Below are 140,918 nucleotides of genomic sequence, written 5' to 3'. Positions count from 1 at the left end.
TCCAGTGAAAGTAATAAGTTTGCGGGTGCTTTTTAATGAGGTTTATAAATAGTTTCTATCCATGCATTCTGCCTGTCAGACTAAAATACAGCTAATAAAAATATGCTAAGGCATGGATGAAGCCTGAATCTTTTGCTAGCGATGGTCAACTGGGAATAAGAGTTACTTCTCTATAGCAGATGTGTAGCTCAAAGTTCACCATAAGTGCATTCACATCAAGAGCACAGCGTGTATTGTTCTGCAAGAAGACGAAGCTCAGCCTTCAAGAGACTATGGAACAACTAATTTCATTATACAAAGAAAAAAGTAAGTGAGCAAGAGAGAGCTAAAATTAACCCTCTGATCCCTTTTCTAGCAGAGATTTCTTTAATGCCCTTGAGTTTTAGATAGTTCTGCTCATCCGTGCTTGCAGGCGCATGCAGAAAATGTGTGCGCCATACAGTGCTATGTCTTTGTTTTTCTCACTAGTATAGGATTTAAATATCATATTGCTTCAAAAATTGCTAGTTGCACTAGGCCAGGGTGGAGCGGCCCAACATGATGCCATCTGTGTTTGCATTGCATCAATGAATATGGCTTGGGATTTTCATCCACAAAAAAATGACCTCCAGGGAAAATCAGCTGCAAGAAATCATATGTATTTTTAAATTACCCATAAAGAAACTAATCACTGTCCTAGTGACCAAATTAAGAAATAATTGCTGGAGGCAAGCAGCGCAGGAGGCGAAGGCAAGTCTCATGGGAAAATGTCTCCCAGATACTTTTTAGGTAGATTTGAGCAAAGAACCCTCTCAGAAATGAAAGACATACTACATTCCTACAACTGTTAGTGAAAACTGCTTTACATGGTGGCTATTTGCATATACTATTTTTTTTTTTGCTCAGCTCCACAGTGTGGGTAGCTGACCCCAGAAGCATTTCTGTAAGACCAAAACCAGACGAACACCCTTGTATGTAAGAGCAAAACTCAATGACTCTTGAAAATGTTTTCCTCACTTTTCCAGCCCGATGTCCCTCCAGCAGTGAGTGTTGCACATCAGATTAAACCCATTGCCAAGCCACATAACTCCTTGTCCTACCTTCCTGCAGCACACCGAACCTGCGTGAGCTGCTTGCTGGACTATGCCACGATGCCAAGGAAAGATATCGATGCAATCCCCTCTTTGCCACATTGATTTCAGTGGGGCCAGGTTTTCAACCTTTTGACTTCTCTTCTCTCCCTTGCATCTATCTTTTGGCAAATCTTTAAGGGAGAGTCTGAACAGTGTTCAGTAAGGATCTTAAAGCCTTTAAAATAAAGGTTAAGCCTTCCTCGCACAATTAAATTGATGCTTTTAAGAGTCCACCACATGGGCAAGTCACAATGAGGGGACCACAGGCGTGAAAGAACGGTGATTTCCTTTCCTGAGGCCTGGCTCAGAGGAAGATGTAGGTCTTCTTCTCTGTGTGAATAATGTATTTCTGGGGCTCAGCCAGGAGCAGGGGGGATCTCCATCCTCAGGGGCTGCCCAGACTCACCCGGACATGGCCCTGAGCAACCTGCTGTAGCTGTGACGCTGGCTCTGCTTGAGCTGGGGTTGGACCAGTCACCTCCACCTGGGGTTCCTCCAGCCTGAGCCTGGCTGTGATTCCCTCTAATTCTGTACAACCAAATTCTGCCCAAGAAGTGAGCTTAGCCCACTGGTCCTTTGTACAATGAGCCCCATAATGAACCCTGCAGTTCTGCTTTTCCCTTCACCATGCTCCAGCAGCCTGTTGATGCCTGGGAGAGGGAAGTTCAGTTCCTCTCCGGTATGGGCTCTTCAGGAAAAGGTTTCCTGTTGCAGTCTAGCCTTGTAGCCAGGGCTGCCATGGCAATACGGTATTCGCAACAACAAGGGCAAATTGTGTCCCCTTCTGTTCATGACTGCACATCTCTTGGTTACTTGGCTGGAGCATGGATTATTCCTGAAGTCCTCCCTGTCTGATCAGACTTCTCCGTCTGGAACTCAGGTGCTCACGCAGCGTGATTCCTACCTGCGAATTTAGCACCACCTGGGTCCTTTATTCTCAGTAGGAAAATCTGGAAATTCTGAAAAATCTGGGAAGAGGAACAGCTCCCAAGGAAACATCTTCTGTCTCTTGGCTGAAGTCGTCTCAAGATGATGTCTCTTGTGAAGTCATCACAAGAAACTGTGAGTAGCACAGTCCTGGAGATGCATCGTTCTCGTGGGGAAGGACTGTTTCCTTATGGCCATCAAGGATTTCCTATGTTGCCAGGTAAGCCAGTGCCTCTGGCGCTTTCACTGTGCCCCTATGAGCAGAGTTTGGCCCCGTCATCTCTGTAACCCCTTTGGACAGTGGAAGATATGCATGCCCTGGCCTCTGGCCCCACCATGACAGTGACCCTGGAAAGCTCCACTGTAGGGGGGGAGAGGTCCTGTAAATTCATCTTATCCTAGATGCTTTCCCATGCTGAAATTATCTCAGACACAAAAAGGTTTTTTGCTTCTAAACTCTGTCCTTGCCAACTTGCCATAGGAGACATCAGTCCAGCTGCTTTTTCATGCTCACAGTTCCTCACAACATTTTCCAGCAGCTTCTGTAGGTTGCTGGGATGCAAAATCCTTGTTTGCAAGCAGAGACTGGCTGGGAATGCATGGGCCATTCCTGGTGACCAGATGGAAAGCAACCCAGCCTTGCTTCCAACAAGCCAGAGGTTAGTAGCCTTCATCTACTGAGCAGCACCAAGCTTAGAGCAGACTGACTTCTAATCTGCTCCTCAAAGAGGTTTGGCAGCTTGTGCCAAGGGCTCTTGGTCTCCGGGACAGTAGTTCAGCGGTAGTATTGAGCTACAGCTCCACCTCTCTGCAGGCAGCACCGTGACTGCAGCGTCATCATCCACAAATGCCATGAGAACCACAGCAAAGACCAGCACAGACTCCAGCAGCCGCATCACTTGTGCACCTCTAGCAGGAGTAAAAAGTACCAAAGGGTTATTTGATTGCTGGAGTAAGCCGGCACGTCCAACTGCATGCAAGGAGCAGCGCGGTGGAGGGAGGCAGTGCTTCTTCTGCGGCCCCTTTCCAAAGTGGACCTCTACTCCACGGTGTTCTCAGCACGCAGTGATGCCAGAAAACTTCTGCAGAGCAGGTCTGAGAGGTGAGCTGTGCTGCTGAGTTCATTAATGCCTCGTGCAAGACCTTTTCTGCCATCTACAACGGGAAAAGATCAAGTGTCAGATTTTTTTTCCTGCAGGTTCCTTCTTTAGTGTCTCGGTAGCCTGAAACCGTATCATTTTGGGGATGAATCCACTCACCAAATGGCCTGCACATGTTGAAACTTGGTGGCCTCTGTGGCACAGGAAGAGGCCTTGGATCGGTTAACCACACTTCAGCAAAAATCTTTTCAAGCCAGCTGGGGGAAGAAAGCTTTCTGTCCTATAAGGGGATGCTGCCACTGTCCCAGCAGCAGCGGGCCGCTTTGCCTGGCTTCCATGGTGTTCCCCAGCTGGTTTCATAACTCCGTAATGCTTTCTAAATGCTGCAGCAGGGCCATATAAGATAGATGTGAAGCAGCTCCTAAAGTTACAGCTGCAGAGCAGGCAGTGCAGCAGTGTAGCCTGCTCCGGAGCGCATTTCTCCAGCTGCAGGCAACTGATGTCATCTCTGCTCTCAGCCCCCTCCATTTTTACTATGTTGTTTTCATAAAGTCTGGAAAGTTTTTCTGTTCCCTTTTTTTTTAACAGGAGAGCATGAAAGGTCCATGGATTATGGGCTCTTTGCAGTGCTGCTGGGAGGCTGTATGTGCAGTCTGGTTTTGCTCTCTCTCCATTGGGTAGTGATGGGACCACGCTCTCTTCTCCAAGGGCAGCAGGGGAAAACCCTTGCTCCGGAGAGAGTTGAATGGCCACTTCGCAGAAGGAACCCAACTCATGCACTCGGAGTCTGCCCAGTGCATCAAAGACTCCTCCAGAGCAAGCTTGCAAGTGCTGATTGCGATCCGCAGTGGGAAAATGATCTCACAGATCTGCAAATGCATAGTTGCATCTTATATCTGCTTTTTTAGTGGCTCTTTTCCCTACTGAAGATCATTATTTCATTGGATAAACCCAGGTTATATCTATTGGATCTATATTTCCACGGCAAATTCAGCAATCTGCCTTCGACCCAGCAGGAATCTCTGCCCCGTGCAGCGGGACGTGCTGCAGGAGCGTGACCTCAGAGCAGCCCCGCCAGACCTGACGAGAGCTGCTACCCCGTGCACAGCGTGCTGTGAGAGGGGACATCCAGCACATGGCTGTGCCGGCAGCCCTGCGTTGCTGTGGGGAGATGCCTCGCTCAGCTGTGCTCCCCTTTGCCCAGCAGCCTTTGCTCGGCAGCAGCAGCAGCAGTCCTCCTGGGCTCCTTGCTGTGCCTCCAGGCCTTGAGGAGGGACACAGTGCGGGAGGGAAGGGACCGAGTGGGGGCTCAGATGCTCCCAGGAAGGTGGTGGTGATGCCAACGAGACCTCAGGTGCTGGTGGTGTCAGCCTGGCAGTGCTGAGGTGGTGTCAGGCTGGGTTTTTCTCAAGCTAGGACGGTGGGCAGTCAGCGCTCAAGAAGTGAGTCAATGAATCACACCCGTGCCTATTGCTCTGGCAGGGAAACGCGAGAAGCAGCGCATGGGGGAACTCAAGGGCGAGAGCTGACCTATAATCAGCCGCACCCTGCTCACAAGCATCTGTCGCACACAAGGGGGTTAATTCCCCATTGCGAGTCTGCAGAGCTGTGAAGGAATAGGGACCAGATGGGTCGCTTTCATTTGCTGTTTCGCTTCCTGTTTCCAGTGCACAGTCCTGGGGGTGCAAATGTAACAAGACATTTTTATCTGGAAAAACAGCCAGAAACCGTACCTAACCATGTGATGTTTGGGAAATTTGTTCATCTCCCTAACATTGGGTCAGTAGTAATACTGGGTTAGCACATAGTAGAGGCTGCTTGTGTCCTGCAAACACCAGGAGCTCAGCAAGCCTTTGCCACACCCACAAGGGCCAGGAGATTAGCTTAAATGCTGGGTTTTGATATATTAGAGGCATTATTTAAAAGTGCTCCAATTCTACTGTGTTTGCAGTTCAGAGTCCCAAGCTGTTCTCCAAAACTGCCTTTTGAATAAATGAAAAGTGGGATTTGCACAGGTTAGGTGTGTTAAGAAAGGGAGCAAATCCAAAATGAAAGAGCTGGTGGTCTGTGTTTTGGACCAGAATTGCTCCGCCATCTCCCTGTAAAGAGTAATAATTATACACAGCCAAGAGTTATTAATACAACACATTTGTGAGTAGCTGGAGACAAAAAAAGTCTACCGGAAGATATCAAGAGTGTTTGGGTGACTCAGTTTCTCTTGCGATGGGAAATGGCCACACGAACATTCACCATTCATTTGGTGGCTGATGCAAATGAAGATGCACCAACGAATGGGCCCGTGTTCTGCCTTGCTGCTCGCCTGCTGCATTTCACTAGGGTTTCGGGTGCTAAGCCGGGATTGATGTGCACTGTCTGGGATGGTGAAGGACAGATGCTGAGCCCTGCCTCGCCTATCGGCTTGTTCCCGCTCCCTCTGCTCTGGACAATAAAGGTGGCTGTCTGGGAAGAGGCTGTGACCTATATTCCAGCACTGAGCAGTGCACTACTGGTCAGCACTCGTTTTTTTTTTTTTTTCCCCCCAGAGCTGGGCTGAAAAAGGCAGAGTATGGCCAGGTCTGTGCCTAGCTCTATGTGTCCGGCGTGAGCATGACTTCCATGCACTGAGACAAGAGCACAGGCATGACACGTGGTGAGGGAGTCCTGCAGCGAAGGCTCGCAATGTAACACTGGGAAAGAATTACGAGCACAGCCAGCGAGTTGAGGGAAGGGGTTACTCCCCTCTGCTTGGCACTGGTGAGGCCACATCTGGATACCGTGACCATTTGGGACCCCCCAGTACAAGAGAGACATCCACAGACTGGAGCGAGTCCAGTGCAGGGCCACAACGATGTACGCCAGGGCGTACAAGGAGAGGCTGAGGGAGCTGGGCTTGGCCAGCCAGGAGGTGGGAAGATGAAGGGGGATCCAGCAGCATCTTCCACTGACCAAAGGGGTTACAGAGACAGCGGGGCCAGACTCTGCTCAGAGGGGCACAGCAAAAGCACCAGAGACACCAGCATGAGCTGTAATAGGATCAGTCCTGACTGCCCCTAAGGAAACAGACCTTCTCCATGCAGGTGGTGCTGCCTGGAAGAGGTGCCCAAGGGGCGGGAGGTCTCTGTCCTCAGGGATTGCCCAGACTCACCTGGACGCACCCCTGAGCAACCTGCTGTAGATGTGACGTTGGTCCTGCTGTGAGCTGGGGTCAGACCGGAGACCCCCCCACCCAGGGGTGCCTCCAGCCTGAGCCTGGCTGTGATTGTGTGAATCTAACTGCTATGATAATTATTTTTTGGTTTGAAAGAGTCTTTGTGTTTCCGTACTTTTAATTTTTTTACAATCAAACTCAAATTACACAGCTGTTTTTTTTTTTCAACCCAAGGCTCTTCATACGCCCTCTGTGCACAGCTCCTCGCACCTCCGTTCCCACAGATCTGAACTGACTCATGCCAGTGGTCCCACCATCTTGCAACACCTCAGTCCTTGCAGAAGGGCGTGTTTTGCTTTAAAGATGCTGAAGCGTGTGATCTCCATGGGGAGAGATCTGAGCAGGCGATAGCGCTGAGAAAGGAAGGATGTTTAAGCACCGGCGCAGGTGAGGGAGGAGGTGCCATTCAGCTCGACAGGAACCGTGCGCTGAAAAGATAATTTCAAGCTGAGCTGTGGTTCACCGCAATGTTCTCGTGATCAGCTGAGCAGTCAGATGGCAGGGGTGACGGGGAACAGGCTCGTTTTCCCACAGTAGAGGCGCGCACACACATGCTCTGTGCCTGTACGAGCAGTTGCTTTTGCATTTCAGATCTTGGCTTGAACGAAGCTTCAGCTTTCTGCTCGCCCTCGTGACTTCAGCTCTCAGAAGTGGGGCAGGAAAACACTTGTGTGTTTAACTCCACGAGCAGAGCTGCCTGCCCGCCCCCGGATTGCATTGGAAACATGCACAACCCCTCGCCCAGATTTTCAGAGCAAACAGACCGAAGGGCTGAAGCTACAGAGGGCTCAGTGCAAAAAAACGCTGGGGGTGCTTCCCATCCAGTGACGATACAGGCAAGAGCGGATGTCTCAGATCTCCCAGCCCGGTGGCACTGAAGTATCTTTGATGGTGCATTTCTGCTGGCAAGGTCCCCAGCTGCCTGCGTCCCCGCCATGGGCAGAATATCCCGCTGGCTGGCACGGCAGAGCTGGAGGGGACCACGTTGCCATCCCCGGAGGGACCGCCATCGAGGCGTCCCCCTGGCTGCACCTCCCAAGCAGGGGGGACCTGGGGAGCACAGCTTGCCCGCGCACGTGACCAGCGGTGGGAGGAAACGGCGGCCTCTGCCTCCTTCCGTGGGAAGGCCGTGGGAGCACAGGCTCTGCCCGTCCGCCCTAGCTGGCATCCAGCGAGGTGAGTCACCGGCACGAACAGGGCTGGGACTCCTTCCTTTCTGCCTGAGGCTGCCGGATGGCTGCGAACGCACACGTCATCCTCGGAGCAAGGGCTGGACCCCAGGCCCTCCAGGACGATGCCCAAACCACCTGGTTATGGTGCTACTTAACTGTTTTATGCAGTGGGGCAGGATTGGAGGCTTTTTGAGGAACCCCAAGGGTTACAGCACCGCAGTTCCCAAGGCAGGAGCAACTGCTTTTACCAGCAATCTGCCCTGTACCCTCTTTTATGAACGCTAAATATTCCCATTTCCAATTTGGCAATAATTTCCCGGGGGTATTTCTCACCTGTTTCCATTTATTCATTTTCAGATGAGAAATTTTGCTCAGATCCTTCTGAAAAGGAAACCGAGACTGACAAACCAAGCACAACCCCGTCTTGGGTTGCCCTTGGAGGGGCCTTGTCTCTGGTCCTGCACGCTGTGCTCTCCTGGTCCATTCTTGTAGAGGTCTCGCTTTCCTTTTCGGTATGGTCCTCTTTACTTGGTTGTAAGGCCGTTTCTTCCACTGCGACTGCAAGCACTGGCCATGCTTCAAAATACCGCTGCTGTATCATCACCAGCTGATCTCAAAGGTGTAACCTACATGTGAGAATTAAGCAAAATCCCAACAAGGCTAATAGAGAGACTGTGCAGCAGTATAGGCAGAACAGCGGCAGAAGGCTCTGGTCTTTCAGGGTTTCAGCTCTGCCACACAAAGCAGCTTACGAACAGCACATCAGAGCCAGAGCCTGGATTAGAGACAAAACCGGCTCTCGCCTCTCAGAAATCTCTGCACAGCAGCTCAAAGCCCTCACTCAACAGCTCAGGAAATGCCCTCATCTCTCAGAGGGTGTTTGGACTCTTAATCCCAGTTTCAGCCTCCTAATGGCCTGTTACCAACTTCATGTCTCGTTATTTGAGTTTGAAGCCAGGTGAAGTTCATTACGTTGAGTTCTGGAACACAGAGCAACCAAGCAAACTCTGCATTTATTCATAGACTAACAAATCCTGTGGCTGGGAGGAAGGTCTCTAGTCCAGCCTCCCACTCAAGGCAGGGCTCGCTCTGAGCTGAGGTTGTGAGCGGTGATCCGGACAAAACTGTACAATCTGGGCTGTGTAGAGACAGGTTCTTCTTTGCATTTTTCAAACAGGAACTCGTCTGTCATTATTACATGTGGTTTTGGTGCCACTGTTCAGTGATGCGTGTTTTCAGACTGATACTGTACTGTACCAGTGCAATGTTTTTCCCTTGATCAAGAAGAAATCGGTATCAAAAGGAAGACTAGGGTAGGGGAAATGTGGGCTTGCTGCTGAATGGGGCAGGGGCCGCGGTGATGAAGGACACAGAAAAGGGTGAGGTGCTGCATGCCTTCTTTGCCTCAGTCTTTAGTGGTAAGACTGGCCCTCAGAAATCCTGGGAGACCAAGGGGAAAGTCTGGAGAAAGGAAGACTTTTCCTTGGTGGAAGAGCATCAGTTAGGGAGCACTTAAGCAAACTGGACATATATAAGTCCACGGGCCCTGATGGGATGCAACCACGAGTGCTGAGGGAGCTGGCTGATGCCATTGCTAGGCCACTCTCAACCATCTTTGAGGGGTCATGGTGACCTGGAGAGGTGCCTGAGGACCGGAAGAAAGCAAATGTCACTCATCTTCAAAAAGGGCAAGAAGGAGAGTCCATGGAACAACAGGCCGGTCAGCCTCATCTCAGTCCCTGGAAAGGTGGTGAAGCAGCTCATCCTGGATACCATTTCCTTTAAACTAGGAAAGATGGGGGAAGGGGAGAGTTATAAAGACCATGCAGCCAGCAAAACAAGGCTGAAGTGGGGATACCTCCAGCAATTACGTGATGCTAAGGATGTACCTACGAGACAAGACTATGGGGAGTCCTCTTGCACTCCTCCTGGGAAATCAGCATGCTCAAATACCTCTCTGATGGGCCTTAAGTGCCTGTACACAAAAGCATGCAGCATGGGGAATAAACAGGAAAAATTAGAGATCTGCGTGTGGTCACGGGGCTATGATCTCATTGCGATTACAGAGACATGGTGGGATAGCTCACATGACTGGAATGCTGCCATGGATGGCTACAGGCTTTTTAGGAAGGCCAGGCCAGGAAGGCAAGGTGGGGGAGTCACCCTTTATACGAGAGAGCGACTGGAAGGTACGGAGCTCTGCCTAGGGGTGGGCGATGAGCGGGTCGAGAGCTTATGGGTAAAAATTAAAGGGCAGATTAAAATGGGTGACACTGTTGTGGGTGTTTGCTACAGGCCACTGGATCAAGAAGAGGGAGCAGATGAGGTGTTCTGCAGTCAGCTGGAAGTAGCCTCAAGTTCACAGGCCCTGGTTCTCATGGGGGACTTTAACTGCCCTGATATCTGCTGGAGGAACGACACAGCGAGGCACAAGCAATCCAGGAGGTTCCTGCAGAGCATTGATGATAACTTCCTGATACAGGTGATGGAGGAGCCAAAGAGGAGACATGTGCTGCTGGACCTTGTACTAACCAATAGGGAAGTGCTGGTTGGAGATGTGAAGGCTGGGGGCAGCCGTGGCTCATGATGGTGGAGTTCAGGATCCTGCAAGGAGGAAGCAGGGCAGTAAGTAGGATCACAACCCTGGACTTCAGGAGAGCAAACTTTAGCCTCTTCAAGGACCTGCTTGGAGGAATCCCATGGGATAGGGCCCTAGGAGGAAGAGGAGTCCAAGAGATCTGGTTAATATTCAAGGATCACTTCCTCCAAGCTCAAGAACAGTCCATCCCAATGAGCAAGAAGTCAAGCAAAAGGGGGAGGAGACCTTCATGGATGAACAAGGAGCTCCTGTCAAAACTCAAACATAAGCAGGAAGTGTACAGAAGGTGGAAGCAAGGACAGACCACTTGGGAGGAATATAGGAATGTTGTCAGAGTATCAGGGATGGGATGAGGAAGGTCAAAGCCTATTTGGAGTTAAATCTGGCAAGGGATGTCAAGGACAGCAAGAAGAGCTTCCTCAAATGCATCAGTAACAAAAGGAAGACTAGGGCAAATGTGGGCCTGCTGCTGAATGGGGCAGGGGCCCTGGTGATGAATGATACGGAGAAGGCAGAGATACTGAATGCCTTCCTTGCTTCAGTCTTTACTGATAAAACCAGCCCTCAGGAATCCCTGGCCCTGAAAAGCAGGGAGAAAGCCTAGAGAAAGGAAGACTTTCCTTTGGTTAAGCAGGATTGGGTTAGAGATCATTTAGGAAAACTTGACATCCACAAGTCCATGGGCCCTGATGGGATGCACCCAGGAGCGCTGAGGGAGCTGGCAGATGTCATTGCTAGGCCACTCTCAATCATCTTGGAAAGGACATGGAGAACAGGAGAGGTGCCTGAGGACTGGAAGAAGGCTAATGTCACTCTAATCTTCAAAAACTGCAAGGAGGAGGACGCAGGGAACAGCAGGCCAGTCAGCCTCACCTTGACCCTTGGAAAGGTGACAAAGCAGCTCCTCCCGATTACCATTTCCAAGCCTGTGAAGGATAGGCTGGTGGTCAGGAGTAGTCAGCATGGATTCACAAAGGGGAAATCATGCTTAACTAACGTGATAGCCTTCTATGATGGAATGACTGCCTGGGGAGAGCAGGGGATGTTGTTCCCCTGACTGCAGGAAGGCTTTTGACACTGTCTCCCGTAACATCCTCATAGGCAAGCTCAGGAAGTGCAGGCTAGATGAGTGGACAGTGAGGTGGACTGAGAACGGGCTGAATGTGATGAGTGGTGCAAAGTCTAGTTGGAGGCCTGTAGCGAGTGGTGTCCCCCAGGGGTCAACACTGCGTCCCATACTGTCCAACCTCTTCCTCACTGACCTGGATGAAGGGACAGCGTGCACCCTCACCAAATTTGTTGATGATCCAAAACTGGGAGGAGTGGTTGATACGCCAGATGGTTGTGCTGCCATTCAGAGGGCCCTCGACAGGCTGGAGAGATGGGCCAAGAGGAACCTCGTGAAGTTCAACAGGGGAAGTGCAGAGTCCTGCACCTGCGGAGGAACAACGCCATGCACCAGTACAGGCTGGGGGCCAATCTGCTGGAAAGCAGCTCTGTGGAGATCCTGGGAATGCTGGTGGACAGCAAGTTGACCATGAGCCAGCAATGTGCCCCTGTGGCCAAGAAGGCCAATGCTATCCAGGGCGGCATGAGGAAGAGCATTGCCAGCAGGTCGAGGGAGGTGATCCTTCCCCTCTGCTCAGCCCTGGTGAAGCCACACCTGGAGTGCTGTGTCCAGCTCTGGGCTCCCCAGTACAAGAGAGATAGGGAGCTCCTGGAGCGAGTCCAGTGGAGGGCTGCTAAGACGATTAAGGGACTGGCGTGTCTGTCATATGAGGGAAAGGCTGAGAAGGCTGGGGTTGTTTAAAGAACAGAAGCCTAAAGAAGAGAAGGCTCAAAGGGATCTTATTGCTGTGTATAAACATCTGAAGGGCAGGTACAAAGAAGACAGAGCCAGACTCTTTTCAGTGATACCCAGTGACAGGATGAGAGGCAACAGGCACAAACTGAAACACAAGAAGTTCTGTCCTGTGTGACTATGTAGAGAAAAACTTCTTTACTGTGAGGATGACTGAGAACTGGAGCAGGTTGCCCAGAGAGGTTGTGGAGTCTCCTTCGTTGGAGATATTGAAAGTTCTTATCAGATGTGGTCCTGTGCAACGTGCTCTAGGTGACCCTTCTTGAGCAGGGGGGTTGGACTAGATGATCTGCAGAGGTCCCTTCCAACATCAACCATTCTGCGATTCTATGAAATGCATTCATGATGGAGAATGGGAGTGAGGAGGAACTGGAAAGCTGAATTCGTTTTAGAGTGCATCCCATTCTGGGAAATACAGAAGCTGATACAGGCATTTCCTACACTTGCTTTCCCCTGTGATTAAGCTATCATCATCTTGCAAGACAGGCCTTTGGGCAGGTTTGAAAGCAATGTTGACTGCCCCGAAGGAGAATATTCCCCATGAAAGTGGTGCCCTAAGTGGTGGGGGATCTCTGTGCTTGGGGATTGCCTAGACTCAGAGAATCACAGAATCACAGAATGGTTAGGTTAAGGTAGGAAGGGAGAATTTATATGCATTGATAAGATCCCCCCTCAGCCATCTCTCCTCCAGGCTGGACAGTCTCAACTCTCTCAACCTTTCCTCATATGACTCACCTGGACAAGGCCATGAGCAACCTGTTTAGCCACGATGTTGGCCCTGCTGTGAGCTGGGCTTGGACTGGAGACCCTCAGAGTGCCTCCAGCCTGAGCCTGATGCATAAGCCGGGTTGCATCCATCTGGCACCTGCACCCTACAATCCATACATGCCTTCTAGAAGATCCAAATGTTAAAATGGCAATGACGGGATATCCCAAGAGCAGCAAATCCTGGTCTCTGTAAAACAGTATCCCCCATCTGAAGCTGCCTTTTAAAAATTATATTCCACAAAACTCTGGCCCGGATCTTTACAGACATTATAGCTCTTGAATCCACGGAAGCTGAGGAGCTGGGCACCAGTGGTCTCTTTGTAGCTCTTTTTAGAAATGGGCTAAATTCATAGGAATTGCATTAAACATAGCATCTTTATATCATCTCCAAGAGGCGTGCAGACAATTTTTTTAGATCTTGGTGATCCCCAGTAACAGCAACAAAATGCTCCATGTAGACAGAGTCATAATGAGACGTTCACTTTGCAGCCCAGCATGGGGCAGATGCAGCCCTGGTGTGGACAGAGGGGTTGGGAAGGGGTTCCCCACTGGGACATGTTCACTGCACACAGCAGACAGTGGAGGAGTAGGCACAGGCCTTCAGCTGGGAAGAGGCATATGCAATTGGCCACAGGTTCTCACCACGTGCCGTGACCCCCTCACTCTTCAAGGACCCTGCTAATGCAGATATAGTTAAGTCAGTGGAGAGGAACCAATGGCCACCTGCACATGTGCATCAAGATGTCGTGGTTGAGCAACACTGAAAGAGCAGGTGTTGGGTACCTAAAAACTTACAGGCCAAGCATGCAGGTGGGTGTGATAGTCTGCTTTTTGTGATAACCTTTTCTCTGTTTGGAAAGGGTTACTGTTCCTGAGAAGACAAGATCAGGTAGCCTTGCAGCAAGATGACTCCTGTCCTGAGCAAGACCATGATTGCCTCAATAGTTGGGAAATCCAGGGTCCTTTAGGGTCAGGGGGAGAAGTGTCATGAGGGCACACAGCATTCCCAAATGGCATATTCATTTGGATTACTGCCCACTGAATGAAATTTCTACCAACCAAAGAGTCCTCAGGTGACTACATGGGTGTGGATCCTTGTTCCATATGAGGATGTTCCAGATGCCTAGAGCTGAACATTTTCTCCCCTAGGCCTGCATCTTTCAACCGCAATTGGTGTCATTAGTGCTATCTGCTCTCAGTATCTCCCCTCCCTTCAGAAGGGAGATATTTCTGCCACCACTGGGACACAAGATAAGTAGATCTGCCCTTTTAGGGGCTGTAGATCTACACCTGGGAGCGATGAGAGCTCCTTAAGTATGCCTTTTTTGAAGACAGGCTTTGATGGGCTGTCATCAGAGTCCTATGGCTTCCTAAGACGCTTTGTTTCTAAAAGGTCTGACCCTTAATTCATTTCACAGCACTTTTACCCCATCCCAGCAATCTGCAGTCAGGGTAAGATGCCAGGAATGGGTAGAAAAGAGGCAGGGTTGGTTTCTTGCCCACAGGGTCCTGATCAATGTCAGATAGATGACCTTGGGAAGAGAGGATGTGTCACAACTTCAAGCCTATCCTCTCAAAGGCCTCCTGCAAAATTCTTCGTGGCATGCATCACCTCGCTCCACAGACCATCCTATAGGGGCTGTCGTAGACTTACTGATCTCCTCAGCCATTCAGCACCAAACAGCATTTCCAGAGGGGCCTGAGAGCGATCGTGGCTCTGACCAAGAGTACTTGCACCGCAGAGGCTCCCTGATGTCAGAAGGTTGTGTTGGGTCTGCCCTGGTGCTGGTGGCATCAAGGCAATGGCACTGGCACTGCACCACATGTCCTTCCACTGCTTTCTTGGGAGAGCCGTGTGTGGATGCACATGGCAGCTCAAAGAAGCAAGAACAGGCTGCAAATATAACTAATAGCAGGCTGCAGGGAACAGCAACTTGGCTTTCTCAAATGCATTCGATTTAGGACCATATGACATTTGTGATGCAAAAATTTCATCGTATGGCATTAATGGAGCAAATGTTAGGCGAATCACATCAGGCTAAGCCATAGGTCTCAAAAGGTTTCTGCTGACAGGAGATGTCAAGGTAGAGTTGTCTCTACCAACCCCCCTGCCTCCACCTACGATTCTGCTGTTTGGCCAGTCATGTAAAATCTTTCCTGGAAAAACATATAGCTGATGAAAGCCTTTGGTGGAACAGCAACTAACAAGAAAGAATTGCTGCTAGACAGAGGTCTAAAGGTAGTTAAATGTTAAGAGATCCACAAATTGCATCTAATGTAACTGAACACTATGCAAAAGCAGTGACTGCACTAGATGCAGAGCAGGGTTCAGCCCTGCTGAAATAAGCAAAGTGATATTCAATGGGTAGAAGTTAATATAATTGTGAATTAAAAGGCTTTGAGCATTTATGGCCCGATCTTTCCTTGTGGCAAGGAAGACAATAACGTAGTCACCTGAGAGCTGAAATGCTTTAATTTAATTGAAGTCTTTGGGTGTTAGCTGTAGCTTGTGACATATAGGAGATAAGACACAGCAATTGCCCCTGTCTGAGAACAAGGAGATATGGGTTGCAATTGATGTATCTGCCAGTTAATCAAAAATCACATCCATTAAGGCAAAGGCTCAGGAAATCAGCCAGACAAGTCTTCTCTGCTGCCATCCTTTTGGATGCAAACAGTGGCCTCTGAAATATTACCACTGGTTATCCACCTTGCGTGGGAAAGTCAGTATTTTTATCTCATTGCTCACATCTAGAAAATGAGATACCACTGTAGAGAGTCTAAACTGCCCAGTGTCTGGAGACGGCAGGGCTCACCCCAAGAAGGATGTGTCCATGACCATGGAGGGCTTGAATCCTCTGGGATACACATGGAGAAAAAACAGAGAAAAGGGGGCTTTGTAAAGATTAGTAAAGACGTGACCCAAACCTGTCCTCCTCCTCCAGTACATCTTCATCAGCCAGGTTCCCATCAACGCAAGTTTAACTGATAAAAGGAGGACATTGACAACTAAGCAAAGATGTAATTTCCTGCCAGAGTCTTATGACAGGACTTGCAGTTACTTTCAATTATTGAATTTTTGTTAACGTTTTTCTTCATTTGTCAGCTGCAGCTAATTATTCTTCTCTTACTCAATCAGTAAGAAATACTACAAAGGAAATATGAATATTTTTGTCCATCACTCTGTCTTAACAAAATAAGTAGTTTTTGTTTAAATCATTCTAGTCTGGAAGGAAGCTATAGGAAAGAGCGTTTTGATGAACTGTCATGAAATTGGGAATGAGGGGGAAAAAAATCAGTCTTTGAGAGTCATCATGACTCAAGTTTGATCAGGATTCTGGCCTTAAAATCTCTGAATCTGTGATTTCTTATCGGATATTTTGAGATCTAAAAACAACCAAAGCTGTAAGACTGCTGAAAGGATGGGGTCAGAGGCATCTCCACTTACTTATCTGTCATTTGTGGTATTCAAGTCTTCTTCTGATATAAGAAATCTCTACCACAGTTAAAGCATCATTACTCTTTGGCTTGGAACACTCTTATTTATCAGGCTGTCAAAGGAAGAAAGCAGAGTTACAGTCAGAGATAACTCATTTTCTGTTTTCTGCATGTCTCACGCTTTTGAATTAATCTTTATTTGTACTTTCAATGGTTTGGCTGTCTTCCATCCAAAATTGAATGGGGAGGGGGGGAGAAAAAGGCAAATTTTAGTGTGTTTTAATGCAAACCCATTTTGTTTGAGGGAATAGATAATAAGAGTGTTTAAATAATACAGTCACAGCAGCGTTGGTTGGAAGGACCTCGAGGGGTCCCTACTCCAACTCCTGCTCACAGCAGGAATCACCAGCACCAGTCAGGGTGGCTGTAGCTTGGCCCAACCAAGCCCTGAAACCCCACGATGGAGATCCCCCACCTCCCTGGTGACCTGTCCCAGGGCTGCTCCCCCTCCAAGGGCAGAAGTGCTTCCTCACATCCAGCCTGAGCCCCCAAGCTGCAATCTCTGGCCATTGCCCCTCATTACGTCGCCTGTCACTGCCAAGAAGGGTTTGGCCCTGTCCATCCCAGAATCCAGCCAGGAGGTTATTACAAATGTACAGGCAAATGAACATCTCCACGGGAAGCCATCTACAGACATCAGCAGCAAAGGCATAAAAAGGAGAGGAAGGGAAGGAAAGCTTCCTTTAATGGCACGGTCATGTTTACGTCCCGTGCAAGTATCTTCATGCCTGTGAGTATACGGCAGGAGACGGGACAGAGGCTTCCAGGCAACAAACGATTTCATATGTGGTGTCACCTCTCCCCAGATATCTTATTAACCCTTATTCTTTGAAATCAATTTGGGATATTACAGCTATCTCTACCGAGGCATTGTACTCTATATAACCTCCTGGCTAACTGCAGTTACGGGATTTTGTTCCTGAGCCTGTTCCTGTGATACTGCCAACCAATCCTTAGACATTGCCATCTTAGGATATTCTTGCTGCAAAGTCACCTGGCTGCTGTTTAATTTCCAGGACAGCCTAATGTGGCAGCAACTGTCCTCTTGTAAAACGTGGAGGCCTGTGGGACTTTGCCAAGTGTTCACCGATCCAAGGAAACCCTCTTGTGCAGCTCAGAATTACAGCAGAACTGTTACTTCTTTGAGAACCAATTCCTGCAGGCTGCCTAGGCCTGGACAGTAGCTGAGGAGCAAACATAAAAAAGCGTGGCTTGGTTGCTTCTGCTTGCTAGCTGCAGCAGGATAAGCTGGGACGCAGTTCATTGATTAAGCTTTTCCAGCACTGCATCATAAAGCAGTATTTCGGCTTGGACTTTGCTTGCTCTTGAGCTCACACTAAATCAAGCCAGTACTAAATTCCTCACCAGATTAGACTTATTCCATAACCACGTGGCATTTCTTCGTTACCTTGATCCTTGGAAGATATGTGCTCAGGTGTCTTTGCAAAAGATGTGTGCACATACATGCCCACCAATCATTCCTGTTCCTAAACATGCAGTGAACGAAACGAAAGTATTTGGAGTAGATTGTTACAGACACATTAACTTTTCGTTTTAAACATGAGCACTTGAGGGAAAGAACAAAAAGTCAACAAAACCAGATGCTATCATGAAAATGAAAGAGGAAGGGCAAATTAAAGTCAAATTTAGAATCAATAAATGATTTCTTGGTTAATTTCTGACCAATTTCAAAATGGACTCCACAGAAACAGTTTAGTAGCTTCTAAATACTTGAAACCCTGACCAGCAGTATTTTCAACACAATTAGACTTGTGTTTTATTTTTTTAGGACTTCAAATCAAATTCATTGTTCGTTCATGCACATACGTATTTATATACTTCCCTGGACATATCACTCTGTTTTTACAGCTGTTCTGCCAAAATCAAGTATATAGCTGTCTACAACTCACGTCACTTTCATACCAGCTGTTAACATTAAATGAGTTTCTGCAGTGGTGGTAATGTAGCTCTAAGCCTGAAATTTCAGCACAGTTTTCTTATTAACACACTGCCATGTATTACGATCAGACACAGAAAAATTGTTTTCTCTACTTTTTCTTTGCATTTGCCAATCATTAAAGCAGCTAAACCATCTTCCGCATTTGCTGCCACTATCCTGATTCTTCAGTCACCAGGATGCTCCTTGGTCAGGGGACCCTGGACCAATGGAGAGGCATGATGCACTAGAGATTTTCCTTACCTGGCAGATATTGAACTATTTTAAGTGCATTTATTTTCTTCGCCAGTATGCTTCACTGCGTTAAACCCACGTTACAGTCCAGATGCAAAAGTCTATTCTAGAGATCAGTTCAGGATAGCAGCCCTATTGCTAAAAGAGTTCTAGAAACATGCACATGTTCTCCTTCAACTTCTTTCCATTCTTTCATGAGCGCAGCTGAGCTAATGCTGCTTGGACTGCACCCAAGATAGGTACCATGTCTCATGATTCATCATTTCCACTAGTATCATCAAGCTCTTGAAATGAGCTCTTGGAGCATATTTTGCACTCAAAGCCTGTCTTACTTGAATAGCAGTAAATGCAGCATGGAAGAAATGAAGAGAAGGAAAAATTACCCACAGCACATTAGAGAGCACCTCCAGCATGCAAACAGCTGGATACTACCAGTGATCTGCAACCAGTGCTTCAGGAAACTGTAGGCTACAACAGCTGGGTGGCAGAGAACTACCAACCCTCACTTAAATGTTGTCCATGCCTGGAGGCACAGCTAGACCTTAAGCAGGTCGTTCAGCTTCAGAAACATAGCAAGGTGTGCCCCATGACTGATTCACCATAGTCACAACAATAATCATGACCACTCCTGATCTGCATCGGAAGAAATGACCACGTGTATCTACGACAGCTCTGGGATCAATTATGTATGCGCCTTCTGTCACTTCCAGGATTTCAAATCATCAGTGAAAGAGCATACTCTGTAGCTCCAAGGGTTTTGTGCTGCTTCAAGTCAGGCTGTTCTCCTTGACATCATTTTCATAGGCTGTAAAAGCATCAGCAGATCCAGCAAGACTGCTGGAGCTCAGTGGTTCTGACCATCCAGGCACAGAAGCAAGTGCCAAAGGCTGGACCTAACCATCAGTATTTCTCATGTGGACTTAGACTTCCTTGCTGTAACTACTTGAGTCAGAACTCCTGCTGACGTTAATGAGAGCTCTGGGCAAAGATCAAGGACTGAGTATTTACTGGTCAGTAAATGGATGTAAACATTTGAAGAGGCAGCTAGGGAGTGAATGGTGTTTTTTAAGAAGCATCCAGTATCCCTCACAGCTTGCAACACTTGCTGAAGTTAGTGAGTGCCATGGGAAAGAAGAAAGCTTACAACAGAGGTTTCTTTCCAGCGGAGCAACCACTCATAGCACAAATCGTGGAAAATTCAATTCAATTCCATCCCAGTAATTATTGCAATACCTCAACAGATCTTCCTTTATTTATTTTTGCAAAATAGAAGACAGTGATGTTAACACTGAACTACAATTCAATCTAACATAGTAAAATTCATCATAAATCTAGACTATGTATAGCAGATGACTTTGAAATTGCTACAAATGCGACTTTACAGCCTCCACAAGGCTCACAGCAGAATCTATACAGCCGTCAAAGTTGGAATGAGTAAATCCATCACCCCCACAAATTAGGAGAGGTTGAGTATGAAGAGTCATTTGTCCTGGACAGTTGGGTACAGCCTTTGTAACCTGAAAAAGAAAAGCATACATGAAGAAGAAAAAGTAAGTATTTACCTGAATTCCATGCTAGAAAGAGCTGTATCACTGACATGCCTTCATATGAAGCACCCTCCAACCCAGATCTTAGGTTCCAGTATTAATGATCAAAATGCCATAGTCAACTATTTATCCTTCAAGTTTAAATAATTAGAATAAAGCTTTCCTGCATGTGGAAAGTTAGAAACTTTATAGACCCAGCCAGGTCTTATTCCCAGTCAGTTTCTGTAGAAATGAAGATAGTCCATGGAGAGGTGAGGCTTACAGAACTCCAGGCCAGAGGTTTGAAGATATATGATCTCTGATCGGCAAAGGTGGGCTTGCATAAACCCCTAGATATCTAAGTGTTCAACAAAATGCAGCACTGTATATTCAAGAGGGCAGTGGAAAAAAAAGAGCCTCTGATACAGTCAACACTTCAGGCTTCCAAAGATATCTGCAATAGCAGAAACACTGACTTGATGTCAGTGATACTAGGCAGTATCACAGAAATTTCAAAAGCTCAGCAAACAGGTGCTCAGTTTCCACTACACATAGGCTACAGTGAAGAGCCTCTTAAGTGCCATGTCGTAAGTACACAAATGCTTTTTCCCTCACTCTGCCGGCTCTGAGGTCCTCCCTTGGCGGGTGCAGTTCACGTCTGGTGATGGAACCCAAGAGACATAGCATGAAAATGATTTCTTTGATTTCACAATCCCCCCACCATGAAATGTGCCAAGAAATTAGGAATTTTAGGTGATAAACTCTGTGAAATGGGACACAAAAATATATTCAATATCAAGAAAGCTATTGCAGCAAAGAAATAATTGCACCTCTTTCAATCTTTGATGTTTACCTCAGATTTACTAAGCCATTCATTCCACTCTTGGTCAAGATCTTGACCCACAAACCTCATGACCTGAACTGTTGTTAGCACACACAGAATCAATACACTAAATAAAAAGAAATTCTGTGGCATTCAGCTACCCTATTTCCATAGGTGTTGGCTTTATCTGCTTTCTCCCAAGTTGAACTAACTGCGGCCTTGTTGACCTTCATCATCTGAGACTACAGCTGTGGGAAAGCGTGTAAATGTTTACAAAACACTTCAACAAATGATGACAGAAGAACTGCAGAAGAAAGACAAAGATATTTAATCCAAACAAACCAAGTCCTCTGCCTCCAAACTCATAAAAGTGGGCAGAGGAACCATGCACCAACACTACTGTGCTGGAAATCAGGCCAAGGGACGGATCATAAGCAGTTGGGCTAGTTCTTGTGGTCCTACAAGAGCCATCACTGATGAACACAGCAACAGAGAAAAGCCACTGGATTTTCATTTTACTCCTGGGTGCTCTCTTCATTTATGATCACTGTGATGCCATGACTTCTGCACACATAAGGGACAGCAGGTCAGCACTATTGAACCTTAGAGGACCCAACAGAGGCTTTCACGTCCTGGCTCTGTGTCCCGTCTCCTTCTATATTCACCCTCTGTTGGCTTTTCTGAGAGCTAGTGGATGGGATGGCAGCAGTAGAAGAAGTAAGGAGAAACTGCCGTTTCTGAGAGAGCTTGCAACATGAGCAGTTTGATCAGATGATCATCCCAAGTGGGGAAGTGAGGCAGACTTCAAGGCAACAACTGTCACGATGACTTGCCCACGCTCTGCACTGCTGTGCAATGCACACCCTTGGTACAAGCCACCCTCTCTCCAGCTCCACCACTCTGGCCTCCTTTTCTATTTGACTAGCAGAAGAGTCTTTTAGACACTGCTAGATACAACCAACACTTTCTATCTGTAAATAGCATGCCGACGAGGTCTGATCAAGGCTGCTTTGATAAATATTTGATTTCAGTCTCAAAATATGCACTGTATTCATTTTAAATTTAATTTTCTTGGATGCTGCCATGCCATTATTTGGCATTTCTAAGTACAGATCAGCTGCAAAACATCTACATTTATGTTTCTGGCTATATTTTATGTTACCAGCATGTTAGTATCTTTAAAGGAGGCAATCATCTGAAATGAATTTGTAGCAAGTTGTGATACATTCTCCATTGTTTACTTAATGGAACAGTCTAGTGATTTACTGTAAAACCTGTCAGAGATCCTGTTTCTCTGACTCATTTTAGGTCATCAGTTAATTTCTTTCTAAATTTTTCTAATAGATCGAGGTCACTAGGCATAAAAAATGAAGAAAGGTTTAGCAGAATAAGGCAAGAACGTCCTTCATCCTTGAGTACCTTATGCTTATTCTACGTTCCCTGTACAAGAGTTTCTGATTTGTCATATTGATCACAAGAGCAATACTTTCGCATCTGAGCATGCATCGTTCTACCTGTGTGGCAATATTGTGTGTACAATATAGTAAAAGCCTTCATTACACATACAGTGACTGGTGAAAGGCATTACCCTGTTCCTCCTTCCTATTCTTTTAAAGCTGTGGTCCAAAATACAGCACAAATCACCTTCAGCTATATGGCATAGCCTGTTGGATCTCCATCCCTGGAAGATTTCAGGACTCAGCTATATAGAGGCATGGTTGAGCTCATCCAGTGTTGGCAATAGCTCTGCTTTGAGCAAGTGGTTGAACTAGAGATCTGAAGAGGTCCCTTTCCACTACTATTTCTATGAATCTGTGTTTTCCCAGTCTCCCTTCCCCACATATAAATTGACTGTCAAAGGGACATGATAGGTTGGGAAGCTGCTGACTCTGAATGCTAATAGTGTCTTATTGTAATTAAAGCAGGGGATACAGAACTGCAGCTGTGCTGCTAAGTAGTGTCAGTGGAAGTTTGGAAGTCCTAATCCCTCATCCGCCATGGATAATTGTAATGTCTGCATTTTAATCCCAGGATTGTGTTGGGCCATATGAAGGACGTTGCAGCCGGATTTAATTAACAAGCAGGATAAATCCTGTCTAAAGGAGTCAGGGGAAAGATGCATCCATCTTATCAGTTCCCGTTGCTTCTGTGGCAACAGCTTATTGTAACTGAAAGTAAAGAGGGCTTTGAGGGAAAGAGGGAGCTCTGTCCCAGATATTTAATTTAGCGAGTGATTATTTTATAGGATGCCCACCTGGCAAAGAGATCTCTTTATTGAGATAACTGATCTGACCTACACCAATTTACTTGCAACCTAAGACATACCACATTCATTCACTGAGTTAAAGACTGGTGATAATTCTTCCTGTGACACAGCCATAAAACACAAGCAGCTGCTGAAATCAGTTATTTTATTTAGCAGCAGCATGGTAGATAGCAGGAAATGCAGAGAAGGACTGTCCACAGAATGGCAGGAGAAGGAAGTGGGAAGAGCTGTAAATTGTACAGTGGTTTGGTGTTTGAGAAAATAACAGAGCATCATCCAGTAGTATTATGCATGAATGTAATTTTCAATAGGGGAAATAGGACATATCCCTAACGATTTAGAAAGATTACAAATTTGAAACAATTATGGAAAGTAAAATTCATTCCTATAGTCACTGTTCCAACTACCTTTAAAAGACATAGCAATAGGTGTAAGTCCACAATAAATCTTACCTGGTCATGAAGAAAAACTGATTTTGCTAGGATTCAAAAACCATAACTGTTTGGTAGACTGCAATTGAGACTTTTTTATTCAGTAGTGAAAAATTAACCTCCTTTCTTGTCTTTTCCTTTATCCATGTTTTCATGGTGAAATAAATCAGAATTGGCCCTGCTTATATGTCACTTTTATCACTATGCTAAAATTATGAATAGTGCAAGGAAATGCTTGTAGCAATAAACAAAGTAGCCAAATTTTATGATACAGCTCTGTGGCAGCAGCAGCATCAAGGCTGCATTAATTTTGTTAAAAAATATTTCTCACTTTGTTTTGGGAGCTGGTTAACCAAGTGTCTGCCTGTTGGGGAGTGATCAAATTCTTCTGCTCCATACAACTTGCACCTCTCATGCTCACTTGCAGTTTGAAGCAGAAAGGTAACAGACAATACAGAAAAGAATAGAAGTCAGTATCAAAAAAGAAAGAATTAACAGTGACAATTCTACATGGAGATATTGTTACTACCAAAAAACCCCAGAACTGATGGAGAGAAATATATAAACCATACCATCATTTTAGTTTTTGAGGCATCTAAAACCTATGTTAAGATCATTTTTATATGACAACCAATTACAAATATTATGCACTGGGAATTGATTTGCAAGCTGTCAATACCTAATTCACGGTAAAATAAACTTTGTGCTAACAAGACCAGGTTCTTAAATTGGATAGAGATCAACGGGTATGAGCAAACTTTACAATCAGCCATCTACAATAACTTTTCCAGACTTCATAAAAGGAAAAAATTTTAAGGGGACTGCTTTAAGTAAATATTTTGCATCAGCTTCCACATTCAATTTCACCAATGTAATTCAGCTTAAGAGGCTTTGGGTAAACATGTAGCTATACGCCAGTACTTTAGGAAATTGCCAACAATTTCCTTAGATTTTTAAGAGAAGTCTGTAAAATATACACATTTTGCTATTATTACCCTGGGGTAGTTTACTTTAAAATTTTTTTCACGTAACATACTGTTAAAGTGAACTTGGCCAAATCAAATAATAACAATTAGTATGTCTGAACACAAGCACTCTGCTACTCTGTGGTAGGGTGGGAATTTTGCTAATAATATCACATACTTTTGGATGCAGAAGAGACAGATGGAGTCATTTTTTTAAATACCAACAAAAATCCCACTGAAGTATGTGGGATTTACTTCCTTCCTGTACACTGCTGCTGTTCCTACTTATAAGGGGCACTGCATAACTTACCACTGAGCCAGGTCCGCTATGTAAAAAGATTACTAGAAATGACCTTGCTGTAGTTGGCCAAGTTTGGATTTTGCCGATGGCTACATGGAGGAATGTGTTATAGATATTGAACAACTATCCCCTTTCCTGTTTTTCTCTGAGGATGAAGAACACTGGGTTGTATGACGTCCTGCTTCTTGTGAGACACTCCAAATCTGTACCATGGCATTATCCAGGCAGCATCTCTCAGCTGACTGATCCCATTATGGATTACCTGAGAGTATCTCCATTTCTGACATTTGATGCTGGCTGGTTTAGGCAGGGATGGCACAACGCTTTCCAGGTGCGTAAGAATTAACTGCTGCACCTCTGCAGGATCTGAGTCCAGGTGATCGTGTCCAAATGTTACACTCGTGTGAACTACAACTGATGGCCCAATTTCAGGAGACTCTGAAATAAAGAAGAGAAATGCCTTTGAAAGATTGCTCATCAATATTTGCCTTCCCTGCATGCTGACATTTAGCCTGTAAGTCAGTAAGAAGAAAAGCATAGGTATCTGCAGCAACGCCCTGTTCTTCCAGATGGAAATAACACAAAGAATAACAACACAAACTGTTTAGGAGCAGCCCAATGAAGAAATCCAGGCTTTTTACAAAATTTGTGATGGATTTCCTACTGCAATAACCCTAGATACATATATGTCTACTACAGAACCCTCGAGGCCTTCTGATATCCCATACTAAGCAGCTGGCAAGAACAGTATATGGTCTGAATATACTGATGGACTGCCTGTACGTACAGACTGGCCAGTAGGCAATAGAAAACCTGCTGAGCTCACCCTGTACTCCTCCTGTCAGACCCAGCTTCCACAAAATCAGTAGCAACCACATCTCTTTGGAAACAAACTCTTTCTTTCCCTGACCGGGCCGAAATCGCCAAGAAGGTTTAAAAGGCATCAGGGTGGCAATGAAGAGACAGAGGGGCAGGAGGACAGACAGATGTCCAGACAGAGAGTACGACTGCAAGCCCTTAGGGATGCAAGGACTGGCCTATGTGGCAAGCTCTTGCCACAGAAGGGACCTGCTCATTCACAGAGCTGAGCAGAAAAAGGCCATTCTGTTTTGTGGGGGATTTTGTGATTTCATATTCAGGTGTTGCTCTGAGTTGGAAAATTCCCCCTTTTCCCCCCAGATATTTGCACGGTCTCTACAAGAAGGAGGGCAGGTCTGGGTTCAGAAGTGCCTATCCCAGAAAACCCCAGGATCACTGCCTCTGACGCAGCTCAAGCAGGCGGCTGCCAGGGATTTGGGAGAAGGAGCTGGCAGGGAAGCTGGCTGATCCCTAGCAGAAACCTGCTTGGCAAACAAAGTGCTGCTGGAACCCTGCCCACATTCCACCCAAATGTCACTGTAACTCCACCATCTCTGCACAACGTTGGGATTTTGGCAAACTGGCAAAACAACGGAAAGAGAAACAAATAAAACTGTTTTGTACGATTTTTTTTCCAGCCAGGCCTACATATAAAAATAATTAGTGCCCCTATAATCACAGGGTAGTCAGAGAGGCACAGACACAGTTGCCAAACCACAAGATCTTGCCTGGATTGCACTTGTGGAGGTAAGGCTTTCCAAAGGCTACGAATGCATTCAGGAGACTTGTTATCACTGGGAACAGCAAATGGGAACCTTTTTGCAAGTTGGGCTGAAACTCACCCAGCCATGAATTAAGTCCAAGGTATTGGATGAGGCACATTTTCTTTATTTCCTAGTTTTTAAACCTGGTTTAAAATTTCTGGAAAAGCAGCACTGTTTTGAAAACACAACGGTGTGGCACAGCATCTTAGCACACAGAGGAGAAAACGTGTGTGGTGTGAGCAGATCCTCCAAACGCTGCCGCTTCAGTGCCTCCTTTTTCGCTCCACTTCCCATCAGCCAGCAGCAGTCACACAACTCATTTTTCACTGGGAGACTTCAAATTTGCCTACAATTAAGCTCTGCTATGGAGCCAACATATAAACAATTCCAAAGCAGTTGGTACAGTCCCGTTTCTTGTGCGTGACCCCACTAATGTTCGCGAGGGCAGATCCTGGCAAAATGCAAAGGCAGCAGATTTACCGTTGCTTGCGGGGATTGACCACGAAGGGCGAGGAGCTGTTGTCACAGTCACAGACATTTGAAGTCCTTCTGAACACAGCAGTAAATGCCAAATATAAAATAAACAAACAGCATTTGCAGAGACCACAAGTCTGACACGCACAAGCCACTGCACCACACCAATGACGGCAAAACTCTGAAAAAAGTGCGAGTGAACCACCGCCTCTTTCTGACCTGCAGAAGGACTGCAGATATCACGGCTGTGCAGACTCAGCTGACCTGCTGCTGGGCTTCGGGGAGCTAGAGCATTGCAGCTGATTTGCTTAACCACCTATATAAGAATACAATTTATATTCATCCTCCCCTGAGCATTTAAAACACGTATCGCCAGCCTTACAGCTGTGATTTCCTCCCCACTTTTTTTCACTTTCTTACAACATACCACTCTCATTCTTATGTACAGCGCTCCCTCCTTATGCTCTGCTGTTACGTGCTCTCCTCTGGCTCCAGCTCTTCCTCCCCAGGCTCAGGTCTGCAGCAGGTCACAGGAGCGGGGATCAGGGAACAACTGCTCTTAGCAAGTGAGGACAGTGACGCTGAAAGGTCATTAGGAAATGAGAGAAAGGGAAATGACTGGTTGCGGCTAGATGCTCTGGCTGCGCAGAGGAACGGTGCTGGGGGACTGATTAGCACCCAGAGACCGAGGTGTTACAGCGGGTGCAAACAGCACCACCGTGAGCTGCATGTGCTGCAGTGCCCAGCACGGAGCACGGAGCTCTTCTGCCACTCAACACAACCAACGTCCCACAGAAAGTTTCCCATACACATTCATTGTAGAGGCTTGTAGATTTAGGGACACGGAGGAAGCACTCTTCCATGAACAACAGTGAAGCAAACGAAATATAGAGTTGTCATATTATCTCAGGCACCCTTAACAGAACAATTTCTGCAACGCAGAGGTACGAGAGACCTGAACGCGAAATGACCACAAGAGAAAAATTATCATAGTAGCAAAGGACAAAAAAAGAAGAGTGTTATATTACTGTGAAAATCATGTGCTCACGCCATAATTTTGGTTGGTCATATATTTGCCATCCAACAGCATTTACATACTTGAAATGCTAGAATAAAACCAATACTTCACTTTTACGGAGAGGAGAAGGGAAGCAGAAGCAAAGGTAGGTTAGCTTGATAATTCAGTACTTCTTCTTGCCCCACACAAGAGGATTCAACTTCAGTTTTGCAGCTCTAGCAACCTGCAGGAAATGGCTGCATGTTTGTCTACATACAAGTTTTGGGGAATGTTAATCTTTTATACAACTTCTCTCGTAGGGTGAAACATGTGCAAGTGAACACAAGTCAAAACAGAATTTGCCCTTTAAACCTAAGCTGCAGTACAAGAAGAGGAACCAAAGGCATTTCACATACAGTAATCCCAGCTGACTTGGAAACAGTTCAGCTTGGTTCATGTTGGTCATCACCTTTCACTCTTAGTCTTTTCTACTATGGTCCCTTTATCTTCCCTTTCTGTGCATCTCCTTTGCAAGTCCCAATGGCGTATAGACAACCTTCAGTGCTGTGGGCAGAGGAGGAACGTGAGAGTAGCCATGGCTACAGCTGGATGGAGCACTGTGGCTTCCTGCAGTCCAAGAAACTCTTTGACATTTTAAAAATCTGCCTAGATGGAGCCGGACTCTTCTCAGAGTGAAGGACAAGAGGCAATGGGCACAAGCTGCAACACACGAAACCCCTTCCCCATGCAAACAGTGCATCCCTGGGACAGGTCCCTGAGCGATGAGGGTTCTCCATCCTTGGGGATTGCCCAGACTTGCATGGACACCGCCCTGAGCAACCTGCTGTAGCTGCAACGTTGGCCTTGCTGCGAGCTGGGGTCAGACTGGAAGCCCCGAGGGTGCCTCCAGCCTGAATTATTCTACAACTGCGTGGTTCTATTCTGTACTGAAACAAAATTAAGATCCTTTAAATCTTTCCAGCAATAAAATAAAATAAAAATAACACAAGGGTATGAGGACCAGGACAGCCAACAATGAGTAGTCACAAAATTTGTCTAGAATATGGGATTTTCATGTTCAGTAATTTCCCTGTGCCAAGCCACTATGAGGAGCCAGCACATCCTTGTGTGGGTCTTTGCTCTTGGGGCTGTTCAACTTTGAATGAGCAGGATGCATTTGCTGGAGCAAGGACATGACCTGGGTTCTGCTGCATTTCAGCTGAGTGCCTGAACGCACCAAACTAGTAGTTAAATCAAGTGATTCCCTCTCGTTCCATTAGCCAGAAATTCCCTCCTTTGGAACTGGAAAACCTTTTCTGACAAAATCTTTGTTCAAACTAGCACATTCCTAGAAAAATATCTTAGTTCCAACAAGTGAACATTTTCTGACCAAAAAATCCACAAAGAAAGAACTAGCTGAACCCTTTCTGACCAGTTCTGGCTGTTATGTAACAGGCTTGATAGCAATCTTTCCCTCTGTTGCGTTGGCGAAGAACAGGACTCCTCTAGCTAGACAACTCCTCTGAGAAGATGAATTCCAGGTTCCAAAAGGCAACCAAAACTTCTTTCTGCAGTAAGTTTTCTGTCCTGGACTGATCACTTCAGAATGAACTACTGAGGCTCAACGGGAACAAATCTTAGCACTCGCAACAGGGATGAAAGTGATGGCTTTAATTTCAATTGCAAGGATTCTTTTACTCCAGTCTCTTTCCTTGATGAGCCAGTTCAGCCAACACTTATTCTCAGAAACTGGGAAAATCTGGCAAAAAGGGTGGGGAGATGTTTCCTGATTGTGATCAGGAATGCACTCTGATAGGCAATGGCTACAGAAGCCAAGTCACGGTGCTGCCTTTTTTTGAAAGTTCTTGTCTTCCCTCTGAGGCACTTCTACGAGTAAAAGATGATTTATTTAACTCCCTCAGCGGGGCTTGCAAGCTATCTCTTTTCAGTAGGTATTAGAGCTCTTTTGCTGGGGGATTTTCTAAAGGGCCCAGAAGCTTTGAGTTTGTTCCTACTGTAGTCTGGAGTGCTGATTTTGCTTTCTGATGCCATCTGTGTCTTGGACCTGAAAGCGAGCCTCTACCATCATGGACGGACAGGTCCAAGGTGTCCACCTGACATGGATTTGGGATGGGAGCAAGGACCACCCTTGTCTAGAAGCAGGGACTCAGCCAAAGAAGGCACCTTCTTCCCTGAGCTCTGATGAACAGGAGACCTTGGATTGGGTCTGGGTCCCAAACAGCCAGGGCTGGACTCACCACGTGGAGATTCCTCTCTGCTAACCCCAAGCCTGATTTCATATGCTAGACATACCTGTTTTCAATGCTGGAAAGACACTGAGAACACTATTTGATCTCTTGTTTCCATTTTAGGGGGGAAAAAATGATATTCCAAGTCTGATTTCTCTCCATAGAGATGGTCACGGATAGAAGCCGGAGTGGGGAAGCCTCTTAGGTACTTTGGGATTTATTATTGTGTACATGGCATTTTGGCAAATTCTTGCACATGTACTTGGTAAAAAGGCTCATTAAAAGATGCCTAAGCATTTTAATAAAATAAATATTCACTGCTTGCTGTGACTCGTTATAGCCAATGATTCTTGGACAGGACCTGCTTCTTTCAAACCTCTCATCTCTTCCATAGCATGTCCAAAACAAGTTTCAGGAAAACAGGCAGTTCGTTGAGTTTTTAATTCCTCCTTCAAACTACTCACAGCTTGGAGAGCTTCCAGAGGCCACTGAGTCACAGCCATCCAGTATTGAAATATGCAGACTGCAAGGATCAAGTTTAGCCTCAAGCCCTTTTCTTTTTTCTACAAAAATACTGGCTAACAGAGGAGTTTAAAATAGATTTTTCCCTGAAAGCAAAGGGGGAATCTTAGCCTTGATACCTTACAGCTCTTGTACCGGGTATGCATGACTGTTCAGTTGTCACAGGAGTAAAACTGGCTTCCCAATGCGTTTATATCAGGCTGCAACAGCTAATTTAAAAAACAGGGCTACTGGCAGGGTTTCTCCTGAGATTTTCATTTTCTTTATTTGCGGCAAGATGCGAGCAGTCTAGGGCCATGCTAACAGATGACAAAGCAGCACAGGAGATGTAGCAGGCCAGGGAACTAACTCTCTGCAATTTGAGGGGTAATGATCTGAAGGCGAATGGAAGCAACATAAAAGCTTTCGTCTGCTCCCAGTTCTTCTCCCCTCTCTCATCCCAGCTGCATGGCAATTAATCCGATCAGTCGATGTGGTGGAAGGCCTAGGATGCCGGGTAGATCAGAGCTAGAACGAGACTGCAGAGTTGGCCGTAGCTTATACCTACTTAATTAGTGAGCAGCCGCTCTGCCAGTACTGGCAGGGTTCTTAGCATCCGCAGTTGCTGAGGGATCCTAAGAGCAGCAAGCTTGTGCCTGGCTGCCTTTTATCCTTCCAGTGCGTGCTATGCCACCGCAGCAGCAAAGTCAGCTGAAAGGAATGTGTGCCTACCCCTCATCCGCTCCAGTCTGGCTCTATTCACTAATACGAGGAGGAAAGCGAATTTTTGCAGAGATTGTGTTGAGGCAGCCATCAGGAAGGAAAGTGCAGGACCTAACAGCTTGCTGGTAACATCTCATACGCCTGTGGCTGTTTGGTGGGCCGGATTTGTGCCATAAATTCAGACTCTCTTGTTCCCTACGGATTATGGAAGATGTAATACTAAAACTACCAGTTTCTTTTGCTTTAGTGTTAGTTTTCTTTGTTTTAGTGTTAAATTCTTTTGCTTTATTGCATTGCACAAGACCATACAGGCAAATAGTGGATGAAAATGGAAGAACATGAGGATAAACACATTCCATGCAAGATTCATTTTACTTCTACGTAAACAGAGGAGAACTGTGTGATCTTTAGCGTATTACCTCATCCAGCCAAGTGTCCCGTCTTCAGTTGTGAAGTTGGAGAATGGTGAGCAGCAGTACTTCCCTGCCCAGCCCAGCAGCAGCAGCTGGGGCTGTGCAGAGCCTGCAAATTCTGGAGCTCCTGGCTGGTGGTGATGGGAAGCAGGGCAGTACCAGGCTCCGGTGTGGGACCCAGATTTAACAAGGCCACCGTTCTTGAGATGTCTTGGCCACCACCATGTCTTGGTTGCCACTGGTATCAACCTGAAGTGGTTCTGAGCAGCTTGCAGGAGTGAGGAGAACAGTGGGGATGGTGAACAACTCCTAGATTTTGGCTTACAGTAAAAATATGAAAACGTACCAGTCTCCTACAGATAAGTCCTGTCCACAAAGACCTTATGAGAGACCCTAAAGCACTTGTGACCAAAGTCCAGCTTCACTATCAGTCTGATGAGCAGTGTGTTCCCCTCTGAGCACATCTGAAAGCATATCCATGGAAAAGGAAAAGGAAGAAACTGAAAAGGAAGGAGATTAAAAAAAGAAGTAGGGAATTGAAAAATGAGGATTTAACTCCATTTTCCACATACTAAAGGGAGAGTTTTAGAGAACACAGAGCCAGACTGTTCTTAGAAGTGCACAGAAAAAAGGACAAGAGTCAATGGGCTACACCAAGATAAATCCCAATCATACCTAAGGAAACAATCCTTCCTCATGAGCATGGTACATCCCTCGGCCAGGGCCCGGAGTGGTGGGGGAAACTCCAGATTCAGGAATTGCCCAGACTCGCATGGACAGGGACCTAAGCAACATGCTGTGGCTGTGATGTTCACCTTGCTGTGAGCTGGGATCCCCAGGGATGTCACCGGCCTGAGCCTGGCTGTGATTGTGTGAGGCAGTGAAAAGAGACGAGGAAGACCTTCAACACTTCATAGTGTAAACACAAACTATCACAGGCAGAGGACCCATCAGCTTGCCGGAAGGAATATCAAGGAGAGAAAACCTGAAAGAAACTGGAAGGTCACCAAACACTACATTTTAGCCAGTTACAACAGTGAGTTAATCAAGGGCGAGCAAAGTCTCCCCATACTGAACTCCCTGGGGGAACTTGAGGTTCCCTCACAACTCGATGAGGATCCCCCACAACAGGATGACAGCTGGATGAGGGCAGAGGTGTTTGATTTTTGAGCAGGAAAGGAAGGCTGTCAGCTTCTGAACATTTAAAGACTGTCTTGACAGTCATCATTAATTCACAGCTGGAGAAAGCACACAGGGTATGTAGAGAAAAAGAAGGAAAGACTGCTGGCAGAGAGAATCTATATAGGATTAAGCCTGCTACGAGCATTATCTTCCAGAAAAAGGATGGGGCTAATAAAAGATGCTTCAGAGAAGAGCACAGCAGAAGGATAAGATTCCAGTATCACCCCCACCCCCGCTCCAGCAGAGTAAACCAATGGTTTGTAGCTCAAGAACATCTGGAGTCCAAAAGGTCTCTTCTGTATTTGAATAATATATTTAATGCAGAATAATCTCAAAGATGGAATAACACGGTATCTTGGCTGAAGCTCCTCAGCAAAGCTGCTTATGCTAGAAACTTAGCTGTCACTGTTACAATAGTACAAAAAGACTTGCAGGACTACACTCACTGTGTTCTGCAGAACAGTGACAACATGAACTGCCTGTGGTGCCAAGTCTACTCACAGAGACGTTGTTTTGCCCTAGGAAACTCTCATATGGTATCGAGGACGTAAAGTCAGCTCTTGTGGTGGCCATGCCCTCCTTACCGTCATTCTCAGGGAAGGAAGGGGACAGACAGATTAGAATTTTTCTGGGCACAAAAAGCATAAACACCTCAATAAAACGAAACCACAGAAATTCTCAGAGAAAGCCTACAGTGGATTACCTGTCCACAAATATTTTCTCCCTTGCAAAATGCAAAAGATACTTCTCTCTGGTAATTCCATGCCAAATTGAGGGTGTAGCCTCCCTAAATTCAAAAGAAGAGATTTTAGAGATTTAAATGGGCAACTAGCTGTGATCCCTGGGCTCCTCAGAGGCCTGAAGCTGAATGTTTCTTTAGTAGAGGGAACACCACCAAAGCCTGTCAGTTGTAGGATTCATCTGGCAAATGGTCAGTATCTATCTGTTGTGTTCTGTGAATATAATGGATCAATAAATAGCTGTAGAAGGGAAGGAATCAGTGGGTAACACAGATTTCAAGGCTTCGAGAAGGGGATGGATCACAGTGCTCCTGTGGCTATTTTAATGGCAGAAGGTAACATGAGAAGGACCCTTTTAGCCCTTCTGCACTGCCACTGATGCCAGCAGCGGAGTCTTGGAAAAGAAGTGGAGAAGCAGCTATAACTTCTAGCATCTCCAGAAGAAAGCAGAAGCCACTTGGATTTGTCCAAACAATAATATTCTTGGACAGAAAATCATGTTTGAAGGCCATCTGGGAGCGCATCGTGCAGCTCCTAAGCTAAAAACCTTTGAACCAAAAAGCCCTATACCGCAACGGACATAACTGCTCTCAGCATCCACCAAGGCGCCAAGGACAGAGTATTCAGGGAGGCCCATCAGCCTCACGCTTAGAAGTGGTTGTGCTGGTTTAGGACTGAAGCATGTTTGTGGAGAAGTGTGAGGGAGCATGTGCTGTATTCTACATTTCCTGGATGTGCCCTGTGGCTTGTAGGCTCTGCAAAGCCTGTACTCCCACTGACTCACAGGAGAACAGGATCTACTTTGATGAAGACATAAAAATAAGTAGTCAAGACCTGCAGATCAGCTTGCAGGCTCAGTAGTTACTTCCACATAAAAGTCTACAGAGAGGACTGAAAATTTTCAGTGGTTGAGCTGAGCTGACCTTAAAACATTCTGAGCAGTGAACGTGGACAAAGCTTAAGAAAATGCCTATTTTTGCCATGGGGGCTTGGTTGACTCGCTTTCCAGTTAATTTATTAGTATGTTCAGTAAATAATCACCAGAACATTGTCTGCCTCCAAATCATAGGATTTAGATAGGGAGAGACCTCTGAAGGCCTCAGGTCCAACCTCCTGCTCAAAGCAGGGCCAACTTCAAAGTTAGATCATATTCCTACCGTTTCAGTTTTCAGCCGAACGGCTGGGAACTCCTCCAGTGTTGGCATGAATAACATGTTTCTCCTTCCTAAGGGATCTATAGACCTCGAATTATAAACTGGTCTACAGATCAGATCTGTATATAGATGTGACAGACACACATCTTCCATAAGAATGTTCTCTTCCTTCATAGAGGAACCGTGTTAAATATTTTTCTCATGTTCCTGCCCAATGACGCAAAACCTGGAGTCAGAACAGATAGCAATAAAAAAACAAGGTTTGGTTGCTTCCTGACCCTAAGGTTTTTTTATTCTCAATGGAGAAATGTGTTTTGTTATCCAAAATCCATTTTGATTCTGGATAATGTGAGGGGAAGGGAAAGGACTTTGTCATTGCCATGCCAAATAAACCATAAAAGCTGGACTGTAAAGAAAGTGCACTGAAATACTGTTGGGTTGATGTGGAGAGCAGCAGAGAAGCTGGGCTCTTCCAGACTTGCTGTATCCCTGCTCCTTGGAAAGGATCAGCAGGCTGATTCTCCCTGCTGGAAAAGAAGTCAACATACAGACTTAATAAAACGGTATCTAGAATGAAAAAAGAACAGTGCCTTCCTCACGCCTAGAAATGAATAAGAGAGATGGAGATCTGCTTTCAAAATGTCACACTGCTATTTCGCAAAAGGATTAGAGAGCTTCCCAAGTTAGCCTTAAACGTTCTCGTGGTTTGTAAGGTCTCTTATTCTCCCTGGAATAAAAAGTGCTCTAATTTATCAGTTACTGTTTGGAAGAGTCCATGTAAAGAATAGTGCTAAATCTTTTATATTCAGAAATTCAGTATTTCTTTAGCCTTACAGATGGTTTCTGAATAGTTTCCTAAAATGCAAGCAGGGAACATGGGAGATTATGAAGAAATTGTCCATACAATGAGATGAAAACTTAAATAACTCTATAACTCTTACATCTTCCTAGAAATTCTTATTTTGGTACCAAGAAGATAAAGGAATCTTTATTTTAAAAATAAAAGGGATACTTAGGAATTGCACTGATCCTGAAATCCTGTAAAATGAGTCTTCCTTTTAAATTACATAACCTCACGATGCTTAAACAAGAGAAGGCAACTGGCTCCATTTTTATGTGTTATCTATCTTTAGTTCTCCAGAATGCAAAGAGATGCAAAGACTGCAGTATTACAGAAATGAAGCTTGGAATAATTTATGCTGAAGAATTCCCACTGTCCCCCCAACCAGTTATAAATATTGATGGAGTGTTTAAGGCAGCCAATCACACAAATATTTAATATTCATACATACCACACAGGGAATTCAACGTACACTTCTTGTAGGTTCTCCCGTTATGTAACATTCAAGTGAGTTACCTCTGTGGATGGAGACAGATTTCACAAACAGCAGCTGAGATCCTCAGCTGCTGGAAAAAGCCTTGCTTCTCTGAGGCCCAGTAAGGGCTTATCATGCTCCAGATTACCTTGTGCAGTGGCAGTATCAGAGAAACAGCTTTATTATTGATTCTCCTGCATATATTGGGAAGAAACCAGATGTCATCTGTAGACATCAGTAAGGAACTAGTCTGTGTCATGCTGAAGCCAACTAATGGCAGCATTCAAAACTGCAGCAATTTCTGAAACACAGACACAGTCCTGCTCTGCAAAGCCTGTCCTGTGCATTCGGTGCTGCCCAGAAGTCCTGCCAGGGAAGGCATGAGGAAGGATGCCCCATCCCTTTCCTGACACACTCAGCCTTGCATCAATCAGGTTCACTATCTCCTGTCCATTACAGCGAGGGCTATTCCATGACAGAAGACTGTATTCCTCTGGCAGTGTTAACAGAACCCAAACTCAGAAAAGTATCTGTGGCCACTGGTTATATGAGAAATCCAGATTCAAGTTATTCAAAGTGTGTTTATCTCTGTGGATGAAGTCATGTCTCATATACTCAGACGGTCAGAAAGGTGGCTTGGTCACAAGGCTTATTCTCCATTAGATATGTCCGGAGGACATGCTGATGTGGGATATGTTGAATGCAGAGATTCTGACTTATTTAATGAACTGCATTACATTGTAAATGTCATGGGACTGTTCTGCCCCCTTTTCTTTGTGTCTTGAGTCCCCTAACACTAACAAGAGTCAACATAAGTTCAACATAAGGAATTTTGGAGTCAACATAAAGGACAATTATCTCTCGCAGAAAGGGAATGAACTAGTCCAAAGGGTTCCCTTCCCAGCTGCTCTCCTGTTCAAATTCCCTGCCTGGGACTTTGCAAAGGCAGAAATCTTTGAAAAAACAGGAAATACTTGGGCAGGCTACATAAAGGAATTAAGGAGAAAACCACATGATGGGGTACACTGCCATATCTCCTAGAAAGAAGAGGCACTAATAGTTTGCAAGTGCCATGCAATAAGCACCAACTCAGAGGCCGCATCACAACACAGCAAGGTATCAGCTGTCCTTAGGGAAGCACGCTGCTCCATAAGCAAGGAAAGGCTTATATTTCTGGATAATTATTATAACCGTTTGGACTTTCATAATGAAGGCTAGACTCTAACAGTTATAAATATATTTGCCTCTAAGTAGATGTTATATAGATGTAGCTATTTTTTGTTTAACAATGTGTTTAACAAAGAGCCTGTTAGCAGAAGGCTGAAGATATTTCCATTGGATTAGTACAATTCAATGCTGTTTACTAAAGAGACCACCTGAGATGGGAACTAGGGTTGGATAAACCTCCATTTATTGTGGACAAATCAAAGTAAGGTGTAGAAACACCAGAAAAATCAAACTTCTGTTTGCCTCCAATCTCTTAGTTGCTTTTACTTTATCTGCAGAATTGCAACCATACTCCACTATGTATTCCTGAAAAGCACTACAGCTATAGCTGATGGACAGCACAGCAGTTTTTCCTGTTAAGATTAATGAAATGGAGGAAGGGGTGCATGCAGGCACTTAAATAACAGACGCAACTGAATAGACAGGGACAGCGTGTATGGCATAGAGGAGGAAAAGATGGAAGCAGGACCAGTCAGGCACCAGCTGGAGAAGGTGCCAGCTTTTTGGGATGGAAAGATCTCAACTGCTTCACACATGAGACTGAATGCCCAAAATAAATCTTAGTCTGAGCATTCCTGCTGCCTCCTTCTGAACACTTACATTTTCATTGTCATCGTCATCTTCCCCAGATGAATCAAGATCCATAAAGGATGAAGAATGGAAAAATAGGGTAACGATGCGAGTGAGGCGATCACGGTGTTACAGGATCAGCAACCTCAAAACAACAGACAGTGAATAAGGGACATTGAGGTGCTGTCCTTCTCATTGAAATGTTCTGGAGGTCAGCAAGCAGCACACAGAGAGAAAAAAAAATGCAGAACATCTGTATATAGGCTAAAACAAATGTAAAGGAACTTTATAATCAAGTGTTTTGGCTGCAGTAGTCTGTACGTGAGCAAATTTCACAGTAAGTCCCCCTCGCCCATGTCCAATGCATGAGTGTGTGTGTGTGTATGTGCGTGGTTCTACCTACTATTAGAAGGACTGTGCATGTGTTTGAAGAAAAGTCACTAAGTGACTGTTCTTGTTTCTCCTTTAGCTTTTTGTATTACTGTATTCCAGTGTATTGTTACAAAACAGGATACAGGAATGCTTTCCAATCCTCCTGGGCTCAGCAGGGACAGCCACAGCCAGAAGTATTTCTCCTTGCTAACACGTACTGCTCTCTCACCCTAGCACTGCTTTTCCTGGAACAAAACTCAAGCCTGCAAAATGCAAGTTCGTCAGGAAAGACGGCACTGTCAAGATGGCTCGTTGGCTGCTTGTATTTCATGAAGAGGACTGACGTGAGACAAATCATCTTTATTTGACGGCCCTCAGCTTGTTCCAACCCTCTGAAGGTCTTTAAATTTGTTCTTTAAAAAAAATCACTCATATAAAGAGATCACTCCCGTGATATGAGGGAAATTTCAGTAAGAAAGATACATGCCAACATTGATGTTTTGATAATCTCTAGGTATTGGCTAACAATATGCCCAAAGTAATATGCTTTCCATTTGGTTAAATTGCCTTTGGAGACAACAAAGACATTGTATTTAGCTATTTGACAATATATGGTTCATAGAGAATTCAGACTTAAGAAGAAAAAATATTCAAAAATACAATCATTCTTTTGATATACTGTAGGTTGGATTTCACCATGTAACGTCTGGCAAAGTGATTGAGAAACTCAATGGAAATCCATCTTCTGAAGCATCTGGCTGGAGATATTCATTTCCCATAGGAGGAATGTTGTTATAACAAGACATTCTTCAGCGTCAGTGCTGCTCATGCACCATGACCAACATCCCTGTTCTCCCTGATCAGCCAGTCACATTCATTGCTCTCAGTGCTGGCACTCTGAACGCATACAAGCAGTCAAGTAAGGAGAGGATGGGTGAATTTTCCCCCTTGGACTGTGTCCTCTGCTTCTGCACAGCTAGATATCAGGTGGCTGTGATGGACAATACCAGTAGGTGCTATTAATCATCAAGTACTATTAAACATAATGATGGTGAGATCACCTTAGATTCAGGAAAGTCTCCAGCTGCACATTGTCAGTACCAGGGAAACAATGCCAGAGAAAAAATCACTCTATATTTGGCTGTTCTTACACTCTTTTTTTGTATACTCACTATTGGCCCCTGTTGGAGGAGGCATATTGGGATAGATGCATCTTTGTTTTGGCCAGTCCAGCCATTCTTTTCTTTTATCTTCCCTTTTTTCAGATCAAAAAGCTAAATTCTTAGGACAAACGACAAAACTGGGCTTTAACAGTGGAGGGTTTATCCATCTCTGCAGCTTTTGCTCCAAGCATAAATTGGTATTTCTGGAGGCACTTCAAGAGCCATTGATACCCAGGTGGCTTTGGTGCAAAGAAGGGCATATATGGAAGAGCTGATTTCAACCGCACTATTACTCCCTGACAGAGACACAGTGTGATCACCAAGGCAAGCCATGGACTATGTGAGTGAATACAGAGGTCTACTTCCCAGCAATCCAGCTGGGCTCAGTGAATGGAGAGAAATTGGCACTTCCAGGTGGAATGCATTACATCTCTTTGAATTTGGTTGGATGAACCATGCCATAAAGTGCTGGTTTCTCCCTACTGATTGTGGAAGGTGCCTTGTGAGTTGAGCTCAGATGGAGATGTCTACACTGCAGGCATCTAAAGTGAGGTGGAACCTTGTGCTGGTTCCTCCACCTGTACCTGGGCCCTGAAATAAGTAATGCCATCCCCAGCTGGTAATGAGTCTGTACCGTTTCCTATAGCAGTTCTACTGCCTGCAAACAGAAAGCCTAGCACAATCAGCTACTGCTAACCTGGGCTGGAAATGAAGGACAGGATATTTAAGCATGTGGCAAACAGCATAGCAAGCTATGAGCACATCTGCCTGGCACTTACTCCTTGTTCAATAGGGAATTCAGGACAAACTCTCACGACTGCCTATGGGCTGACTCAGGATGGTCATTCTGTGTGGCCCAGATTTCCTTAGGAACACAGGAGATACAACGGTCTTGTGAAAACTGCGAGACCAGGGTGATTTCCCATTATCTGACCTACACTTGCACTGTAATAGCCAAAAGCAGTAGAATTCAGGCCCTGGAGCTGTTTGAATGAAATACAAGGCCACCTGAAGGCACTAGCTTTTCAGTGGCAGCCTCACTGAAGAGGGGCTTATTTGGCTGGATGGCTGGACTCAAAGGGGAGCGATCAACAATTCTAAGTCCAGCTGGCAGTCAGTAATGAGCTGAATACTCCATGGGTTGACAGTGGGAAAAATAGTGTTCAGCCTCTTCATCAGTGGCCTGGAAGATGATATACTGCATGGCCTCAGTGAATTTGAGGATGACACTAAACTAGAGGGAGCGCCTGACACAAAACAGTAGTGTTTCAGTTCAGAGGGACCACAAGAAACTTGAAGACTGGGCCAACAGGGATCTCATGAGTTTCAACAAGAAGGAATGTAAACTCCTGCAACTGAGACAGGATAACGCCATGCATCAGTTGAACAGCTGAGCAACAGAACTGTCTGAAAAGATCCTGATCATTATGGTGAATGCAACCTCAAATATCAGCCAGCAGTGTAAAGGTGGCAAACCACATCCCGAGCTACATCATGAGGAGCATGGCCAGGAGATCTCAATTACTTATCATCCCCCTCTGCCTGGCACTCATGAGGCTGCACCTGCTGTGCTGTGTCCAGTTTTGCCTCACATCCTCCCAGTTCAAGAAAGATGTGGGGAACTGGAGACAATCAAGCGAAGGGCTACTGGGCTCGTCAGGATCTGGAGAACACAACTAAAAGGTGAGGTGGAGGCAGCTGGGCTTGTTGGATCTGGCCAAGGGGAGGCTGAGGGAGCAAGTGATCTAAGAGCAACTTGCAACTATTTTAAAGGTAGTTATGAAGATGATGAAGCCAATCACCATGAAGTTCAATAAAGGAAAATGTAAGGTCCTGCACCTGAGAAGGGACAGCCCCATGCAAAAGTGTAGGCTGAGGTCAACAGGATAGCAAGCAGCTCTGCAGACAAGGGCCTGAAGGTTGCAGGGGATGACAAGCAGACCATAAATCAGCAGTGTGCCCTTGCGGCAGTGATGCAAACTGACTGCACACTGGGCGGCACTAGCCAAAGCATCACCAGTATGCCAAGGGAAGTGGCAACCTCAGTACTCCCTACTCAGTACCTGTGAGACCACAGCTGCATACCGTGTTCAGTTTGGGGCCATCCAGTACAAGACCGACATTGACCTACTGTCCAGAGAGGCCACTGAGATGGTGGGAGCTGGAGCACAGGGCGTGCAGGGAGAAGCTGCAGGAGCTGGGCTTGTTCATTTGGGAGAAAAGAAGGTGAAAGGGGGATGCAATTGCATCTTCCACCGTCAAAAGGGTTACAGGGATGGTGGGGCCATACTCTTCTTGGATGTGTACAAAGAAAAGATGAGAGGCAACAGAGTTGAAACAAGGGAAATTTTGATTAACTATTATGAACATCTTTTTTACAATGAAGGTGGTCAAACACTGGAAAAGGGAACCAGGGAGGTGCTGGAATCTCAATCTTTGGAGATACTCAAACCAGAATAGGATAGGGCCCTAAGCAATGTGACTGAACTTCATAGCTGGATCTAACTTCACATCTGTCCCTACCTTGAATGGGCGGTTGGACCAGATCACCTCCAGTGGTCCCTTCCAATATAAATTTTTCTGTGATTCTAACCAGCAGAGTCAGACAACATAAAAAGAGGCAATGTCCACAAGCCATGCCTCGGGAAGTCCAAATTGGAGATGAGGAAACACTTCTTTACCTGGATAGGGCTGCAGCCTTGGGACAAGTCACCAGACAGTTAGGTGATCTCCATCCTAGGTTTTTTAAAAACTCAGCTAGACAAGCAACAGTGGCTCTGACTTAGCAACAGTCCTGCTGTGAGCTGGAGTTGGAGTAGACACCTCCAGAGGTCCCAACTACTAGCACTGCTGTGATACCATGACACTCCTTCATGATAGCTTATACTATTAAATTGCATGTTTATAGTGTAAGAGAAGAAAGGCATATCCAACCTTACGGCTATTTTCTAGCATGATGATGGTGTTTAGATGTTAAGGGTGATGGACAAGGTTTGGAATGCATTGCCCAACAGGTACGAACATAACTTACTTTTTAACAACAGACAGGAAACAATTAATCCTGACTGAACAAGGAAGATTATAAATAGAAGTATCTGAAACATCTGAACATGCTTCAGCAAAGTGAATTTGGTAATACATAATAGTTATCTCTTGTATTAGGCAGCATCTGATTATGAAAATACTTCCTTATGCTGCAAGAGTGAATCATCGCGCTTTTTAGGGTGCCGCAAAGGTGGGTAGGTTATTACCCCCACTTCACAGATGTGGTTAGCTAGATCATGATCGCAATGTGTGCTAGTAATAGAATTAGGAAGCATTTTTAGCTTCTAACTAACTTGATTAAACCCAAATGCTAGTGGTTATTCTTGAGATATTCTATGCCAACATAGTTCCCAGACCTCTTGGTATATGAAATACATTTAATAAATAAAACATACATTTGTTTTACTGCCATCTTCCAGAAACAGATGAGAAGTGTCTGCCTTGTGGGATGCTCTCCAAACTTTGTAAAGCAGCCGTACTACTTGCAGCCATTTCAAGGATTTTCCATGATTATAAAAGCACACTAGCTAACTCTGAATTAGACTGAACAGTCTCAGTTATATAACTCATTACTACTTCTAAGCATACTTAGTGGAAAGAACAGGAGTTGTAAAATAATGGATGATGGGAGATAAATTGGCATGTGTATGAATTAAAGTTTAAACAAAGGAACTCAAGCTCTTTCTTGGAATAGCAACATTTTGATGTTTCAAATCCCCTGACACTGGTTTCATAAATGCAATAACGTAAACCATGTGCTGGGTGGTGATTTTCTGAGGACCTTCCCGCTTTCATTGTGTATTTTATTACAAGCCAAATGTGACATTAAATGCTATCCGCTGTGGCTTGGAGTTAAATACTTGCTCTGTTCAGAATAGCAACACTCAATTAAACAGCATTTTTCATGATCTACACCCTCTATTGTCACTGTGTTTAAGGGAAATAATGGGAGCACTGACCTATATTGCGTTTCTTATTATCGATGGAGATGAAGCGTATGCAGGGATTATCGGTGATGTACTGCGCAGCCCAGGGGACATCAATCCGTGTACCGGCTTCATAAAAAAGTCCCAGAGCGTAGCGAGAGGAATAGCTCACAGATTCCAGCTGCTGCTTTTGCCTTTCATTAATTACTGTGGAAGAAAAAGAAAAAAAGAGAAATCAGACAATGTTTTTTTCTCTCAGAACATTAAACATGTGCATCCTGTGGTTAAGCTGATTAATCTTTCCTGAAAATGACCATACTGCTCAAATTGCAAGATTTTAATAATAAGCCCAGCGCCTTCTATTTTTTTTTTCTGGGACATCTCTTCATGAAGTTTTATGGTACATTTATGAAGGGTATGTCCTTCACACGCACTCCCCCCTCATCTGTTAGTGGTTTATCTCTCTGCTAGTTGCCAGTGATTCAAAACTTCCATAACAGGTGACTTTTTCTCAAATACTTTTCCATACTGGGCTTAATGGGCAAAGAACATTTTCTTGGTGGGATTAAGAGGTTTGGGTTTGCCTCTAACATACACGGTAAATGATTTTATGACCCAGCAAAGAAACGAATGACTTAACATATCAATGGAATGAATACAGGAGCTCTTGAATCTCTGGGGAAAATACTCATATAGGCCCTGCAATTTTTGTGTTGCAGTTCAACTGGATGAGAAGAGGAGATAAAAAAACCCTTTGGGCATAGCACTTTTGCACTGTACTCTATTCTTGAGTGATACTGAAATACCCAGACTGTTAGCAGGCTTGTCATCAAGAACAAGAGGAGAATTTATGCTAAAAGTTTTTTCTTTTTTTTAACACAATAGCAATGGGGACAACCTGAGAAACTCTCAGAAATGAGGCGACCACACAAAAGGTTTACAGCGAAGCTCAGTTGCTTTAGCTGTAAGTATTTTAAAGCCGTTTAGAAACTTTCAGAGCAACCCTGAATCCATTTCTTTCTGTGATTACCTCTCCTATCTTCTAACTACAATAAGATCTGTTTTTTTGTCTTAATTTTGCAATCTTCATAAAAAGCCGCAGAAAGTATTTTTAGTCCCACTGTGCACTTAAATACTATTTTATTTCATGCAAAATAAAAATAAATCAGTCTGACAATTCATGGAGTAGGTACTACATCTCTCCTTGTACCACCAAAGAGATGGCCAATGCTTTTGAGAAAGGCTGTGGAATATGCAAAGACGGAATCTCAGAGGTCTCCTGCCTGTTTATTAAATTGTACTCTCCATTATGTTTGTTTATAGGTTCAATATCAAGAGGCAAAAGACAAACAACCAAGCTGCTTAATTTTATGCTAAATTCAGGCATCCTTTCATGAAAAAATTAGCAGACACTGCTAATGATTATATCCAGTGTCACACTTCCCTGTTCATACCATTACAGGCAGCAGACTAGGTGTTGAGGGAGGTTGAGCACTGGTCAGTACTGGAGCTGACTCAGTTTAACACAGGGCCAAGCATGAGTGCAGTCAGCAGATCCAGGGAAGGCATCATTCCACCCTGCTCAGCACTAGCGATGCCTCATCTGGAAACTGCATTCGGTTTGGCCCACTGAATGCAAACTGACACAAGGGAGACACCAACAAACTGGAGACAGTCCAGTGAAGAGTCACTGAGATGGTCCACTAAAGGGGATCCCCATCCTCAGGGATTGCCCAGACTCACCTGGACATGGCCCTGAGCAACCTGCTCTAGCTGCGATGCTGGCCCTGCTGTGAGCTGGGGTTGGACCGGAGACCCCCACCAAGGGGTGCTTCCAGCCTGAGCCTGGCTGTGATCGTGTGATTCTGTGCATCTTGTCCACAGCACAGCCTCCTCCCTCTGACTGCAATTAGCAGGCATTAAAGAAAAACACTGACATAACCGACCCTGCTGTCACGAACAATGCTGGTCTTCAAAACTGACAACCAGAAAGGCTTCATCACACACTACTCCATCACACACTCTTTCTCTGGGACCCGGTATTTCCTGCTGTGCCAAGGTAAGGCTCTAGGAACCATGGCCATAAATTGGACCTTCTGAATCCAATGCCATAGTGCAGGGACTCCTGATTCATGCAGTGCCTGTCGGGGCAGGAATCCAGCAATGCTGGCAGAGAATTTTCCAATCGGATTCACACTTAAAAGCACATTCACACTAAGAAGTCTTTGCAACGATTGCCACTAAATTTGAAAAGCCTACATACCACCGCTCTGCATAAGGGTACATTCTCGTTACTTCTACTGGTAAACCACCTTCTCGTCAAACAGCATCGAGGCTGCCAGGGTTAGAAGTCTCTTCAGCATTGCAGAAGACCTGATGGGGCTCTGGCTGCTGTTTTAACATGCTGTGTCTATTCTGGTAAACAAAACATGCCCGAGACTGTTCTCCAGCACTGGGCCAGTGGCCCACTAGCACACTCAAGGATGGCCACATCCCAGGTGCAAGCGTGCTGGCGTGGACACTGGTGAGCAGTCCTGCCCACCAACTTGACCCACACAGAATACTCCCCGCCTCGTAACCCAGCAGAACTGTCATACTCGAGAGGCTCCACATGATTGGGATGGGATACCTTGTTTTGGGAGTTGGTGGTGCGGAGCAGGAGGGGTCCTTACCCTCCATGAACAGTCCCATGCACAGAAAAGCTTAGGCAGGATCATGAAAACATCAAAAAGCAATGAAGTTATACTCACAGGGGACAACAAGCAGGAGACAGCACCTTCCAGAGCCCATCCTGATAGAGAGGAGGGCTGGTATAAGCCCCAACCCCTACCAGCCTGTGGTTGACCGTTTCAGGTGAGCAACTCTACAAGGTCAAACTCTTCATCATGACTGGTCCAAGTTGGCAACAGTTCCACGTGGCCTCCCTAAATGTGCAGGGACACAATTCATGTCCCTATTTGGTGTCATCTACAATGCTTAATAATTTAACCACAAGGCCTACCATATCTTGCAATCTTTGGCGAACCACCAGAGAAGGTTCACCAAGGACATTGAGGCCGCTCTTCACAGACAGGTGGCTTCGATGGGAGGATGCAGGGTACACAGTCACAGTCTCTCACCTAAAAGCACACACGGCTACTCACAGGCATCTGCCTCATCCCCCTCATTTCTCTAGTTGTGTGTTTTATCTGTGATATCTCTCCACTCTCCTCCTCTGCAGTTCACACAGATGCGCGATTTCCCCTCTCCAGTCTGATACCCCATCTGAGAAGGCATGAGGGGGCCCAGCTGCCTCTCGCTGTCTGCCTCTGGACCTAGATCTTTCCAAGGAGGATCCATTCCTCCTCATGGACCTCAGGAACTGCTCTAAGTATTGAGCCAATGACCCCTTGCCCTCTGCTGTCACATTCTCTTGGTAAGGATACCTCCAATGAAGTTATAGTATAGTACGGTTCCCGTTTCTCATACTGCTGGTCTGTGATCAAGACCCAGGAACAGTCTGATATGGAGGTTGCTGTTGGTATGCTACTGCCTAGAACGGCTGCTGCACTACGTATGCACACTGTCTGTGGAAAGATGACTGCGTACAACATGCTCCAGGGAAAAACAGATAATGGTTATTGCAAGAGCTGCTCACATCTTTCCACTTGACCTTGAGCATGTCCTAGCTGAGGAACCGAGCATGCCCATCTCACCTCAGGATGTCAGATGTGTTGTGGACCTCCCATCTGTGTGTGCTGCCCAGTGTCTCCAAGAGAATATCTAGCACTTGAACATGACCACGTCCTCCCCATTCCTCCTCCCTTCTCTCTCACCTCTGTAGAAACCAAATGCTGACTCGTCAGAGATGGGCTTATTCGGTTGAGGCAGATGGTCAGGGCTGAAAGCCACGGTGTGGAGAAGGGCCTTTCCCAGGCATGCTCTGCTCCTTCCTCCAGGGCTGGGCTGCTTCCCTGGGACCTGGAGCATGGTCTGTGGTGCGGAGGAGAGCCTTTGGGTCCCTTATGGGTGAGCAGGGGCTCTGTGCTACTCCCTCACCCATGCTAAACCTGCAGTGCAGCCTGCCAGGGCAACCATACTGGGCTGTACCCGAGTGCTGACTTTGATCCCAGCTTATTTACCCCGGCGCTGGCAGGCTGTGTGCCTGCAACCCTCTGCGGCTGGGGGCTAGGATCCCCCAGCTTTGCAACAGTCTCCTGCGGGCTGTGATCTCCTTCCTGCTCCACGCTTCCTCGCTTCCACATCGCTCTTTCCAGCTTCGGCAGCCCCCAGGCGTGGAATTTTTGCAGTGTAGCATTGCTGTTTGGCACAGCCTGGGACAAGAAGGGGAAGGGAGGGGACTGGGCATGGGTACAGGCCTTGCTGGAGGACTGTCCTAGAGCAAAGGATACCAACATGAAGAGGCCTTGTACATCCTGCCCCACTGGGAATGTTCCCTGGCCTGTGCTAACTCCTCAATCAAGCTGCGGATTTAACAGTGCAGCCAGTTGTGTGCCAGCATCTGGGAACTGCCTGGGCGGTGCTCCGTAGTGCCAAGTCCCAACAGCGATGTTAGCGATTTCAGAAGCTGTTGTCCCAATTCCTCCTGGCAGATCACAAGGGCACCGGCAGGGAACACAGAAGCTGCTAAACACGCACCACACCACCGAGGGGACGGATCTCGTCCAGAAACCCGACTGATCGCACCCTTCCCCTCTCCCCCACCAAGACTGCATGACCTTGGGAGAACAAGCTGCCTGGAGCACCACCAATTTAGGGGAGGGATCACATGATACAGTGGCTGCAAGGGCAGGACTGAACTTGATGGTGCAGCAGAGCCCTCCTTGTTTTTAGGCACAGAGCAGCTACAAAAGCAATTTAAACAAGAGAAGGGCCAGTAGCGATGTCACCAAACTTTTCTACAGTTTTGACTATATGCTTTCTTTTCAGTCTCTATTTCAGCCTGTTACTGCTGGTCCCAACACACCTCAGCCTCACTTCATCTTCCCCTCTTCTCCACATCTTTCTTCCCTTCCTTTTTTTATTTGCTGTTTTCCCTTTCCTATTCTTCATCCTTCTCATTATTTAATACCCTCTCAAAGGGAAAAACTCACACAAATCTTGCTTCCTTGCCGGCTTAGCATTCAACCTTTCTGTCTGTCCAAGATGTACATAGGTGTCAATTCTTTCAGTTAAAGCTCTATACAGCTGGGTTTTGAAAAGTCTGTTACCAACACATCCCTCTCTTAAAGCTATGATAAATAGTCACAATGTATTATGCATTCTTGCTGCGCTCTTACAGAATATAAAAGTACTATAAACAAGCTAATAAATATAAAGCTGCAATATCCCATCTAAAGCACTATTCTTTGTCCAGGTTAGTTTGGCAACTTATTTCCCTTTGGGGGAAAAACAAATAAACAAAGCCTCTTTCATCCTGAGAAGCAAATTCCCCTGGCAAAGTTCAGCACATAGAAATCTTTACCCTGCAGAAATACGTTTGAGATAGAAATCAGCTCCCTGTCTTGGGGACTGCACGGCCCAGTGGAAACTAAACTGTATTCTGTGTTCTGCCTCTGGTCTGCAGCACATGTTGGCCGCTGCGGCTGAACTGAACTGTGGGTATAAACTTGCCTAGGTGTGGTTTATTACCGGCAGCACTTCAGTAGATAAAACCTTCACGAGGTAGGTATTGCCAAAGCTGAGCCAGCCAGTTGGCTCTAAGTACCTCGTTTAAGACTTGACATCACTTTATGGACCTGTCTTCACAAGCTATAAAGTTTCAAGAGGGGTTAGGGTCATTGCGGATGCTGAACGGTGGTGCAGTAATCAAAGATAAGTAACAATTCTATTGACTTCAAGTACGTAAGTGTATGTTGACCTCAGATGCTGGAGGAAGAAGATGAAGGAAGGTAATCAACCTAGCACTAACCTGAATGGTCTCCTTAGGGCCAGCCAGGGCTTTCCTTGTTGCAGGTTGTGACAGTGCCTCTGGTGCTTTCACTGTGCCCCTCTGAGCAGAGTCTGGCCCCGCTGTCTCTGTAACCTCTTTGGGCAGTGGAGGATGCAGTTGGGTCCCCCTTCACCTTCTCGTCTCTGGGCTGAGCAAGCCCAGCTCCTGCAGCCTCTTTTTGTACGCCCTGGCCTCCAGCCCCACCATTGCCGTGGCCCTGCACTGGACTCATTCCAGTTTGTCAACATCGCTCTCACAGTGAGGACCCCAAACTGGTCACAGGATGCAGATGTGGCCTCATTTGTGCCAAGCAGAGGGAATAACCCCTTCCTAGACTGTGCTCGTGCTATCCCAGCCCCACAGCGGCTGGCCTTCCTTGCCATGACTCCTGGCCAAAGTGCTGTGCCACGTTGAATATCAGCCCTGCCCGACCACGTATCAGCTGTCCTCCACATTGGTGTAATTACTGTGAAAAAGGTTTCCGTTGATTGTTTTACTTCTATTTCTTTCTGACCTTACCATAAGCCAGAAATGACTAATACCTATTGTCTCAAACATTCAGGTTTATATCTCAAAAGTAAACAGCATATGAATTCAGGTACCGACATATGTTTGCTAAGCAATTTGCTTAATTATTGCTTAGGATTTTTAAAATAATGTCTGTGGTTCACTGGACTCTAAATTGCTGTATATTTACAAGACAGAGGAAGTTCTTATGGCTTGAGAAGACAGGCAATAAAGTGATCTCAGGTTTAGAAACCCAACAACGAGAAACCTGAACTGTATGCAAAAACGATGCTATGGGTTTTAAGAGTGATTTTTCCCCTTGTTCCATCCATTATACATTCTTAGCAGGGATAACAAGTTGATCTAAGGACATGAACAGCGCCTTCATTTGAATTTCCATACTTTTATTGGTCTAAATGAAAACCAGACTGTTGTTTTAATGTTGTGTACAAAACCACAAAATAACTATTAATTTTTCCCATTCCAACAAAAACGGTTAAGATGATTTTAATAACATTTTGGAAAAAAAACAGCTTGCAGACCATGGTTGTCCAGCATACAAGAAACAGCCATAGCATTTTAAAGCAATGCATAAAACCATGAAAATCTTATATATTTTCCATTGAAAAGCTTAGCTGCAGCTGCACTGTGAACGCCACTAATGTACATGTCCTCTGGAGATTTCATCACATCAAAGCATGGGGTATGTATACTTTATTTGCTGTTTCTCTAGACACTGACAGAAGAGTGGATTACTTATCTGTAACACTCAATAAATACAGTAAGGGCCTTTTATCTGCTGTTCCAGTGATTTAATGTCACCTCGCTGCCTCACTCATGTGTTGTGGGAAGGAGAGGACCTAGAGATCCCATCAGGGCCAACATGAAAGAGGAGAGCCAAGGCTTCAGCTGGCAGGCTGGGAGCATGGCACCAGGCCATTCGGGAGTCCAGGACAGAGCCCGGCCTACCATCCTAGAAGCCAGAGGAGCAAAAATAAATCTGGCTGCTATGGTGGCCAAGAGCTGACTAGGAAGACCAAGGTATAATCCTGGAAGTTTATAGTTCATATATTTGAAAAGCAGACAAGGCAGGGGATTGCAATATGCACCCTCATCTGCAGAAATGAATTGCAGAAGCGAGGTAACAACCAAACCAGCCATTACCAGCTCACGGCAGAGCTCAGAGGCTCTGTTGGGGATCGGAGTTTGTAACTGCAATTTTGAGCAAGCAGAGACAGAGAAGAGAAATGATAGGTGGGTTAAGGATTCAGATCAGTCTAGTAACTGAAGCAGAGGTTGCTCATAACTTCACATACAGGTTCATAGGTGCACTGCTGAAGGTCACAGCTGCTGGGGACAGGGAGAAACCATGTTCAGAACTCCAGGGAAAAAAGGATGCCAAAATGTGAGATACACTAAAGAAACTGCTTTTCTGGAAAGTTTTGCAAGTCTCAATTCTGTATTTCTAAAAGCTTGTGGATTCTTATCTCCCAATCAAGTCATCATATGATTTCAGAGCTCAGCTGGGACGCTTGTATCCAGTTCTTGCATGCACATAAGGCTATGTGGGCAAACCTGGGTAAACAAATTGAGATCCTGCTTTGAAAGACTTCCAGGGATGAGAGGGAAAATACTCTATTTTTTTGACTGTCCAGTTTTGTTGGTGACACAGAGGACCTTGCATCCTGACCACGAACAGCCTCAAAGGAGACAACAAACAGCCAGACATAATTTGTGCCACTGCAAGCAGCTACCGCTGGATAGGTTCAAAATCGCTTCCTAGGTAAGGCTAAGGTGTCTTAAATCCAGATATACTTAGACATTGCCAACCACTGATGCACTAAGAAAAAAACCATACAGCACTACTTTAAGGAATGATAGTGCTTTTAAAGTAGCAAAATATGAGGATACTGGGCTTTTAGTTCTTTTTAAGAAAAGATTACTCTTTCAAGTTATCATTTCTTTTACTGGAAACTCTATTTTTCCAATGCGCTGACAGCTTTACCTTTCATGGGAATACTGTTAGACCCTAGGTCCAACTTTGCAACTTTGCCAGAGTATTCTCCCAATTCAGTGGAATTCCTGATTCGTGTAGACCTGTTCTTAGCCTTTTTTAAAGACATTCCTAGCAAGCAGCTTTGACCCGGGTGTGTTTGATGGAACTAATAATTTCTGCTCAGCACAGCAGTCCTGCTGGGGCTGTAGCAAATCAGTAAAAATGAAAATATCCCGAAGGACACTGTGATTTGTTTGAAGGGATGAAAGAGCCCCCAACATTCACCCACAAGAATTATAGGAGGGAAAAGGTGTTTTTACAGTTACACTTTATTCCTCTCTGCTTGAGTTTTAGCAAGCATACATCTCAGTTGAAGTTTTGCCAGCAACTGTGGCTTATACAATGTCGTAGTGCTAATTCCCACTTCAAAGTATTTGCAAAGAAAATGTCACCCTCATCTCTTGGAAGGCTTGGTGGGAAACTGAACAGGAATGGACAGAAAGATGCACTTATGCCCCGGGAGGAACCTGGCTATCTTTTGTCATAGACTAGCTGTCCTCCAATTTTTGGGACCTTAGCTTCCTCTTTTGGAAAGAAAGCCAGTCCTGCCCAACTTGCAGTCTACATCTACTGCAGAGTGGCACAGAGAAAAATAAAACGCCCTGCCACTGTTTGCTGTTCTCTCTCTCACCTTTTGGAAAATTTTGTCAGACATAGATTTAAGAAAACTTGCCCAATTTATAAAGGCTCTTGGTAGGTGTCCCAAATTTTCCGGCAGATGCGTTAGCTGGGAAGGAAAACAAACCTTTTATGTGTGCAAGGCCCCCTGGAATCCCTTAATACTCAATTAGGCCTTTGAATAGGTAGATCTCCTTCCACCTCCTTCATATTTTCAATACTTCCTGTGACCATGTACTGTTCTCACAGTGATGCTCTCAATAACCCTGCAACTAATGCTCTCCTCTAAAAGGTTTTGTTATTTCCTCAGACTGCTTTGTTTAAGATTTTCTTTGCAGCATCTCACTTTCTGATATTCTGGGAGCAAATCTAAACACGTCAATCAGACGCCGCTGGCGACACAGTATTTTTATGCAGCTAGCAATCGTCACTATTTTAAAAGTTAAAAAGGAAGCTCTGTGGTTAAACGGTAACAAAGATATTTTTAGCCTAGGTATCATGTTAAGAGATTTTAATAAGATGCTCACCCAGCAGAATATGCACCTCTGCTAAGTACCTGGAGATACAGTTTACTGTCACCGCTGACAAAGTGCTACTGTAGCTCTGCTTGGGACATGAATTATTCAGAATGGCGTATTATCATAACCCTCACACAGCGAAGCCTGCTTGGACGGCAAGTACTTCTTCCTCAGCAGGCTTGCGGAGACCTTTTTTATTGCTCTCCAAAACAAGAAGCTGCTGCTCTGAGATCTCGAGTTCGGTGGTCACCGAGGACAGACTTTTCAGGCAATCCCCCGCTGTACAGTCATTCGAGCTGACACCGCGCCATGACACTGGCCCTCTGCCACCGCGCTGACCATTTCAAGATGCAGACTGTTCCTGCTTCGGCGTTTGCGTAGGCGGGAGCAGAGGTTATGAGAAAGACTTCATTTTTAAGTTCAGCTTCCTTATCAAACAGCTTTGGATTCAAAAAAAAGCAGTGTAATAGTTAAATGCAGCCATGCCTACATTTGCACTGAAAGAATCGCTAAGCACAGTTCAGGCAGTTGCAATTTAGTTTTCATTTTCTTAATACGCTCAGCTTCTATTTGGATAATCTTGTTTGGACTACAGCACAACGCTTATTCCTGCATGCATGCAATGTCCAGACTCAGGGTAACAATTTAGCATTATTTCAAATCACTGTGGTCCAGACTGACTTGCTAGAAAGCTTTTTTATCTAAAGTCTGTGGCACATGAGAAAAACACATAGGGCATACTTAGAAATCCAAAAGATTAAGCAGAAAAAAATGCTGGAAAAAAGTGACGGTGCAAGTAAGCTTTTAATCAAGTTGCTAACGATTTTGAGCAAAACTAAGCTTGAATACATGTCCATCAACTCCTACTGACAAGATGATCCACACACTTTCAAACTAAAATCTCCATTGATTTGCCTAAGAAACATGACATTGATTTCCTACAGTACTACATGTTGCGCTGGAATCAACTTTTGCTATAAGCAGTGAAACAAAACTACCATTTTTAGAACTCTGGACAAAGCTTGCGTGATAGCAGAATACCACAAACCATCATCTCCTAGAAGACAGACAAGTCCCAACACAGGAGGGATGAGGAGAGGGCCTGTCGGGATGGCACACGGGAGATCCTCTTGGGACTCCGTGGGATCTTTGCCAAATACTGATTTGTGCTTCAAGTCCTCCCTTAACATTCATTTAGCGGTAACAGAAGGGCTGTGTCTCGCTGAGCTGAACCATCCCTACCCCCTGACACCACTCCAAAGGCCAAGGCCAGTGCCCATCTCCTCCAGACCAAACTGGAATAGAGCCTAGACCTTGCATTTTTGTTGTAGGAGACTGGGTACAGAAGCATACTTCAAAATTATCTTTGCTTCCTCTCCCTTTAAATTAATGCCTATTATACTTATACATGTGTTTAGGTCATACTTTTTCCAAAAAACTCCCAACCCAAAGCAATAATCTTTTTTGTTATTTCTAATATATAATTTGATTTTTGTATTTAATAAACTTCTCCTATCCTCCTTTCCCAATTCAGCAGCATATTCTTAACCTGTACACTGCATTAGGCACACTTGAGAAGCTCCATGCTGTTCTCTTCAGCCCATACGCCCAGTGTCTAATTTGTGGGTGGATTTAACGTGTACATTGTCATTAGAGTCACAATTTTTGCATTTTGATTAGTGAGGTCTTTTATTACTTTTTAGACTTATTATTTGGGTGACTGGGTTGTGAGTGAAAAAGGTGAAGCGTAAGAAGCTGATTGTTAACCAATAATCTATTCATTTCCATGGTGATGCCATTGGAAGCAATGCAATAATTGAAGTTGTGTACCAGGACTGCATATGCATATGCGAGTACTGTGAACTCATAGCATGTGTAATGTCCACGCACAACACACCAGTCTGTCCATCCTTGAATGAAAATGCCACTGTAGTTTAGTGTATCTGTGGGTTTTGATTCTTTATGAAAGCATAATATTTTTCAAAAGTAATGACAGCTCAGTTTTAAAAATGTGGACCTCTATCTGAGCTTCCACCCTGGGAAGAACAGGATATGACATTTATAAACAAGTAAAACTAAAGGAGGCGGCAACAACTGATTTTTCAGACTCCAAACTTCTTCTTATGTTTACATCACCACCCACCTGGGGGAGGAAAACCAGTCTTGTAATGGTTCAAAATGCCTGTGTTTTAGCTGGGGAATTTCTTCCAGATTTTCTTGGGAGAGACAACAGATAAACACCTCTGTGGAGCCATCAAAAGAGACTCACTCCTTCCAATAGTGAACCAAGATCCACTGGGTTTCCCAGGAGATTTTGGACATAGTTATATGCTAGAGACATTTACAAATAGTCCCAAGCAATTAACCAATAAAGGCCAAATAAAATTAGATACACGTATGTAATACATATTATATACACATATATTACATAGATGCACTCCAGCTTCCACTTTGTAACCATTCATAAGCAATGACATAGAATATATAAGACATGCTACCATATGACTCTCATTAGTTTACCTGCAAACACAATTTTCATACTATAGGCAGAGGCATGCTTGCTATATGCTGTCCTGAGAAAGCCCCCTAGTTTTATGGTTGATATCAAAGTTATCAGAAGCCAAAGAGATCTTTGAGAAAATTTGTCTGATTTTATTGAGACCTACATACGGATTTAAGATCTTATCACTGGGCAAAAGAGATTTGGGAAAGTTTAGTAAAAAGATAAATAAAGGTCACTTTCCCTCACACTCCCTCTGGATTAATTTACAAATTAATCCAGATTCATCTTCATTGTGTTCTATGTCATTACAGAGGACTTAGAAGAGCTCTCGTCCTACATCAAGTTACAAAGTACTACACAGAGTTGTTCCACTGTTTGGTGCCAAAATGTAAAAGCTCATTACTTACATAATCTTAATCATAAAACATTTAGCAAGTAATTTATGCACCTAGCGTACACGCGTTGAGCTGAATAATAAAGTGAGAGGATTTACTTTCTTGAAGTATGACACTAGTTGCTGAAATAGCATTAATGGCTTTTCAAGGCAACAGAGAAAGATGTTGGCTTACTGCTTTGTTTTGACTCGAACAGAATAAACACACAAATAAATTGAATTAGATCTGCCTGATGTTTTTGGTTTCTGGGCGGCAGCTCCCCACTGAATACAATGGAAGACCCTAATGGCATGCAAAGCTGAAGCGTGGCAATTGGAGGCTCATCTGCAAGATCTCAGTTCAGAGTGAGGCCTTTCAAAGCTTTCCTGTTACTAAACTCAAGTCGATACCTGAAACACAATACCAAACAGTGGTAATGCATGCTCACAGAATCGAAATGCAGCTTTACAATAATGGACAACATAGATATTTCTGTTTAAATAAGTACTAGAGAAAACACTTTCATGCATTAATTATTGAGGAAGGAGTCAGCTGGCCACCAGAAATCTCCATCTGAGACAAGAAAAATTAACTTATTTTTTCTCTGTTTGAAGTCAGCATGCATTTCTAGTTTATTACCAGGAGGAAATAAAGGAAAGGAATATAGGGTAGATGTGAACATCAAAAAGATGCAAGAATTGTGTCCAACTTTTAACAAGAATTCCCCTCGAAGGGGATTTTTAGGGGCTTTTTCCCCCATTCAGACCAGACTTACTAGCAAGTGCCAGTACTGCCTCTATTTGGACCTTTCCTCTCCTCATTTTTTGAACTGGTCTGAACAACAGCTTTATTGGGCTTAAGTTCTTGTACTGGAAGAGAGGTTTATGCTTTCAGAGACTGCTAATACACTGCTGCTGTTGTCCTTTCCAGGCTGAAGGATCCTAGGCTATTCAGTCATCCTTTGCAGAGAAGCTGCTCCACGCCCTTGGCCATCCATCCTTGTTCGCATCTCCAAACATTTTTGACTCGTGAAAACACAACCGCACACAACATTCAAGTTGCAGGCACACCAAGAATGTGTATGGTGGCATCATGATATCGCCCTCTTCTGTTCTCCATCTATTTCTTAATTCATGTTTAATATTTGGTTTTCTTTCACAATTCTAGGGAGAAATGAGCTTACATCTTCACAGGATGCCCCAGGTCTCACTCAGGTCTGGTCATGGTCAGATCAAGTCTCATCATTTGATATATGAAGTTAGGATTGATTTCTCTCATCACTTTACACATTTACAGCTCTGATCATCAAAATGAAAACAGGAAAGAACAAAACACTGCCCTTTATGAAAAGATATAGAACACATTGTAGGGACTGGCATTTAAACCGGTCATCTAAACCAGCATCTGAATGGAGCTGGTGCATCACAGTAACAGGTGGCAGTGTTGGGAGCATCATGCTGACAAGAATTTCAGAAATGAGTGAACGAATACACACAGAAGACTCCCCAATCGACTTGCATCGCGCTTGTCTAGGCCAGCCATGCAACTACGTGATTAAAAGAGCAATTTCCCCCTCCCCACCCTTTCTGCTAACTTCTTCTCTGGCTTTCCATCACAAAGAAGACCCAGTGTCAGTATTTTACAGTTGCTACCATCGGTGCTTTAGCTCCACAGAAACATTTCATGTTTTGTAAAGGTTGTGTATCCAATATATTTTTTGACACAGGGACGAAGGAGCTAAACCACAGCTCTCTGAAGAAAGCCAAACCCCAACAGCTCTGAGGGCATGCCAGCCCATCACCAGAACTTTTGATAACCATTACCTTGGTATTGCAATTTTAGTATACTTCTTATTTCCATACATTATTCAGATGAGGAATACACAAACAGAAGGAGCTAGGCCAAATGAAATATGAAGAGGGAACTGAACGACCAGTTCTGTTGTGCTTCCTCACCTTTGTCATTATCTGCAACATGGCCTTGGGCAAATCATGTAACCTTCCTATACTCAGGTATTCTAGTCCTAAAACAAAGATAATTATAATGATCTTTCCCATAATATTGTGGGAATTAATCCATCGGTTGAATCTGAAGACTAAATTCCTTCCAAAGCATTAAGTTGTATTAAAGTTGTTCCATTTCAGCAAACAGCTCCCAAACATCAAAGTAGAAGACACAGTCAAGAAGTGGTTAGCTACTATCCCCTTCTCCTGGGATAATACAGCTATAGTTTCCATATGTATTCTACTGGTCAGCAAAGACTCTGTCAAATGTTGGAGGATCTGTCTGCTGCTTTAATAATTTAGGAAAAAGGGGTCCTGGGTAACTAAATGACCTTACACTTCGGTAGGGAATTTCTGGACATCTATTCTATTGTCAGTTCTCAATATTAAGTTTTGTTTTCTTAATTCATTATAAACCACCTCCTTCCTTTAATATTATGATCACAAATTTCTACTTGCCACATAATTTAGCTTAAATGTTTCTGAGCCATTTCTCCTCAGTTTATTAGTTTGGCCTGAAGTTGCATATACATTTTATCATCCTTAGAGAGGTCATCTAACAGCTCTGTTAGTTACTAGTCTCTCCTGCTTCAATAAACCTGGATCTATTTATGAGCATCACAGTGCATGCCGGTACATCTCCTGGAAAGGAGAGCGTTGAGCTTTATTGGACCCAGCGAAGAGTGGTGCTCTCCTAAAATTACTCTCTGATGAACGGCTAGCCACACCTGAAATCACGCTGTCTGTACGAACTGCTTCACTGAAGAAACATAAACAACGCCGTATTTATTGATTTTGTAATACCTTGAAGTAGGTAGGACACCTGATTTCTCTGAGAGATGTAAGCCATGATGGTACGGTCAGTCAAACATGTACATGGACATCAATATGACTTAATGTTTTTTCTTTTATCTGTAAATAATGATTCCCTCATGGAGCGGGTAGGAATCGGCTGCCTACTCTGCTTACACTACAGCAAGGCTGGGACCAAGATGAGAGCAAACAAGCAAACGAAAAAGCAGGAGAGCAAACCCCAAAGTGAGAGGGAGACCTACAGTACGATTAGTCCTGTCAAACCAGCACAAACCATTCAGGAGAGGTGGAGCTGCTGCAAGGAGATGGTTTTCCTCATTTGACAAAATTTTGCCCTCTCACAAGTCTGGTAAGCTGAAAACCCACGGAATAGCAGTTCCTGTTATTCATTTCAATACATGTGAAGGAACATGTCTGCTAATGAAAAGGCAAAAGGCTGAATATCAGAAAGCTGCTTGTGAGAAGGGAAGGCAAGGCACTGGCACAGACACTCTGATACCAAGGTGCTAGAAAATCCATGGCAAATCACACACAAATATTTGCAGAAAAAAGGACTAAATTATATTCAGAGGAAGTCTGTGATTTTCTACTGTTGGGAGAAATCTTCTCATCATGAGCTTAAACACTGAATACATTTAAATGTGATTTAAACTCCCAATGAGGCTTTCAAGTCAATGTTTTTGAAGGCACACAAATTATTGCAGGGGACTGTGCTCATATTCCACTAAGAACAGCCTAAGAGAACTGTGCTTAGTTTGTCAGTATAGTTGTACATAAAGCAGGTAGTGGAAAGATGCAATAGGTTTCTGGGGGAAGACAGGAAAAGCTAAGGTAGAAAGTGTGACTGACATTCAGAAAGATGGCAGAACACATGAGCAAAGACACTAGTTTCTCACCTACTTACCAGAAAAAAGACAACTGTAATCCAATATGAATCAGTATGTGTAAACATAGTGCCCATACTACTTAGCACAATCATCAGCATTTGCTGATTATCAGCATTTTGCCTAATCATGTCTAAACGTTCCCAGGCTCACAGGATTTTTATGAAGCCTTTAATTCACTCCAAATACTTCTTAAAAGCAGCCAGTAAGGGTACAGTTCACCTGCCTGGTTTATCAGTATTTTCAGGGGTTGTGGGGAAGGAAACAAAAGCATAAAGTTTATCCATTCAAGAAGAAAATAAAACTTTTCTGAAGAGCCAGTTTTATTACTTTAAGACATACTATCTGAAAATTTATTTTTAGAAGCTGTCTACGCTATAATAATTAGTTCAACAGAGTTTGGGACATGTAGTTTCAGGAATCCACATCCTAACATAAAGCTAGATAATACATTGCAGGGGTGATGCTTTTTGTAATCACGCTACTTACAGAACAAAATTTGGATTTAATTTAAAGCTTAGTATCCACAACATTATGTACAAAATGTAAAAAACCCAATCCACCACATTTGAAATATCCTGCAAATCCCCTTGCTGGGGAAGAAGAATCGCTCGGACAATGGGAAACACCAAGACTTCACAGCTACCTCTCCGGACAAACATTGCCTGCAGGAAGAAGTTTCTCATCCACCACGTCTTTCAAAACTCACATTAGTCATATCTGCTCTAAAACTTCTCCATTTTCTTTTATATTGCCAAGTTACGTTAAGTTTAAGAACTGCGAAATACACAGTAATCCCCTCACGAAATAAAAAGATCCAGGGTATAAAATGCCGCTTAGAACTACAGACTATACTTAAACTCTGCATGGGTAAAGCGCACATAAGATCTATATGTTTTTAATCAAGCAGGTTGTGGCTGTATTTCTCTGTGAGTTTTCTAATTTTCCTTTCCCTGCAACTGAACTAGTTATAGACCTCACGGCGCTTTCTGCACAGGAATTCTAATAAAGCAAAGCCTGAAAAGCGGAAACAAACAGTTTTATCCTTTTACTATTTTTAGAAACATGTTTGAATTCTTATGTACATGTCTCAGTAACTGAAAGGGTGGGGGAGAGGGGAAAACATCCCTTCCACTGTATTCCAGCATTGCAGACCTAAGACGCTGTTTAAGGGGATGGAAGGGGTAAGAAGGAGAGAGAAGGGAAGAAACCAGGACTGATAAAGAAATGCAAAGGAGCGAAGTCGAAAGACAAATGAGAATCAAAGTACAAGGCAGTATGTACAGAAGGAGATACAAGGCAATAGGACAGGAGGAAAAGACAACGGGAAACATAGCAGAGGTAACAGTTTTACAAAGAAAAAAGTTTAAGGAAAAATCACTTTTCAAAGGGAAAGAGAAGGACGAGTCAAGAGAAACTTGACCTAACGAGGAAAACACAGAACTGAAGTCAGACAGAGGCACATGGGAATGAAGGCTCACAACTAAGATTAACAGATATTTCCGTGCACTTCCATAGCAGGTGACCTGTCTCCCTACATTTAGAAGAGACAACAGGATGAATCCTTCTACTGAGTTGGCAGGATACTTTATTTTCGATGATGTGATTTAAGAATTGAAGTTGCCCTGGCTAGTGCTTCATGTCTGAAAGCCTCAGACATATTCCGCTATCTTCACTGTGGGTGCTGTGGTTTTTGCAGATACTGCTTATGGTAAAATCGTCTTTTTACTTTCTCCTTCCTCCCTCCAGTGTTTTGCCTCAGATGCCAATTTGAGGGTCTGCTCACTTTCTTCATGTCCAGACTTTAGCCACATAAGTAGGCAGGGTCTTTAGTTCCTGGTGTCTTCACAGGAAAATTTAAACGAATGTTTGATGTTACAATAAGGAACACAAAAGATGTGCTGGTGGAATAACTCTAGTTTGTTGGGTCCTGTTCAGATTGTTACCAACCAGATTAGTTACTAGATCTAGACTCCATGGGAACGTAGGCTTTTAAGTGAGGTTCTCAGATATCACCACCTCCTTCAGAAAAAAGGGACAAGATTGTGATTTCTTTTGTTTCTACAATTAACTTAGTTTAAAAAACGTAACCTTCGCTTTTAAAATGTCTCACATAACTCAAACAAGTTCCGTCGACTGGACTCAACGGTTAATGCGTGGTTGCCCATAACTGCAGAAAACTAGACATCGACCTCAGTGGACCATGCTGCTACTGCTAACACAAGTGTGTCTCTGCGTTTCACAGGCAGCTCTTGCTTACATTGCTCCATGTTAGCTATATACTCACAGCTCAAACAGGATACAGGTTTATAGGGTTTATACTGGACCTCCATCCCATCAGCCAGAGGGTTAGTAGACTAGCTGTCATCTTTACAGTTCAGGGTTACAACTGTTAATTGTCTTAACTTTGGTAGAGTGGTGATATCCACTGATTTCCGGTTTCCTACAAAGTTTATATTAGTGAGCAGAGGCACTTTGTTAAGATTTTTATGAATTAGTCTCTATAACCTAACATTTCTGAATATATAAAATATAAATCAAACAGAGAAACACTCCCCTTCCCCCAAACCAGATGAAACTCAGACTCTAGGAAACATTAGCAGAACTTAAAAAACTCCTTAAGGATTTCCACTGGAATTGATGACAAGACTAATCTAGGGAACTACTTTTCTTCTCCTAATTAAAATACTACATGAGTTGTGATTTACTCCTAAGAACTGCAGAACCATGCCAGAAGAGATCTCTCTATCATAAAGTACCTTTAAAAAATTATTATGCTGTTTAAATGAACAGGCAGTTCGACAAGTTTTGAGTTCATTCTACCTTTACACAAAACAAACCAAAAGGCTAATAAAATAACAGAATAAACCTGAATAATGATTCAGGTCCACATGCAGATGCAATGATAAAATATACTAAAAATACAAGGAAGGCAGAAATGTTCATTTGTATTATTGTCCAAACAGAGAACAAAAGAATGAGTGCTTGTGTCATGTAAGGATGGATGCAAAGTATCTTGGAGTACGATACTGAGAAAGTGCTTACTATTTGTAAGGCTCGACTACCAGCATATAGGGATAGTTTCCACTCAAAGGTGTTATAACAGCTGGCTCAGGCAATTTCCCTAGGGCCTGTTTCATGTAGATTTTTAATATATCTTGGTATACTGGGCAAATGACAGAGATGTTGAAGAGTTTGAATATTGTGCCAACAGGACAAAGAAATGTGACTCAGGTAGGGGAAGAAAGGAAGATTGGCCTGGCATCAATCCCAAGACACAAAATCTGATGTGGAGCACAGTTAGTAAAGAAGACAGAATTAATGACAATGTGAGTCCAAAATAGGTCTTCTCGAAGAAATCTCACCTCCCTTCAGAGAGACTGACAATTTGGTTAATAAAAGTAAGTACATGTAGGCAATACACAAATCTTTGTACAGTATATAACTTAGCCTTGCATGACATAACACTTAAGAGAAAATATCACACAACACTGATAGAGCACATATTAAATGGGTCTGGAACTGGTTGGCTGGCAGGTCTCAAAGAGCAATCATGAGTGCATATTTCTAGCAAGTGTCTGCAGAGACCAGTAAGAAGCTTAAAAGTATACATGCAATTTAATTCCTGAAAAATTAATGGCAATGAAATTTGCTGATGGCACAAAGTCTGTCTGAATGGGCAATCATGCATGATCTGTATCATTATGCAGCAAGCTAGAGCAGCAAGTAGGAGGAGAGCTTAAAAGAATCTGGAGGAAAAAGATGTCTGAGAGGTGAGATAAATAAAGAAGCTCAGCACCTCGCTAGAAAATTCCCATTACCAGGAGGATCTGCAGCTTTCCTCAGAGAAACAACACAAGAGCCAACAACTAAAAAGAAAAGTTTTCAAAAGTATAGATGGTTAACTAATAGATGCTTCATCTTTGATGGCTTCTTTAAACTCAGAATGAATTTCTCTCCCAGAGTGTTTCAATGAAACCTAAATATGCTTTGGTGTTGTCCAGGTTATTGGTCTCAATACAGAAAATATCTGGATGAAAGGCGATGACCTGTGACACAGCAAGGATGAGACACCTCATCTAATGATCTGTTTGATCCTTTGAAACTTTAAGCAATTTATGGAAGCTGTGCAAACTCCACCCTACTGATATCAATCCACAAATTTCAATGAGTTTGAAACCACTTGATGCTTACTCACCCAGCTACACCCTGCTGCTCAGCTAAGGAGGAAATGAATTATGGGAATTAAGCATTCAAACTGCAGCTTTCCTTCCAAAGGCTTGGTTGCTCCACGCACTGGTAGCACATAGACTGCGTTCCTGTAAGCGAAGGAAGTTCAGAGCCAGAGGAACACAGCGGAGTTTGCTGCACCAGCCTTTAAAACTGCACCTTCAGACAAGAGCTCCGAGGAAACGGATGATACCCCTTCTGTTCCTTGTCTTACTGGATTAGTCCATACGAGTTGTGTAAGTCAAGATAAAAACATGACTTCCCTACATATAAAAAGTTATCTAGTATCTCAAGGTAGCATACAGACAGAGCTAGTAGGGCGATGCTCTACTGTATTCCAATGATTCTGGTTGTTTATACAGTATGCAATTTGGCAGATGAAACACAGTCTTGAATTACTGATTAGATGCAAGGCCATACAAATAAAATATGTTATTATTTAACAAAATAGCTGCTAATAACAGCTATCAAACAGCCTCCCACTTAAAGAGAGTAACTGTCTGGTCTTAGTGAATAACTCTTTTTAAGGAATGGGAAGGCCAAGGAAACTTCCCATTTTGGCAGTGGAGACTTAGTTAAAAAGAAATCTTAAGTTTTATACAAGCTTCATAAGAAGGTGGAGAAAAAGAAGGGAGAAAATATCTTTAATTTCAGAAGAAAACATTCACGTATATGCCAAGTTGCCTAGCTGGTAGGAAAATGTGTCAGTGACAAGCCTCAGGCTGTGAAGAGAGAAGGTGACAGCAATTGGCCTCAACCTGTTGCGACCCTCTCACTTACTTAAACATGACCCCCTGGAATTAGTGCAGCCATGTACCACAAGCAGCATATTTCCCTCCTCTTGAGAAGTGATTCACACAATCCCTTTGCTGAACCACTTCCAACTTGGACGACAGGCTAAGGGGAATATGGGAGCCCACAAGCAATCATGCGTTTGTGTTCAACAAACCTGATGTCCAGATCTGTTTGCACATCGGCGTACAGACGCACGCAAAGCGCTGGTAGCACTGCCATCTGCTGCAAGAGAGCCGAATGTCAGCAAAAAGCATCGCTGAGACACAAAGCGGTAGAAATCACCTCCGATTTCTAGGCAGGAATGATCAGACAGAAAGATGCTGAAGGCAACAGTCTTTGCTGTGTAAAGTTATTGATGTTGGTAACAGCATCACTAAACTTTACCATCCCAAACTCCTGGGTCAGGCTTTGAGAATTAGTGTAGGGATTATCTGTCTGCTTTCTGAATTTTTGAGCCCCAGAGTTCATACTTTAAAATTTCTCTCACTAGCAATACACATTATAAAATTAATTTTCCAGACATCATCGAAGAAGCTAAGAATTTCAGGTAACTCTGTAACTCTGAATTTAAGAAAAAATATAAAAAATTAAAAAATCCCTACCATATGTTGCAGAATAAAACTGATACCACTGCAACCACATGAAAAATACTATCATGGTCGTGCAAAAACAGTATTTCTATTTGAATACAATTCCGACACAATCAAAGCTCTCTGACTTGCCAGGGAAAACTCTTGCAGTTCCCCCAAACAGAAAAACTCATGACAGGAAAAAAATGTAAATAATGATGCTAGAATTATGTCGGCAAATTAAAATCTTCTGTGGGGTAGAATTACCTTAAAAAAAAGACCAAGTTCTTGATCAAGCACTCCAAAATTGGGAGCAAATATCTTTGATTCACACAAAAATCCCATAAATGACCATGAGAAAACAACTAGGTTGCAAAGTAACTGTTGCAAGAAGCACCGCTTCATTGGAAAAGATGATACTGTTCATTTCCTGGGTAACATTTAACTCTGCCCTTTTATTATGTGTGGTATCATTGTTAATTCATATCTAATAAGGCAAAACATTTCAGAAGGTCTGCAATCAACACACTCGAAGCTGAATAAAACAGCCACTACATCCTAGAGTTACTGCTCAGAAGGTTCACCCTGAATCACGAGGATGGGAAATGACTTATTTTAGACAAATCCTTTCATTCTGCAGAACCTGGATTTGTCACAAAGGCAACCGGAACACTTTAAGTGAGCAGTCCAGGCTTTTCAGAGTATTACATCTCTTCTCCGGAACAACCTGTGTATGTTTAAGCACAATTCAGAATAAGCAGCTAAATGTTATCACATTAACAGTGCACAACAACAATGCTTTTCAACTTAAATAGACAACTCAAAACAGCAAACTTATTTTGGAAGAATAAAACCCCAAGAAAATCTGGTTATATCTCAGACCATTCTCAGGAAAACCTACTGACACAGTTGTTCAAAGAATCTTTGAATAACTAATTATTAAAAGGAAACTCAATTACAGTTCAGTCCATTCTATAAGAAACTAAACTGTCTACCTAAAAAAAAAAAAAATACAGTTCAGCTATTTTCACTTTGGGAAAAATACAGAAGTCAGGGTAAGTCCCAGGTAACTTTCAACTTCTATATCAAATGCAGAATCACATGCAGTTCCTAAAATCAAATAATGCACAAAAATACTCCACAGTTCAGATCCTGATATTCCCATACACTGAAGAAAATATCAGTCTGATTTTCAGCAAAAACAATTCTGACTGAAAGGAGGACATTCTCCCTTGAAGCTGGCTTCAAACAGTCTTCTTGACACTCCGCTAGCAGCACATCTTCTCACCTGACAAACCAGAAGTCAGAAAAAAAGAAAACAAAACAAAGAAAAGCTAGCCAGTTATCTGGAAGCAATTCTTTCCAAAAATTATGTTCTGGACCTTAACAGATGGTCTGCTCTGTTAGTTCATACATAATGCACCTGCCTCATTAGAACATGTTATTCTAAATTTCCTACTTATGCCTTTGGCTAAAAACAAAACGGAGCAAGTGCATCGCAACCACGTGTAACGGAGCTCCAGTTTGCCACCGAGCTCATCCGCTTGGCATAATACATGCACGCTCCTACCCTTGTTCTGATTTATGGGAAGGGAATTAAAGAGCACGATCTCTCTTTCCTATGTTTGAAATCTGTCTAGCACGCAAGGTCCCGATCATCACGCAAATACTAATAAAGATACTTCAGTGTTCATATTATGTAATGAGCATAATGGGTATTTCATGGTTAAAAAGTATCCTAAGTAACATGATCAAGATTGGCCGCTTAAATCCGCATTGTTTATGAGACTGAAAAGTTTTATTTTTATAAAGAAAACTTTTAGCTACATGAATGAAGAAAGGTTTCTTTGTAGCCATAAATAAATAAATAAATAAATGAGCTTTTTAAGTTAAGAAAACACTTCCAGGTTGAAGCTTTCTTTGTCCAAGTCTCAGCCTGCAGCAAATTCTGCAGTTGAGTAATAAACCCTTTTAAAATATGGTCTATTATGGAAATACTGTCAGAGCCTTAATTAAAGTAGGCGCCACAACAGTGGAGCTGCTTACACAACAAATGGATTCTGCAGAGAACATCAGGCACTCACTGACCTCTGCTTTAAGTGCTTTTATTTCAATCCACCATTTCAAATAGCGTTGTCGATAAAGTCATCTGAATGAGATCACTTGTATATCCTGCTGCATGGCCCATGGAGTGCTCGACAGAAATGAGAGAGATTTAACAGTAGCTAATGTCACCAGCAGTGGTTTGAAACCACAAATGTGCACATATCGCCTACAACAGACCAAGGAATCATTGTTGTCTGTGAAATGAAAAAGGACCTTTAAACCAGACTTTCAGGTCTAGAGATTTAATTCAAATTTGGCTCAAGTCTGCTGTGCAGACAGCAGATGACAAAGAATTATGCTCCCGTGTCAAAAATATTTACGTCTTATTAAACTTTAATAAAGGGTGAAACCCTGGTCTCACTGAAGTCACAGGACATTTTGCCAATGGCTTCAGCAGAGCCCAAATTCTACCCAAAGTGAATTAGAGAATCACCTGGTCTTCAGAAAAATCAAGGCCGCTGGAGTGATGCTTTATGACAGCAACGCTGATGAAATGGAACAAGATGGATAGAGGCTGATAAACAGGAAAATAATCTCAATGTCCTTCTCTCAAAGAAATTCAGTGTGTGTGCGTGTAAAATGCAGTTAGCCCGATCAGGACCACGGGCCGAGTGCTTCAGTTTGCCTGCCCCAAGCAGGAATGTTCCCAGAGTGCCTCCCATCTCACTACTGTCTGCTTCATTTCAGCGTGTGCACCATGTGTCTAGGTTTAATCCCACAGTTCCTTATCCCGAGGCAAACAGGATTCTTTCCCAGTCAATTATGCTAATTGCAAAAGAACTTGTTTGTCCCTAGGGAAGCTGTGGGAAGATCGCTGCATCACCACGCCAGCGATTCTGGCCACATCCTCAACGCCGCTGCTAGACTGCAAGGGGACGCACAGAAAAAAGGGGCTTTTGCCTCCAGGTTTAACTCATGCTGTCAGCTGTGCACGCAAACTGCTTTGAGGAGGAAAGAAGCGGGATGCTGAAGGCTGCGTGAATGAATAGTGTCTCTGGACACAAACAATTCTGCAGAGTTTTTTCCTTTATTTTAAGGCTACAGTGTAGGCACGATCGCCCCTCAGCTCCTGTAATTGCCATCTGGGCATCAGCAAATATCCCGCTGCTATCTTCCTGCTGCATTTGGTCTTCTCACAGCAAATGTTAAGAGTGTGCTGCATATCAGGTATTTCATGAGGGGAAAAACAGTCATAAAAAGTATGCCTTCATGCTCTGGTTTATTCAGTGAAACACATGCAGAGCTGGTACATGCAGTGAGCCCTGTTGAGGAATGTATGAGGACACAGGATTGAAAAACATGCCTCCTAATGAAAATCTCAAGGGCCGTGGTCTAGCCAGACCATCTAAAAGAAGGCCAAGGGATAATTTAATCCTATTCTGATTCCATAAATATGGGGAACAAACATTTGACAGAGAGCTTTTCACTTTGGCAGACACTAGTCCAACAAGATCTAACGGCTAGCTAAATCTAGACTCATTTAAAAGCATGATATTTACAACAGCGACAGACTAAATCATTCAAAGGAAAGGAAAGGAAGACTTCTCGCTCTTCCCAGAAGCTGAAAATCAAAAACCAGAACAAACCCTACTAACATACCAAGCATCGTTTGGCTCATTCATCACTGAAAATGCTTATGCCAAGATCAGATATTTTTTTCTAGATCTGTCCCAATTAAAACAGTCTTACGGCCTACAGGTGACAGTTTTATCTGGTCATACTGGTCCCTTTGGGCTTTATAATCTGCAGTCTAATTTTCGATCACTAAAGTGTACTGCTATGTAGTCTTCTTGGTTCCACCCTTGGAAGTATCATGCGGTGCAGAATGTGGAAAAATAAAAAACACACAGCATTTATTTTTAAGGCTGGCTGGGATGATACAGGGAGGAAAGAGTATTTGTGGGTGGTTTAAATGAATGTACTATATTTGATTCATGGCATTCATCAGATGACACAGCAAGAGGCACATAACAAGGATCAAACAATTAAGATTTACTGAGAAAATGTAGTAAATCTGCTTGCTCAGAATAAGTAAAGATGGCCTATTCCCTCATCCAGCCACTAGATTTTTCCTTTTCCATTAATCAGTTTCCTCCCAAAGCCTGGGAGCAAAATACATATCTACTGTGTTGAGTTTAGTGATAACTTATTTAAGAACATACATAACTGAATACTGGTCTCACTCTCCCACTGACAAACTCTGGTGAGTAAAATGGGGACAGAACTGAATAATAATGATGTCTAAGCAGGGTCTCTACGTTCAGCATTTAACTGAACCCAGCTTGCTTCTGATCACTTTTAATTCTTTGTGCATTTGCCAGAGTGGAGGTAGCCAAGTGGCTCTTCTGTCTGCCTGACATTGCTATGTTGGTTGTGATTTCAATAACCTTCACAGTTGGCAGAACCGGCCATATCTTCCAAATGATTTGGTAGATTTTTATAAAATACGATAATAATAAATCTACCTGACAGGAGAATGCATTTTTTCAACAATGCCCTATCAGACAACACGGTCTTTCTCAGATCCTCTGCAAGATTAACAGACAAAAGATTCTTTCATCCTGCGTATTTCTTTGGAAAGAATGCCTGCAATAAGAAAGAAATTTAACTGATGATAAAAAAGTTAGCTCAGTGGAAAACTGTAGATAAGGTGCAATGATCAAATTCATTTGTAAAAATAGATTAAAAAAATGAATATTTGCTCATGTTCTTCCATAGTGGCTCCAAAAAAAAAAAAGTAAAAGAACATTTGAATAGTATATTTAACAGTCTCAATAGAAACAGTATGGAAAAATTTAACTCCAAATCTTTGGCACCTCATTTGTATAAAAGTTTTCACTTTTCATTCTCTGGGTCTAAATGAAAATGCTCAGTAGTGCTGTAAAATCAGCAGTCTCCTACTTTTTATATGATAAGCAGATCTCTGTTTATTAAATATCAAGGAGCCAATTTTCATTCCACGAGAGCTGTATGTATAATTACTTTAAGATTTTCTGGAAGGCAGCAGTGTAGCGTTCTGGACAGACAGTCATTCTTTTAATCCGTTGATGTCTGTACTTTATGAGCTTATGAGTGGGAGCTCCTTTAAAATTAACATGAAAGAACTATCCACACATAAAGAGCATATTCACAGCCAGACAAACAATAAATAGCTCAATGAGGTCAGATTGCGATATTACAGCAAAGACTTGTCTAGCCTGTGTGCATGTTATTTAAAAGTTCAAAAAGTCACATATATTTTTAACAAACCAAAAACACACATTATGTCTTTATTACTATTGAGATTTTTAGAGCAACAGCTTAGCAGACTGGAATAATAATCAAAGTTGAAGTTTATGATATCTCATGTCCTTTTCCGTATGAAGGATTTAAGTCCCATACAGCTCTGAAACCAGGCAACAATTCCCACTCTTTAGCTATTCCATCTGGGATTCCTGTAAACTATAAAATTCCTCCACTATAACTAAGAGAAACATGACAAAAAAAGAAAAAAAAAAGAAAAATGCAAATCACTTCCCAAAACATGTATCTATCTGTCTTAGAAAGGGAAATTGAAAATAATTTATCCACTGTAGTTTAAATTCTACATGATTATTTTCTCTCACCTCAGTTAGCCCAACAGAAACAGAAAATATCTGACTGCTTTGTGGTTAAGTTGCAGTGCATTTAGCAATTTTCCATGGTTCTTCCAAGACAGTTAAAGCTCATGAGCTCTCCTCACGTTAAATCACAAATTCCACCATTTTGAAGAAATTAATAACTCCTCAAAACAGAGAAGTGCAAATGTAGTTGTTTAACCACCTGGAAACCCTGTTTAAAATAAATCCAGTTCGTTAAGTGAGGAAAGGAAGTAAAAATGTCAGCATCACCCCTACCACATTTCCTCCAGCATACTGGATGCGGGGAGCATGCCAACCTGAAAATGAAGCGGTGCTGTCAGCCCACGGGGAGAACTGGTGGTATCTGCACCCGAGCGACGGCCTCTCCCTGTGCACAAGTGCAGGCACAGTCCCGCTGTCCCCAGTTTCCGGGAACCCTGATTTGAAAGGGAATTTTTGTTGCCAGGTTCTAGTGTTTGGGAAAGGCCCTAGAGGGGAACTCCACAGTAAGGCCAAACGATGCAAAAATGTTGAACAACTTCCCAGGGGAAACTTGGCTGGTCGCTGGGTCAGAGCTCATTTTCTCTGTCTGTCTCAAAGATTTTATGTTTCGGGGATGTTTAAGAAAAACCTCCGCAACAAAACCCTGCTGTTGGCCTCACTCTCCCTTGCACAGCTCTATCCCTTGTGTATCCTGGCTGATCCAGTAAAACCCTCTATAGGTAGAAGGTTGAATTTTTCAGTGGGTGGAAGCTTAACAGGACTCTTTCCCCTACATTTGCGAATGAGCAGGACTATCAAAACACAGTACTGGAGGGCGTCACTTAATCTGGGCCTGAATGACAGAAGGAAGCAAGGCAAAGGGGAAGCTAATTTTGGTTTTCTCCAGTGCATGTCTCCATGCCATCTCCGGGAGCACACTCACAAGAGCTCTGGGACTTGGGCACGTATTCAGCTAAACTAGTAAGCGTCTTTCCTGGATGATCAGAAGTACGAAGATGGACAAGATCTTTTAATCCTCCATACCAGCTTCAGAACATGGGGAACCTACTCCTAACCGAAGCCTATCTAATGAACAAAGCTACGAAGACAGGTCACAAATCCCCAAAGGAAAGAAAAATAACAGCTAAATAAAATTATTCAGAGACATATCCAGTATTACCTCTTTACAAGACATACAATTACCTGTGCCAGCAGAGGAACCTCTAAAAACTCTTTGTTGCATCCTTCATTTTACCGGTTGAAATTATATGGATTATCGTTTCCAAGTGACAGTCCCCGCTTACCTCAATCTGTCAATAAACCTAAATGTTATTTCTCTTCTTGCTTATTCTTTAACTTTTAGCTGGTGACTCCCCTTGGAGCAGTACAGAACCAGCTGTAAAGTTACCGTGTCTACCTTATTTATTCTGGCAAGTCCCTGCCAACACTAGCCTTTCGCCACAGACGCTCGAGGATCTCTCCATCCTCCACGACAGCCGTTTTAGCCTGACAGGCCTGCAAAGGTTTGTCAGAACAAGCCCCAGGATGTTTGCCAGGCACAGAAGCTGTCTATCAAGTCGAACTGCCAGCCTCTTTGTCATCTCGAGGCAACAGCTTCACTGCTTGCTTCAAATATTGTGGATGTATGCATTTTCTGTTTAACTGGTTTTAACGTTCCTGCCAATCAAATACTTTCCCATGCCCCCTTATTTTCAGGCTATACAGAACACCCGCTTAGATCCTTCTTTTAATTCAACAGCTCTACAAACTAAACAAGATCTTTCTTTTCTTAGCTGCTGTGAAATACAAAAGTACTTCGGCACATTTAAAAAGCTGTAAATTACAGTAAAAATCTGATTTTAAGTTTTTCATAAAAATGTGCACAGGACTTAAATTTGAGAAAAGAGTCAGTCCGTACCCTGATTTTTAAATTGTCCTTTCACAGGGAGGATATCAGCAGACAAATCTCAAATATTTCATGCATTCATATCAGTCAGTAACACAAAGATGAATACTTACGAAATTCCTTTTATTCTAACAAGGATGAATTTAAGATACAGATTTCAAAGCGACTGTGAGCAAGACTGCAAAAGCACAAAACCTGACCACAATTTGGAACGTAATTCAGGCGACCTGAAACACCACGGGTTTCCCCAAACACTCCTTTGCATGCAACTGACAGTACTATCATCAACTGAAAATTAAGTTTGAGGCCCGCATTCACAGATACCATCGCTGCACCTCAGCTTTGGCACCATCAAACCAAGACTGCCAGCTGGCAATGTTTCATCTGGAAGATCATTCACATCACACACAATTTTCAAGTTAATATGGAGTTGTGTACATGATGGAGGGAACAATAAGGCAGTCCAAAGTTCTTACTCCTTGCCCAAACAGGCCCATATTTCAAGGCTGCATGAATAAATCTGATGCTGATCTATGTACTGTGGTTTGCTTCTTCTAAAATGAAATCCGCATCCTGATGTGATCTGATCGCTGTATTGTTTATCCAGTCATGCTGGATCCATTCCAAAATTTCAGGCAGTCTGCTCAAAATTACCTAAGTTGAAGCTTGTTGTAATCACATTTGGTTTACCCTGCAGCTGTGTCTTACCAACTTGTTTAAAAGAATGAAAACACAGCTCCAACGCAAACTAAAGTCACTGGTAGATCTCACCTTCAAAACAGTGAGCCAGATTCCCCCCGTCCATTGTCCGGGTGTTACCCTGGTAAAGTCACTTAGATTGTAATAAGGGTGGATCTTACGGCAGGACTTCATTTAAAATGGTCTGCAAGTGATAAGCAAGAGTCAGTTAGTAGCTATCTAATCTGCTTAACAGAAAAACTCAAACATTGTAACCAAAAGAGATCATCTTATTTGAAGGCAAAAGACAGCCAAAGCCCTAGCTAAAAAAAATAAGTATCATCAGATCCCATATTAAGTAAGGAAAAATCACTTCTAGCATGCTCCGTTTTTGGCGATAAGCAGAACCTAATTTATCAAAGCGTATACAGGATTTCCCCTTGCCAGTCCCTATTAACTGAGAAAAACAACACTCTACAGATTAAATTAAAACAAAACAAAACAAAACACTGTGCAAGAGATTTTGGTTCATCACACAATCATTGAGCCTCGATTAGCTTTAATTTGGCTGCCACAGGCCTGAACCTCGCCTTGTCATTTTCTAGCTTCTATCCTGCAACCGTGTCCCACCGACATCTGGACAGAGTTCAATTACTTTTCCTCTCCTTGGAATCAGTGCAAAGAACAGATTGAGACAAATAAGACATACTGGTTATGAGGAAAGAAAAAGAGAGAAATGATGCTGTGTAACATGAGTAGTGAGGAACTGCCCAGAAACAATCTTCCTATGAGAAAAAACAATATTTAATATTTAATATTCTTTTAAAGCTGTGCAAACCTAAAGCATCCCCAAAGCCAGTGCAAATCCACCAGGATTAACTACTTTCTCTAGGTCTTTCCGCAGTCATCAGGGCTCAGGCGCCAACAGAGAAACAGTTTACAGAAGGAGTCTGCTTAGCTGGCTCAGATCATTTCACGCAAAAGGCAGACTGGTAAGTGAAACACGGGTTTTCCCTGAAGCAGCCAGTGTGCTCCATTTTGCAAGAGTCATTCCTGATGCTCTGTTAATGCGGTTTCCAACAGCCTAAACAGCAAACCTCAGTGGGCAGCTTTCCATCTAGATTGGGGAAGTGCAAAACTCTTACCAAAGCTCAAGGAATGTCTAAAGAGGTGGAGAGAGACCAGGGGTGTCTGCATCCATGCTCACAAATAAAGACTGCCAGAGCATTACTCTCTTCCTGCCCTATAAATGACCTGTCACAGCAGCAATCTCTTCTGGACATTAAACCCCAGTCTACTACCACCTGGGCACAAGCACACGTATAAAAATGATCTATAAAACAAGAACAGGTCAGAAAAAATTAACCTGAAATTTGTTTTTGCTCTAGTTTCCAAAATACGTAATCTCCTATTAGGCCTGTGCATATGAAGAACATGCAGCGTGCTCTTCATCATTCTGCAAATATTTAGAGGAAGTTGAAAATCATCAAGTGAACATCTTCAAACCTTGCGTAAGATTTGTAATCCTAATAAAACTGATGACTCACGATTTGTAGCCTTGGTAAGTGAAACTGCTGACATCAAAATCATTGCCAACGGTGAGCTGGCACAATAATTATGTCCATTTATTGTTAGCTAGCCAACTGGTTCTCAAAAATAGAACCAGAGATACAAGTTCTAATTAAAAGTGTCTGAATTACCAGGGTTCCTATACTTAAAAAAAAGTTATTGATGAGAACTCAACAGAAGGTTTCCATTCCACTGCAAACATTCCAGTAAAATAAGTAATTGTCATATTCACAGTATTAAAACTCTAATCTAATAATTGGCCCCATGTAAAACTTACTAGCTGCAATAGTTTTGTTCTTTGTTCAGAGCAGATTTACAGCTAATTCTTTAGTTTTCATGGGAAGACATTTCTAGCTGCCACACAACGAAAGCACATCTCACAAATAATCACAACCATCACACATTTATAAAGAGAAATAAGTGCTATAAACTGTGTTCACAGTTTTTGAAGTACGATCCAGTATAAACCTCAACAGGTAATGAGCAATTAATTAGTGTGCATCTGTAAAAACACTGAAATTTATGGCTGGTTAGATTACACATAACCATTTATTATGAAAACATGTTTACCACACCTGTGCAGTACTGTTTTATTTCCTATTTTGTTGGAAAGCATCCTGAGAAAGTATATACTTTTGTGTGAAATTAGATTCTACATCTGGATGCACCTTGAAGGTCAACGCAATTCAAAACTAATTCCTTCAGCGAGGGACTGTGTCCCTCTCTCTTCCAGCCCGTCGTGAAGGAGTAGTGGGTCCCCTTTTCAAAACCTGCACGGCCTGATTTTAAAAAGTTTAAGCATCTATGCCTTAGAGCCTTCAGCATAAAGGATTCAGAATTTAATCTCCCTGACGTTTTTTTTACCTTCCTAGAGCTCCTGTTTCCAGGAGTCTTACACCCCTGCTGCCACTGCCTTTCTGACTTTGGCAACAATTAACACTGACTCACAACGCTTGGCTGCAGGTTGTCCCCTCCACTGCTTTTTGTAACTTCTCCTGTCTCTCTGCCTGTGCCTGGTCCGGTTAACTGTATTCTGCAGACGAAAGCAGTTCTCAGCGTGCAGCCTGAAGAGTGAGAACGCAGGAACAGCACAGGGCCTACGATGAATTCAAAAGGGATATTTGTCACAAGCAGAACAGACCGGCCTGGATGAGTGGTGTCATAACAGAATGAGCCAGAGGCCGAGATATATCATCAAGGGGGCCAGGTTTAACTTTGTCCTCTAGATGAGATCATCAGAATAGGACAAAGGCCATCTAACCCACCTTACTCAGAGCTTTGGTCCCTCTCTTCCTGGACCGCTCCCATGTTCTCCTTGTTCTACCTCCATGTTCCCACACTGCTCGTGCTACCATGCTGCATATCCCATATTCCCATCAGGCCCAGTTTTCTGAACTTCTTCCAGCTCCCTGCCAATTCTCTCATCCTATTTCCCATGAAGCATGGCTACGACATAGGCTGCATGGCTACGAAAGGACTTTCAGACAGCTCCCAGAAGCAATGCATGGCATTGGGGATCACAGAGAGATAAGAAAGCTTGGAGAGTGCCTGGGCTGCAGAACACAGACCAGCTTTGTACAGGCAAGTCAATGCTCCCCTCTTATGTATCGGCACGACTTGTTTCTCTGCCACTTAAACACATCAGGCAACAAACCACCAACAGAGTAGCAACCTGGCAATCTTGAAACATGCGTCATGAGAGTCTGTTTGTGTAGTAGGATCCAACCCACTTTCCTGGATCTGTTCTGAGGTGTTCCACAGTCTCTTAGAAGTGAAACAACGGTCAATTGGATAAGAGTCAAAATGTAGGGAGCACTCTTTGAGCTGTATTTCTTTGTGGCAGTTGGATGTGCTGCAACACTCACATCCTCAAGGAGTCTTTTGCTATTAATGGTCATACAGCACATCGCAGTACATCACCAGTGACCTCTTAGCAGCACAGCTAAATTGTTCGTGCTGTAGGAATGGGGCTTCCATTACCATGGGCATGGGATTCTTTCTAACCATTAAATTTCCCCTACAAAGGCTGCTGAAACTGTTGGGCTAGATTACTATAGGCTTATTTTTACTGGAGTTTCCCTCCTATGCTTTTAAGTGCAAAAGGTGATAAAGAGGCTGTAATACTGTAACCATGCTGGACAAAATTTTGAAATGAGAAGGATCTCAGATTCAACTGGACAGTAGTACTACAGCCATATCTTTTAACTGTACTGCAGGGTTGATGACACTGATGTGATACACAGAAAGACAGAATATAAACAGTGTTTTCTGCACCTACGTATATTTTCTTCTTCTAAAGTTTGATAATGTTGATGCCCAGTGATCCATCACTGAATCATATAATGCTTAGCTTTTGTTTCACATGTTGATGGAAACAGGACCTTCTTGCATCACAGAGACTAAGGGTCTGGTCTGGGGGCTATGCAGTTATTTCCCCTGACAGAATACAAAAATCATGAAGCTGAGAGCAGTAAGAGCTGTTAATTAGCATGACAACCTTTGAGAGCACTGCTCCTTTCAAAAATACAGTTCCTAGCTAAGCGGGAACATCTGTTAAACCATTCGGGACTCATCCTGCAGACACCTGTATGCACAGATTCATTTCATATGCAGACAGTAGACATAATAAGGGAAGAGCAAAACCTTTCATTTCCTAAAGGTACCTGTTACAGCAGCCACTGCAAAACTCAGCAACATTTTTCACAGACTAATCCTCAGTGAGCCATTTGATTTAATGCCCCCCTAAGGCTCACTACTTTCTTCAGGGTAAAATAATACCTTTGGAAACTTTATAATAAGTGATGTAACTTAGTCAAGCCACAGAAAGCGGTATTTGCATCACCCTGAAATGAACATTTTTGCGTATCAAAAGTAAGGGGTTTTGAATGCAACTGTTCCCACATAAAGGGAACACTCACTCTGATTTCCCCGAACAGAAAAAAAGCAAGGAACAACATTTTTAGATCATACAAAAAATACAAAGAACCAATATAACCAACAAGGAAGTGTGGCTTGTGTGTAATACTATTAATCTATCTTAACCGAACAATGTATTTTTATTTTAGTCTTCCGTCTCCCCTTTCTGTCTGCTGTTGAGGACAGATAAGTGTTATGGACAGTATCTTGACCGAGGCATTTCACTCAACAGTAGATACTGTAATAGCAAAATCTTAGTCACTCAACTTTGGTAGAATTTGGCTTAAGAGTGATCTGATCAATAGTTCTCAGTTACAGATTAATGTTTGAAAAATGCCTATTTACAGAATAACAACAAAGGTTTTCTCTGCAGAAAGTGTCAATCTGGACAAATGGAGTATTTTAAATTTTTTTGCTAAATACCATTAGCTCCTGCCAACCATGTACCATGAGACCAAATAATAACTGAGACAAAGAATGCTGTTTCTGGAACCCATAGAGTGTTTTAAGATTAGAAGTATGGCTGGTTAAATTAGGCAAAAAACAAGTCATAGCACAGATTCAAAAGCATGGTGGTAAAGTTAAAACTTTGGTGCTGAAGACTGCGTAATAACCAGAAATGGAAAGCAATTTTGATACAAGCTAGAATTTAGGAGAAGCACATTCTGCGCAGAGAGAAACACGAACCATCATTTTGACACTGAGCAACAATGCTAACTTGTTAGTAGCAAAAGTTGATTAAAATTTCTTGTCATGGAATTATTATTTTTCTTTTTCTCAGTGGCGGTGTAGAAGTTACCACAGGACACCAATGGAAAAGTTTACTGAAAATAAGGCTGTAGTTAATGACTTTCCATGAAGCTGACCAACCTCTGAAACAAGAAATGACTTCTGAAACAACTTCTGACTGCCAAGTTCAGGATATCAGCGATACATACTGATTTTTCTAAATAAAGGTGTATTAAGCATTACAATAGATTGAACAGTTGTACAGGCCAATGCAAAATTTATTTAACTTCTGTATTTGTGGAAATAATGTCTGAACCTCAACTTCAGTCCCCAAATTTGTATATTCAAAAAGGTAGGGACGAAAGAGCTAAAGCTCCTGCTCTGATTTTGCACTTTACTGGTACAAGACACACAATTTAAGTCCAGCAAAGATCTCCTCTGGGGTAATGCTGTAAACTACCAAGCAAAATCCAACCCCAAATGTCTTAAATATGCCTTGCTGCACAGGACTCGCTCACCACCCATGGTTTGGGTGCTATGGCTCAGGAAGGAAGGAGCTCAGCTGTCTTCTTTCTATGTAGGCTGGAGGTGCAGCTGCCACTGGGGACAATTTTTTCTGGGCACCAACTGGCTGGTGAGCAGCTCTGCTGGAAAGGCCCAGAGGGTCATGGTGGACAGTAAGCTGAACAGGAGCCAGCAGTGCGCCCTGGCAGCAAAGCAGGCCAACAGCATCCTGGGTTGTATTAACAGAAAGAAACACAGACAGAAGATTGAGGGAAGAGATTATTCTCCTCTATGCAGCACTTGTGTGACCTAACTCAAATACTACACACAGTTTTGGCACCCCCAATACAGGAAAGACATTGGCTAACTGCAGCAAATGGAGGGCACGAAGATGGTCCTGTCCTAGGAGGAGACACTGAGGGTGTTTGGCTTGTTCAGTCAGCCTAAAGAGAAAAAAGCTACAGGGACACCCCTTAGCAGCTTTCCACTACCTATGGGGAGGTTACCAAGAAGACCAAGCACCCTTAACAGTGATGTATGTGGGAGGATGAGAGATAACAGGCATTATTTGAAACAGGAGAGTTCAGACTTTCCATCCCGAGGACAGGCAAGCAGTGGAACAGGTTGCCCAGGGAGGCTGTACTGTCTCTGTCCTTGCAGGTTTTCAGGACCAGACTGGATAAAGCCTGGAGCAACCTGATCTGACCTCAGAGCTGACCCTGCTTTGAGCAGGAGGTTGGACTAGAGACCTCCTTAGCCCCCTTCCTACCTGAATTACCCAATGCTCCTATGATACGTGTGACTATCCAGAAACTCCGTACATGCAAGTCACTGGCACAGACAGAGACAAGGCTCAGAAAGATACAGTAGAAAATATGTGCCTTTTGAGAAACAAAATGTCCATTTCAAGACTCTGAAGCTGAACTTCATCAATTACACCAGGACTTACATATATTGTATACCACGCACTTAACAAAAAACAAGCTATGGACATTTCTTTCTCAAAAAACAACTAGAAGAGTTCAAAGCTAACTAGTTTTTGATGCTTTTTGAGGGCCATCAAACTGGCAATCTCTTATAGAATAAAAGCACCAGAGAGGAGGAAATATATGAGCTTCTGATAATTTGTGGATGCGTTCTTCTTCTCCAGAAGACAAACCTGTTAAGTTAAATGCGTAACGCTGAGCTGACACCAAGCTGGTTTGAAGATCATACCATCCACCCTGAAATGTTAGATATGAGAGGAGCAGAAGCGCAAGGGGGTCACTTGGAAGTGTTTTGGAGGTGTCTTAGTTGACTAATGTCAGCAGCAGCATCCTGCAAGAAGCTGTGTCATATCTGGATGCTTTGGGAATAACATTGTGCTTGGTAAAGGCATGAACAGTCTCAAGTGGTGACACAGGAAACATCCAAAATGGAAACACTGTACAGGACTGCTAGCAAAGAAGCCTGAGATCGAGCAGAACGAGCTTTGATCACTGTCAGGAACTGCATGTTTGCTGTTCCAGAATAGGTCTACCCACAGCTGGAAAATCATTTGGAAAATGCTGTAGAGAGAGAGCAGAACTCTGGCTATTTTACTACTAGAGAATCCATAATCTGAGACATCTGAAAGAGCCTAGACTTGAGAAGGAAAAGGAAGGAAGACTCCTGACATCAGAACTGTGAAGGAAAGACACAGGCCTAGAAGAGAGAAGTATATCTAACACCAGAAAATTAGGGCAAATCTGGAGGGAAACCATGTGTCTGAGGGAAGTACCATACAGAGAACTTGCAATAAGGACCTTAATCTCTGGTGTCCTGATCAATGTAAAACCCAGCAGGAATAGTACCTTAGTAATGGTTCATGCATATGCACTCTAAACACCAGATTTTAAACCCACTGGAGTGCCAATTTCATGGCCAGGGAGATGCATCCAAATCAACCCCTCAAGAACCTGTGACTCTCGTTATGAAAACACAGAGGTCTAATCAGCTAGAAGACAGTGGGTGGAGGGGACCCCTGTAAGGACTTTCATGGGAAGAACAGAAATCCCTGCATCCTTCAGCATTGAAGCAGACAGGATCAATGTGCTGGAGGCAAAATGAGAATGGTCAATGCACCCTGTCCACTTAGCTGAGAACATCCATTTAGCAGATACCTTCCTGAATGAGCGGGAATCACCTGAAGTCACCATAAGCAGTCAGCCTGAGAGCCACCCTTCATCTACACCGTGAGAAGGAGGGTCCTGAGGGCATGGTGAAGCCTTCAGCTGATGAGCTGGGGCAACAGGTCGACAAGAAGAGGCAGAGCCCTTGGGTTCTGTATGGGCGGAAAAACAAGTCCTGTCTTGGAAAATACCAAGGCCAAGCTGAAGGAAAAACAAAAGAACAGCAGTGCTGCCTCTCTTTGTATCTTGATGGGAGCCCGAACTGCAGCACACAATTTGGAGCAGGCAGAGTCCTGGCATCTCCAAGGAGAGGTAGAGTCCCCTGCAGAGGAACTACCTGCTAAGGGAAGCCTGTTTGGACAAAAGATGTATGAAGTCCACCATTCTTTTAAGAAACCCAAAGCCACTCTACAGTTCTGGGGGATCTTTCCTATAATCTTTCTACAGAGAAAGCAGCAGGTTTCATCATCTTTTCACCCATCTACTTATACATCTCAGGCTCAACCTCAGGAGGCTTGTTTTAGCAGGTCTTTTTGACCAGCCTCAGCAACACCAGTTGCAGGTCATCTTATGAGGTGTTGTTTGAGGCAGACTGCTCATATTCCTCTCCAGTCCAAGCAATTCCTGCTAACAGCTGGAAGGCATTTGGGAGATATGATCTGCAAGCACCCAAAAAGATAGAGTATCTGCCAGCACACATGGCCTGCAGTGCTTGGTGCACAGTGGTTTGCACCTCAGCCACCAAGTCTTCCCAGAAATCAGGTGGGAAACTGAAATATTCTACCTTATAAACAATGCCTAACACTTCACATGTCAGAACTGGAGGGATGCAGAGGAACGAGTCTCTTCAGATTCAGCTTGTCTCTTACTAATAACCAGTGTGTGCTCTTCCATCATCATTATTTTGAAGTAGTCATCTAGGGAAAGCACACCAAATATGTCCATCACTCTCCAAAGTCCTTGAGTACCTATCAGTATTTTTTTTATGTGCTTTGCTGAAAGACAAGAGGAAGATCCCTGGTTCTCTAGGTAATTTAAGTCCAGTTCCTCCCTTATCCAAAAGGATAGGTGGTAGTCCAAGGAAAAGCAAGGATAACTACCCATATGCTAGGGAAACAGCAGAAGGTACTAGGCCTTTAAACCTAGAGCTGGAAAGCCTCAGAACCCAGCACCGTCCTGAAGTAGAGAGAGAAGAGGATAAACCAACATTGATACTTCTGGCAGCCAAAGCTCTGCAGTGGTGGATGTGCTAGAAGAGGTGTAATTCTGCTGCTGCAGGTTCACTCTGATAGAGACAGTGGCAGCAAATAAGAAGCCAGGGTAGAACATGCACGTCCAAATTACTCTGCTTTGCAGGAGACAATTCAGAGTACATGGGAACCCCATCTCCTGGTGCCAGGGTGATGGTGTCAGAGATGAAGAACAGAAGAACTAATGGCATGCCATGGTGGCAAGACCTGTCGGCGCTACACTCGCTGCTTCCAACGCTGGCAGGAGTGGAGGCAGAAAGCAGGTGAAAGCTCCAGACCAGCCTGCAGATGTAAAGTCAGCGTGGCTCAGCATTTACAGCATTAAAACAACACTGGAAAGCATAGTGTTTTGACAACAAAAGCCACTCTGTGGCAGACTGACCCTGGAGAAAATGTCAATGGCTCAACCTTGCAGGGCTCTACTTTAGACTTGACCACATGGAGTAGTGCCCAAGAAAGCCAGACTGACTTCTAGATGAGTCTCCAGAGCAGCTGGGCCCCAAAGGTCTTGGCTAACTGTAGCACTCCAAAAATGCAAGAGAAAGATGGACATCTTGTAGGACATGTTTTAGTCAGTCTTCCCTGGAGCAAGGCTCTAGTGGAGATCTTAGGAAAGACTGATGATGGAGACAAAAGACTTGAATTGGCTGAGTATCACAGGAACTGCTGGCTCCAGGGCCAGAGGAAGCTTTCAAATACTGTGAGAAACCCCCAAATTTGAGCTATGGCTCACACCTCATCCAAAGCATGAAGAAGCAGGACTGTGGTCTCCATCCAACATGCAATGGATGCACTCCCATATGTGCACAGAGCAGAAGGTGGGAAAGGACTACAGCATACCCTTAATAAACACTGCAGAGAAAAATGTGAGAAGGTACCTGTGGATTCAGGCAAAGAACAAAACAACTGTTTTAGCAACAATGTCAGCTGGCTCTGACTGCTCCTTAATTCAGAATCCTCTCAGCAGGGCATCCTGAGACAGTCAAGCGTGTCACTTTGCCATGAATCTACACGACTTTTGGATCGGAGTTTGCTTATGCCCTGCTAACTTTGAACACAGGCAGATACACTGTGATTAGTAAGTAAATGGGAAGTTCCTCCTTCACCAATTACAAAAAAAAAAGAAAAAAAAAGCCAACCATCATCGTCTGACACTTTAGGAATTTTCATTTAGAATCATATAGAAATGACTTTCTTGTTCTGGTAAATATTCAGCATTACAGAGATGAGTTTTCTTTTTTAAGGAATTTTTCAAAATCAGTTCACAGCCATGTCATCTTTTGTGCTGGTTTTGTCAGGTCTACTAAATTAGCTTTTTATTTATTCTGAAGTGTCTTCTAGGGAAGACTTAAACTGATCCAGGAAAGAGTGCTAAATCTTCTTAGACATGAAGATATCTTAAATAACAGTGTCACTGTGCCTTTGATCGTCTAAGGGTATGCTGTTGGGAGAAGCTGTGCCCTGCTAGCTAAACCAATAAAGTATAGAAGAAAGACACACTTTCAGGCTCGCTAACCTTGCCTGCCTTATTCAAGTCTGAAATGGAAGCCATAATTGGCAAACTAAGTACTAATTGAGAGCAATTGCTCTGACTGTAACTTGATTATGTTAATCAAGTAACAGTTTGGGGGAAAAAAAAGGATGGCAGTTAGTGGTAATTATCTTTCTCTTCTGTAAGACTAATGCATTTAGCATCTTCCTCTTTGCTAACATCCTTTTACCATACACGCATCAACTACCATTTCTTTCAAATGGTTTGACAAATATAGCCACGTATCTGCAAGCAGGATGTTAAGAAGGTAACACTCAGGTTTGTTTTTAATTTTGCTAGTGTTCTTTCTCTAACAAACACAATCGAGTTCTTCAGGGCAGTCTGGGGATATCAGACATACTTTTCCGTACCGGGAGGTGTATGAATCCTGTAAATTGCGCTGGGAGCCTCAACCACATCTGTATGTAAGGACACAGCCTCCAGGCTCTACTTCAGCCACTTTTTTCCGAGGAAAATTTTATTTTTTCCTTCCCCATCTTCAGCTAGATTTATTTATCTCCTTCTCATTCTCAGTAGCTATGCAAAACTCATTTCCTTCTTCAGAAAATACAGGTCTTCATGGTTTGGCTTTCAAGCTGTCTTAGAAAAAGAAGGGGCAATTGTATCCTTCAGCACTAAATATGTTTGAAGAATGCAACTGAGGCAAAATCTAGATGTGATAAAAGAATCAATGGGAATTCTGCTATCAACTTTGAGCAGAAAGAGCTGAACAACCTTGGGATCCAACATCCTCTCTCTTTGCTGGTGATGAATGTACGGCAGTACTATTTTAACAGTAAATTTAGGTTTTCTCTATAAATCTCAGGATCTTCTAATCCTTCTTTTTAATGGTGCTGAGAAGGCACGTATTACTGGATATTTGCGTAAATATCCAGCATTTACTTGTAAATCCCTCTGGTTTTTTTCAGATGCTCCACATTTTCTGTTAATTTTAATAACCAGAATTTCTTCTGCTGGCGACTTCTCATTTCTTCCTTCTATTCCTGAGCTCAGAGATTCCATACTTATTTCCTCATTTTCAGCCTGATTTTTTTTTGTGGATAGTTCCTGAATTTTGTCTTTTTTTCATTTAACAAAGTTTCTCCCAAATAACTACCTAAACCCAGAAATTCATAGTTATTCCATCAGTGCTTTCTCCTACCAACTTGATCTCATGTCCCATGCACAAGTAAGGAAACTTGTTTTAAAATTAATTTAGAGTAAAAAAAAAATACATATACCCAAACAATAGCTAAACATGTTCCAAACCTTGCAGGGCACTTTTTCAGTGAAGGATAGACTACAAAGTGTGCAGAAGCAATAAAAAAGTTAAAGAAGAGGCTTAAAATACCTTTTTACAGGAACACATACCTTATTTGAATCTATTTGATTCAAAGAGTTCCAAACGTCTGAGCCAATCCATATCATGGAGACCCAGTTCTAGTTCTTATTAAAAATTGCTAATAATGGTAATGGGGAAAAAAACCTCAAGGAAGTGTAGATTTTTCTGAGAGCTAAACATACAATACTATAAAGCTGCAAGCAGTGGCTGTAACAAAAGGTAAGGCATATGAAGTTTCAAAAGGAAATTGATAAAGCCTTCAATACCCCCTTAAAATTTTCCATGGGAATGATTTACAATTTGCTGTACTTGCAATTTACCAAGACACTAGATTGAGCATTTCAGTGAAAAACTTAATCTAAGGTTGTATTTCACTATGGGCTTCCTTCCCCTCTCTCTCTCACCATTTCAATGCTATCCAGCAGGTTCACTTTCTCCACACTACCAGCAGTCCAAGTATTCTGTTGGGGACACAGATCTAACTGATCACAGCATCACACAAATTTAACATGAGCCTGCAATACTGTTGCTGGCAGTAGACACCACTATGCTCTTTAAAAACAAAGTTTGGACTCTACGGTTGACCAGGTGGCAGGTCCTCCTTTCTCATTGTTATTTGGTGCAAGAGCAAGATGACCCCCCACAGTGTCCTTCCTTTTCCCTTTCTTTCACTTCCCTCACTTTTCATAACACCATAATTAAACACTTTCCTAAAGCTACTGTTATTTGCATTGGCTTTACTGCTAGGCAATATCACAATTTATTTTTATCAGTATTGCAAAACATTGAAATGCTATTTGCCCATGAGGGCTCCAGGCATATTATAACGTATATGTTATATAGCCTTCTTCATGGATCATACCCTGTTATTACAATAATAGTCTACTGGCTGCAAGCCAGCATCCCTCAAATACATCTGACAGCTCGTTAAAACGTATTTCAAAGCAATCAGAGAATTATGCACCTCAGAAATAACAATTTATTATTACTCATCACCTTGGGAGATAATATGCTTTGCACTCATGAAAGCTATCATTGTTTTCCACTTCCCTCTTTCCAAAAAACAGTTTTATGTGAAGTAGACAAAACCTGCAAACTGCTGACAGTCAATAGTATTGCTGCAACCAAAAGGGAGAACTAGGATAACAGAGCTCAGAGAAAACACGTGCAGGGGCATGCATGCTAAATCATATTGCAACTCCAGCTTAAAGGAAAAAAGTTTTGACTTCAAAGTCAAAACTGGAACTGGGAACAAAGTGTACAAACTCTGCTGTAGCTGTCTACTGCTCTGGAGTGTGACTCAGCAGAGCAAAGGCTTTTGTCTCCATTTAGAAACGGAGTTCATATTGCACAGGAAATGGCAAAATCTGCTGTCTGGAATGTGACCATAGTTCCCTTTGTTTTCATAGGGACGTAACACAGAAAGTCCCCAGCTTTTCATGGACTGCAAAGCGTGACCTTGTTCCACACAAGCTGAGGAGACCAGGACGAGATTCTAGTTTTCTTGTAAGCATGGTGCTGCAGTCACTAGAAAAACGGAAATTTGTGAAGAAAAAGAAAAGAAAAAGCCATGAGCTGGCCACAGCTGAGTGCATTTGATTTTTCATTTGTATTTAATGAATCTGTAAATACCTGTATTTATAAATTAAAATATAAAGAACTCCCTGAGAAGTACATATGTACATTATTAAGCCTGTGCTACCCTTACTGATCTACTGCTGTGTAATAGTCACCATAAAAATTGCCAGCAAGTTTAGCACTAACATCAATATTTGAAATGTTTGTACTTCCCTTTTTAGATCATATCTACCACAGACATAAATGTTAAAGAAATCTGAAAGGGGAACATTAACATCAAATAATTTTTTAAACAACCAATTTAAAAAAATCTGTTTCAATAGCTCCAAGAGATGATATTAATCACTTGGATATGATTAGGCCAAGAGACTGTAGTTTATTAACATTTTTTAAGCTAAATATCACATAGTAGAAAAAGCAAACTAGCTACTCTGTTCATTTAAGGACAGATATTTTTTCATTCACACACTGCAATATCTGTCTTTGGACTAGTTTCTATCACTCTCCCTCATCTCAGTCTCCAAGTGTTCCACATTGTCAATGAATTTTCTGATGGAAATACGGCATTTTTCTACATACAGAAATCTCTTAGGAATTACCTGCTATTGTGTAAAGAAGCATACTTCCAGTTAAGAAGTATATGTCTGTTTTACTATCTAAAAAACAGTTTTCATTACTGTAGTGAAATAATGTTTATCCTCAATTTGATAAAGTAAAGCTCCACCTACTTCCATGTCTTTTTTTCTTAAAAATGTGAGTGCACACATTGAAGTTTTCGCTTGCTTGCAGAGTGAACAAGTGGGAGTGGATTACATAAGTGAGCCCTGTCTATGAATGTCACAGTTGTGAAATATGTTATAAATAAAACCATATGCTGTTAGAAGAAATTCTCATCTCTTCCCTTTTGCTGTACGTTGAAGGAAGTATTGGGGTAGACGTCAATGTAGGAGTGAGTCTGCATACACAAGTGCATTAAGTTTTCCAGAGAAACTGATAAATAATAGAATGATTTCTCCAGTTGTGCAGGGTGAGTGCACAGGACACCTCATGTTAACAAGAACTGTATGATCTGATCTTTTCTCACATTTTCTCACTGAACTAGTTGTGAATGGGTGTTAGCTGGTTCCCTATGACAGATCTATCTGATGTTTTCGTGTTTGCAGTTTTCATAGTACATACCTCATGACGATGAGGGGGAACCATCAATTCAATGTGCTAATAAAAATAACTGAATTAATAACAAATTCAATCTAAGTTGGATAGAGAGTTCTGTAGTTTTACTTATGAATTAAAATTTAAGAGACACAAGTGTAGCACTCCTTAGAAAAGCTATGAAACTGAACAGAACAGTTTTGCTAATACATCGTAATGTTTTGCAAAATATGCCTCCAGCCTGCAGCAGTAATACTTGCTTTTACTGAAACCATGTTCTTCTTTTTTCTTCCTTATTTTCTTTAAAAATACGTGCTTTGGTGACAAAGGAAGATTAAAACAAAGCCTGGTGAAGAAAGATAAACTACCTCATTTCTCTCTTGTATCATGACTTTTTTCAGTGATCTAAAACATACCAAAGGGGAAGTGCCATAATTCCTCTCAGTGTTACAGGACTCTATATGATTTCCAGTTCTGAGTTATGCAATGGTCTCTCCTATGAACAGTTTTCTTTCCTTGATGGGTGTTAGATAGTGTGCATAGATACAAAGCTGACTACGTGTTACCATCAAGGTATTTTCCTCCTACCCTTTTTGTGCTTCACCTGCTGTTACCATTGCCTCTGGTAAAAGGATTCTTTTCGTTTTGTGAAAGCAACATGTTCTAAACCGTGCAGTTCTGCAATGATGGAAAAATTAATATTAGGAGAGCAAGTCAGCAGGCCCAAGAAATCAGAAAGTTATTCAAATGTGTGAGAAGGATAGCAGAAAACACCGCAGAGAGCCTGATAAAGCCACGGCATTACACAAGGGGAAGTGTTCCTGTAGATTTAATATAAATATATTTAGTAAGCTGTGTATATTTTAATAAATGTTATGCTATGCCTCAATGCTTCTTAACTATCTAGAACTGTGCTAGTTTGCAGAGATAGAGAGCGGAAAAGGACCAGACAGGCTTTCTTGTCTCAAAATCAAGTCCTAATCGAACCTTCCTATCCTACCCTCAGTGTTTATTTCTGTGGTAACTATTAATCTCCATTTGTATAGGTTGAGATACTGATAAAGAGAAGTTAAGCTTTCCTCCAAGCTGAAAACAGCATTGGCATACAAACCACATTCACACTAAGGAGCTCTTAGGTCCATGTTCTGACAACAGTGCTTGATAGACTGCTTTTCCACTAATCAGTTTTTTCATTTTATTTTTAAGCAAACAAATTCTTTGCTTGATATTCAGATATATCTAGAATATGATCACTAACAGAAAACAGCCTGAAGGCTGAAAAAATTAAAGCTATGTAGATATACAATGCCTCACTCACAATCAGTGAGCTGTTTCATGCGGCTTCCACTGTATCACATTCTAGACGTCTTATCTGTTTTACTTCTTTTGTTTTATCACACATTCTTTCATCTTTTATCCTGCCTCTCATTTCAGACCTTCCAAAGGATTTAGGCATGTAACTGAATATGCACAGCACGTGTTGCGAAAGTATAGATAAATTAAGTAAATTGTACCTGATTGCAAATGGCCTCTCTGCCACAATTTATCCAATTTTCATAAATTACCGTGTGTGTACCACGCACAAAATTTTAGACATACCATCAACTATGCAATTTAAGAATCTGGTATCCTTGTCTCTTTTTCTACTTATAAGAAAGTAAGACACTGCCATAGAATATTAGTGATCAAAATGTAACACAGAATGGAAAAAAGAATTGGTTCCTTGAAAGCTATTGGCAGATCAGTAGCAACCTACCACATGATGAAAAAGTAGCAGATGGAATAGAAAAAAGAATTTATTGCTGTTAGTTTGTCATACCAAATGCCGTACTCAAAAGCCAACCTCTCCTCTCCCGCTGGTACAACAAGCTATTCCTTGTTAATTTGTATATGCATATTTCTACCATTGATGGTAACTGTTCACTATGGTAGTTAAATCTGACAAAGACAAAAATAGCAGAAACATTGATCTCACGAAATGCTGCTCAGAGACTGGCTTATCTGCCTTGCAAGTTGCATAAAGAGAAATGAAAATGAAGGTACTCACTGAAAATTTAATCTCAAACCCCGCAAACTCAGTTATAATACCTAGCATTTTGACACAATATCACTTTACAATAAAATGTAAGTACTGCCAAGCTGACACTCAAAAAAAGGTAGGGAAATAACATTTACGGGTAAAGGAAATACCACAGAAAAGAAAAAAATGAATTTGAAAGAAACCAGGTTAGTATGTATCCCATCACCTGCAACCACATGCATATCAGCAGCACAGTTTCACTGCCTGAAGATTCATGAGGGTGTAAAAAATATAAAGCCAAAACCATTAAAATGGTATTGATACGGACTTCAGGCTGGCAGGTCACCCGAAAATCATCCCTAGATTGTTTCTAAAACCCGACACTACAACAACATTTTTGGGCATGTACAAGATGTGAAAGCTAATCATTATCCCTAACAAACCTAGAACTGAAGCTGTTCAAAGGGAACCTTCAGACATTTTCCTGTGGCATTACTACAGCATTTTACCACCTCCTACATGTTAAAAAAAGAACTGATATGCTGAAGCTATGAACTGATGCTAGTTTTCTTTTACAAAGATCTGATGGTGTTTCTGCTTCTTCCATTGTACGTGAAGAGGAAAGCTTGACATTGTGTGTATGTGTTATCATCAGAGAGGAGAGAGCTAGAAAAAACACACACACTTCTAAAGAATGAAGGGGCAAAATCTTTGAGCATTCAATATGCTGAACTTTAAAACATGCTGTCTCCTTTGCTTGCCAAAATTATGACCTTTCACAGTATTTTAAGCTATACACAAATTAAGAGTAGAACGCCTTTCGGGAAGCATTTTGACAGCCCCAGAGGTATGTAATTCATTAGCCTACCTTTTTCCAGTCTTACAGATTTGCCTTGCCAAGGTATTGTACAAACACGATGCGAAAAGCCTTACACTGACATCAAAAGGTATCAAGTACATGATGCCTTGAGAAGTATTTGGGAAGTGCCAGGAGCCTATAAAATGCTAACAATACTGCAGATGAAAAATGTCAAACTATTCAATTTTTACACACACAGCAACAATTCCCTTTGTCTCTCAACCTTGAGACGCTTTTAAAGGATTTATTTTAAGACTTCATGCCGTACCATGGAGAGATGATAACCTCCTGTAAAGCAAAGGAATATTACATATAAAATATTGTAAGTTACAAGAATTTTTTTCTTTTTAATTTGAACAAGCATTTACTCTGTAAATTATGTTAGCTGAAATGCAAATACAGGAAGGGACACTGAGGCCCTAAGAATTTCGGTTGTGTCAGTATTTCATTTTTCCAATTATTCTTTGTAGATAAATTAAAAACAGTCATGCAAAACTCAAATTTGATGCAACTTCCCCTGTTTCAGTAAGAATTGCATGACATTTTCTTCACAGTAGAAAATTAAGCTCTTGCTTAGGCAATTGTATCTCATGGAAATGCCCAATCTTTTCAATTCGGTCAGTCATAAACTCTAAAAGTAGTTCAGCTATTTGGAAATGACCAACCATTTCAAAAAAAATTTTTTTGGCTGCTTTTAAGTTGTATTGGAGCACAACATACCTTATAAAATAGGAATGTTGATATCAAGCTTACATTTGCTACAACTATTCCTTAATTCAACACAGATGAAAGGGTTTTGATCACTTTTCTGAAACAAACTACCTTCTGTGCTGATGAGAAAACAATATGGAAACAGCCAGAAAGTCCATTTGTTTTATGCTTCACAGAAACGTACACAACTTTCTTGTTCTGCAGCGCTACACCAAGACACTCAAACCACTTGCTGTCTGCATATTTTTCATCTTAGATAATTTGCTTTCCTACATTTCCATGGGCAGCTCTTCTGTTCACAGCCATTCCCTCCTGACCAACATTTTCTGCAGTTACTTTCACAATACAGTAGCAGAGACTTCATTGCCATATGTAATTTTAGAAATACAATGTTCAGCTAGACTTCAGTATTTGCTTATTCTGTACAAGGCAGGCACTGAATCTGGAACATATACCCATTTTATGACTGCAGTTACTGGAGATCTAGGTGACCAACTGGTCAGGTGAAGTAGTATCAGATGCTGAAGTCCACACACACATTTTATTTTGGATCACTGCTCAAAACCCAAGAAGCCTTGCAAAATTATTTCTTTACAGTTTTTTTAATCTTTCTTTAAAATAAAACAGCACCATTTCCTTAAAGTAAAACCAATGAGAATAAGACCAGCCAATCCTTCTGTATGTACAGGTATACACTTACGTTCCTATATCCGTCTTAAGGCAGAGAACCAACCAGCCACGTTTGAGTCCTGCTGTATTTTTAAAGCATTACTTCTGGGAATAGACTCAGAGGCTACTGGTGCTTCAGGACTGACTTTGGAAACCCTTATTTGCATATCCCTTGTTCTTTGGAAGAAATGAAGTGAAAGGATAGCTTTAATGCCATTAAATAAGGTAATGCGTTCTTTACATTTTTAATAATTTATAGCAGCTGAGTCCATTGCTACAACATAGGCTGTTGCATCAATAAAGTCAACCAAGCCTATCTTTGTTTCTCACCCAGCATACTTCTTTGCTGTCCATATTGTAAATTAAATAAGCTTTGGGACTGTGAGACTGCCTACACTTAAAATTTAGCTACATGTAAGCCCCCCTGATCACCCCAATAGCAAATGTCAATTTAGTACCTCTACCGATCCTGATCAGCAAGGTCCAAATGCTTACAATCACACCCCTGACTGCTGCTAATATGCTACAAACAAGTGTTTTAAGTCTTCCTTCCATCAAGTTTTACATACACAAAGACTTCTTATCTGGAGCGGGATAACTCATAACATTAAAGATTAAAATTTTGGTAGATCTGTCAATAAAATCAAGTGCAAAAGCAAAACCCCCAAACCCTACGAGATGTTTGAAATTTCCTGAATTCAACCGCTATATTATCATTGGCTAGTTCCAGCCATCACAAATGATATGAATTTAAAAAAAAAAAGTGAAGCAATACTTAAAATTGTTCTGCAAATATGTGAAATAAAGTTTTAAAACCCTCAAAATGTCATTAGATAAAGAACTGATGGCAGATACCGAAATAGCTGCTAACGAAAACAGAAATTATGATTAATGAACATAGAGCTTTGGGAAGTCTTACATCTGACTTTTATTTTATAATAAAACAATAGAAGCTCAAACAATATTTACCTTTTTCAAACAAACTATTAAGGTACACGACAAATGCAAGACCACCTCCAGGCAAGCTATTTTATAAAGCCTGCTCATTTGCACAAACTTCAGTCCCTATCCCTGTCATCTGATCTATGAAAAAATCAGGTGACAACTGATGGTCATCTGCTAGCTTTGGGGAAACCTCATGTGGGTCAGAACAGAAGATATGATCTTATGATTAAAAGTACTGGATCAGAGTTCATTCTGATAAATGTACCACAAACATTGCCCAACTTTTAAAGGCAACTCATGATGTTACAAAGTACTGGAAATACCAATAAACCTAAAGAATGTAGTATTGTCAACAACTTCTGAAATATTGGATAGGAAATCAGATTCTGTCTTGAAATGAGGTGAGAACTACATCAGTCTGAACAAAATTTATCAGGGCTTCTTTTTTTTTTGTAAAGAATAGAGTCACAGGAGACCATGCAGTGCTCTGAGTGTCTCTGGAAAAGTGGATTTGGCAGAGATTTCTTTTACTGGTTCTGAGAATTCAAATCCTGGGGAGGTAGAAGGTAGTCAACAGTAAATGCAGGCTTGTAAGGCAATGCAGGGAAACCTCACACAATATAGCTGAAATACTAATAGGATATTATAATATTCTGGATTAAAACTGCAGAAGAAGAAAGCCATTTTTCTCTGTTCCTGTGCCACTGTCAGTGCTGTCTGGCCTTTTTCACTCCTATACCCATCTATCCCTATTTCAGTTGAGTTGACACAGCTCTCTGTTGTCCGTGCATTGAAGAGGATCAAGGAACTTAAACTGGTAATGAACAGAGAACAGGCAGATAGAAAACAAGGCAATAGAAAAATGTTTGTATCCTGAAGTTTCACAGTCAGCTTAAACTGACCTGACAGCAGATTTCTAAATATAAAGGGGGGTTTCCCCCTTCTCTTTCAAGTTTGCTCAGCTCTAGAGCCTACACAACTACCATGTAAGTGAGATCAGCTTGCTGATCCAAACACAGACCTTTTTTGTTGTGAGATTTTTCCCCTACTGTTAGTTTTCAGTCACATCAGTGAGTTGACCCAACTCATGCATTTAAGATTTAACAATGCACAGTGCAACACTTCTGCAAAATAGTAAATATCTCTACCATCTGTAACACCCTATCTGATGGCACAGGAAAGCGGACAGAATTTAGTTTCTGCAAAGAGTGTCTGAGGGCAAGTTATTCCTGAAGTTTAATAAAAAAGCATACCATACATTCTTGGAAATTATGATGCCGAGTGTGAAAAGCTGACTGCAATCTCCATGCAAATTTTACATTTGACTCAACAGAGCCAGAATATCATTATGTTTAGAACGAATATTATTCCTTTCTCTGCTCTAAACCAGGTGTGGACTGCAAATGAACTTAAAATTTGCAGATGTATCAGTGTGAGGTAAAGATAATTTTTATAAAGAATGGTTTCAATTACAGTATGAGTGGCCAGCAACTATTAAAAAACACCTAGAAATCCATAAAAGCCCACCCAGTCTAGAGGTACTAGCTGAGTTATGAGAACATATTAAAATACACATAGCATTAAAAAAAATAAGTATTTCAGTGAAGACTTCTGTCTGCTTATTTTTGATTGCAGCACTAATTAAAAAAAAGTCCTAAAGCAAGTGATTAAATGTCAGGACTATTTGTAAACCTCACAGTTTTAAAAGGCTTTCAATTCTCTAAAAGCAATAGTTCAAATTGTAGATTTCATATTAAAACCAAGTCTATTAAGTCCTCAGAGTCAGTCTACGGTCATCTGTACATATTTCAGTTGTTAGTATGCTGAGCAGGTGTGGCAATAGGAAAGGAGAGAGAGCTTTTCCAAATACTTTTCCACTGCATTTTAACTCTCCTTCCCCCCTCCCCTCTCATGTAAAAACAAAAACAAAACTTCAAGCAAAGTAGAGCTTTTAATCAAAGGGAGAGCTGAGATATAGATTACCATTGTTTCCCAAACTCAACCATCAAAAAATTTTACCTTCAGCATCTAAAAATTCAAGTTTAATAGAAATACCTTCACTAGGCTTACTGAACAATAAGTTCTCAGTAGCACATCCAGGCCATCTTACAATACAGAAACCATCAGCTCATTAAATGCATGTCCCAAGAGAGAGAAATAAAGAAGTTTCAGAATTGTTCAGTTTGCTCACAGTTTTTTGCAGGGAAGTTTTTTTTTTCTTTTAGGCTAATGGCAAAGAGCAGCCTTGGAAAAGACTTCTCTATCTAAACATAATTCCTGAAAGTACCAAAGACTGTCTGCTGTTAGGAAAAACTGAAAGGTATCTCTGTTTATTGTTCAGATAAACAAATCTTAGAGCATTTATTTGTTCTGTTCCAAGTATGACCTGTACTCAAATACCGCCACCTTTATGATTTAGAAAAAAACTAACCTGAGCGTATACACATGTACTCAAGTTTAGCTGATCTGATGTTCTTGGGGTTCCATCCTCCATTTTGAAATATATTGCTGGAATGGCATAAAGAGGCCAAATGAGCATTAAAAAAAAGCTTCACAAGCTTACTTATTTGAAAGTCCACTGATGCAGAAGCACTCCGCCAACCAGCCCTTTACTTTGAAGCATACACACGAGGGACAGAAGAGAAGCAGATCCAGGCTACAGTAATTACAGATAGTCAGATCAGCCAAAATTACATGTGTCAACACACGAAGGCAGTACTGCTTTACACATCAGAAGTAATTTTTTTAAAACCAGTTTAGTTAAATCGGCGCAATTTGCTGCCAGCTTGAGGTGCAGGTGCTTTGAATCTCTTCTGAGACTACACAGGAAACCTAAGCTAATTCAAACCATAGATTCATGAGCACTTTTTTGCTCACGAGGGTCAATCGCTTGCACAGATCGTGTGCTGCTCTCCTCCCCTCTTTGAAACTGCAAACGGTGCCAGTACAACTGTCTGTGGGCCACATGGTGACTGAAGATCACACAACTGATCCTGCTAAAAATAACTCCCCCACTTTTTTTTGGGGGGGGGGGGGGAAGGGTATTTTTAACCCATGTGGTCCCACAGACAGTTGTGCTGGTACAATTGACTTTCCGGAGGTAAGGTAGAAGCCTAGAAGAAATGTTTCTATAATGTTACTAGGCACTGAGAAGAAATGCTCTAAGGTAGTGCAGCCCTCCTGCAGGACTTCTGTTAAGAGCTGTCATGCTGGTCAGGCCAAAGGAACCAGTGAGAAGCAGCTGCCCTACTCCCTCCAAGTCTGAAGTCTTATCCATTTCCAGATGGACAACAGGCAGATTTTTCTCTTCCAGCACCATATCTTGGTTTCTTCTGTTTTATTCTGATATCTCTGAAATCAAAGTTTCAGCTTTTTACCAGAAAAGAGCAGGCAGTGTTAACTGATGAGAAAATCCAAAGCAGCCCTGCATCTAGTATATATCCTACTTTGTTCTCTCCTTTTCAAACCTCCTATGCTGACACAGATTTGGCTTGATCATCATGCTTCTCAAATGAGGAGGGTCACTGGAATTGGTGTGGTAATTTATTTTACTTTTAATAGGTTTCCAATGTGTTTAATAACTACAGAAAAAAGTCTGTAATAAGCACTCCAGATAAAGAAACACCTAAAAATAGGCTAGGTAAGTCAGTCTTCAGGCCATATACAGCCTACTCTGATCTTTCCTGATGCTCCTCCTTAGTCCCTCCTCTGCTCTGAGATGTGTAGTCCCATCCTTTCCTTTCTGCCGCTCATCAGACCCTTCCACGAACTAATCTAACTCCTTGATCTAGCAAAAACTACATATATATATATGTATAGATATGTATGTACATACTCTCTCTATATATTTATATATATATATGTATAAATAATATTTGGGGGAGGATTGGCAAGTCAGAACAACTCACTGGAGGGTTTAAGAAGCTGCAGTGGAAGGTAAGCAGAGGCTGGCAGTGGGAGAAGGGGACAGGATGCCATTCACTGAATAATAGGTGAATTTCACAGTCGGAACCCAAATGGAGAACACATCCTACCCAAAGGTTGGCTAAGAAGAGCTGTATTATGTCCTGTTACATCGTGTAAACAGCTCTCTTGTGGGTAAGGGTAGTGGGTTGCACTAAGGAGAGTTATGTCCTGCATTTCTGCCAGAGTACTGATCATTCAAATGATGGCTGTCTCACACTTCTGTCAGTGTATCACACAGTTTTACCAACACTGATCCTAGCACCTTCACAACCTCAGTCACTAGTAGGACGCTTCTATTTCAAGTAAGTGACATGTTTTTTAAAACACCACATTAATATCAACAGCTATGCTCACTCAAAACTAGTAACTACTTCTATTACCAGAAAGCACAAATATTTGTACTGTCTGACCTCAACTCCTAGGGTCTGATAAGTCATTAACAATTTGGTGTACATGTTTACAACAGACATTTTAGATATGTTAGGTAATGAGAGTAAATTCAAAGTCCAGATAAGCCCTACTAAATTTCTTTGGAAATGGACCTACGAAATTCAGAATTTATCATCATCCTACTAAAAAATAAATACATACACAGAAAGTGCTTAGCAAGAACTTGGGACTGGTGAAAACTCAAAGTTTTGCTTATTCACATTTTAAAGCCTCCTTAAGGAAATATATTCCTCTTCTACTTGCATCTTCTCATCAGCTTGTATTATTTATAAAGCACGTGGGACATTTACACACATGAAAAAAAAATTAGGTCAAGCCTGAAACAAAAGCCAAGACATTCATTTTTATTAGCAGATTATTAGGCAAAACCGTAAATTTTAATTCTAAGTAAAGCAACTTAATGAAAACATTCTGAACACACAGACAAAAATTGTTGCAAATTGTTGCAACCTTTAATTGCTACATTACTAAATGTCTTAATAAAAACAGAGCTGATAAATATGTTTGCCAATCTCATTTGAAAATACACAAGAAAGGATTACTTAGTGATCATATGCAAATCAGTATATACTTCTAGGATTATTCTAACAATGGCAAACAATATAGCAGCCCATTACGTCTGAAATGTTCATTAGATGATGAATATTTGTAAAATCTAGTCCTTTAATTTGCAAAGATTCTGCTTTTAAGACAGTTTATCTCTTTTTGACAATAAATTTACATTACAAGATTCAGACACACATTTGTTCACTTTTTTTACCTTCTGTATAAGCACAGTAATCACTACCAAAATATACACAGCCCAAATATAAATTAGTGCACTAAATTTAATATAGTCTTCAAATTTAGATGTCTTAAAGATTATTTGATTGCTGCCACCTATTGTTGTTCTAAACACATTGCAAGTAGCTAAACATTTTCCCCTTCTGCCTCAACACAATACTAGTACTAAACTTTTAACTATTTAAAATGCTTAAGGAGTTACTAACTCTTCATATACCATGGGTTATACAAAGAAGAAGGGAAGGCAAGGAAAAATGAAGACATTGCAAAAAGATATTTTTTGATAATTTTTTTTTGTAATTCTACTGTAACTTTAAGTAAAAACAGTATGCATAAATTTATTAACGGAAACCAACCAAAACAAAGTCAGTGAAGGTAACTTCATCAGATACCAGTATCAAAGAGCCATAAGAATGCCTATTTCACAGACCACCAATTCAACAAAAATTCCAGTTTAACAGATTTCAAACCTCATAACTTCCATCAGCATTACTATTTAATGTCTGTTACTGCTAAATATCCAATTGGTAAGTCCATTTGGGCATAACAGTTGTAGAAGAAATAAATATAACAGTTTCTGAAAAGATTGGCCATAGGTAACTCACTGCTTTCCCTACCCCCTTTCAGATAAAAGTTGATAAATGCTGGCCCATTCCAAAGAATACAAATAAACAGAACAAAAGAATACAAGCAAATGGAACAATTTTATAAATTAAATACATACATATGTATATATATATACACGGTGTGTGCATATGCATATACACACATATAACTCTCCATCAACCAGAGCAAGTTTTGGCTTTCCCCCCGAAGTGAAGTAACTCTGAAACAGCCATTTCTCATGCAGTCTATTTAAAATGATAGTTCTAGATTGCCAAAGGCCATATAACTCTGTCTCCTCCTAAATACAGCTTCACAATTCAGTCTAAAGTCTCATCTAAAATGTTAAAGACAGAAAAAAGTCTGAAACTAATAAATCCACCTAATAAACAGTTTATTCTGCAGACCTTCAAGAGTTAAGATGGAAACTTTGCCACTGAATAGAAAATTTGGGATGGTAGGGGAGGATATGTCTCCCTCATATTCTCCCTCAAAATGTAAAGCATGAGCATCATGTAAATAAATGAAAAAAGAACTTGGGAGGGAAAAGGAGACCTCCCTCAAGTAGTCTGTGACTCTCCCTTTTGCTAGTCTTCGCTGTTAAAGCCAAAACACAAACCCAAGGACTAGTAAGTCTGAAGATAAAATTTTGGACTGTTTCAAATTTATAAATCTGATCTCATTGACTTTCTGCAACAGGACATTAAACTTTTAAATATCTCTAAAGGATATAGGCAAATATTTACAAATCTAAGACCACATTCGCCACTGGACACAAAGGCACCTAAATTATTGTAACTTGTTGGCCAAGTCCTAGCCATTCATAGTCCAGTGCAGTCACACACACGAGTTTTGCAATGACGAGGAACTCACAATGTGCACATGCTTTTGCTGAAGCACCTAACTACAAATTCAGGAGCCTAATTTTCAGGACACATCTCTGAAAACATCAGCATAGGTGTCCAAACTAGTCTGGTATTAAATAAACATGCAGAATCTTTAGCAACTTATGGTGATCATTTATGGGACCACTGCTTAAAAATAAACTATTTAGGCAGCTAAATACTCTCAAGCATGGGAGAAGTACAGATGTGACAGAATAACCTCCAGACTAAGGCAGCAAAAGGGTGAATTCTTGAAAGGGGTGAATTGTTAATCACTTCTGATCAGTCGTTTGAACACACAACTCCAACCCAGGTCATTTCACACATTTATATCAAGTCTAATTCTGATACTTACTAATGGATCAAAGCCTCATCTACTCCACACAGCTGCTCCTATGCAGCATCACTTATTTTGCAGTCTTTATCTATACATTAACACTAACAATCCTCCATCAAAATCCACTTAAAACTTCATTTGGCTTTGAACCCATAGATTCAATTACACCTAAGTGGCTAAAATGGGATCTGGCACAGGTCCTTTGTTCAGGCTCCAGCATGGAGAAAAACTGAAGTGAAAAGGCATCTATTTGAGAGCAACCTCACATAGGAAAAAGAGCAGTAAAGGATATGGAAGGCCTTTAAACAGGCTGCCTCTAGTTAAGAAGTTGTCGAAATAAGGATGGTATACTGCGGCATGGAAGGGTACATAGTAAAGGCTGTTTGTAGTCAAAAAGCAGGGCTTACAGCAGGGCTTACTGTTGGGGAAATGGCCCAAGCTCTTTGTGTTGACACAGCTCACCACTATTGCAGCGGTCATTGGGATAATATCATCACAAGGCCACCAAGCCACATCTTTCATTTGGCTTCAGCGTCTGTCTTCTGTATAATAAAGGCCTTCATGAACAGCAATTAAGGTAGCTGCCCTCCTAAATCCTCCCTTCACTTTAAGCCCCTTGCCTGCAGTCTCAGGACAGAGTTACACCTGATATCTGAGCTGGCTTCACAGCCTGCTGTTCCCAGGAGAAAGTCCTCCCTTTCCTCTTACGCCATCCTTCACTTCAGCTGTGGCAGGAGCACAGCAGCACAGTAAAGTGATTCCTCCAATCCTCAGTAACAGCGAAGGGGAAGTATGCAACCAGGAGCAGTGATCTCCCTTTTTAGCAGCATCTGGAATTATCAATTTGTACGTTAGAAACATACAAATGTGTTTTCCAGCAGAAATCATCAAATTCCTTCTTGTTTGGCACTTCAGAGCACACAGATAACTGACCCGCTTTAAGTGCGAGGAGGCAGCCTCAGCAGATCTGTGGGCTGGCAACACCAGCCATCAGGTAGTCACTCAGCAAGTCCGATCAGCTGGCAGAACCAAGTCAAAACCAAGATATTCATTTACACTATCAGAGTCAATTTTGAGTCAGAACAGGGATCTGATCTGAATCACAGTGCGGCTACCCAGTTCATTAGTGCTGACAGAGGGGTAACAGTAGGACACTGTCAGTGCGGAGGGGAAAAGGCTATCACTTTCGAGAGATATCCACATTTAAACAGGCTTAACCTCATCATGAAGTTGCATCTTAAATCTCAAGAGAAGCAGATCCAAGAAATGCCCATTCTGTGTCATCAAAATCCAGTTCCTCAATATACATCCAATAAAAGGCTGAGAATTAGAGATGCAGTGAGGTATCCAGGTCCTTTATAAGTCTAAAAGAATCTGAAATCTACCTTTCATTGAGGTTTTGAAAAATCTCCTTTACGTTCTCCCCTTTCTACTCTTGGCCTAAAGAAACAGCAGTAAGGAAGAGAAGAGCTCCAATGTTAGGGAACTTCATGGTTCAGGGAGTCAACCCTGCTGCATCAGATGAAGAATTAACAATTGGTTTCAACTCTGTATTAGGCAAAGAAACTAGTCTCTCACAGAATTAAGGTAGAGAGAGGGAGAAAGATGGGAAGAAGAAGACGACAAAACTCCTTTCTGGGTTCCCTCAGATAGAAGTCAATCCTGCAGTTATAAAGAAGATTAAGAAAAGGATGGTGAGGAAAGCATCCAACAGTTCCAACACTTTAGGAGCAAGTGAAATGAACTGTTCATTTTAAGTATATCTCCTGAAAGGGACCTGCCCACATTTTGTACATGAAAGGGATTAATCATCACAGGATAAAAAATTTGCTGTGATAACCTTTTTAAGGGGTGGCAGAAATGCACAGCTGGTACACAATTAGAGGTCTTCTGCTTCCAAGGGTTTCTGGTATGTTTAGAGAAGGTTTTTTGTTGTTTTTTTTTTAATCACTTTAACATATTTTTAAAGCATTTTCAACCAAGACAACATCCCCAAAACACCCACAAAGCCACATGATGTACCTATGCAAGTCATCATCCACTACCCCATCTACTGAAACTTCATGGGAATTAAATGTGTATTAAATTGAATTTATTCCAAAATTTTCATGTTTTACATACTCATGTAAATCAGAACTTTTTTTGAGGAAACCAAGAAATATTTAAGTATTCCATTGAATCAGTATATCTGCTCTCATGTTTCACTTGCTGCTTTAAAAAAGTGAAGAATTTATTCAATCCCTGAACACATCCTTCTACACACTACTCTCAGAAGGTAACACGGTGTGAATAGGCTCCCAGGTAGCAAGTATGTGATTATACAAGAGTTAAATATTTTTACCTTACTGTATTATTATTAAGTTGGTCTGAACAAGTTTTCAGGTTTGGTGATGAACATCAAGAAGGCAAAGGTATTTATCGCATTCAAACTGAGCAAGAAGTGGAAAAAACTTTCATTAGAACAGTTCTGCTTCACAAAGGAACCTGAACTTCTGCAGGACTGTGAAGCATGTGCTTTTCCTAATTGAGACACTATGTGATATTTCTTTAGGGAAGAAGTATCGAAAGAAAACAGCTTTCCTTTGGACAAAGGATGTACAACATTTCCCACGCTACTGAAGTACATGTGCCTGGCTTCGCCTCCCTGATCTCCTTTTACAACTAATAGAGAAAAGACAGGTTATTGCAACTCGGGGGGGAAAAAAAAGGAAAAAGAACAAAAACAGAATTAGAGACATCAATTCCGATTCAGGAAGGCCTTAATATGCAGACTGATGGAACCTAGGGGAATATTTTGAGAAAACATTACTACACGCTTACTCTATTTCTATTTTCTTCCCAGGACATTCACCGTTGACCACCGTCAGAGAGGACACTGGACAGGATGGGCTGCTGGTCAGATCCACTACCACTGTCATTTATCCCATTAATTGCACGAGCAAAGAATCAGGCTGCCACCTGGTTATGCCTGTCCCAATGCACTTGTACAGCCTGGGCTATTGAGGTTTCATATCTGCTGTGAACTGAGCTAGCCAGACTGAAGTAGCTTGAGATAGTTAGCCATGACCGCAAACATCTCCAAGCGCTTAATACTCCATGTTAATGTGGTAATGTGCCTAACAAAAATAGGGATCAAGTCTCTCCTTTGGGATAGGTGCATGCTGTAACACCCATCTTTTCATCTGTTATATATCACTCTCCTCTTACTTTCTAAAGCTTGTGAAGCCATGCTTCAGCTAGTGACCAGTGAGACAATTTTTTTAACATTGGGTTATTGTATCTTCATATGGCAGAATAATGCACATGCAGCCATTGAAACCCAAATACTAGGGAAATATATAGTTATAAAAATGATGTCTATACATTTACCCTGCTAATATGATTCAGAGTATGAAGCAAAAAAGCACAGTCATCTACCCAAGAAAATTCAGTGGGGATACCATTACTTACTATAGTTAAAGAAAGGATAAATGATAGAGCATACAAAAGAATAAATAGCAGAGAGGTCCTGTTCTTATGGGATAATTATCTCTTTAGATAGTAAAACTTAAAATAACAGACTGTAATAAAAATACTCCTCTTCCTTATCATGATCAGACATCAATTTTCCCTCTGCTACCCTAAGATGCTGTCCTGGAGCTCAAAGACCTGTTGCATCTCTCTTTCTCTTTTTTTTCTCCTACTTTCTTCTCTTTTTTTCTCTCATACAGCTTTTGTTTACTGTGAAACGCCTTCAGATAGGAGGCTCATTCTAACCGCCCTCTCCTACTGCTGTAATGTCTTTTAACAGACAGACAGTATCCAAAGCAGACTCACATATTTAAACACATTAAAATCCAAGATACAGTAGAGAACAATCAGCCAAGTATTACAGTTGGTTCTTCATCTTTACAGCACTAGTACAGCTGCTTTAGCCCAGAGAGTGGAAAAACACTAGACTAGAAAGACACTAAAGTGTCTACTTTGGAAGCTGGTAGTGGAGGAGGTAATAAGCCCTGTCAGACCAGAAGTGACTCAAATAGAGTCACGCGGGTGCCCTTGCACTGCTGCCAGCATGATGAGTTCAAAGAGAGGATATTAGCCAGATGCAGCATGTCCTAATACAATGCTGCAGCTGAGGTGATACATCCAGAGACCAGTGTACTTCATACGTTTCTGCCAGTGTCAGTGCTGGTCTGGCTGGGTCTGCCGCCTTCTCCTCAGCATCAGCCCTCAGAGTCATCTCCCGTAGAGCTGCGTCAAGACCTCTGCCTTGTAGATCCCCACAGTCCCCCTTCTGCAAGGATTCCTTAATTTGGATCAAGTCTCGTGGCAAATACATCAAACCTGCTCACAGGCATGGCTGTACCTCAGCTAACAAGCCCTCCCAGCAACCACAATGCTGGGAGCACACTGCAGACGGACACTGACTTTGCACAGAGCTTATTTGAGTGAGATCAGCTTCACGTAACACGCAAACATTCAGAGCAAAGCTGGCCCTAGAAGCAACACCCAAGATACTGCACCTAAGCCAGTAAACTTGTCCAGACCTGAACTTGCTCTTCTTTTCTCAGCATGGAACTGCTCTTTCTAAGACTCCATGGCACTGTTAACACATTTACCCAGAAAAATCACCAAAGGTAACTGAGATCTAATTGTGTTTGGGGAATACAACCCCCAGGGGGCAGCCAGAAACAGCAAACAAGCTACGGCTTGCTGCAAAGCTGGAGGGTCTCAGCAGCTTCCATCTTATAAACTTGAGAGCTCTGGCTCTTTTCCTCCCCTCTACTTAATATGATTTTAGTCTCACTGAAATGTGCTAGTTATTTTTTTCCACACTACAGATGTTATTCAACTCTTACCCCTGGGTTATTCCTTTTGCAAATAAACTGAGGGTAACACTGAACATCAGCAAGAGATCTTGAGAAAGAGATAGCAACAAGAAAACCACCACTTGGTAACCAGCTGAGGAGCTTGACAGATTCAGTAACTACCAAAACTAACGTAGCTGTTTTCAAGTTACAGTAAGACTAGTTCTGTTTCTGAGACACACAGAAAAGATCAGATGTAAAACTATCTCATGGAAAAAAAACTCTTTAGATTTTTGCTATCAAGGTATTACTGCTCATGCACAACACACACAGTCTTGAAATTGCCTGTCTCCTATTGTTTTCAACTTCTTTCTCTTCTGGGGGAAAGTAACAGACAGCTCAGACTGTTGAGTGATTTTTTGGCATATCAGATGCTAAATTGTCATTTTAGGTTAAATATCTGCAGTTTTGAGGTATGAACTTACTGTTTACAATGTCACCTTGTAGCTGAAGAATTTGCGGAACAGGCATTGTGAGAATAACTATATCAAACTGTTCTGGCGATCCCATTTTCCTGGAGACTTCCCATTTCCCATCTCGAAGAGAGATATGAGTTACGTGATGTTCATAGAAGACATCCGCACCTGCTTCAAAAAAGGAAAAGTTAAACACATGTTATAGTAAATTTGACAGAAAAAACGCATAGTAGTTTCCCTTAGTAAGTGGAAGAGTGCGCACATGTAATGTTCAACAAATTCAGTTGAATCAATTTTACAGCCAGCATATGACATTAAAAGAACAGATCCTCATCAGCTGAAAAATTCTCATCCCTTCCTTGTGCTAGGGCTGGTATTCATCTAACTCCTTGCTGACAGGAGTCAGCTCAATAAACTGGTGGAAAACTATGAACTGCTTTCTTTGTCAGGTTAGTTTTCTGCAGATTTAGTGAGCTGAACCAACACAGAATGAAATCAGGTGAGCACCAGAGCACACATCCAGGAGCTGAAAAAAAGAGGTTACAGAAGTTGCCCGTTTTAGCATATCTCACATATCAGAAGATAGGAATACATATAATTATTTGTATTATGGTCTAAAAAAATAACTAATAAAAAAAAAAAAACAGTCACATGAAAGCTGCAAAGCTTGACTGTCCATAAAACTAACATTTTTCACATCAGAGTTAAACTAGTCACTAAACAGTATAACATAGTTCTGCCACGTTACTCCAAATGCAGAATTTACACAGTTTAAACTAGCATATGATCTTCTTCTTACTCTCTTCTAAAGAACTTTCAACACAGCAGGTTTATATCCTATATAAGCATTCATTTCTACTGAACACAGGATGTGGCTCATCAATGATGTTCCCAGCTACTCAGTCAAACAGCATAGTTAAATTAACTATACAGTTATGAGAAAAATCAAAACACTCACTTCACTGAAGTTTTATGCAACTCAAATTTCTTCTTAATCATCTGTGCAAACACAGTATAGTCCCATTCCCACTGAATTATGACTGTCCTAGTCGTGTTAGATCTGACTTTCATACATTAACGTAAACTGTGTAAACGTAAGCCTGGTCCTCGATCCTAGAGACCTTACACTTGTACCTACATTTTTAGTAGATGCCAGCACTGCAGCTGAAGTCAGTGAAGTGCTTGCAGGACTTGGAAATTTACAGAGCTTACAGGCGTGCTTACCCATTTAGGTAACTTCAAGGCATACATAAACAAAGAACCTGAGCATCCTAACTGGAAAGTTAAATTTGAAAAAGAGTTCAAGAATGCCATCAAAAACGCAATTAAAAACTTTCATTTCATACAATGGCATCTAAAAATTACCTGACTGTTTTAAATAATACTTGACAATTGAGGAGGTGCCCTGGGGTGCCATGTAATTGCGAGAGCCTTCTTTCACTAGCATTCCTTCAATGGGTGCAGTCAGTGGTTCCAAGATGCCATGAGACAAAAGTTCCTCATAGAAGCTTAAAAGGAACAAACAACACAGATAAGAAAACACACTGCATGAAAACCCACAGCAGCTGTCATCATTTTTCATAACTGATGCTAAGACTGGCATAACTTCTGAGTTTACAGAACACTTTTTACCTGCCTCATACAACCTGCGTTTCAACCCAAACTATGCAAGAACACTAACCATAGCTATGAAAAGACAAACTATCCTGCTATTTTATGGGGGTTGGCTTTTCATAAGAAATCAACCCTACCTACATCTCCTGCAATACAAATTTGTTAGAAAGTAGTTGGACTGGAAAAGTTTCCCTTCGGCCAGAAATTTGAGAGAGTTAACTGTGGACGGACTATGAAGGAAAGTTATTTAAAGTTTTGAGTATTTGTACAAACTGACTCTCCACTCCTTTAGTGTGGAAGTGCAGGAAACTTCCAGGAGCTGGATGTGGGTGTCTGAAATGCAACTTTCACGCAACGTGGCGTTAGTAAAAACACCCTGCATCGTCTACAACTTACCATCATTACATCACCACCCCCTTCCTAAGTCTACTGTAAATAGTCCCATGCAATGAGCAAGTTCAAACAAGCCTCTGATCAGAACGAACATGATTTTCCTCCACCTCTGCAGTCAAGTGACAGTTCTTCTAAAGGTAGAGATTTCATAGCCCCACAAAGCAAGAAACTAAATTAAAAGAATTCTTGCTTTTTCTTTCATACCTAGCTTTTCTCTGTCATTTACAGCCTTTACCACAATGTTTACGTGACTTCAAGGTACATTGGTTCTTGAAAGCAAAGATCTTCATGGATTGAAAAGATGGGCATTTGGCTGCATCCCTCTGCATTTCTTACAGTGGATGGATTCGTCAAAGAGGATTTTTTCCAACATGCATGAAATGAATCAAACGGAGAGCCTGATATTTTTGGGAAGGCTGTTTCACAGCTGAACCCGTCTGACCAAAAAATGATCTCCCCGCCTGCTGTCACCTGCTTTGTCCTTGACTTTCTCAACTGTGTCCCCTGCTGCCAAGGACAGGGACAGAAAAAGGGTTATGTTCAGCCAGGAGCTTGATGCATAGATATGAAGGAATCTCAAAAATGAGAACATGAACAGTGAACGAAAGCGAACCGAGGGACAGCTGGGGGCAAAAATCACCCCACCATCGGTCAGGCCATCCGTGGCAGGCAGCCCCAGGAGGACAACAGGCTCTGCAGCCCTTCATCCAGGCTGCGGCCTCTGCATTGCTGCAGCCATCCCACCCAGACCTCGCTACGTTAAATGAGCAGAGTTCTCCACAGGCAGATGCGCGTCTGGGAGAAGAGGATAAGGCGAAGTCGGGGGACAAAAGCCGGGTGCAGGCATTCGCAGGCCCAACGTCACCGTGGCAACGAATCGATGGGCACCCGCAGGTGAACACAGACTCCCGCTTGGGCCAGCCAGCCACGGAGGCACCTCCAGATCTGGAGGAAGCTTTTATTTCACTCAGGGGAAGATGCCGAATCTTTCGGGGACGGGGCTACTCCGACATGCCAGGGGGACAAGCCCCGCGCCCCTCCAACGGCAGGGCGCCCCACCCGCCCGCCAACCGCCACCGGCGCGCGCACCCGCCCGCGCGGGCCGGGGTGGGGGAGGGGGAGGGGCGCGGCGGCGCTGCGCTCACCTGCGGCGCGGGCCCGCGCGCCCCGTCTCCAGCGTGAGGTACTGCGCGCCCAGGTCGGCGGTGCAGGCGGCGTCCCGCGCGCCGCGGCTCGTGCTCATGCGGCCCCCTGCGCGACAGCCAGTCAGGCGGCGCCACGTCACGTGACGCGCCGCCAGGCAGCGGGCGCACGCGCGCGCCTCCCCCTCCCTTCCCCTCCCCCCCCGTCCCGTCACGACCCCCCCCGCCGCGGCCCCACCTGCGCCGCGGGCCTTGTCCCACACCTCGAGGCGGCCCGGCCCCGCCGCCCGCAGCAGCGCCGCGCAGACGCTGCCCGTCAGCCCCGCGCCCACCACCAGCACCCGCGCCATGGCCCGGCCGCCCGCCCCGCCCCGCCGCGCCCCGGGGGCGGGCACCGCCGCGGGTCTGCCCCGCCGGGACGCAGACACAGGGAGAGGGAGGGAGACGCACACGCTGAGGGGCACGGGCAGTCTGTACCTGCGTTAAGACATACATGGCGCGCCACAGCTGCGTGCCAGGGCTGAGACACGAGCTTGGGGCTGCGCCCGCACTAAAACATCCGTTCTCCCCCATCAAGGCCCCCTCCCCCCCTTCAAGGGGCACTTTTGGGCAGAGCCTCGAGTCACCCCGTGCCGAAGCACCCTCATTTCTGCCCCTCGCCAAGCTGTCTCGAAGCCATCCACCACCCACGCCAGGGCCCACCCTTGGGAGGAGCTGCAAGAGGGGCACGGCGGCATGAGAGGGGCCCCGCGGATCGGCACGCTGTCCCCAGGCTAAAAGATTTGCTTGGAAGGTTTCCTGAGCCTGAGGAGAGCCCCTCAAAGGTGGCACACAAATAAAGTCACAGCACTGAGAGCTCCTGTCGCCTTCAGCTCCTTCTTCCTCCGTTCCCAAAAGGCAAACCATGAATATGTCTTCTGTCCGCGTGAGGAGCTTCTCTGGCTCTATGGTAAGCAGGTGACCGGTGGGTTCAAAATGAGACCCTCTGGAAACCAATTTTCATGCAGCTGCCAGGATTATAACTCTGCCGTTAATGTAGCTCATTTCAGATGAAGTCCTCCACAAGGTGGGGCCAGCAGATTGCAAACGCCGCCAGTCCTGCTGCACAGAAGAGGAGGAAACCTGTTGGAACTGGAAAGTCCCAGGCTGGCCTGCTTGTAAGGTGCGTAAGGTAGGTAATGGGTAAGGGAGTACCATGCACCTGCACTTCATCGTACCTCTCCAATGGTAGCTTGGCTGTATGATTGCTTCCAGGGGGTTTATTTCAAGAAAGGGTTGGGTGCTTGTGTGTTAAAAAACAGGTCATTCAATCAACATAATTTATGCAGAGACTTTACAGGTTTCTAATGATGTGGTGGATTTTCTTTGTTAAAAACAAGTATTTAAAAGTACTGAGGATAGTTCTATAGTATATTATAGGTATGGGTCCAGAAATAAATTTTTAAAATAATAAAAGTTGGGTTATGGCCGTAAAAGTATAAAAGACACAAAGAAGATAATAGATGTAATACCTAACTATTGGACCAACTGATGCTGTGATGACTAGAAAAAGACTTGAGGCAGAGGATGTTCTTAACCAGCATCACAGAATCACAACCAGGCTCAGGCTTGGCAGCACCCTGGGGGTCTCCATACCAACCCCAGCTCGCAGCAGGGCCAACTTCACAGCTGCAGCAAGTTGCTTAGGGCCATGTCCAGGTGAGTCTGGGCAGTCTCTGAGGTTGGAGATCCCCCACCACTTGGGGCCCTGCCTCATGGCAGAACTGCTTGTGTGGGGAAGGACTGTTCGCTTAGGGCCAGGCAGGATTTCCCTTGGTGCAAATTGTGCTGATGCCTCTGGTGCTTTCACTGAACAGAGTCTGACCTCTTTGTCTTTGTTATGCGCCCTTCAGATAGTGAAAGTTGCAATTAAATCCCCCCCTGCACTTCACCGTCTTCAGGCTCTACAGGCCCAGCTCTCTCAGCCTTGTACACCCTGGGCTCCAGCCCCCTGACTGTCTTACTGACCCTTTCTTAGACTCCCTTTGGTCAGTCATGATCTTTCTCCTACTGAGGTGGCCCAAGATTAGATCAAGTAGATACAACTGCCAAGGAGAATAATCACTTTCCTTGAGTTTCTGGAAGTGATTAATTCTCTTAGAGTCTATATTCGAATATGCTTGACTTGAACTAAAATAACAGCATTAAAATGTTTCCCCATGGCGCTTGGAAGAGGAGAAAATTATTCATTAAAGGCACGGATATTAGTGAGGATTTGAATACAAAAGCTGTCCTGCAGCTGTGTGCAGAAGCTCTGTGTTGAAAGAAAGAAGAGGGTACTGAGAAAGAATTGTGTGAGCTGGATCATAGGATCGTAGGAATGTAAGATTATTCAGGTAGGAAGGGACCTCGGGAGGTCTCTAGTCCAACCTCCTGCTCAAAGCAGGGTTAACTCTGAGGTCAGATCAGGTTGCTCAGGGCTTTATCCAGTCTGGTCCTGAAAACCTGCAAGGACAGAGACTGTACAGCCTCCCTGGGCAACCTGTTCCACTGCTTGCCTGTCCTCATGAGGGAAAGGATTTTATTTATATCCAGTCTGAATCTCTCCTGTTTCAAATAATGCCTGTTATCTCTCATCCTTCCACCAGGCAGCACTGAGAAGAGACTGTTTCCCTCTCCTGGATAGTGTCCTTGTAGGTACTGGAGGGCTGCTCTGAGGTCCCTCTGAAGCCTTTTCTTTCCCAGACTGAACGAGCCCCACTCCTTCAGCCTCTCCTCCTAGGGCAAGTGCTGCTCCAGCCCCCTCACCACTTTAGTGCCCTCCAGTGAATTTGCTGTAGGTTGTCAATGTCTTTCCTGTATTGGAGGGCCCCAAAACTGGACACTGTATCTTGATGCGGTCTCACAAGTGCTGCATAGAGGGGGATTAATCTCTTCCCTCTGTCTTCTGTCTGTGTTCCTGTTAATACCGCCCAGGATGCTGTGGGTCTCCTCTGCTGCCAGGGCTGCCCACCAAGCCCCCAGGGCCTTTCAAGCAGAGCTGCTCCCCAGCCAGTCAGGCCCCAGCCTGTGTCGCTGCAAGGGGCTCTTCCTTCCCTGGGGCAGGACTTGACATTTCTCCTTGCAGAATTGCACAAGGTTGCTGTCTGCCCGTTCATCCAGCCTTGCTAGGTCCCTCTGGATAGCAGCACTGCCCTCAAGTGTATCTACTGGTAACCCTCCTCCCCCACCACCAGTTTGGTATCTTCTGCAAACCTGACAAGAGTGCAGTCCATCACCTCCTCTAGGTCATTGGTAAAGATGTTTAACAGGACAGGTCCCAGGACAGACTCCTGTAGTACTCCGCTTGTTACTGGCCTGCAGGCAGAGTATGATACATTAACCACCCCCATCCGAGCCTGACCTTCCAGCCTGGACAGAAATATTGCTGCAAGACTTGCGGTTATTCTGGGTACCGTTTGGAAAGATAATGAAGACCTCACTCAGGACCAACACCACATTCTGCAGAAGGGATCCCAGAAACTGCACCAATCTGACTGCAGAGACAAATACTTAATGCAGAGACAAATACTTAAAACAAAAAAAGAGTGACACAAGCATTCATAATCCAGGTGAAGAATGTAAGTGCCGGAGGGCTGATGAACAGGAAGCTGGAAGTGGGCCTTAGTGAGATGGAAGTGGGCTTGGCAGCACAGTGCACAGAAAAAGGCCACAAGATCAGTGTGGAATATATGCCATGATGCAAGCAGGTTCTTGGGATAAGGCCAAGGAAGTAAATGGTACAATATATGCCCTTTATTTGAGAGTGCAGGTGGAATGTATGGAGCTCTGCCTAGGGGTGGACAATGGGCTGACTGAGAGCTTATGGGTAAGAATTAAGGGGCAGACTTCTTCATTAATGATCTGAATGGTGAGGCAGAGTGTACCCTCAGCAAGTTTGTTGATGATGCAAAACTGGGAGGAGCAGTTGATACGCCAGATGGTTGTGCTGCCATTCAGAGGGACCTCGAGAGGCTGGAGAGATGGGCAGGGAGGAACCTCATGAAGTTCAACAAGGGGAAGTGCAGAGTTCTGCACCTGGGGAGGAACAACGCCATGCACCAGTACAGGCTGGGGGCCAATCTGCTGGAAAGCAGCTCTGTGGAGATCCTGGGAGCGCTGGTGGACAGCAAGTTGACCATGAGCCAGCAATGTGCACCTGTGGCCAAGAAGGCCAATGGTATCCAGGGCGGCATGAGGAAGAGCATTGCCGGCAGGTCAAGGGAGGTGATCCTTCCCCTCTGCTCAGCCCTGGTGAGGCTGCACCTGGAGTGCTGTGTCCAGCTCTGGGCTCCCCAGTACAAGAGAGATAGGGAGCTCCTGGAGCGAGTCCAGTGGAGGGCTGCTAAGACGATTAAGGGACTGGCGTGTCTGTCATATGAGGGAAAGGCTGAGAAGGCTGGGATTGTTTAGCCTAAAGAAGAGAAGGCTCAAAGGGATCTTATTGCAGTGTAAAAATATCCGAAGGGCAAGTGTAAAGAAGATGGAGCCAGGCTCTTCTCAGTGGTGCCCAGTGACAAGACGAGAGGCAGTGGGCACAAACAGAAACACAGGAAGTTCCATAGAGAACGTAGAGAAAAACTTCTTTACTGTGAGGATGACTGAGCACTGGAACAGGTTGCCCAGAGAGGTTGTGGAATCTCCTTCCTTGGAGATATTGAAAGCTGTTATCAGATACAATCCTGTGCAACATGCTCTAGGTTACCCTGCTTGAGCAGGGCGGTTGGACTAGATGATCTCTAAGGGTCCCTTCCAACCATAGCCATTCTGTGATTCTGTATGAACAGACCTGAGGGACCCCTTCAAGCTGCATCCAGCTGCTGTTTCTGACTTTGCAATGTGATGGCCTGCTGGATGGAGGCACCAATACCTATTGACCTCTTCTTTTCAGGGATGTTTAGATTCCAAAGCTAAAGCCAGCAGAGATAAAAAAGCCTGTAAAAGGCCATGCACCACCTTGCTGAGAAAAAAGGCAAAGGGTTCAAACAAGGAATTTCTGGGAGTTAATAGAGCTGTCGAGATGACAGACTAGGCATTGTTAATTGTGAAAACCCAACCAATAATCCACAAGGATAATCAGCTATGTAATGGGCAGTGAAACACATGTATTTGAAGAACCTATGTCTTGCCAGAAAACCTCTGCCCCCAGTATGTCTCAATTGTTTTGTATCTGCCTGGAAAGGCCAGAGCTTTGAGCAACATAGGCATACATAGCGTTATCCAAAGATCAAGAGATAGACTAGACTCACAACATGGAGTTATTTCTCTGCTGGAATCCTCCAACCCTACCCCACTTTCTGTGGAGACTGACTGCTCACTTATTTTGTTGTATGGCTATGGCTGTAATTTAGATGCTGTAACTCTTTAACTGTCACCCTTCAACTAATCATGTGCCTCCCTATCCTTTTTTTGAGTTCTTAGACTTTGTGGCATTTTATCGAGTATGGTATTTGAGCTAGGGAAGGTAGCACACTGATTAGGAGCCTGCATGGGATGTGGCTGCTAGAACTCATCCATAGACCTTGACCTGCTAGACCTTGAGTATCATGGGAAACTCCCAGAGCATTCAACAGAAAAAGTGGATCATGATGGTGAGCAGGGCTGTGAGAGCACGAAGTGTGAGATACATGATAAGTCATCTCTGCTCTTGCACTGACTCAGCCCCAGCACCAGTTATCCAGAAATACTCTCTTGCACTGACTCAGCCCCAGCACCAGTTATCCAGAAATACTCTGGAACTGAGTCTGATCCACCCTGCTGATGATCAGCTTCCAGCATAATCAAGTCCTGCCCACCTAAATGTGCTACCCAGCAAGAATTACTCGAGGGTGTGACAGACAGCTTCCTGAAAGTGCTGATGGGCTAACTCCAGCACCCAAAGGTTTTCCGTAAGCATACCTGGAACTAGCTTGTATTTTGCAAGAAGACATTTCTTGATGTTAAGAAAGTGGGATCCCAAGATGCTGAGATCAGAGGGGGTTGAGGGGTGGTGGCATGTGTACAATGCCTCTGTCTGGGGAAAGGTGAAATTTTCTGGATGACGTTTGCAACAGACATCCACTGGGAGATGATGAATTACAATTTCTAAGGACATCTTTGTGAGCCTAATGCTACTCCTTCCTGGACTCCACAAGCAGGAGCTGAAGGGATTTCACCCTGCCTGTTGTCGTTGTAGAGCTGCCCCCTTCAACTTTATCCCATTGCTAGTGGTTCCTAAATCTGCCGCAATTCAGGAAAACATGCTCCTTTCCTTCTTCCAGCCTGGAGAGTGGGCAACTGGTGGGAAATGTTTCTATTATTATCTTTACCTAGCTGTGCAGGTGAAGGAGGCAGTTCCAGAGAACTGCTGGGACACACAACAACCCAATGCTTTGGCGCACATTTGGCAACAGATTGATTTAAAGCTCCTTGGCAACTTATTGCAACCAAGAGACAACACTTACCTGCTGAGGGTTTTGATGGCATCCATCTTGAAGGGGGAGCTCTGAGCTGGCCTCAAGGCAGATGTTGTTTAATAGGCACTCCTTGGAGAGAGGTTGGAGGCCCTGTTTGCCCTTCCCATGTGAGTTGTGGAGTAGTGGTGGAGATTTCATGTTCAGTCTGGAGTATCCTCAGGTTTTGTAAAAGAGAGATTGACCATATAACTGACCATCCAACCTGTCAGAGCTTAAGACTGTGAATTCAGATTTATGGGAGTTTTTCTCTTCTTGGCACAGTTGACTACACCATACCCTGGGGAGAAGTGACAGGAGCATATGTCTTTCTCCTCAGCACGTCCTGTGGAAAGCACTGGTTGGCATCTTGCTCAGCACCCTGCCAGCTGTGGTTCCCCTCTGACCCAATTTCTCTTCATGCACTGTGATAGCCAGGCAGTAATGTAGAGCTGTGTATCCCTTTTGGGAATTAGGTGCTTGGGACATAGATGTGGCTAAGCTGAAGTCCTCTCTGTTCGAGGGCTCAGGGCATTGCCAGACTTTGCATTTGCTCAGGGCCACCAGAGATCCCAGATGGAATTCCATTGCAAGCGGTATCTCCTAGGAGACCTGCTGAATTGCACAGCCGTACATTTTGCCTACATTGCTAAGCAATCCTGTACTCTTGCAGGAGTCTCAAGTTCACATTTAACGGTTCTGTCCCTAACATTGTATAACAAAGGGTTATAGAGTTCTGTCTGGTGCATCATAATTTCCGAAACATAAGATCTGCCGTAAGACTTCCTTTTTAATAAATGAATCATTTCTCTTGTAATAATTAAGTAAGACAGACAGCAAAATGTGAGGCTGGAATTTTTCTTCAAGGTTATCAGTTAAAAACACTTTACTGGTAGAAATCACCTTTAAACATCCTTAATTACTTGGCACTACTTAAACAGAATTTGATTGAGCTGATAAGCAAATTCTGGGCAGCAGAAGACCTTTCTAAAGTATGTTCTTGCCTAATGATTTCTTTGTTTAATATCGCAGTGTGTTTGCATTTATTCTTCTCCATTCTTGCTACTCCACCCTCGAGGCAGTTCAAATAGGGTTGTCTTAAGAGAGATGAAGAGTGCCACACAGCACACCAGCTAGAGGTGACCAATAGTCCCTTGCTGCTGCTTGGTGCCCCATCTTCCTCTTCTCCTGACTCTGCACACTAGACATTGCTGTGGTACATTGTCCATCCATCAGAGGGACTGGCATTTCTCTGCCTTCTTCTATAGGAGCTACCCTACCTCTCAGCTGGGCCGGTAGCCTTTGCCTTTTTAAAGGTAAGTCTGGGAAAACTATTTGTAGAACTGGTTCTCTCCCTATGTGTGCGTATGTGTGTGAATGATATTTATGGTTCTGACTGAAGGAAAACAACTCTAACCTGACTAGCTGTGTTTGTCGGAGAAGACAGGGATGAAATCTGATCTGCTGGGTCAGATCAGAGATTGCTCTAGCCCAGTTTTCTCTGCCCATTGCTGGTAGAAGAAGAGGCTATTCATGGGGAGCACGTGGGCCTGGCCACTTTCTGTAGGCTGTCCAACGGTAGTCCCCCAGCATCCACAGCTGTTGTTAGAGGGGACATCCCTGCTCCATCCTTTTAGTATCTATTTACTGATTTACTGTTGTCCATAAACTTGTCTAAAACCTTTTTGACCTTACTGTTCCCCTTTGTCTTCCCCACTTCTTGTGGCAGGTTTACTTTTCACTGTGAAAATTTTCCTTTTACCTATTTTAAACCAATCTCCTACCAGTATCAAGTGACTCCTAGAACTGCTAGGAGACACATTGCTCCTCTGTAAGGTGACACAAGTCACACATACATTTTCATTTATAAATCTCCTTCTATGAGTGGTATGTAATTAATTCTGTTGCTTTCCCTAGGCTCAAGGAGAAGGGCAGGCGTTCAGAGATTTTATTTTCATTATCTTATTTCTATTTCGAGAGTGAATGAAACATTGTTGGCTCATAATAGATTGATCAGAATCAACCTGCTATTCTCACTCTGCTTCCTGGGTAGACTTGGACAGTTCTCTTAATAGGTAATGCAAACAGCACTGTGATGTTATAAAGCTCTTCCTGGAAGAGCGCCAACTCAATCATACACTTTCCTGTAATGTAAAGTGCCTGGCACTATATCATCACTTCTGTGACAAATAACACCCTACATCCTTTGTGTATTGGTAACAGACAGTCTAGATTAGGATCTGAATAGAAGAGGAGACATTTCAGTTATGTAAAGGAGACAGCTCCTTATCAGATATTGTAGTGGTTGTGTCATAATTAGATCATTGCACCAGGCTGTGCTAGACACACCTGGACAATGGTCAAAATCAAAAGCTCATCCACAGAATAATAGAAGGATTCATGCTGAAGGCACCCTGGGGCTCCCTGATCCGACCCCAGCTCACGGCAGGGTGAGCATCAGGACGATGTCCAGGCGAGTCTAGGCAGTTTCTGAGAATGGAGATTCCCTAGCACTCGGGGACCTGTCCCAGGGATGCACCACCCACATGGGGAAGGGGTATTTCCTTAGGTCCAGCTGGGATTTCCCATATTGCAGCTTATGCTGGTGTGTCTGGTGTTTTCTCTGTGCCCCTCTGAGCAGAGTCCATCCCTATCATCTCTGTAACCCCTTTGGGCAGTGGAAGATGCAGTCGGATCCCCCTTCGCCTTCTCATCTCCTGGCTGAACAAGCCCAGCTCCCACAGCCTCTCTTTGTATGCCCTGGCCTCCAGCCCCACCGTCTCCATTGCTCTGTACTGGACTTACTCCATTTTGTCAATGTATCTCTTTTACTGGGGAGACCCATACAGTCCCAGTATTCAGGTGTGGCTCCACCCATGCCAAGCACAGGGGAATAATCACTTCCCTGCACCTGCTTGCTATGCTCTGGCCAGTGCAGTCCGGTGTGTGGTTAGGCTTCATCACTGCAAGGGTGCAGCCCTGGTAATCTTACTGTCCTCTGTGTGAATCCTATGTCCTTTTCTGCAAAGCTGCTTTCTTTCCAATCTATCACTTTTTATCTGGTCTATCCAGCTTGTACAGTTGCATCCTCCCATGTGTAGGACTTCACATTTGTCTACCTTGCAAGTCTCATATGTTTTGCTGAGATATGAGACCTGTGGCTATTTACTGACTGTGATGTAGGAGACAGTGTTTGCACAGTTGTCATTCTAATGGTGAGACAGTGTGGTGAACATTGGTATTTACTGTTTAAAATGCAAGCCCACGATACTGTAATGGATCACTTTTAGAGCCATGATTAAGTACTCAGTAATTTTCTATTTGAGATGTCTTGCTTTGCAACCCTGAAAATACTGTAGAAAGTGCCAAGTTTTCCTTGGGCTCCAGCAGCTATTGATCAGGGTTTTGTTCTTTGCATGACGGACTGAGGTCCAAGAGTGTTTTCTGGGTTTTGTTATTGGACAGGAGCAGATACATTAAACCACCACTAACAGAAAAAACATCAGGCATGCGATGCTATATTTCAACACACACTGCAATTTCCAATGGTCTGTAAAGAGCATTGCGAGGATTGTTGCCTTGCCCATTGCTTGCTAGAATTTCTGAAACTCTGTTCCACCTCATTGAAAATATTCTGATTAGGATGTGTTCCCTGAGCCAGTACGTATCCATTAATGCTAGAAACAATTATCTAAGCCACCGGGCTAAGTCTGAATCCTGTCTGAGGTGTTTTCCTGCTCAAGTCTCTCCTTTAGCTGCTGTAAATCCCCGTTGAAAACTTATAATGAAAGCACAGGTTGTTCTTTCCTATGAGCTTCTGAATCTCCTGAATTTTGATTGGTAAGCAGTGCTTCTTTCTGAATATCAAGCCGGCATCTAAGCAGTATGAACTCAAAACTTGGTAAGTACAGATACAGTTTGAAGCTGCATTGATTTTGATAGCGTCGCTGCAGTGAATGTGTTGTTCTAGGCAAACCCAGGATGTGGCTGTCTATAGTTCTGATGTCCTTGGTCCATGTGATGGTATCTGAGCAGCGGCTCTTTCGTTTTCCACGTGCTAAGAATCCGGAAGCACATATGAACATTGTAAGTATGATGGTATGGGGGGCAGAGGCAGTAAGTCTCTGGGAAACAGTCAGTATAAATTACTGAAAGTTAAATACTAATTTTATGGATTACCTTGAGGATTACCTTTATTCTTTGTTTTTCCTTCTTGCAGAGTGAAATGATCTCTTTCTGGGGTTATCCCAGTGAGGAGTATGATGTCGTAACAGAAGATGGCTATATCCTTCAGATTAACAGAATTCCTCATGGGAGAGGAAATGCTGAAAACCAAGGTAAAATTAGTGTCTGTGTTGTACAGAAAACCCATACCTTAAAATGTTGTCCTCTACTCAAGAAACCAGGGCTTTGTGCAGGAAGCTTTTCAAGATCCCAAGGATAGCCATGGCTTTGAAATGTGTAAAGATTTTTTTGAACACTCAGAACTTACACGAAAGGATGATTCCCTGCAGTGAGGTGGCAGAGTTTTCTTCCCCCAGGGTGTGAGTAATGTCCCATGCACCCAGCAGCCTGCAGTCCTATCAGTGAGTAACAGCCCACCCATCCCACCCACTGTTGCTCTATGCACTCCTAGCGCCACAGATTTTCTCTAGGAGCTTGGCTTCTGTTGCACAGTCTTGCAGCTGCATGGCAAATCAACAGAGCAGTTTCATGCTTCAGCTAAAACCTTGAGCAGCTTCCATGGGGCCGTGTTGTCCTGTGAGAAATGACACTGAAGGGAGCACAGAAGTCGTAGCACATAAGGGAGCCACTGGCTCTCGGTCCTCCCTGTGTTCACAAAAGCAGGGGGAAGGGAGGCGAAAGATGAAGGATTGGGGAAATGAGGGAGACAGAGGTTTGAGCAAAACTGGGAGGCTCTAGATCCAAAACTTCAACTAAGAAGTTGCATCTTATCATCTCACCTCTCCAGGCACCTCCGTGTTGGTCTGCAGAGCTCCCTAGGCACCTGAGTTCTGCTAGTGCTCCTGACAGAGCAACTTTGCCAAAAGCCTGCTGAGATGGAGAACTTAGGTCTCCAAAAACACCTGACCTGATAATGTTTTGGAAACAAAAGCAGATGCTTTTAGACCTCTCAGAAAAGGCAGCACCAGCTGTTTTCATTTAGAGTAGAGGGAGTAATGGTATCTATTTTTTTATGATAGCATAATGTTTTTAATACTGTATTATGTATTATACATATTTATGTTAGTATAATAGTAGTAGGGACCTGCCTCAAGGTGTGGGAGAGAAGTGGGGAAGACCTTCCAGCATTATTTAGGGGTTGGGGAAAGTAAGGAGCCAGGGAAGACTGTGTTTTCCATATACTGTCCCCCAACCCTAGGTGTTTGCTAACCTAACGATAGGTCATCTGCAGAGAGGTACGTGTCAGCAGTGAAGCTGGGAATAAGATACCAAGGAAAATGCGCTGAGTTATAGTGTATGTATGTGGTGCATCTACTACCTAACGAATCTGTTTTACCAAAATCAAGGGAAACAGGATTACCTAATACTGCCACACACCTCAGTGCACTTTGGCTACCATAATTAACAAGGAAGAGAGTCTCTAAACTGTCTCAAGTGCTGTCAGACAGCATTCAAAAGAAATGATCCTGATGCCTGTCTTTCAGGTCCAAAGCCCGTTGCATTTCTGCAGCATGGTTTACTTGTAGAAGGAAGCATATGGCTTACCAATTTGGCTAACAATAGCCTGGGCTTCATTCTCGCGGACGCTGGCTATGATGTTTGGATAGGAAACAGCAGAGGGAACACTTGGTGCAAACGACATCTGAGCCTCTCTCCCATGCAAGAGGAATTCTGGGCTTTCAGGTAAACAGTGGTAGACTGAGGAACTAAGACACATCTAACTCCTTTCATGTTCAAAAGGTGATGCTGTCTTAGCTAGGTGAGAAATCAACTGGCCTGAATTAAAGCACTTCCACTTATTTTAGGTGCATAATGAATACAGTTTTTTAGATGTGGTAAAAAAACATGTGCCTGGCTGCAGTCAATGTCTTTTATACCCCCAGAAGTCAGACTGTTGTTATCTCAGCTTGTGATTCTCATATTCACACCTGAAAATATTGTCTTGCTGGACCTTATTAGCTCTTTCCAAAAACTGTGCTTAAGTGGCAAGAGGAAGGCAAGTGGCTTACACAAGATGTTGGGAACTCTCTAGGAATGCACATTAAATGTCTCACATGCATTAGTTTTCCTAATCACACACTTACCAAAGGACACACTAAGAAGCATGGAGAAATTTGTGGGGTTGTCATATCCTCCACGCTGTTTTTTTGGTTTGTTGATGATTGGCACGTATATGTAGATATTGCATCTATCAGTAAGAGAGCTAATCTTCCTTTTGCAGCTTTGATGAAATGGCTAAATATGACCTCCCAGCAATTATAAATTTTATTGAACAGAAAACAGGACAAAAACAGTTGTATTACATTGGTCATTCACAAGGCACCACTATAGGTAAGTGGAGGGGAAAACAGCTTTCTGCACTATAACATTTCTAATTTTATCCACATACGCCATTTTGTCTTTTTTCCACTGAGCTGGAAACATGGATATAAGCTCAATATATCTCAACCTGCTGGCTTCAGCTTGGCCAATGAACCCGTCAAAATACAGCTCCTTCAACCTACCCATGTTTAAGATCATGCTAGCTTCCTTTTATTCTGGTGTGGAGAGACACACAGATATTTAGGCGACAGCACTGTTCATACGAAGGTTGTAGAAGAAACCAGTGCAGCATTGATTAGTAGTACATGCTTTGCACTGTTTACAGAAGTAGCAGAACAATTTCTATTGCTTGCCAAATCTTTGTTTTGGCCAGTATATCAGAATAATAGATAATTCCCAAAGTAAATAGGTGTTGTTTCAGAACTCGTTTTTGGGACTATAATCAGATTTGAGAGAGAAGTTCAGTCTGAAAATTTAATCTCAGCCCAGCTATCAAGCAGGAGAAACACTTGGAAATTGGCCTGGATCACTGCCCACCAATGATTGTCAAGGCAAAGGTTTAGCAAGTTTAGTCTTTTTGATTGACCCTATGACGACATAGAACGTCTCCATTTTCTTTGATATTTTTAGGATAGTTCTTACAAAACTTAACTGTGTACGTTAGTACCTTAAAAAAGTAAGCTATTTTTCTCTTCTTTGGTGTTTTTCAGCTTTTGTAGCCTTTTCCACTATGCCTGAGCTGGCTCAGAAAATCAAAATGTACATTGCTTTAGCTCCTGTGGCCTCAGTTAAATTTGTTCGGAGTCCAGTAAAAAAGCTTGCACTCTTTTCTGACCATGGGTTTAAGGTATGTTGGTCCTTTAAACAGATTATATTTTGCTTAGCCAAGATTAATGTAATTTTTCATAGGGATTCTGAAATGTGAAACCTACACAGCATATTTCAAATCATTTGCAGAGTATTTTTGGACCACAGGTGCTTAGTGATCCATTTATTTTCATAATGAAGAGAATCACACATCCCAATCCAGAATCTTTCTGTGCTGTCCTGAATTTAGTATCCAAAATGCTGTAGCAGAATTAGGGCCTGAGAGCTAGTGGTATGGACAGATGTGCACACAGTAGGGCAGCAAAATGTTGGTAAGTGAAAGTGATATGGAGAGCCCTACCATTTAATGTAAAAGTACAATGAATGTAGGTTGTCATGCATATAAAACTATGGAATGAGAACATTTAGCAGAATGCCAGGAAGGGCTACTTATGGGCAACACAGATATCTCAGTATGAAAGTAAAATAAAAGCTATGAGGCTGTAGTCCTTTGAGGAAAAGCATGACCAGTCTTTGTATTTTATTGGTGCATTTGTTTGTAATCTTACAGGCAATGTTTGGCACCAAAGAAGTCTTACCACACACTTCCTCGCTTGAACTGTTCATTACGAAATTCTGCCTGCATTCAAAGACCTGCAGGAGTGTCATGTTTATGCTCTTCGGGTTTAACTGGAAGAAAGTAAATATGGTATGTAGGAATAAATGTACAGCGGGCCCTCAATATCTTTCCGAAAGATAAAGCCTTGAGACTGCCTGCCCTGCTTTGCGGAGCTAATTGAAACCTGATGTGAGATGTGCTTGTTTCCTTTAAGACCCGAGTAGATGTGTACGCGGCACGTGTCCCAGCAGGAACATCGGTACAAAATGTAATCCACTGGATTCAGGTAAATTTTCTCAGCTAGTTTCCTGTGCAAAACAGAGTACAGAGCATTTTAGTAGTCCTTTATGGTCTGTCTCTTGTATTCATCTGCTGCAACATATTAGTGATATTTGTGTTGGTTTTGTGTTTTCCCCTTCATGAAATGCTAGGTAGCTTCTTGAGCTGTCTTTACATCAGGAAGTAGCATGGCTGAATAGGACTGGATCTGCAAAGAGAAACAGTAGGGGCTGAGGACCCTGCGTCCACAGCAGGCACATTTCAGGGGTCTTACTGCAGACTAGCTCCAGTGTTTCCGTGTAGCCTGAGTGCCCATCTGTGGTCAGACTGCATCAGTTCTCCTGCAGTGTAGGAGATGTATTGTGTAGATCAGAATGTAGGGCTAATTAGGGTATTGAAGGATAAGTAGTCCTTCACCCTATGGAGCAGGGTAAGGTACAGACAACAGCCATAAAATGTTGGAGAATACTAGGATTTAGTGGATCACAAACCACAAATACTCACATGCGGATCAGCATCTGCCACAGAGAAGAGAAAAATGCCTGTGGGTGCTGAGTGGGTCAGTCTGAATGCTGACCACATATAGAAAACAGTTGTTGGGCTGGACCAATCTTTCCTTTGAAGAAAAGTACGGCAGTACTTTAACCTCCTAGCGGAGCTTATTCCTGTGTTTCGTTGTGCTTATAATTAGAAAGGTTTTTTCCAATACTTAAGCCAGATTCCCTTATTGCCAATGAAGCTGAGAATTTCTCACTCTTCCCATTGCGAATGTGAAGAATAGTCATCATCAGAGCCACTATGGCACTGGAATTCTGCTATGATCTTCTCTTCCCTGGATTAAGCACGCCAAGTTGTTTGCACATTTCTTTGTAGATCTCTTCTTGATCGCTTCTGGACCCTAAACCATTCAGACGTATTCTTTAAAGCATGTGCCATAGGCTGTATGCAGAGCACAGCTTCTTCCTAGTATGGTACTCTTGCTGAGACCCAAATATAACTTTTGAACTTTTTTTTGTAACAAGAGCGCTCACTCTATTTGTGATTTTATGAAGTGTTGTTGCTTAGACGTTTTAGTCCTCATTCTGTGTATGTCCATTGGATTTTCTTTTCTACGTATATTCTTTATTGAATTTCAGCTTATCTCATGAGTAGGGACAAACAGCAAACCTAGGGGCAATGTGCGCTAAATACAGCCTGGGAGGTTCAGGTTGGATGTGAGAAAACACTTCTTTCCCTCAAGGGGGAGCAGCCCTTGGCCGGGTCACCAGGGAGGTAAGGGTCATGGAGGGTTTCAGGGCTTGTCTGGGAAAAGCCATGGCTGTCTTGGCCTTGTACTGAATCACAGAATCACAGAATGGTTGAGGTTGGAAGGGACCTCTGTGCAGATCATCTAGTCCAACTCCCCTGCTCAAGCAGGCTCACCTAGAGCACGTTGCACAGGACTGTGTCTAGGCGGATTTTGAATATCTCCAGAGGAGAAGACTCCACAACCTGTCTGGGCAACCTGTTCCAGTGCTCTGTCACCCTCACAGTAAAGAAGTTTTCCTCATGTTCAGATGGAACTTCCTGTGTTTCAGTTTGTGCCTGTTGCCTCCTGTCCTGTCTCTGGGCACCGCTGAAAATAGTCTGGCTCCATCCTCTTGAGACCCTCCCTTTAGATATTTGTATACATTGATAAGATCCCCTCTCAGTCTTCTCTTCTCCAGGCTAACTGGTGATAGTCACATTCCAGAAGATCGAATTTGGAATAGAGATGTTCAGAGGCTCCTTTGAAACCACATCTTTGATAGTATCATTTCAGACCGATTCTTGAATTTACAAAGAATGTTTTGAACTGTAATCCCATTTTCTAAAACCTTTTCAATTCCTTCCATCCAGATGTTAACCACAAAGTATATAAACATAATCTCTATTAATTTATCCAAGTTAACAATAATAATTAATTGTACTGGACCTAGGACAGACATGTGAGATACACCTGAAAAATCTTCCCAGTTCAATGATGATCACCAACTTTTAAGTTTCCTCTTTTAAATTGATTGTGTCTCCACAGGGTTATAATTTAGTCTAGACCATAATGCCACATTTGCCTCTGACGGCATCATGTGCAAAAGTCCCTCTAAATTTAGTAAGCCAAAGATCCGCTTTTCTCTCTCTGTACTGTACCACTGGAAGGAAATGGGAAAGAAATAGACATGTCGTAATCAGAATGGACTTCAGTACCCTTTGACTGTGAGCACCATTTCTTTTCTGGAGGAACCACAAACTTTTACTCTAAGAAATCCACTTCATCCTTAGGAATATATACTGATGTCTGCCTTCAGGTCATCCTCACCTTCATTTAAAAAAGACGGAAGGATTTCCTTCCAAATCTGAAAATAATGTTAATGTTGACAAATAATTCAGGAGCTAACTTTTGCATGCTTACTCTAACTATTTCACTTAAACGTTTCCCTCGGATTTTTGTTGTAGACAGTTCGAAGTGGTACACTGAAAGCTTTTGATGGGGGAAGCACGTATAACAATCTTCACTATAAACAGGTAAACTGTTAAACAAGAGTTAAACTTGTTAAACAAGAGTTGTGGCCTTTCTTTTCATTTACATGTTCTGTTCCCATCTGTGCTTGCTTGCATAAATCTGCTGTGATTCCGCTAAATTTATTGTCCTCTCTTAACAAAGCACACAAGTTGGGCATGGAAGCAGTAAGTTAGCAGGACCTCCACTTGAAAAAACAGTGTTTTCTGTTCTAAACTTTATTTTATAAATGTCTTCCACATGGAATAAAGTATTAGATTTTTTCCACTTCTCCAGTGTTTTTGTTGGAGACCATAATCTGACATACAAAAGCAACAATTACTGTGTGACCAGTTTCTATCTGAAACTTGTAAAACAGATGTCTTTGTCCTGGTTGTAAATTCTGTCTGCTTTTGATGCAAGTCAAGGCCCTAAGCCCTTTTGGCACCCAGACCCAACACGGCAAGATAAACGATGAACAGTTAAATTTGCATCCTTTGGGAGCCTAGGCAATTGTTGTTCAGTGGCAAGAAGAGTATCAGAGGTATGTAACATAGTTCAGAAAAAAAGCTTCTTGCTTCCTTAGGCAAGAAAACTCAAATCCCTCAGATAGTGGTAAGCTCTTTAACTGGAAGAATTACAGTGCAAATGAGGAAATTTTGGCTCTGAAAAATCACCCGATGACAAGACCTTGGGGTGTTGAGCTAACGGAACCTTCCAGATACATCTCATTTTCAAAAACTTATTTCCAAAACCTTTCCTGCTATTAAGAAGCTGAAGGAACTGCTAGTGCTTATATGAGGTGTAATCACAGAATCGCAGCAGAGCAGGTTGCAGGGGACCTTTAGAGGTCTCCAGTCCAACCTCCTGCTGGAAGCAGGGCTATCACTAACACCAGATCAGGGCAACCATAATTTTGTCTACTTATCAGCTGGCTTACTGAATAAGGAGTGCAACCTAGGTGCAATTCTGAGGCTGTAAAAAGAAAACAGAAGAGAGATGCTGCATTTGGGTTTGTCTTCCTGAAGACATTGTCCAGCTCTGCCTTAGGATATCCCCTGCCACTGCTGTAGCTTGCCATTAATGGAAGCCACCACTGTGAAGTTCAGTGCGACTCCTCAAGGCACTTTTTTTCTACTGTGTGCTGAATTAGATCCAATTATCTGTAGAATAAGAATCAGAATTGCTAACATGGCAGAACTAATTTACACCTGTTCTCTGGGCAAAATTGTAACACACTTAATGCATCTGCATCTTTTAATTCAAATTTCTCTTCTTTAAAAGAAAACTTTTGCAGTAATTTCTGTTTTATTCCAAATTGATAACAATTATTCTTTTTAGTGCATAATATTTTGCGCTGCAGCACATACTTGATCTCTTTTGCAAAATTGTCTTTTTCTGCTTTTTTTAGATGGTTCCACCACTCTATGATGTGAGAAACATGAAAGTGCCAACTGCCATCTGGAATGGAGGAGACGACTGTTTGGCTGATCCTAGGGATGTTGCCCTCCTACTTCCACAAATAGCTAACCTTGTTTACCACAAGTCAATTCCTGAGTGGAACCATTGTGATTTCTTACTGAGTCTCGATGCAACAGAGGTTTTATATAAAGAAATCATTGACGTGATGAGGAGGAATCCATAGAAACACTGTTTGTAGACCGAGGATTTGATACATTCTTGCTGATATGTCTTGTTAAATTAATATTATTTTAAGGATTTTAAAATTTATGACTCTTTTGACTATCTGAATGTACTTGAATGAAAAGTTCTGCAGTAAATTTGAACAGTGACAGAGTAGGGGAAGGAGCCTGAGTACATTTATGCCATTCACGAACTGCACATCTTTACTTTCACAAACGTCAGCCATGCTTTATTTATGTAGTGTAGGAAACATAGGCAAGGAAATTGGGCCTTCAGGCTTTTCATTCAGACTAGTGTCACAATGATCTTTTCTCTGAGACACTGTGAATCCTGTATACCTAGATAGACCTTTTATGTGTGGTTAGCTTTAAAGTGCCTGCAGTTCCTCTGAGACCACACAGACTTATGAAACTGGGTGTCTGGAACCAATCCCAAGTCAGCTGATTACTGGCAAAGTTCATGAGGCCTAGAGAATTCACTATTGCTATCTCATGGCTCACACTGTTATTCCTGGACCTGTAAAACTGCTAGCATGGGTCAGAAAGAGATCTAAGAGGTGAAAAAACACAGCAATGTATTTACGTGAAAAATACCCATAGCTGCAATACTAGTGTCTCTGAAATTCAATAAAAATAGTAGTTAATTACATTTTGAATGTTGTTTTCTTTTCCTTCAGGTATTGAGAAGCCAAAAATGAACAATCTACAGAGAAACAAATAGTGAAATGCAGTTATAAGAAAGACAGTCCAACAATTGTATAATGCAAAGTACAAAAGCTAAAGTGAAAAGGGGTTTAGAGCATGTACAAAGTGCCTAGGTCTTAGGCTTTATCTGAGGTGTTTTTGTAGGAGTCATTCATTTTGAGTAGCATATTTGCTGACTAAAGCACTTCATTCAAATTCAGTATGTACGTAAGTGCAGCATCAAGCAATGCCACAAAAATCACACTTGGTAGTGAATCATTTACACAGCAGACCCTGGATACAGGTAGTCAACAAACCATGGAGGGTTCAGTCTACACTCGACTGAATATTAACACCAATACTAATACTTTACAAAAAATAAGATAAAATCTTACAGTTTTAAGAAGCGAACCTTTTACATTTTCATGTTTATACAGGTTTTGAGCAAATTGTGTTAAATCTTTCTCTGCTAACTTGGTAGGTTCTGAGTATTTGCTCTGAACGGAACTGCAGCAGAACTTATTTGCATGGGCAAACATCTGAGAAGATGTTTTTTCATCTCAAGCTCCCTACATACTAGGAAAAATAGAGGCTGATTTGTTATTATTGAATTTAAATGAAATAAAATATACTGATCCTCTCTAAAATCCAACTGGGTACATCGATCTTTAGTTAGTAAAATATAGAAGAGGTGGGTTTAGTTTCAGTATTAAGCATAGTGATGACTATTTTTCCTGTGCTAAGAGATACCATTTCTCAATATTTTAGATGTAACTGGGGAATGCTGAGCAAAAGCAAACAGGCTAGGGAATACATCAGATTATTCCTGTTCTTAAACAGGTCCATCTAATTTCTACTGTGAAAAGGAAGCCTGCTCATTCCATGCAATACTGGGATGCTCACTAGCTACCTCTATTATGTCGACTAGCTATTGTTTAAAAATAGACACTTTTTCTTTTCTGTAGTGTCTGAAATATTTTAATCTTTCAGTGCAGAAGGACATCATCCTTCAACCTTGTTGACTGCCCAAAATACAGGACCTGTTATGATGGGTTGCTGGTCTTTGCATGTGTTCCCCCAAACAGGAGAGAGAAGAGAGTCCATCATGGTGTGGAAAGCTTCTTGAGAGGGGCTGTAGCTCCCATTTTAACCTGTATTCATTTAAAAAATTCATTCTGATTTTTTTCCAGCTAATCCCTTTTAAAGTGGATGCCAGCTGTACAATATCTGGTCACACTTGCTGATCTGACTGTTGCATTTACCTTGAGTGGTCAGGAGGCCTTAGTTCTTTCTTCGGTTCAGCGTTTGCCCATAGAAACTTTTAGAAAACAGTTGGCAATGCAGACCCTGCTGTGCATAGTTAGCCCAAAATGCCATTTGCATTTGTGACTCTGGACTCCTGACAAAGCTAGGAAGCCAGGATGGCTGAAAAATCCGTCTTCTGCCTTGAGTTTGGAAGTGTGATAGTCGCAATCTAACTTTTATTTTAGTGTTAATGAGGATTATTTCAAAGACAGACTGAGTAGAGCGGAGTAGGTCTCTCAAATTCACAAGACTTGTATACTGCAACAGACAGCCTGGATATCTTGCAAGGGACCAACTTAATTTCTGCTGCTGTTCAAAGTGGGAAGCTCCACTTTGCACCATGCTGCACCTGCTGAGTTTCTTGTACTTTGGCATTTACAGAGAAACTGGTCATTCCAGAGAGGATGTGTCACGATTTGTTGACCACCTTCTCTTTAGCCTGAAGAAGAGCAGTTATTTTATAACATCCTTGTTTCTATCAGTCAAAGTTCTGAGACATCCGAAGAACATGATAAATATGTTAAGAATGTGATAGTCAGAAGGACTAGGATGACGAGAAAGATGGAAAAAAAATACAGAAAATAATTACAGGTAGAGAACAGTCTTTCTAAATGCTGTTGTGGGTGATTTTCTTCTTTCTTGATAGAATTTGCTTGGTAGGAGTGAATGATAGCAATTCCCTTCTGATGCAGGATACCCTTGCGCTGGCCCTGCTAAGTACTATAAGGTTATATGAACCTCCTCTTGCATCAGATGAAATTTCCATCTTTGCCTATATCATGCCCCTGGCAGTGATCAGAAAGAGCAGAGGAAGTCTGTCGGGACTCTTCCCACACTCTCCCACCCTCCCAAGCCAGCTGTGGCACCCATCATTTTTTAAGAGTCTACGAAGGATTTTGCAAAGCTTTGTCCACTTGTTTTATGAATCCATGTAGACTTTTAGCACCTGCAATATCATTTTGCAAGAAGTACCACAGGTAACTACTAGGGAAGAATCACTTCAGTTTCTTTTGAACCATCCTCCTGCCAGCATCACTGCCATTTCTACAGGAGGAATCACGCAATCACAGCCAGGCTCAGGTTGGAGGCACCCTTGGGTGGGGATGTCCAGTCCAGCCCCAGCTCACTGCAGGGCCAATGTCACAGGTACAGAAGGTTGCTCAGGGTCATTTCCAGGCAAGTCTCAGCAATCTCTGAGGATGAGGATCCCCATCTGCTCTGGGCCCTGCCCCAGAGCGGCTTCACTCTAATGGGGAAGGATTGTGTCCTTATGTCTAGTAAGATGACCCATCGCTACTCCCTCTCTTCACATCACTGAGGATTTTGACAACCTTGATCATCTTTCCTCAGGCTGAGAAAATTTCAAGCAGATTGAAGACTCAGTCTCTCAGTTTATCATACAAAGCCGTTTCACAGCTTTGGTCATCCAAAATTTCTTTCAATTTCTCCAAATCATGTTCTGCCACTTCACTTTTAACATGGGGTGAGGGGGGCAGAATGCCTAGCACTCAAGACGAGGGTGCACCATGTATCTATGCAGTGGTGCAACCATGTTCTGTGTTTTGTCCTCTGTTCCTTTCCTGAAAAAGCCTATCCTAAGCCTTTTTTCAATGGAGAACAAAGTCATCAGCAGAAACAAGAACTTAATAAATGTTATTTATGAGGAAAAGTTTGCATTAGTTATGGTTTCCTTGTATATCGTAAGGCCACATCACTTGTAGTAGACAATTCATGATTTAGTGCTTATTTTTCCTATTTTTCTCCAAAGCATTTTGCTATGCTTCTGATGCATGTTGCCCTTGGCATCATGCTGAATCCAGGAGGTATCCTACAATCTCTGATGTTACTGGTTACCACAAAGTCCCGTACGCATTGTTGGAAGACTTGGGAGGTTTCTAACCTAACCTCCTATTCAGAGTGGGACTGCTGCCAACCCAATGTTGAGTCAGCCATGGCTTGGCCCAGTTGAGCCCTGAAGCCCCCCAGGACAGACATCCCTGACCTCCTTGGTGATCTGTCCCAGGGATGCTCCCACTCTGGGGGAAAAGTGCTTCCTCATGTCCAACCTGAAGCACACAGTTCACTCACGCCCTGCAAGAGAAGCCAGCGATCATGGTGATCGCAATCCTTCCATGCTACACAAAGCTCTTCTTAGGGAAACATGCCACACAAAGCAGTATTTTGTCTCTTGGATCTGCTCCTGGTGGGGTATGTGAGACTCCACACTGGCCTTAGGGAGATTAATACTGGACCATGTGTATTCAAATAGCCAAACTGACTGATTCTGCAGGATACTTAGGCATGGGACCAAAAAAAGAGGCTGTGTCATAGCTGGGAGCTCCCTGGGAGCCAGGTCAGGAAACAGAGGTTAGCATATGTTGTGGTTTGGATGAACTTACTGGTGCTTTGAGACAAAGAAAGATCTGGTTCGTGGCTTTGTGTAGCTCTGAATTTGTCCTTTCTTGTCCAGACAGCAAAAACTGGACCATTCAGAAATCTTGACTGTGGCTCTGATAACTTGAAATCCAACCTGGTGGGATGTCAGTGCTTTGTGCTTCATGGTCACCTGGGGCCATGCTAGGCCAGCTGACCTAGCTAGACAAGAAACCTTTAATGCATTCATTATAACAATAATTAATTATTGAATAATTTAATGCATTAATTACCAAATAATTAATTGCCATTAATTGTTCTTCGTGTGCTAGGCTGGCAATATTGTTTTCCACCAGTGCTTTAACCTGGATGCTGCTCTGCAGTTGGACAGGTTTGTCTCAGCGAGACAGAGCCATGGCAGCCCCGACCTGGCGCTGGTGACAGTCCTTCTGCAAGCAGGAGGCTGGACTGCAAGCTCCTGGTCACCACCTCTATGACAGACCGTGTGCCACCCCAAAGGTAGTGCCCTGTTGCTCCCCAGCTGTCCGGCCTGGTTCATTGTCCCTGACTGGTGCCGCATGGATTTCATCTGGGGCACTGATGCACCTCAGCACTGCTGTGAGGCCATCATCGCTCCTCTGAAGGAGCAGCCCTATTTTGTTAGGTGGGGTTTTATCTGAAAAGGGTAATTTAAGCTCACAGGACTTCATGCCAGAGCCCACCACCATCCCAGTCAGAAGAATCTCTCCCAGTCAGGGTGCTCCTAGCCTGTTCCTTTCGGCACCGCATCTCGCTGTCTGCCCAGCGTGGACAAGCAGGATGGAGAGTGCCCTGCTCAGCGCTGCTGGGGCAGGAGTGCCTGGCCTCGGACATGCTCACATGGAGGAGATCCCGCTCCTGGTGTGCTCTGACCACTGTGTCCTGGGTGTCTTCTTGGCTGTGCTGCAGCTGTGGGCTGAGGTGCCCAGAGCTGGCCATGTGCCGAGGAGAGCTGCGGCACTGGGACAACTTCCCAGGTGCATGGAGGTGCCCAGCAAGTTCAGACCCTTGTATTCCTGTGTCTGTCCCTTCCTTCCCCATCAGAGTGATCCGAGAGGATAAGTCACACTAACCTGATCACCACAGGACACCGATGTTGGTCATATCCCGAAAGGATTGTCACTCATTCCTCCTTGCAACACCTCCACCAAAGGCTTAAGAAGGCAGTGGTCCGATTCCACGTTAAAAGGGGTGAGGTTGACGGAGACTGGGATGGAGGCTCTCCCATGGTCTAGTACCCTTGTTATTCCCTCAGTGACCTTTTTTTCCCTAGCCTTCACCTCCTTTTTACAGGATAGAAGACATGACGGTGCCGACTGCCCTGTGGAGTGGTGAGAAGGATTGGGTTACCTCTACTTCAGAGACCAAATGCTTGCTCCCTCGCATTATTAACCTCATTCACCATGAGCACTTCCCTGACTGGAACCACTGGGATCACATCTGGAGTCTAGATGCCCCTCAGCGCATGTACAGGAAGATTGTTGATCTCATGGAGCAAAATCCATGAAACCTCCATGTTTTGCCCTGTGGTGGAGGAGCCACTCATTCCCATCCCCTGGTGGCAACTGGCTTTGTGTGAGGGCTGTCACTCTGCTTTTTTCTTCCTAGAAACATCTCCTGTCAGTCTATTCCATGCTGAGTTAGTGTGTTAAACACAATCATTTAATTTTTGCCTGTCCCTGCTGTTTTATCTACCCTGCTTCTTCCTTGTGTGCAGTGATATTTCTTTCCCTCGGTTTTCTGGAATATTTAAATAATAAACTTAAATAAAAATAACTTACAGCAGAGATCTGACTCCTTCCTTGTTGGGCATCACTGCGGTTGCACTTGCACCCCACTAATGCGGGCCAGGTGTTTAAGAGCTTATGCCTGGAATCCCAGCTCTCGGCGTTACAAGCGCCTTTCAGTGCACTCATATCCAGCCATTTGGACACTGGAAGTGGCAAACAGGGCACTTCCAAACTGTGCTGAGCCTTTGTGCCAGCACATGCGGCTTTGCGCTTTCCTTTCCCAGTGGCAAACCTTGGCCTAGAAACCCTGTCCTTGCAGAGTCCTGGCCACGCATGATGATGCCCTGCAGAGTGCCCCGTTCAAGGCCCGTGACTCCCCAGCCAGTTGTGGCCATGTGCAGCCTGGTTTCCCTGCCAGTAAATCCATCGCTGTTGGCAGGGCAGGAATAGGCAGCAAGTGGACAGGGCATAGTGCTCTTGAAATGAACCTTTACTTTTCAGGGACAGCAGCATCCCGTAAGACACATGGACAGCTCAGCTCACAGATCCTGACAACTTTGCATTGGATCCTCCACTTTGGCCTGGTTAATCAGGTGAAGACCAGTTAGACCACATGGGAACTCACTTAAGGGAAAACACTTCTTCCCTAGGAAATAACTTGAATCGTGACTATGGGGTTTTTTACCTCCATTTTTTCAATTTTTACACGTGCTGTTTTCCTCAGTCTGCTGCTGCAGGCTGCTGCAGGTCTGCTCTTCACCAGTGTTAAACCCTTAATGGGGTTACTTTGGGTTTAGTGGGATGCTATAGGGGACGAGGTTAAGAAGAGCCCTGGGATGCCTGGGTCCTGTGGACTTATCTCAGGGGGCTCAGGCAGAGGCTCCAAACTGACAGACCCTTGTCCTGAGCCCGCACAGTTGTCTCTACCACTGCACCACCCCTTCCCTCCCTTGGGCTGGAGGCAGAGCATCTCTCTTGCAGGGCTAAAGGATCCCAAGGAGATGGGACAGCAGAGCAGGGGGCCAGGGAAGGGCAGGCAACACACCTCCTATCCACCCCCTGCAAAACCTGCTGCCCACTGTGGTACTCACCACCTCAGCAAAGCTGCGTTGTCCCCGTGCTTAGGAGGGAAAGGGTGTGCACAGGTAGGTCCTGGCTTATTTACCTACAGCACGAGCTCAGTCCAGGTCCTCGCACCTCAGTAGGGTCCAGTGGCCCTCATCCAACCTGAGCTTGCCTTGAAATGATGCTCCTGGCCACGCCACGGTGCACACACAAGCCTCCGTGTGAGTCAGCCTTAAAGCCTCCCGGTCATGCCAGGGTCTTTCCTAGGAGTGTCAAAGCACTGCTCGCTTCTGGGAAGGGAACACCGGTCTCCATAGCCGCCCCGGGGCTGTAGGAAGGGAGCAGTAAAAGCGAGCGGCACATCACCAGGACAGCAGGCTCTCTTCGGGGGCCAGGCAGGGCCAGGAGATCGCAGCTCGGGTCACACAGCATACCTAAAGGATGGCAGTCTGCCACTGCAGCAAATGCCACCCGCCACACGGGAGCAGGAATGGGGAGCAAGGCTGTAAGAACACTTTTCCGAGGCCTAAAAGCTGGTGCCATGGAGGATCTGGCAAGGAGGGGCAGGAACATAAAGTGGTGCCGTTGCTGGCCCATCACTGAGCAGCTTTCTTGTAGCTCAGGTCCTATGAGGAAAAACCACCAGGTGATGATTCAGAGGCATCCAAGGGCCCCAGGGTTCAGACGGATGGGACCGAGGGCTCCAGGGTGGACCCGGAGGGGAACCGAGCGCCCCATGGTGCACATGGAGGGAAAGCTTGTCCCCTGCTCCTCACGGCCCCGTGGTGTACGTTCCTGTGCAGGACACACAGGACATCTGCAGCAGTCTCTGGGAGCTAGGTCGGGGATGGGTGGAAGGTCCCCTTGCATGGGATGGCGTTTCCACATGCTGCACTGTCAGATCTCCAGGCACGCAGGGCTGCCAGTCTGGGAATATCTTGTCGAAATCACCAGCACTTTGGGGTATCCCTTGCCCTGAATGCTATGAAATGGCAAGTCCTTCCTTCTTGGGCCATCTCCTCATAGCTCCACAGCAAAAGCTGGGGCAGCAGCAGTGCCCAGCAAGTGCAACATCAGCTAAAATCTCTGTGATGCCCAATTCTTCCCTGTGTGAAAAGAAATTCTCTTTTCAACCCCCGCCTATTCTTCCCACACCGCTTAAGCTTATATAGATCTCACAGCTGAGCATTACACATCTTTCGGAGGTTGAGAGAGAAAAGATTTTTCAAACGCTCATGCTCAGTACAGAGCATTATTCTTAGGTAATGTTGTTGGCAATTTTAATTTAACTTCCTTGAAAACATTGCTGGGTTTTGCCTCAAGACATACCCCAAGAGGTGACCAGGAAACACAGTTCTGAGTCACTTATCTCCCAAGAAAAACCTGTCTAAATGCAGAAGCCTAAAAGCTGCCCTTTCACAACCTCTTGGACATGTGGCATGCATCTACCTTTCTGGTTTCCTTCCACTCAGATGAACTATTTCTCTTCTGGAGTCAGTGTTTATCTCCTCCAGTCATTCCAGGGCCATAGACAAAGGTCACTTTCCACCCCTCCTTCGACTGAACTCACACCCCAAAGCGTATGCTAAATTTCTGGACTAAAATTTCAGTCCCAAATGTCTTCTTATCAAATCATGGTAATGGCAACGCATCACAGCTGAAGAGAGACTGTACAGTTGAAGACACTTCCCAATTAGAAGAAGGGCTTAGGAAGGAATCCAGAAAAGGAAGATGTTTCTGAGGGTGATGAGGAGGGGTGTTGATCAATGCAGATGTGTTCTTCAGGTCTTTTCTTTAAGTACAGCTATCAGGAAGGAGACACCCACAGTCACAGGAGGAGCTGTGTAGGTGTCGGCAGGAAAGCTCAGGGCAGCAGAGGAGCCCAGCCTGTGGTTTCCACCACCTGAGAGGTTCGGACATGAGATGGTGCTTGGAAAGGTGGTTGTAATGCCGTGAGCTAGGAACAGGAAAAAGTCACCACCCCCAGCCTAGGGCTCCAGCACACTTTGCCACCGGCAATGGGGTGCAAGCACAACCACGGTGTCCATCTAGTGAAGAGCCAGAGCTAGGCTGTGATGCAGACGTTTATTGCAAGCTATAGTCACAGAGGGCAGGCAGAAATTGCATAATTACATTTAACCCATTAAATCAGTGTGCAATAGATGGATAAGAGATGTTTCAAGAAAGGAAAAAGCAGAGTGACAGTCCCCACAAAAAGCTAGTCACCCCAAGGGCAGGGGAATGAGTGGACCTTCCATACGGCAGCCTGTGCAGCTTTCACGGATTTTTCTCCATCAGATCGGCAATCTTCCTGTACATGCGCTGAGGGGCATCCTGGCCCCAGTGATGGTCAAAGTGGTTCCAGTCCGGGAAATGCTCATGGTGAATGAGGTTAGCAATGCGAGGGAGCAAGCGTTCGGTCTCCGCAGGGGGATTCACCCAGTCCTGTCCGCCACTCTGCAGGGCAGTCGGCACAGTCATGTCTTCCATCCTGTAAAAGGAAGGGGGTGGACTGGGGAGAAAAACTGTCGGGTTATTAAAGGGCAAGAATACTAATGACTCCAGTGAACCGACGGCACTGTCTTTCAGCGTCCAGGAGGAAAGGCCAGCCACGATGGGCTCCAGCTGCTCCAGACCCTCACTCGCACGGAGAAGGCTTCCCTGTGCCTGCAGCAGTGGGTTGGCATGAGCAGAATGGCTGTCCTCTGATGGAGGACCCAGCCACCGAGGGATAACAAGTGTGCTAGACCACGGGAGAGCCTCCATCCCAGTCTCCGTCAGCCTCACCCTCTTCTCCCCTTTTTGCGACCTACTTCACTCTCACAAGTCCCCAGCCCACCTGGCTGTATTTCTCTTGGTTTTTCTCCCCGTAGTCAAACTGCTCGAACTCCCCCGTTTTGGCAGTCTGAAAGGCAGAGGCAAAGCATTAACACCGTAAGGGTAATGGCCTGGGCCAGCCCCACGGTGAGGAAAGGACCAAGCGCAAGGCTGAGGCGAGCGGTCTCTGCCCCAGCACAGCCCCGATGCTGGGGCTGGTGCCTGCTGCTGCCCGTCCTGCAAGCCCTGGCCTTCCCTCCAGAGCCCCTCTGGGTCGGGGGGCAGCTCGGCAGTGGCCCCAGTCAGGGGGTCTGGGGAACCAGAGGGAGGGTGCTCGGCCCGTGGCATGGGTGAGCACAAACACTCCAGACACCAGAAATGACGGTCAGCCACGGCCAGGATGGAAGACCTGGAGCTCGTGGGGTTCAAAGATCTGGGAGACACGTGGCAGAGGACCAAGCCGAGAAGTGGCCAGAGCAGAGAAAGCGTCCCCAAAACATCTGCCTGAGATGGCAGACGGTCCCCTTACCTGGGACAGAAGCAGGCATTTTGGTGGCTTTACCTTGGCCTGCCAGAGACAGCTGTGGCTTTTCAGACATCTTGATGGAGCATTTTTAAAATTACTTTTATTGGCCTTAGCTGCTTTTACCTTCTTATCTGTCTCCAGTGTGAATGAAGCAGCGTATCATATTCAGAAATTATAAAAGAAAGCATTGGTTTCCAGGTCTTTGTAAAATACCTGTCCCCAGTGGAGCAGAGTTTTTACTGAAGTATAGTCGGGAAAATGTGCTAAGTATACATCCAGTCGGCTCCGCAGTAAAAAGAAAGTATTTTCTAAGTGATTTGAGAATGATGAAAATCTGTCTAGACAAAAAAAATCATTCCATCTTATAACTGCAATACACATTTTTCAAATGCTCTAGCAACGTTTTTCTGGTCAGAGCTAGGAGTAGATATTTAAAGTTAAACCAACTAACCATCACTTTAAAATGGAAATACATCCGATCCAATCAATTTTTTTTTCTCTAAATTTGTCACAGAAAATGAGGCAGGAGCTCACATTCCCTTGCAGACACAATCAAAAATGGTTCTTTTCTACTCAGGCATCCTATTTTGGAATAATTCAAACCTCGACATAGTGAACATCACTGAAAGAAATCTCCGAATAACCACTGCCTTGAACAGTGTTTTTATGTCTTATCTATTTGCTTTTTATTCTCATTGTTTATCCCTCTCCTACTAGCTATGTAAATTGTACATTCAAATATAAAAATCATTTTACAGCAAGAGAGATGTTTAGATCAGTGAACTGTAATAAAATTCCTCCCCCAAAGATGCTCACTCCAGCACTCTAAAGGCACTTGGTGATGAAGTGTATGAACCACAAAATATGCCGTATAACTTCCTACTTAACCCTGCCTCAGTATCGCTGGAAGGTGAACAATATAAAGCCCATTTTTTAAAGCAGTCCCATAGAGGAAAAGATGAAGTATAGAGCAGTAAACCTCACACCCACACTTAGAAAATTAATATCACCTCTGCCAAAGAATAAAGTTATAGCAGAGGTGTGCAGCTGGGGAAAGAGTTCACATGGCTTTTGCAAAGTCAGTCATATCTCATGAGCATGTGGATAAGGGAGCGCCCACTGATGCAGACTCCATCAAGGTTGCTACCAAAAGGCTCTGATGTTTCTCTGCTCTAGGCTGAGAGGGAGGGGTGTCCGGTGGCTTCATTAAAGGATAGGAGAAAAAGGTTAGGATGGTTGGTTTGCTCCGTGGAGGGTGAACATAGTGCCGCAGGGATCTGTGCTGGGGCCCAAAATGTTGATTGTATTCATTGCCGATCTGGAAAAAGAGTTGGCAGCAAGGTGGCAGACTTTGGAGATGATGTTTAATTATTCCATACAGGAAAGATGATGGTTGACTGCAAAGAATCCTAGAAATCACCCAAAAGGAGAGAGTCTATTTATCAGCATAGCCACAGTTCAACAGTCTTTTGCCACATTAAGGTCTTCATTTCCTCTGCTTGCATTTCACAAAGCTAGCACAACTCCCTAGAGCAAGCAGCCTCAAATACTTGTAAATCTTGTTACCTGCACAAGGTATATCTATATATCAGTTCTATATATTGTATCATCATGACGCATATTATCTTGTATATCCTGACCTGTATATTATCTCTGTTCTTACTGCCATTTGTTCGTTGCATCCTCCTGTCTTGCCTTGTTTTAATAGACTTGCATATTTTCCAGCAAGCTTTATTGAATTTATCATTATGGAATTGTCTAGTTCCTTGTGGATGTTTTCAGAAACGAGTAGTTGTTTTTGACTGGAGAGCCTCATTAACATCTCAAAAACTAGTTTGTAAGCAGAGGTTGTAATTGAATGAAGTATCATCTAGTGAGGAGACTATACACTTATAAAAGTGTATTTTTTATGTCTGTTTATGTCATGCTTATAACCTCAACTTATCACTCAGTAACTGGTTGTCAGTTATTTCTCAATGAAATTCTACACAGATTTCAAAAGGGAAACATGACATTAGAGAAAATGCTGCGGTGAAATCGAATTAATTCTCATAGGATTCTTTAGATTATATTTACCTACATTATTGTTCAGATTCTTTATGCACAACATATTAGATTAAAGAATGTGGCACCTTTAGTTATGCAGTTATTATGAAAGTTCCACATAGCTGCAGGAAATATGAAGTAAATGTAGCCCTGACTGTTGAAGCAAGTGTTCTTTACACTGGAAAATCACCCCAAACACAGGCATAGCACAGCATTCTAGTTCAGGATTTAACAACTACAGGATTAAGGCATTTGCTTCTGTCCGGCTTTCGAAAGTCATATAACTGATTCCACTTTCCTATGCCAGAATGATCTTTTAAGTCTTTCATCATTCCATAGCAGACAGATAAAATGCATGTACACAGGGCAGGCTGGGGAGAAGCACCTAGAAGAGCTCTGCAACAGTGAAGACTAATTTTTGTGTCTTATTAGCTATTTTTAGATGTCTAGGAAAAGCACGAGGGAATCTGGAAATGGGCATGTACGGATTGCTGTGAACTGGAAAGGCTAATGTACCTACCACGTTCACGTTCTTTTTATTATATCCACCAATAAGGAAAACCTCATTTACACAAACTTCAGCAATTAGCAGATTGCTGCATATCTTGGCAAGAGCGGCTCTCTCTTTCCTTCCCACCAGTGTCAGTTGTTTTGTT

General features: G+C 43.3%; 2 protein-coding genes across 6 annotated transcripts; one reads left to right on the top strand and one right to left on the bottom strand.

Moving 5' to 3' along the window:
- Positions 1-19,657: 19,657 nt before the first annotated feature.
- RNLS (renalase, FAD dependent amine oxidase) lies at positions 19,658-109,263 on the bottom strand. 3 transcript variants are annotated; one of them, XM_064513550.1, is made up of 7 exons: positions 109,097-109,257; positions 108,862-108,967; positions 107,075-107,217; positions 105,734-105,877; positions 43,456-43,629; positions 25,011-25,186; positions 19,658-19,953 (listed from the first exon to the last, which is right to left on the bottom strand). In XM_064513550.1, the coding sequence occupies exons 1-7, from the start codon at positions 109,206-109,208 to the stop codon at positions 19,801-19,803; spliced, it is 1,008 nt and encodes a 335-aa protein (XP_064369620.1). In that variant the 5' UTR covers positions 109,209-109,257; the 3' UTR covers positions 19,658-19,800. The 3 variants fall into 3 exon arrangements, with proteins under 3 accessions (XP_064369620.1, XP_025953153.2, XP_064369621.1); XM_026097368.2 differs by having other exon boundaries at positions 105,719-105,877; positions 109,097-109,256; XM_064513551.1 differs by lacking the exons at positions 19,658-19,953; positions 25,011-25,186; positions 43,456-43,629 and adding exons at positions 50,245-53,493; positions 76,013-76,161 and having other exon boundaries at positions 105,719-105,877; positions 109,097-109,263.
- On the top strand, positions 109,225-128,326 carry LOC112981630 (lysosomal acid lipase/cholesteryl ester hydrolase-like). 3 transcript variants are annotated; one of them, XM_026097432.2, is made up of 11 exons: positions 109,225-109,807; positions 109,898-110,020; positions 119,278-119,393; positions 119,527-119,644; positions 120,977-121,175; positions 121,714-121,823; positions 122,525-122,661; positions 123,193-123,330; positions 123,455-123,526; positions 125,992-126,060; positions 127,446-128,326. In XM_026097432.2, exons 3-11 carry the CDS (start codon positions 119,289-119,291, stop codon positions 127,677-127,679), a joined length of 1,182 nt encoding a protein of 393 aa, XP_025953217.2. In that variant the 5' UTR covers positions 109,225-109,807; positions 109,898-110,020; positions 119,278-119,288; the 3' UTR covers positions 127,680-128,326. The 3 variants fall into 3 exon arrangements, with proteins under 3 accessions (XP_025953217.2, XP_025953215.2, XP_064369619.1); XM_026097430.2 differs by having other exon boundaries at positions 109,898-110,029; XM_064513549.1 differs by lacking the exons at positions 109,225-109,807; positions 109,898-110,020 and adding an exon at positions 112,978-116,623.
- Positions 128,327-140,918: the final 12,592 nt, after the last annotated feature.

The sequence above is a fragment of the Dromaius novaehollandiae genome, chromosome 6 (assembly GCF_036370855.1).
Source record: "Dromaius novaehollandiae isolate bDroNov1 chromosome 6, bDroNov1.hap1, whole genome shotgun sequence".
In the NCBI taxonomy this organism is placed as follows: domain Eukaryota; kingdom Metazoa; phylum Chordata; class Aves; order Casuariiformes; family Dromaiidae; genus Dromaius; species Dromaius novaehollandiae.
This window is presented reverse-complemented; position numbering and strand designations above follow the sequence as displayed.

Coding starts and splice junctions, on each gene's coding strand:
- RNLS (XM_026097368.2), bottom strand. CDS start 109,208: ATGGCGCGGGTGCTGGTGGTGGGCGCGGGGCTGACGGGCAGCGTCTGC. Junction 108,968..109,096: donor GGACAAGGCCCGCGGCGCAG/GTGGGGCCGCGG, acceptor GCTGTCGCGCAG/GGGGCCGCATGAGCACGAGC. Junction 43,630..105,718: donor ACAAGGTGACATTGTAAACA/GTAAGTTCATAC, acceptor TTTCTTCCACAG/TAATTAATGAAAGGCAAAAG.
- LOC112981630 (XM_026097432.2), top strand. CDS start 119,289: ATGTGGCTGTCTATAGTTCTGATGTCCTTGGTCCATGTGATGGTATCT. Junction 119,394..119,526: donor CGGAAGCACATATGAACATT/GTAAGTATGATG, acceptor TCCTTCTTGCAG/AGTGAAATGATCTCTTTCTG. Junction 126,061..127,445: donor ACAATCTTCACTATAAACAG/GTAAACTGTTAA, acceptor TGCTTTTTTTAG/ATGGTTCCACCACTCTATGA.